At 36.1% G+C, this 121896-nt stretch overlaps 2 protein-coding genes and 1 pseudogene across 2 annotated transcripts; 2 read left to right on the top strand and 1 right to left on the bottom strand.

Annotated features, from left to right (window-relative positions):
- Positions 1-373: 373 nt before the first annotated feature.
- Positions 374-14933, top strand: LOC121726283 (arabinose-proton symporter-like). The gene is made up of 9 exons (XM_042113577.1): positions 374-630; positions 7771-7970; positions 8260-8382; positions 9621-9727; positions 10520-10622; positions 12624-12753; positions 13079-13347; positions 13798-13974; positions 14238-14933. The coding sequence occupies exons 1-9, from the start codon at positions 558-560 to the stop codon at positions 14892-14894; spliced, it is 1839 nt and encodes a 612-aa protein (XP_041969511.1). The 5' UTR covers positions 374-557; the 3' UTR covers positions 14895-14933.
- Positions 14934-17494: 2561 nt separating this feature from the next.
- On the top strand, positions 17495-68078 carry LOC121731599 (probable metabolite transport protein CsbC). Its single transcript, XM_042121107.1, has 14 exons — positions 17495-17785; positions 22892-23091; positions 35629-35751; positions 36078-36184; positions 36686-36788; positions 37089-37218; positions 40556-40839; positions 42338-42514; positions 53151-53503; positions 62047-62246; positions 63882-64010; positions 64341-64469; positions 66360-66520; positions 67919-68078. Exons 1-13 carry the CDS (start codon positions 17665-17667, stop codon positions 66482-66484), a joined length of 2181 nt encoding a protein of 726 aa, XP_041977041.1. The 5' UTR covers positions 17495-17664; the 3' UTR covers positions 66485-66520; positions 67919-68078.
- Positions 68079-70810: 2732 nt separating this feature from the next.
- Positions 70811-78503, bottom strand: LOC121731594 (annotated as a pseudogene).
- Positions 78504-121896: the final 43393 nt, after the last annotated feature.

Raw genomic sequence — 121896 nt, 5'->3', positions numbered from 1 at the left:
TGACGCGATAAAATAAGTATGTCAGCCTCATAGGTAAAATAAACTACCTACGCATATTTGCAATTAATAAAGTAAACTGTTGTTTTGTCGTTTAGGTACCTTTAATTCTGAATATTTTTTCGGAACAATATCCCACCGGAACTCTACATTTTGACGCGATAAAAATAAGTATGTCAGCCTCATAGGTAAAATAGACTAGGCATATTTGCAATAAATAAAGTAAACTGTTGTTTGAGGAAGGAAAAACGTTATCAGTTTTACTTGCGTATGGAAATTAAATAATGTACTCCGTGATCGGAATCACTGTCAGTATGTGACAGACGGTTAAATATTTAGGCGCAGCTGTCCACATGTGATATGCGCACGAGCAGGTAACCGAAGAAGACGCGGATAAGAGCATTTAATATTCGTATATAATGGAAAATATTTTTCGTAACTGAACTGTTTATAAAGAAATTATTTCTAAGCCGTAGTACAATTAAAATAAAGTACATTTTATGTGATCAATGAGTAAAAGTTGTGTAAAGTTGAGAGAAGTTCATAAAAATTAAAAAATAATGACAGTGGTTAATCCCTTTTGCCTGTCGGGTGTGAGGGGGTTCATTCATCAGGTGCTTATTGTTATACTGAGTGAGTTTTTGCTTATAAGTTTTGTCGATTTTATTTTGCTCCATATTTGTTTATCAACACAATAATTCATGTCATAATTCATTATAATATATCAATTCTTATGATTAATTTATTGATTAAGTACTTATATTTGATTTTCAAGTTTTAAATAATATACTTATTTAATTTTATGTGCAGTATGTAATTTACATACTTACTGCAAACCAAATTAAACGATCATCTTGAGTTGGTCGGGCTTTTTTGCTTACTACTTATACCTACTCTTTTGCGTAGTGACAATTCCATAATAACCGTTTTTCATGAAAGGTGCTAATATAACAAGTAAATTACTACCAAGTAATTCGCAATTGAGTGCCAAAACAAATTTACTGTTGATTGTTACTTATATCGTTTATTTCTATTAATATTTTATACTTTATGGTCTGCTCGTACGCAACGTACTTAATCTATACTTTAATAATATTATAATAATAAGAGTATTATAATTGGGAAGAGTTTGTTTGTTTGAACGCGCTAATCTCAGGAACTGCTGGTCCTATTTGAAAAATTTTTTCAGTGTTAGATAGCCCATTTATCGAGGAAGGCATAGGCTTTATTTTATCGCGCTAAGACTAATAGGAGCGAAGAAATAGGGGAAAGTGTGGAAAAATCGGGAGAAATTATTTGAAATGGCTTATTTGAACGCGCTAATCTAAGGAACTACTGGTCCGATTTGAAAAATTATTTCAGTGTTAGATAGCCCATTTGTCGAGGAATGCTCGACAAATGGGCTATCTAACATAACAATATTAACATAACATGAACTTATCGGGAGCAATTCGAAAAATAAGGATCCGTCTGGTCTGGCCATTCTTGCGTCCCCCAGAGTCTACGACCTGTGCCTGGGCATCGGTGGCACCGCCCTATTTACGGCACTGGTTGTCGAAACTTGGACGAAACTTTTATGATTATCGCCTAAACTATTCAATCTATTTTGATGAAATTTGGTATAGCAATACTTTCAGTCTCGGGAAAGGACAAGGGATACTTCATAGATGAAAATAGGATACTTTTTATCCCGGAAAATATACGGTTCCCGCACAATAAACTTTTATGATTCTCGCCTAAACTATTTAATCTATTTTGATGAAATTTGGCATGGAGATAGGAGATACTAATGTGAATCTGGGTCAAGGATTTTTTTTTGTTCCGAAAAAATGTGCGGTTCCCACACAATATACTTTTCTGATTTGCGCGTAAACGACTCAATCAATGTACGGGAACAACTATAAACTAAAGTCCACGCGGACGAAGTCGCGGGCAACAGCTAGTACTTAATATTATTAAGATATAAAATTTCAATTTCTTGCTGGTATAATATATTACTAGCCATTTGACCAAGCTTTGCTCGGTATTCAATAAAACACGAATAAAATGACATTTTCTAAAAATGATTCCTAGCTATACAAGAATTGCTCGTTTAGACGCAGCGCAGACGACAGACTATCCGTGATGCACTCTTTAGTCTGTGGAAATAGCATATGCAGAAACGCACACGTCTGCGCTGAGCATCGTGTCACATGTGCGTTAATGCATATAATTGCATAGGTCTATTTCCACAGACTAAAAAGTGCGTCACGGATAGTCTGTCGTCTGCGCTGCGCCTTAAAGAAAGATAATAATATATTGCATAATAGGCAATATAATATATTAGGCCGGTTAAAAATAAATTATAAAGATGAAACGACACGAGTTTTAGGGGGGATGCCGGATGCATACCTTTTTATTGATGCGCAGGGGAAATCCTTTATGGGTGCCCCGGGTTGGGTCAGTTAAGCTGAAGGCTGAAGCACCCCGGGGGTATGTGGGACTCCCGACGATGGGCTTACCCACTAAAACCACCTGCGGTTTGCCTTCAGCCGTACCTATACGCAGGGATATACTGGATCTGTCTATTCTTAGTCTGTCTAGTCTTATTTATTTGGAGGTTCGCATAGCGACGCCTCCGCACTCCCGTCCTACGCCAGCGGAGCGAAACGGAGGATGGATCATCCTCTCTGTTCCGCTCCGCGGCTTCTTTCTGCGAAAGGACGGTTTCACAGGAAGAGACCGCCGCCTACCAGGCCCCATCGCTCTCGAGCATGCAGCGTACCATGTTCGCGAGCGAGAGGTCTCCACCTAGCACTGCCACGAGATCGTGGCGCTGCGCGGCCCAACGATCGCACACATCAAAGGTACGCTGGGCCATATCCTCCGCAGCGCCACATTCATGGCGGGCTGGCGTTAGCTCTCTCCTGGCAACCCTACACAGGTACTCACCGAAGCACCCGTTCCCGGTGAGCACCTGTGTAAGGCGTTAGGCGGAAGGTGAGGGGTTTCTTCTTGCGACGTATCCACGCTGGACGCAAAGTTCCACCTTCGTAGCAACCACTCTTGCCCCACATTTCGCACCAGCGAGAGCTCCTCCCAATTCGGTGACTCACCGAAAAGTGACCTCCTCTGTGAAACAAAGAGGCGTACCTCGGCGAGCACCATACCGGATGCATACGTACTCAGCCATTCTTAGTGTGTCCGCGGAGCCCTGGGGCTCCGCAAATCCTCTCCGCTCCTCGAACAATACATGTTTCTCTTTAGAAATGTCATCAAACACTGCACTACTGGAGTCACCCTACAAGACAATGCCAGTCAATGTTTCGATGCAAAATCCGTTATGATTACTATCCAATTCTTGCCGCAGTAGCTGAAACAGTTGAAAGTTCAAACTTTTTTTTTATGAAGTCAGGGGGCAAACGAGCAAACGGGTCACTTGATGGAAAGCAACTTCCGTCGCCCATGGACACTCGCAGCATCAGAAGAGCTGCAGGTGCGTTGCCAGCCTTTTAAGAGGGAATAGGGTAATAGGGGAAGGTAGGGAAGGGAATAGGGGAGGGTAGGGAAGGGAATAGGGTAGGGGATTGGGCCTCCGGTAAACTCACTCACTCGGCAAAACACAGCGCAAGCGCTGTTTCACGCCGGTTTTCTATGAGAACGTAGTACGTAGAACGTATTTAGTTTGGGTTCCAAAAATGTTGCTGTTAAAAGGGTTCCGTCGCCAAAAAAATTTGAGAACCGCGGTTTTGGTGTTAAAAACTGACCCTAAGGGTGGATTGCACCAGATGCGTGGTTATAGTTACAGTCAAGGTCTTACAGTCAATAACTTTTATGGTTATAGTTAAGGCTAACTTAACTTTGACCACATAATTTGACAGATATATCTGTTGCTGGTCCGACAAGGCTAATGAACGTAGGCGGAGGCGCTGCTGGTAAAGGACAACTGTCAAAAATTGCGTTTTTTTTATGATGACAGCGAACAGGAACTAATCCTTTTTTCGCCACGTTCATTTAAAGATGATTTAAACTTTTAAAGCCTTGTCGAGCTCTAATGGTTATCGTTAAATATTGCGTCCATTATTGACTTTAACCAAAGATTTCACATTTTGCATTGTAGTTAAAGTTACAGTTATAGTTATAGTAAGTTGGTGTAACCCACCAGTATTTAGTTTAGTATATTTTTAGTTTAGCTCATATAATATGTACATATATATAAACAACCTTCAAACCTTTTGGCGATGACAGCGACGGTGTGAGGGTCAGCCATGGTGTTGTTAGAACTCTGTAAACGTTGCAACATTTCCTCGGACCATAGACTTAATATATACTGTCGTCGGACAAACAATTTGTTTACTCTCAAATAAACCAGGCATAAATAGGCATTGAAACTAAATACTTAAATCTCAAATTTTTTTACTTCAATCCTTGATATCCTATAAGGGTTCAAGCAATGAAAAGTAATGGCAAAAGACGTAGTCTCGAATATTCCGAGACTAATTAATTAGCCAAATCGTCAGCAATTTTTGAGCTTTAGCCAGACTAATAAAATTGAAATAGTTTTTTTTATTTAACATTCAAATTCAAGTAGTACCTACTGTTTTATAAAGTAGTTCAAGGACCGCATGGATAAAAGCCGCGGGCGCAGGTTGGTCTTCATCAATGTTTAACCGAGAACAGAGAATAATAGAGGAGGTCTTAGACCCAATTTCACCAACCTCTGTTTGTTAAATCCTAACAAAGCATTACTTAACGGACCTTGGAAAATTAAACAGACTGTTAAAATACTTATGTCCCACAGTAAAAATTTAACAGCGGATTAGTAAATGCAATGTTAAGTGAACAACGAGAATATTATTGTCTTTGAAAGTTGTTATTTTGACTCATACAACAGCCGGTTAAATATTTAACGGACCTCCATAGCAGGAATTAAATTTAACACCGTGTTAGGTGACATTAGGGCATGGTGGAACGCTCGATAGCTCTAACAGGCCATTAACTGATTTAACAAGCCATTATTTATTTAACATTGCTTGATGAAACTGGGTCTTAAGGTCATTGATTTAGTTTACGAGTAACGACGGGTAACCAAGACGAGAACTGCATTTTCAGTGATTTTACACCAACAACAAATAATTATTTTCTGCTTCGTAGATATTATATTGAATAGATTATCTGAATAATATTTACGCCATTAGTAACCAGAACTAGGTACAAGAACAGTGGAATAACCCAAATTCTAATAACAACTTATAAAAACTTGAACTTATTGTTAGCTTTTGCGGTGTGGACTGCAAGCTCGGCCGCTATACCATAATATTTACTTTTGTACGTGGAAAATCCCGTTGACACTTTTTCGCGTGAAGCAAATAAGTAATAACACAATCTGGCATCACCACTAAAGGAGTGAGCACACTGAGACGGGCCGTGCCGGGGCTCAGCGTGCCCGGGCTCATCGCAAAAATCCGCCTCCATACAATTTATATGGAAGCGGATGTGCGTATCGCACACTGTGTCTGGGCACAGCGGATTTCCGGATATAGGTCAAGTAGCCTATTCGCCGCGTACCTTGCTGAAATTGTATTTAGTATTAATTTTTCGCTGTTATGCATTCGTGTACTAACCCACAAAAAATACGTTAAATGAGTTATGAATGTAGTTATGTTCTTTAGATGATTTAGAACAAGACTGCATTCAAAATTTAACAACAAAAAAAAAATATGGGTTAGGACACTAATGCTTAACAGCGACCAATTTGCCTTATCACAATTAGACAAGCGACAGTCATTACTACCTGAAAAATAAGTGAAAAAGGGTATTCTGCATCTTCTCTCCCTTTTCTCTATAAAATTACATGTAGGCATAACTTTTACTCCGATGTGATAAGTTCTGTTGTTCTCTGTGAAGAGACCAACCCTCATAAATACTCGTTTGACATTCCACCGTCCTCCGATTAGTCACAAATCACAATACACAAACACTAAAATCAAGGTTATATCAATCTACAGAAAATAGCCGTGCAGATTTTCACAAGTACCCACCAAGTAACATTCGATTTCATTGCCATCCATATAACACTAAAATAGTCCTAGTATGTTGCCAAGCTATTATACATAAAACGACTAGATCACGCCCGTAACTCCTTTGCGCCAAAACTCGTTTTTCGCGCGGGAACCGTATATTTTTCCGGGACAAAAAGTATCCTATGTCCTTTCTCGGGACTCAAAGTATCTCCATGCCAAATTTCAGCACAATCGGTTCAGCGGTTTGGGCGTCAAGAGGTAACAGACAGACAGACAGACATACTTTCGCATTTATAATATTAGTATGGAGGTATGGATTAAAGATGGATTATAATTATTTATTATTATTATCAGCCTACAGTGTCCCACTGCTGGGCAAAGGCCTCCCCTCTCTCTTTCCAAAGTTCACGATCCTGTGATGTTGGCCACTCTTTATCAAACGCGCCACCTTTTCTTGGGTCGGCCTCTGTTACGCCGACCAGTCGGTAGCCACTCCGAAACTAGACGCGCCCAACTGTCCGGGTGGATACAGGAGACGTGCCCTGCCCCTCCACTTAAGGCTAGCTGCCTTTCTGCCGGATTATAATTATTATTATAAAAATGAATTGTTTTCCTATATATCGAGCTGTGATTGTTTTCCTATATATCGAGCTGAAAATGTGAAAATTGGTGGATGATACAATTTTTTATTACATTTTTTCGGAATTACTAATATTATAAATTCGAATGTTTGTCTGTCTGTTTGTCACCTCTGCAGTCTGCACGCCCAAACCACTGAAACGATTTTGCTGTTTGGTATGGAGTATTTTGATTCCCGGGAAAGGACATACGATACTTTTTATACCGGAAAAATGCATGGTTCACGCGCTTAAGTGCAATGTGCAGTTTAATATCAATAATTATAAACGCTCTAATAACTAATTTATTAACGTTTTATTCATACATATTTAGAACGTTACTAATTTGTCGATAAATAATATAGTAAATGGTTTTATATGTTCACGGTTAATAATATTACTGCTTGGAAAAACCAGACACAATAGCTTATCTATAATTGTTATCGCGGCCGCATGTGGCCTCTTGGGAGTTAAAGCACTAATACCACTTTTTCCAATAGATGATAAAACCTTTGAATATATTTTAATTGTTTATATAAAACTATGTAATTTTTTATATCTGAAAGCTGTTATCACGATGACGATTCACCATCAAGTATCAAGCTTTGTAGCGTTCTTAAATAAGTGGAACTTTTCATAATAAACATCATTTTCTTCAGTAAACATTCCAACGCTGTCCTTCTGGTTGGCCTTCGGTTGGATGTCCCGTTTTCTGGATTTATATACAGGGTGTAACAAAAATAAGTGATAATACTTTAGGGTGTGTACGTGTTCCTTGTAGAGAGTTCACTGTGAAAGTAGCAGCGCTGAAAGACCAAATTTTTTTTTCACTGTTCTATGGGGAAACTCGTGACGCTCGGGCCCTTGCCCATACAAAAGTGAAAAAAATCGTCTTTCAGCGCTGCTACTTTCACAGTAAACTCTCTACAAGACACTATTATCAATTATTTTTGTTACACACTGTATAGGCAGTATAGGCCATGGCCTATGGGTGGCAGCGTCCTATGGCGTCGGTCAGCGTGCTATGATGGCGGCAAAATTAAAGTGGCCTTTACTCATAAAAAATATAAAACTAAATTGATGTCTAAAGTCTAAACATCAACTGAAAGTACGAAATTTCCACGCCCTTTAAATTTTATGATTTATTTTTCCAGTAAACATCCCAACGTTGTCGTTTGGTCTGGCCTTCGGTTGGGTGTCCTTGGTCAGTGGTGAAAATGGCGAGGGGGAGGGGGAGGCGGTGGTAGCTGGTGTCACCACGTTCACGGCCTGCATGGTGGGAGTACCACTTAGCGCGTGGGCCATCAGCATCGGGAGGAAATTCGGTATCATCGCCACGTCATTCCTGTTTGTGGTGAGTATGCAAACTTGCCACTTGGAAAAATATGGTGAGTAAAGATAATTTCAAAGTTCTTTACTTTGAAATTACCTTTACCGTTCAGAGTGTGTCTACATTCTGTAAGTCAAAGGCTCGTTGTTAACATAATCTTAAACGGGATTATGGAAAGTCATGCCGTTATTGCAAATAGTCAGCCTTATCACCTTCTTACAGCTAACTAAAAACCGTCGAATTCCAAATAACTTGTATGTTGTATAGTATTTATTGCAATTCAGTTTTGTTATTCGATAACCACCAATTTCAGCTATGCTGGTCCCTGAAGCTGGCAAGTGGCAGTATTGGGATGTGGACAGTCGTCTGCGCACGAGTTGTTGCCGGTCTGGGAGGGGCCTCAGCCTGGGCGTTGGCACCATTGTTGGCTCGTGAGGTAACTGTTTGACTATAATAGTTTTTGGTAACAAGATAAATTATAATATTAAGAGCTCACCTGACTCTAAAAATCAAACATCGTCCTTCCCTCTTCACACTCACGCCCGTCTTTCGTATGCCAGGTGAAAAAGGACGGCGCGGAATCATCGCCGAGTTAGTTTTACTTGAATAAAAGACGAACTATAATGATTATGAAAAAAATGTTTTGAGCAAATTTAGGTTTTATCAATACCTTTTCAGATATTAAAAAATATTAAAGAAAAGACAGCAAACTTCGAAGATCCAAGCAAAAATGTGTCTAAAACAAGGTTTTTTGTAAAAAAGAAACTATCGAGCATTTTTTGAGTAATCGTGTTTTCGTCTTGAGCATTTAATCTTTATGAACTGAAGTTACTTGTGTCAAAAAATCAGTTTTCTAGACCATACAGATTTTGAGATCTAGGTTAAAGTATGTAGTCAAGTTAGGGTCATATGGCCTTTCTGTGATGGTAGAAATCAGATAGCAAAGTGCGGTTGCCGGGTAGAGACTAAAGAGTGGCCATTTTACTATAGCTGCTTGGCTACAATCTCACTAAAATATTGGTATCTCGTATCTTCATTACGCACGTGAATCGGGATGTGAAGGTGGAATTTAATTAGTAGAAAATTTACTAATTTCTCCCTAACCAGCTCTACCAGATAACTTTAAGACGATACACCAGGGGCTAGAGAAATGAAAAAGATGTACGTGTAATATCCATAGACTTAATATATTATGGTAATATCTATAGCTGTCTCCCTTACCTCAAGCCTATACCACAGAACGTGATAGAGACAACTGCAGAAAATCAACGATGCGTTGTCCCCTGATTCCTTCTCCAAAACTTAACCGATTTAATTACTTTTTTCATTAATGATTAAAGAAAGGCTTGAGCTGTGTTCCTATGTTTTGTTTTTTTTTGTATAATCTAGTCAAATCTGTTTTCTGGACGTTTGAACACAGCGGAAAATCTGGCCATTTTTTTGGGTTTGTGAACGTTCATATCTTATTTAATAATTAAATTATGAAAAAAAAAGAAAACATAGGGACATTGTATTAGTGGCCGTAGATATTCCGGAAAAAAATTATAACTTTACACTAATATATATTCTGTGACTCCACTAGCATTATCCAGGGAGGAAACATGGGAAAAAAGGGCGGTGTGGACTCCTCATGACTTCATTTTAAATGTTCTTAATTCTTTGTGTCCTCTTCAGATGTGCAGCGACAAATACAGAGGAGCTGCAGTCTCGACTCTGCCCTTGATGCATAACCTGGGGATCCTACTGATGTATATAGCCGCTGACTCTGGTTTGTCACACAGGTTGGTACAATTAAAGTACGGAAAACTTTTGTAACAACACTTATATTCGAAATGCGAAAGTGTGTCTGGCTGTTGCCTCTTCACGCCCAAACCGATGAAATCATTTTGCTGAAATTTGGTATGTAGATACTTTGAGTCCCGGGAAAGGACATAGGATACTTTTTATCCCGGAAAAATTAATAGTTTTCTTGCGACAAACGAATTTTTGTGCAAGGATGTTACGGGCGTCATCTAGTGTTTACCGTAGTTTAGGAATAAGAATGAAATATAGGTGATGAATTTTGACATTTTACTATTTACTTATCAGCTACATTGAGTAGGTAAGTGAAAATAATGGACAGAAATTTCCAAATAAATAGTCGAAGATTAATATCTCAAGCAGGAATCAAAAATCTAAATATGCACGTAAGTTTCTTAGAAGAAAATTATCCTCCAATCTTCTCTAAGTTGAAGAATAATAATTTTATTCTGAGAAACATACATAGTAAATCTAATTGAGTAGAAAAAGTAGATCGACTCAAACTCAACACAATATTATGTAAGTACCTAAATGTAGCCCTGGATATAAGCTATAATATTATATAAAGTATTTACGTTTCCATTACCTTAACAATCACAGTAATATTTAGAAGGATCGCAGAATTTTCCTAAACGACAACATAAGAATAGGATAAAGGCATTTAATAATAATGTTTTTGTTTGCTTTTCCTCCTTGTTCAATAGAATCTTTAGTATAATGCTTCAGAATAATGCTTAGAAGCAAATTATAGAGTAGTTTTAATTTTGTTACAGTACAATATTATGGACGTGTCTTGGAGTGTCTGTGGTCCATTGCTTCGTGTCACTTCTTATGCCTGAGTCTCCAGCCTTCCTCGCCGCAAAGGGCAAAACTGATGTGAGTTTGATCTAAATGTAGTTAACGCCCTCCCCCTACGGAGATGCCGCAATTTACCGTTTTTTAACCACTTCCGAAAAGGAGGAGGTTATATGTTCGTCTGTTTATTTTTTTTTGTATGTTCAACCATAACTTCGCCGTTCGTGGACCGATCTTCATGATTATTTTGTTGTTGTACAGGGTTGAATCCGAGGTTGGTACCATGTTCACAAAAATGGTGATCTGATGATGGGATCTATGAGAAATTGAGGGGACTCCTTGAAATTTGTATGGAAACATATAGTGATTTTTATTTTTTTAAGCATTCGAGGCAAATGCTATCAAAAAAACAAGACTTCGCACCAGGTTATACCCTGGATCCGAAGGTACCGAACAGAACTTTTGAATCCTTATAGATACAGTTTCAGGGATTTCGGCGTTTTTTAAACAACTGAAAGAATAAGCCAACACATCAATTTGATTGATCATCATCATCAAAACGATAATTATAGCATGTTTCATCACATTATAACCCAATTATTGGTACTTTTCGTGATGTTTTGCATCAAATCAGATGTTTTTGATGATTATTTCGCTTCCTGTGAACCTATTTTTAAAATTATTATGTTGTTGTATAGGATATGATCTTAATTTTGTATAACAATTACGAAAGTGATGAGCTGATGATGAGATCTATGAGCGATCGAGGGAAATCCTTGAAATTTATCAAAACACTCAAAGTGGTTAAAATGTTGTTTCTAATAACTTAAACATTTGTTACGAATAAGAGAAATTTCATACGAAGGTGTCTCTTGGTCCAAAGCCACTGAACAGAAGTCCTGAACCCTTAAAGATAAAAGTTTGGAAATTGCAGCAGCGCTTAGATAACTGCAAACATTTACCACAATATCGCTTACAGTATGGGTAATTATTATTGGTTATCTACGAATAAAGCCTTGCCTTGTAGATAACAAAAAAGAGTAAAATTATTATTTTTTAACAAAAAATTGAACCCGACTTCCAAGGTAAAAACAATATTCTTTAAATGACCTAAAAAGTATGAAATAATTTTTATAATTGATTAGTGCCTTTTTTAAAAATTCGACTAAATCTCAATGAATTGGTTCTGGACTCAATATTTATTCTTTCGAAGTCGGTACTGGCTAAGTTCTATGTCAAGTATCTCAGTTCTGGGCTGGTACTGAATTCAAAAGAATAAAAATTGAGTACAGAATTCGTTGAGATTAGGTCAAATTTTGAAAAAGGCACTAATCAATTATAAGAATTATTTCATACTTTTTAGGTCATTTAAAGAATATTGTTTTTACCTTGGAAGTCGGGTTCTATTTTTTTTTAAATAATAGAGCCTTATTAACTCATAATTTGAAAGCTACAAAATTGCAACGCGGCAAATGTAATATGGTCAAGATCGTTTGCTCAGGGGATGGCCTTAAGGATGCTATCACAAAAATTGTTACAAAAATTAGCAGATCAGTACGAATATCGACGTTAAGTACATTAAAATAACATTAAATTATATCAGCGCGCCTTGTACAGTGGCGGTTAGGACGCTCGCCGCGTTCTTGATAGGCCGAAAATGTATGAAGAAATTTGAGAGCGTTTCTTACCGTACATAGTAAAAATTGAAATTTGACTTTTTGCTTCCATTAAATAAACTCACTATTGGAAAATTTTAGAGGAGACTACGCAAGGACATAGGCTATATTTTGTTACGGGAAAATGTACGGTCGTTATATTTACGCCAAGGTATAGTTTCGTATAATTATATTATTATATAATCATAAGCGTTTTATAATTTTTTTAAAGAACTGTTCCACTGCTGGACAAAGAACTCCCCCCCCAAAGTCTTCCAATCCTCTCGCTCCAACGCAGCCGTAGGCCGGCCGGGCTCGTATTTGTCTAGCTCATCGCGCCATCTTTTTCGAGGCTGGCCACGGCAGCGTCGTCCATTATCTGGTACACATTCTGTGGTGATCGTTTTCATACTCTTGATAATTTTAGGAGGCGCAGAAATCGCTAGCGTGGTTGCGCGGTATGTCCCCCGGCGACCCCGCGCTGAGCACCGAACTGGCGACCCTGCCCACGCCGGAGCCCTACGAGAGATCGCCTTTCGGTCTAGCCAAAGCTATGTGTAAGTTTACCCAAAGAACATGGATCATTGGATGATAGTATTCAACAACGGGATTCAAACAAGTGCCTCAATTATAGTAGAAACGAAATAGCAGTAGGTACATAGTACAGTCTTATAATTATTTTTATCGTGATGTAGAAAGAGCTTAAATAGCAATATAACTTCCTTTCATACCAGAGTATGAAAGGAAGTTACCTACGCCGCAGCCGCCGGCGGCCTATTTCCCCTTTGACTTACGAATTTTAACCCCTGAAAGATAACTTAACTACTTACAATTAATTTTACCGCGATCGCGCGATCCTATTAATTTCTTTTTTTCTTGCAGTACGTGATCCTCGTCGTAGAAAAGCGTTTATCATCGGAACCGTTGCTATAGTCGGGCAGGAGATGTGTGGAATACTCGCCATCATGCAGTACGCTGAGCGAGTGTTCATACTGGCAGGGGATGTAAAATCTGAAGCTACAGTTGTACCGGAAGATACGGAGGTCCTAGAGTCTATTACGTCACCATCCCGTCATGCGGTGATTCTAGGCGCTGTTCAGTTTGGCTTCTCAGCGTTTGCTTTGTATTTGGTCGAACGTGTCGGCAGACGGGTAAGTTTTTAATTCGAGCCTGGACCCAAGTTATACTTAGGCGCAGCGCAGACGACAGGCTATTCGTGACGCACTTTTTAGTCAATGGAAATAGAACCTATGCAATTATATGCAGTATCGCGCCGGACTTCTTGCGCGTCGTGTGCGTTACTGCATATTATAATAATTGCATAGGACCTATTTCCACAGACAAAAAAGTGCGTCACGGATAACCTGTCGTCTGCGCTGCGCCTTAAAGTGCGTAAAATAATATGAAACTTTCTGTTTCTTTGCTGTCATTTTAAACCAGTGGATTTGTTGAGACTAACGAAATATCAAGTGCAAAACTTTTATATTCGACGCATGAATCACTTTTCTTGTCAGAAAAGTTTAAAGCAACCCTCGAAAGTCGAGATTTGTCTTATATATCTATAACATCTATTGTTTTATATAAAATATGCTCTTTTTCAGCCATTGTTGGTGACCTGTGCCGCGCTAACAGGAGCTGCATTAGCAGCCAGCGCGGCGTTGGTCAATGCGGGCAGCGCTCGGTTTGCTGCAATAGGACTAGCCGCAGCAGTGGCGGCAGATGCGGCCGGCCTTCAACCAGCGCCTTACTCTTTGTTGGCCGATATGTTTGATTACGAGGTAATTATCAACACAGTTTTGTCAGGCACGCGTTTTAATCACAAATGAATTGCGAACAAAATAAATGTAACGTTGGACTTCCAAAGTTCCAACTGATATGACACGCATTGTGTTGTAATAGCATAGTTATTACTTATTAGATTAAATGCTTTGTTTAATACTTTGTTCCTACGTTGTATTAATTTAACTGAATTTCTTTTGTCTGTTTTTATCAGTTTCTGGGCACGCGTGAATCAAATTCTTTTGTTTTTTTTCATTATCAGTTTCGAAGCTGCGCGCTAATGCTGGCATCGGCTGGTGCGAACGCTGGTAACACGTTGGAGTCAGCGATTTTCCCGGCTGTGGTGTCAGTGGGAGGCCTCACTGCAGCCCTGGGGCTCGGTGCCGCCGTCACACTCGCCTACGCGGTATTTGCAGCATGGACCGTTCCCGAAACCAAAGGTCGAACTCCTGAGGAGATCTACAAAATACTTTGCCCTAACTACGAACCTGATTGTGAAACTGGCGCGGAAGACCAGAGTAAAGTTGATCCATCTAACGATAACGTAGTAATGGACGAAAAATTATCGCTAGATGATAACTGCAAGATTGACCGAACCACTTCTAGAACAAAAAAATTCAATGACAAACGAGAGAAATGTCATCAAAATAAACGAGACCCTTCTTATCGAATTGATAAAATGAGCGACCGAGACGCTGACAGGGAAATTATACACAAGCAAATTATTAGCAACATGCTTAGCGAATCTTATTTAAGTTGCTGTAATATTCACAATAATAGTAAAAATGACACTGAAAAATACTCTAAAGACACTGCAGAAGATACGCGTGAAGAAGAGAAAAAATGCAAAAGCAAAAATAACATTTTTACCATAAAAACGTATTATAAACAAAGAGATTTTGACGATTATTTAGATTGATCATGGTAAAAGATGTAAAAATAAACTATGGTTAAACAGTATTAGCATTTACTGAACAAAAGTACAAAATCATAGATTTGGGGCTATAGACGGCATATTTATATTCAAGACATGGCAAAAAAATATAAAAGGAGTCAAGAAAAAGCCATAACGACTAATTCCAACAAATGCCCATAAAAAACAATGTTAAACAACGAATTCTGATAAGAGAAGATGCATGGAACGGCCCGTCGAGAAGCTTTGTTGATAGTAGAAGAATTAGTGGTAATAATTGTTGTATCCGAGACAAGAGAGAGAGTAGAAGAGGTAGATTTAATGAGTAACAAATGTAACGAGAATTAGCATATATGATAGTCTTAAAGCTTTAATTTATTCTAGGATTTTTAATAATATATTATTATTTTTAAATATAAAAAATCATTATTTATAAAAGATTTTGATTTAAATAATATCTATATATTAATACGAGTACGCAAGCGAAAAACTTTGTAACCCTTTTTACGAAAAATGGGGAAACGTACGTGCATGAAATTTTGCACAGTTATAGTTTATATGGTGAAGGAGTGCATCGAACTAATATTATTTTGAAATTATGCTTTTATCATACATGTTTTTAACAAATAAAACATTACACACACTACAACACATACACATGAGAAATGACAGATTTTTGAGTGACAAGCCTATACATACGAATTATACTCTTTTAATCATAGACTTATATAATATAGCATTATAAGTTTATGCTTTTAATCAGTATATATTATGTCTATGCTTTTAATAGTTGAAATCTGTTGACAACAAGTTGACAAATTGAAAATGGATTATAGTTTTTTTTATTGAATCTAAGATACTATTAGACAATGCTTACACGGCCAGCCTGAGATCAGCTAAGTCCCAGAGACAAGAGTTGAAAAAAAAATGATAAAGTCGATATATTTTTTTACAAAATAGTAGTAGTCCTAATGTCGTTGAAACTAAGGTCGAATTTCGACCATTGGGCGATCTCTAGTTTAGATAAATACACCATTATATTATGATATGATTATTGCGAAATAAGAATTAATTATCCCATATTTTATGATGTGAGATATTAGATAACTGTGTATCACAATAATATAATCCACAGTACACCATCTTTAAGTCACACCGCCCGAGCTAGCAGTAGGCACACATTAGCGTGATTTCAGATAACTTTAACCCATCAAGCCCCATAAGGACACCGGTGACCGCGACAACAACAGAATAACAATAGATTTCCAAGAATCCGCGATCGGCAAAATTATAGTGTCAAGTCCCACGATCGGAAAACTTGTATCCGTGTTCCACGGTTGATTTTAAGGGTTCCGTACCCAAAGGGTAAAAACGGGAACATATTACGGAGACTTCGATATCTGTCCGTCTATCTGTTTCTCTCCAGGCTGTATCATCTCAAGAACCGATATAGCTAGACTTCTGAAATTTTCACAGATTGTGTAATATTGTGTTACATATCTGTTGCCGCTATAACAAAAATACTAAAAACCAAATAAAATTGATATTTAAGGGGGGCTCCCATACAAGAAACGTGTTTTTTTAATGAATAATAAAATTAAAATACAATGATTATTTAAGGGGGGCTCCCATACAAAAAACACTTTTTTTTTCGGCCAATGGAGAATGTTACTTATAGGAATGCCAAATTGCTTGAAATTGCTTTGAAGTGATCCTTAATTATTCAAAAAAATATATAAACAGACGAACATAATATAACCTACTCCTTTATAGAAGTCGGTTAAAAATACAAATGAATAATAGGCCAAGTGCGAGTCGGACTCGCGCACGAAGAGTTCCGTGCCGCTACATAGCAAAAATAGGTCAACAATTGTGATTTTTGTTGGGAGCTCCCCTTATTTTTTATTTTATTTTAAATTATTATTAATTATTAAAGTACACATATAATTAAGGCCCTGGTGAAAATTCCCAGTGCCTACCTGTTGCCGTTTTTGATAAAGAACAAAAAAAGCCAAAAAAACACATTTATTGTATGGGGCCCGCGCGGTGTAATTGTTTTATGACGTTACAACTTGTTTTGCTTATAAATTGGAAACTAATTAACGTATCCAAGTAATTCTTTCAATAGTACCTATTTATTATTTTTGACAGAGAACATGGACTGCTAACAAACAATCAAAATTAGGTAACATTCTTCATTTTTGCTGTATAACGGTACGGAACCCTTCGTGAGCGAGTCCTACTCGTACTGCTCGAGCTCGAGGTTAAGTTTGAAGAGTAAGATAAACAAATATTAGGAATCGTGATAAGTTAATAGTACGTTAATATTACGACTCAATAATAATATTAAATCATAATATTATTATTTAGATGAGCCGTAGGATGTCTCAAAATGAACTTACTTACCTATTTTTTATTATTATATCATTGCTTACCTATATGTTAAATATTATTAGTGATTACAATAAAATGAAACTAAATCTCGGTAACATGAATTCATCGGATATTGACCTGTACATCTACTGAATGATATTTATATTGTGGCATCACGCTATGCTTGAAGTTAAGTCTTGAACTAAGTTATAATATTATGTAGTACGGTTCGAGTTCGCTCGGGCAATATGACGCAGCCACCGGCGCCTGCGCACACCACTTTTTATTGAAGTCTCGTGGCTCATACGTTAAAGTATTATTAAATTTACTTATTTTTCGATTTTTATAAGTTAATTTTAGAGACTATGTGGGTTTGAAAATAGAAGATGAACATTTTATACAAATGTCAAATATTAGTGTAAAAATTGAAAACAAAATTCGGACCGAAAAAATGACTATTCTCCCCGGTGTCAGTTTGTCTGCCTTCAGAGGATTCGTCCATCAAGTGCTTATTGTGATATTGAGTAAGTTTCTGTTTCTAGAATTTTACCTAACACTATAGCCGTCTTTAAAATCGTACACGTTTCCGTTTTATTTTTTAATGTTTTTTTTCATAAAATATTATCTGTCCCTTTTCCCTACTGATATTATTTACTTAAGTATAATAATACATATACAATATACATTAATAAACAAATAAACAGACAAAATTAACATAAGTACCTACATCAAATTTAGGGCTCCGTAGTCAACCAAGTTTTGTTAATTACAGAACCCTCAAACGGAAACCTAACCAGCAGATTTTTTGTATATTGGCATTTGGTAGGTTAATAGTTCCTTTCTAGCTCTGTTAGCTACCGCTTTCGAGATTTTTCGCAAATAAAAATGTTGTTCGTCTTATCAAAATGAAGGTAAGTACTCACAAAAAATTAGCTTGATAGTAATAAAAAAAAAATGTTCTAGGGCTTCCTGACTATACTACATGTAGTCAGGTAACAAAATATATTCCGATTTCTGAGCAATAAAAAACAAGATTTAATTTTTTTTGCCATTCGCTGTTTTCGTGAGATACGAGTAGCATATTCTACGCCTATTAATTTGAGTAGTTTGCAGCTGTAGGTATTAAAAACAACTTATTATTAAGTATATACAGCAAATTAAGTATTTGTTAAATGTCAAACATGTTAACATTTTGAATGTTAACAATAACAAGTTTGCCAGCTAAATAATTTTAGGTAAATACAGCTGAAAATCATTAAATAAATTTAAACGTTATCAAACTGTTGCTTATCTTCTTATTGAATTACCTTAATACTTAGACTTAAATTAAACTTAAAGAATTATCGCCGGCGAAGTCTAGAAATACAAAAGCTTACTAAAAAAAAACTACTTCTATGCCAAATTTGATCAAAATCTATTTTGAAGATTTGCGTGAAGAAGCAAACATGAGTACTCGTTAACAAAAAAAAAAAATCAAAAAATAAATCCAGTTTTATATAATACATTATACAACCAGCTGGATTTAGAAACTGAAACTTACACTACACCTAAATAATATTATATAGGTACTTACTGCAGATTTGGGTATATACTTAGTTTGTTCAGAGTTTTTTTTTTATGTAATGAGTTAATGACTACGATGCATTACGAAACAATTCACAAAACTCTAGATTCAACTTTCATGGTTAGGATTTAGTAACACTCATTGATTTCGAACGCCCCAACGCGTGCTTAGTGCTTACACACCTGCTTCCGTTAAGGGTTAAATCAATAGGTATTTGGATTAAGTAATTTGTTCCGAATTTTTCCGGATTTTTGTTATATTTCGTGCATCAGTCAATTTGAAAAAGGAACGTTGTGTCACTAGAAACGGGTATTAATGAAAGGGTGAAATTGTTAATTAATTATAACAACTAATATCGTGGTTCGGAGCATGTAGCCTATAGCCACAGGAACGCTCATGTCGACGTGATAATATTTACCATAACATTCGCCCAAAGGTTAACAATAAGGAACTATTTGTAAACTCGATTGGACTAGTTCAGATAACATTATCATTAAATTACAATGATGCTAAATTAAATTACTCATGAGTCGCTTAACACAAACGTAATATACCTCAAATATAAGAAGCAGTACACATAAATCCTACAAACTACAATATCTAAGGGACTGTTGGCAAATTTAAAGAGAATAAAATACCCTAAATTATTGTTAGCTAGGTTTTAAATTTACTTTCTCGTCAAAAAATAAATATAATTCGTAGAATTGTTATCAATTGAGTGATAGACTGTTTAAATCCACGACATTTATCTAATTACAAAGGTTAAATATCACAGATTGATAAAATGTGACGATGAGCTTAAAATAGATACAAACGGAGCAAGTTGTACCTACCTATTATGTATAGCAGAGCCTACTCAATAAGGTTTTAGTAATTCAAAGTAGTAGGACTTTAAACATAACACATTTTGAGACAAACCCAACTAACATTAAGGTAGGACAAGAGAACATTTTTCAGTAAGAAACACACTTACATCCTGCATTATGAAGACGTGTGATCTGATAAAAAACTGGCTAACAGGTTTCTAATTTCTGTGCTTCTAATACTATACTCGCTCTCGTTTAATTAGACCTGTAACAAAGATGAGTATTGATGGCTATAATGCTACCAAATTAAATGTCACGTTTCACGATAAATAAATAAAAAAAACAATGGCACATTAACTATTTACGTTTTTTTTACTTTATTTTTTTACATTCAAATCATAATTAATTGAAACGGAACATAGTCTACAATAACAATTGACTTCAGCATAAACAATCCCTCAGTGATGTAAATAACATATTTTATTGGAATGAAGTTTGATCCTTGTGGGACTCCTCAATGATGTCGAAACTGTTTAGTTGACTATTTACTTGTTGCTATTCATACTCGTAAACCAATTAATTTTAAGTGCAGCTGATCATATAATAAGCATGTTATTATGCAAGACAAGTAAATGTTGGAAAATCCATACAGTACAATATTACCTATTGTTGACATTATAGATATAGGTATTAAAAATATTAATATTTATTAATCATTACTTAGATATATTAATAGAATATTGTCAAATTAAAGAAGTTTATAGCATATTGTTTGAACAAAGAAGATATTTACGTAGCTTTTGAAAAGGATACATCTGGTAATTAACATCATAACAAGAATCTTCTTATTATATTATCATAAGATCTTTTCTTTCGTTACATGAGGCACCTATCTACAAAATGGATTTTGATCCAATCAAAAATCCCGCATAAACGACCAGGGAAATTTATGAAAAGGGTCCAATTGAAGCTCGGTACTTCCCCTGGAGGCAAGTGCAGTTGGAAAGTGTCTGACAAATTCATGTGGTAGATAATAAGAATTAACTACATAAGAACTATATCTAATGCCGCATTTTCATTAGTCGTTAACTCGTACGGTGTACAGCATTCAGCAGGGGAGTCCCAGCCGCCGAGATAACAACAGCTAATGGTGTATTTTCATTGGTCGTGGCATGCGTTTCAGAAATCTCCCGCATCCGCATGAACGACCAGGGAAATTGCGCGTGTGCTCACTCCGAGCACACTGAGACGGACCGTGCCGGGGCTCATCGCAAAAATCCGCCTCCATACAATTTGTATGGAAGCGGATTTTTGCGATGAGCCCCGGCACGGCCCGTCACAGTGTGCTCACTCCTTAAGGCCACCAAAGTTCTCTCTGCCGGGTCTACGGTACGGTACTAATAAAGTGTTAGAAAAAGTGAAAGAAAGTAGTAGACCCGTTAAGCAAATTCACCAGGAGACATGTCACGAACTTGTAGAACCTACTTTGTTTGCGATTTTAAGTAAAGTTAATACTTCTTGGTATCGATTTGTAGAGTGATGTTTATTTATAAACATGGAAATACCCGTTAACTGAGCCGCAGAGTTTTTTGCTCCAAGCCGGAGATTTTTAATCGCAAAAAGTGTGTACAATTATACCTACATAGGTACATGAGTTGAATGAAACAATAGTGGCTTGTTAGATTAAAATTTGACGTAGATAATATACTTAATTTATTGGTTTATCTGATGATTTTTAAATTAAAACAAATTATAAGATTGTTACAATGTGTAGTATATAATCAAAGGTTACAATAATACCCGGTACGTTTTTCTTTTTTATTAATATCGATTGTTCCTGCGTCCTTTCGTACAAAATTCTTATTTAATAATAATAATAATAATAATAATAATAATAATCTTTATTTAAAACTTTTAGCATCTGTTTCACATTGTGTTGTTATAATATGACCTAGGAGTACAATACAGTTGTACACGAACTTACGAAGACAATAAATAACAGACTTTACACATTGTATAACTGAGCCTGTCCTGCAGGCGCATTTTCTTATTAGTTTTTTTTTCTATCATGATGAATTTAATTAGACTTAATTAAATTACTTTAAGGAACACCATTATCAGAGCCATTATTGTGGCTGTTCTTAAAATGATAAAAGTTTTTAAAGAATGCCAACATTGGAAACTTTGAAAGCACGCATGTACAGTCGACAGAATATGACAGATGTTATATTCTGTCGACTGTACTTCGCTTCAGTACGTCGCTTAGATCACTGTTTTATGATTGAATCTTGGACTCATAATTTTGATAATTATTTATTATTCACATAGCGGAATTGACGCACTTTTATTAACCGAACTACAAAATTACCACTTAACTATTACAAAACTAGAAAAACTTGATCTCCAAATTCTCGAGTCTCGAGATCATGTAAATTCAATGTTAATTATTGTGATACAGTAGAACTCCAATTATCCGAATTAATGGGGACCGGGGCCCATTCGGATAATCAAATATTCGGATAATCGGATTTAAAAAAAAAATTGCCATTGGAGAGAATAAAAGCTACGTTTTGATATTGCACTATTTTTTTATTGAATTAAATGAAAGAAACATGAAATTTTCACATTAAATAAAATGTACTTATGTAGAAGTTTAGAAATAAAAATCATTGTTTTTTAAACATCTCTGTTAATGTAAGCTGTTTTGCGGTCTTCAACCGAATTCGGGCAGCCAGGTCACGCATTCGCTTGACGGTGAGCAGTTGCAAGTGGTCACACTCGCTGACGCGTGATTCGGATAATCGGCGATCCGGATAGTCGGAGTTCGGATAATTGGAGTTCTACTGTACGTCGGCTTGGTTTGACGTAACGCGACTAAACTATGTAGACGTACCCTATCTGCCGAATCAACTCCTCCTAGCTGATGCCTGATAGTACCTTCATTTGACCGCTCAAATATAGCTATAGTTACTTTTTTAATATTAAATAAGGGGGCAAACGAGCAAACTGGTCACATGATGGAAAGCAGCTTCCGTCGCCCATGGACATTCGCAACATCAGAAGAGCTGCAGGTGCATTGCCAGCCTTTTAAGGGAACAGGGAATTAGGGGAGGAGGAGAGGGTAGGGAAAGGAATAGGATAGGGGATTGAACCTCCGGAAACTCACTCACTTGGCGAAACACAGCGCAAGCGCTATTTCACGCCAGTTTTCTGTGAGCCCGTGGTATTTCTCCATATTGATAGAGATGTATTTCTTTCAGTAAATATCCCAACGCTGTCCTTCGGTCTAGCCTTCGGCTGGGTGTCCCTGGTTAGTGGTGAAGATGGCGAGGGGGAGGGGGAGGCGGTGGTGGTCGCTGTCACCACTTTCACGGGGTGCATGATCGGAGTACCACTCAGCGCGTGGGCAATCAGTATCGGAAGGAAGTTCGCTATTATAGCCACATCGTTCTTATTTGTAGTAAGTATTTACATAACAAAACACGTTTAGATTAATACAATAAGGAAATAAAGTGAAGCACACAAGTTCATTGTACTACAAAAAGTCGTATTATTGGCATTCTTAGCTTATTTTTAAACATAAATCTAAATTGTTACTAGTAGGAAGACTGCCAAGTGCCGACGATGGGGTAGTTTGCCCTAAATATTAGGTAAATTAATTTTTATGTATAACCGTCTAAATCTAAAATAACTTTTGTTCGTGTGAAACCTGGCTTAAACGCGATCTGTGTAGTGCAATGAGTATATCTATAGATGTTACCGTTAGAGTGCATAATACGTTAACGTGCACATTACTAGGTAATCTGCAGATTCCATGATACCAATCGTCAGTGTGAAATTTAAATGAAGAAAGCTTATAATATTTGCACTTTACCTAGGTAGTTAATTTGCATTCTTTTCCTTCGTAAATAGACTAGGAGGAGTCGGCGCATGAGTACCGAAAACTATTCCACCTCAATTTATACGTGGGAGAGCCATGCTTCGGCACGAATGGGCCGGCTCGACCGGATAAATACCACGCTCTCACAGAAAACCGGCGTGAAACAGCGCTTGCGCTGTGTTTCGCCGAGTGAGTGAGTTTACCGGAGGCCCAATCCCCTAACCCCTACCCTATTCCCTTCCCTACCCTCAACTATTCCCTTCCCTTCCCTACCCTCCCCTATTACCCTATTCCCTATTAAAAGGCCGGCAACGCACTTGCAGCTCTTCTGATGCTGCGAGTGTCCATGGGCGACGGAAGTTGCTTTCCATCAGGTGACCCGTTTGCTCGTTTGCTCCCTTATTTCATAAAAAAAATAAAATATGCGATCCTCTTCAAATCCTGATGATATAAATGCATGTTGCCAGGGCGCAACCCGGTGCCATATTGTTTAAACAAACATTGTTTAAACAATTGCGAGGAATTGTTATTTTTCAACCGAACAATTTTTTTTAATATTCTTTATTGAAATACCAATAAAAAAGGTCCTATGACTTTTTACGATAAAGTTAATATTTTTAAAGATATGAATTTTTAAACGTTCCAAAAACCTCTACTTTACTACTACTTTCTTTTTGGATTGGGTACTTTCGACCGATGAAAAATATATTTAAAAAAATAATAATGTCAAAGTAATATATTTTTTTTAAATTCTATATACAATAGTTAATAATATTGTTAATAGAGATTTAAAAAAATTGTTTATATCTTTTTTTTATCTTAGCAAAAGTAGACAAAAAATTGTGTTTTTTGTATGGGAGCCCCCCTTAAACAATTACTTTATTTTAATTTTATTATTAATTATTAAAGTGCAAATATAATTAAGGATTTAGAGAAATTTTCAAGTTCCTCGCTGTTACTATTATTGATTACGAGCAAAAAAGGCCAAAAAAATCACGTTTCTTGTATGGCAGCCCCCCTTAAATATTAACTTTATTTTATTTTTAGTATTTGTTCTTATAGCGGCAACAGACATACATAATCTGTAAAAATGACAGAAGTCTAGCTATAGCGGTTCTTGAGATACAGCCTGGAGACATATAGACAAACAGGCAGACGGACAGACAACTAAGTCTTAATAAACCCTATTATTAAGACTTCTGAAATTTATAACAACAACTAAATTAAGTTGGATAATCTGTGCAATTTTTAAGCAAGATCGACTGTGATTGGTTGATAAAAAAGACGAAGAAGAAGTTTAAAACTCAAAGTTCGATTATCAGTTAGTGAAAATTATTTTGTAGCAACTCTTTCAATAATTGTAAATTAGTGGATTAATTATTGAAAAACAAAAGGTAAGCCATTGTAAAATGTAAATATAACCGTAAATTGATAAATTGAAGCAAAACATAACTATGTCATACCGTGTTCTAATACAAAGTATGTCATAGTGATTATTTGCATATTTGTATAATAATTTAAACTATAATAATATGAAAAAGATAGATTATTATTTCATGGAAAATATTGTAATGTATCAAAATGTATGCAGTTAATTTCGAAAATGTTGAAATGTGTCAATTAATTACTACAATAAATCAATATTTCGAAAATATTGATTTATTGTAGTAATTAATTGCACGGGTCATTAACTATAATAATTTATGTATGGAAATGTAGTAAATGAAAAACTTTTCATTAATTTCAGATTTTTAGGTCCCTGTACTAGTTTGCAACATTTTAGTCTGCAGGCAAAGGTTGTTAAGGAGATATTTTAAGGAGGAGGAGTAGGAAGGTATGGGATTATGAGAGGTGCGGCCACTAAGGGAAAATCCTCTGATCAAGTGAGGTGGTATACAGCTGGCCTGAGCCCACGCGATAGATTTCAGCTGTCGTATGAACAGGGTGTAACAAAACAAAGTAATAATACTTATGTGTGTATGTATAAAGATGCGCGTCCACTGGATCGGAAGTGGAGCGTAAGCAGCGGACGGATTTGTTGCCTAAACCTTGTGGATTAAATCTGTTTTATTGTTTTGTGTTTATTTAGCTATGTACAATAATTTTTATTGAAATAAAACATTTATTTGAGCTCATTTTTTTTTTAATTTTTGGTATGTTTAGAGTGGAAGGTTTTGCACCTAAAATTTTTAACTTTAGTTTCAATTTTTAGTTTAAATGTTAATCTTTTTTCTTCTAACTCCGACCTCTTGTTTCGTAGTATATGACATTCTCTTTGGTTTAAACAATGTTTGTTTAAACTTTAAACAATATGGCACCGGGTTGCGCCCTGGCAACATGCATTTATATCATCAGGAGGGCAATTTGAAGAGGATCGCATAAAAAAATTGAGGTGGAATAGTTTAGAGTGAAAAGTCCTAAAAACTTTGATTTAAGCTTGTCAACCTAAGACTGTTGTTGTTTTGATTGCTTTTTTTTCAATTGATACGATATATTGTTACATTTTATTAGTAGAGTAACATTTTACTTAAAATTTAATAAGTAATTTATTCCTTTGTTTATGTCCAAAAAATATTTCAAATGATTCTCGACTAGGGTTGCTAGGCGTCCGGATAAAGCAGGACACAGTCAGGCTTTTTGATTGCTAGTCCGGTCAAAATTAAGAGGAGTCCGGCTTTTGTAGAGCTTTGAATCGATAATTTTATATGAAAATCTACTATTTTTAGAAGGTTTTACACCTAATAAAATGTAAAATTGTATGTAAAATTGTTTTTAATAAAACAGAAAATTACGAACGTATTCCTACACGAAGGGCCTGTTTCACCACTTTCTGATAAAGTGCCTAATAGGCTATTCACAACTTTTTTGACAGATTCTCCATACTTGATCTGTCAAGTTAATTGGTGGATAGCCTTATCAGGAAGTGGTGAATCAGGCCCTAAGAGTTCAGATTGTAAGTACTCGATAGCAGGACTCTTTTGTACAAATGTCCGGCCAAGCTGGCACCTTTGTCCGGCTTTTTGGCTAAGCGACCTGGCAAATCTATTCTCGACAACTAAAAACATGTTTTATTTAAACAAGAACCTGTTTTATGTAATCTAATGAAAATATAATAACTTTTTACAATTTAACTGACGCACCCAGATAATCTGCGGAATACCTTGTTAGTCTAACTGGTTTACGCACATTAACATGCACACACAGCATGACTGGTGAGACATGTTCAATAATCGAGGACGCGACGTGACCAAATATCTATTATATTAGTTGAAAAATTTTTTTTGAGACGGATTGTTTCAAGGATAACGGTGTTTACACAAACACACTGTATATATATATATATATATATATATATATATATATATATATATATATATATATATATATATATATATATATATATATATATAATTGGAATCTCGGAATCGGCTCCAACGATTTTCATGAAATTTAGTATATAGGGGGTTGCGGGGGCGATAAATCGATCTAGCTAGGAATCATTTTTAGAAAATGTCATTTTATTTGTGTTTTATCGAATACGGAGCAAAGCTCGGTCAAATAGCTAGTAGTTAATTAATTAACCAACGCATTGACACCGCGCGCGGGAAGGTTTGCGCGCGGCGCGGGGCATAGTAATTTACTAAGTGTCCATAATTCACATTTTATTTAAAGGGAAATTTGGTCAAAAATTAAGTACCTACCTAATTTTATGACATGATTATAATGAGAATCGAGTACCGAGTACTCTACTTAAGTATTGAACATGTCTCACCAGTTCATGCTGTATGTTACCGTTAAGAGGGCGACTAACCCAAAAAATCAAACATCGTCCTTCTCTTCACTCTCACGCCCGTCTTTCATATGCCAGGTGAAAAAGGACGACGCGGATTTATCGCCAAACTAGTTTTTTCTCAATAACTCGATATATACAACATTTTAAAAATCCGCTAGGTCGGTTCTCAATGATAGAATTTTATACAATGTGTTATACGGTTCAATAAATGAAAAATTCGTAAAAATTAGATGTATCTTTGTGATTTCTTTCCCATCGAGAAAATTTGAAGATATCGTGTTTTTGCTCATCGAATTCTTGGAAATATATTGTAGTATCTAATTTTAGAAAATGCAACAATGGGGATTGTCCATTTTTTTTAAATTTTGCTCATTACAAAAACATTTCGAGGAATAAGGTCAGTGATCGTTTTTCTGTATATAAACGAAAAAAATACCCATTAGTTACTTATATTTTTGAACAAATACGTTTAACCTTTGTTTGACCTTCAAAGGCGTTAAATTAGCAATAAATTCGACCAACATTACGTTTCGAACTTTTTTTAAGATTCTCGTATCAGCTTTCACATAATGAGAACTTGCATTTGACGAAACAGCCATTATAAATAAGATTGAAAGGAAATTTAAAACATATGCAGAGGTCAATTGGCGGCCGATGATGACGTCAGAGCGAAACTTTAAAAATTTATTGAGAAAAAACTAGCCAATGAATTTCAAAATTATTAAATTTATATTCTTAAAATACCCTATTTTAACGAAAAAAAAAATCAAAAGTACATGTGATTTTTTTTGGACAATGCCCATTCGGGGCTTATTTTTAACTCTAAAAATGAATTATAAAATTGTAAATTTTGGGTTAGCCGCCCCCTTAATGTGCGTAAAACATCTCAGCAGGATATTATATAATATATCTACATATAGATCCTGCTGAGGTAGCAGGCGCGGTCGCAGCCTGAAGTTTTGGAACACAAAAAAACATATCGCTGTAGAAATTTCCTTTTTATTATTTAGCAAGATTTTGAGATTTTTCAATTTGACCTTAGATTGGGGAGGGGGGGGGGGTCATGTCCCCTGTGACCCCCACCTTCGGACCGCGCCTGTGAGGTAGATTGGTGAAACAATCAACAAGTTGTTTATACGGCCAATGTAAGCCAAATCACTCAAGCGATGGTCGTTATGATTGTTGCAATAACACAATTTTTTTTGTTAGACAACGGGGATTGAACCTTTGACCTCTGCGTCAAAATATGGTGGTCTAACCTCTAGACTAGAGGTTAGATCAGCATAATAATATTTTGATTGAGATTATCTACTTAAAGATCGAAACAGCGTATTGATGCGCATAATAATATCATATTATGTTAAAATTTGTTTCTCTGTGCCTCGTTATTTCGATTAATTTAAGTTATTAAAGTACTTACTTGCTAATTGCTTTTATGTAAGTAAACTTTTATTATTATTGATACGATATTATAATATGACCTGCCTGTTATCACTTAGTCCATAGGCTAGCAATTCTAAATAGCCTATGTTGCAATTTTAAATGTATGTAAACCGTATAATTGTTTATTGTTATTCAATACTCTTTTAGAGCGTAAAATTATTTATCCATAAAAATTAAAATGATTTCTATACTTAAGTATTTTTTTCCGTCCGGTGCAAGCGCAGCGAGCAGACGTGTGCATAAAGTGTTTTGCTTTAAAATAAATGGGAATAAAAGTGAAAACTGCAATTTTGAGAACTATATACACGGAACGTAAGGCTTAAAATTGAATGTGTTAACTGCAACTTAACCGGTACGCCAGTTTGTCATTACGCAACACCTAATACAAAGTCTCGTGCACACCTAAAGAAGAAATATATCAAAGCGATAAGAATAATGTGTACTCAACATTCACCTAAGAAAACCCTAACATTTTCAATGATGTCTGAAGGCAGTTCGTCGCAACCAGATCTATCAATTCCTATTGATATAACGTCACAAGATTATAGGGGAAAGAAGCGAAAAACCTGTGAAAGTGATTACACTAGTGAACTAAATAATTTTCGAAAAGAGATCTTAGAAATATTGAAGGAAACAACTAAACACCATAATCAAACTATAAGTACCATAAATGATAATACTTCTTGTATTAAAGAACAACTTCAGGACATAAAAAGCACCACGGAGTATCTGATATCTGAAAATAATTGTCTAAAGTTAGAAATAGAGGAGCTAAAAAATAAATGCAACCTCAACGAGACAAAAATTAAAACCCTGCAAGATACCATCGATAAACAGTCCTCCTCATCAGAAGTGTCTATATTAAATAAAAGTAACTCGTATAATGAAATCATGGCGGAAATCCAGGAGCGTAATGAAAGAAGTAAAAACATAATTATTGTAGGTGTAGCCGAACAAAGCTCTTCCAAGTGGGAAGAAAGACAAGAAGCAGACAAACGTATAATAGACCAAATAATAAATACTGTCTATCCTTCTTGCCCAAGCTACAAAAGATTTATACGCCTTGGAAAATACAACAAGAATAAGTCACGGTCCTTAAAAATATGTTTCTACAATGACGAAATCCCGAAAATAGTCTTACGCAATAAAAATAAGATAAGCATAGATGGAGTGAAGATTTATCCAGACCAAACTATGCAACAACAAAATTATATGAGAAATCTCAAAATTGAATTAGAAAAAAGGAGAGAAAACGGCGAAGACAATTTGATAATAAAATATATTAAAGGGGTTCCTAAAATCATAGAAAAATCAACAATCAAAGAAAAATCAAAAAACTAGAGACCACTAAGATATCGGAAATCGTAAACAAAACTTCACGAACAACATTTAAAATTACGGATAATTATGATGAAGTAACAACTAATACTAATAAAACAATAAATTTTTTGTATGCTAATACTAGAAGTCTGGTAAAAAAAGGTAAACATGATGAACTCAGGTGCATATTAAAGTCTTTGAATAAACTTATACATGTGATTGTTATAACCGAAACCTGGATTAAAAATGAGCAGGAGGCCCAAAGACTCAACCTAGAAAACTACAAACATTACTATAATTATAGGACAACGACTAAGGGGGGAGGAGTATCTATTTATGTACACCAAAATATGAAACATGAACTGTTAGAAGACAAGACTTATGAATCAAATCATTTTCTTTGGATACATCTCGAAAACCTTTCTTTAAATATTGGAGCTATATACAAACAACCTACATCAAATACAAAAAAATTTCTGGCCGAATTTAATGAACAAATATCAAGAAAAAAACGCACTATAATATTTGGAGATTTCAACATGAATTTACTCAGTAAAGAAAAAGATGTCAAGGAATATAAGTACATGCTTAAAGAAAATGGAATACAAATTTTGAATAAAATTGACAAAGATTACTGTACTCGTAAAACGCAGACTACCGCAACTGTAATAGACCACGTTGCTACATCTCTGAAGGATAATTTTTATCACATGACCTTAATAGACACACCTTTCTCGGACCACAGACAGATATATTTCGAAATTAAAAGACCCCTACCTAAATTAAAAAAGAAAATAGCTTATGAAACACTGAACTATGAAAAATTATACAACGCAATAAAGACACAAATGTCTACTAATCAAGACAACTATATTGAATTTGAAAAAGATATAATAAATTCAGTAAAACAGTCAAAGGAATTAAAATATAAATACCAAAACTCGACTAACCAAGACTGGATTAACAAGAATATAATGTGTTCAATAAATGTGAGGAATAATTTATGGAATAAGTGGCAAAAATCACCGGGAAACGAAGACCTGAAACAACTCTTCCTGAACCAGAGACGTAAGGTACACAATTGCATTCAACAGACTAAAAAGCAGTACTACTTTAATTTATTTAATAATTGTTCTAAACAGCCGCTTAAAATGTGGAAACTTATAAATAGTTTATCTGATGGTAAAACAAGGGATCGCTATATTCCACCCAGACTACAGACTGATGCTGGCACTGCCTCAGATACACGCGAAATATGTGAATGTTTTAATTCCTTTTTCTCCACTATAGGATACGAGCTTGCGAAAAAAAATCCAAAAAAATTTCATTCGCAACCTCGTGCCATAACTACGGTTAATTCAACTGAGAGTTTACTGTCAGAATTCCAGGAAACAAATATTGACGAAGTATCCGAAATTACAGACAGCCTAAATGCAAATACGAGTGTAGGTCTGGATGGAATATCAACTAAATCAATTAAATGTGTTAAGGAACTTATACTAGAAAACCTTGTTAAATGTATCAATAAATGTCTTAGAGACGGTATATTTCCGGACTCCTTAAAACTTGCAAAAGTAAGCCCAATCTACAAATCTGGTGCTAAGACAGATCCCGGAAACTATCGACCAATATCGGTATTACCGATTCTATCGAAAGTCTTCGAAAAGATAATACACAAGCGGTTAACAAAATTTTTAGAGTCTAAAAACTACTTTTTTAAGAAACAATATGGGTTCCGACCTAAATCTAATACTTTAACAGCAGCCATTGATCTAGTAACTTCGTTAAAACTAAACATTGATAACAAAAAGATAGCTTTAGGCATATTTGTAGATTTAAAAAAAGCGTTCGATACAGTGAGTCATAGTAAACTTTTATCCAAGTTAAGAAGTGCTGGTATTGATGGTCAGGCTTATAAAGTAATAGAATCTTATCTGTCAAATAGGCAACAAATTACGAAATTGGATAACGCACAAAGTGAACCTAAAACGATAGATTTTGGTGTGCCGCAAGGATCGATACTGGGGCCATTATTATTCCTAATTTATATCAACGATTTGCATAAATTAGGTCTTCAAGGTGATATTACTTTATACGCAGATGACACTAGCCTCTTTTATTTTGGTCACTCGATAATCAATATTATAAAAAAAGCACAAAAAGATCTTAACCTGCTATATGATTGGATGCAAAACAACCTACTTACAATTAATACATCTAAAACAAACTATATTATTTTTTCTGCACTAAATAAAAAAAATCCAAAATATCCCTCACTTACTATCAATAATGACCCTATAAGCGAAGTTAGTAAAGAGAAATATCTTGGTTTAATTCTTGACAATAGATTAAATTGGAAATCTCATTTAGAATACATAAAGAAAAAACTTATACCATTATGTGGCACATTTCGCTACATATCCCATTGTTTCCCTAAATCGGTAAAATACCTAATATATAATTCGATGGTAAAGCCCCACTTAGAATACCTAATAGAAATATGGGGAACTGCATTTAAAACTGATCTCAAAGTGCTTCAAACAATGCAAAATAAGATAATAAAAGCCCTATTTAACTATAATTTTTTAGAAAATACAGAAAAAATCTATGAAGAAACAAAAATTCTTACGGTAAACCAAACTTATAAACTTAATACATGCATCTTGATCAAAAAAATCTTAAATAATGAAATAAATACCCAAATAAAATTTACTACTAAAGGTTGTTTTCAAAAAATCAAAACTAGACAGGCAAATAATATCTCTTTAAAAAATCCTAGGACAAACTATGGAAAGAAATGCATTTTATTTGAAGGAGCGCAAATTTACAATAAACTACCATTAGATATTAAGCAGGCAAAATCTTTAAATACATTTAAAAAGAAATTAAAAGCACATATCATAGAAAATACCACAATTACTTAAGATTAGAAACATAATATTTAATAAGTTTGTATTGTACTGATGTGTCTTGTCTTAGCTATTAAGGTTTAAATCATAACAAGAATGAAATATCGAAATCAGTTCAGCCGTTCTCGAGTTTAGTGCTAAAAATACATTCTGCTATCCATTTTATTTTAATTTTTAAATTACAGATCAAAATTAGCATCAATAACAAATCAAATCAACAATAATATATCTTCTGCATATTATATTAGATATATCTTGACAGTGTGCGCGAGCCTTAGATAACACAGAGCTCGATATTTTTATGTACCCTACACTTTTGAATACAAAAAATTATTACAGTAATTAACAGTTATAAACTTGTATTGAGACAATTTGGACTTTGTTATGTTCTCTGAAGATATCAAAATGTAATTTATAATTATAAGTTTATGAAAATGTGTAACAGAAGTACCAAAATATAAATAGGTAGGTTGTGCAGTGTAGTAAGCCGGCCGGTGTGTGATGTGCCGTGTGTCAAACGAATTTCTTTGACCTATATTGCAGAAAGATGTGTTCAAATTATAATAACTGTAAGTATAAGTATTATTTATGTTATATATAAGCTGTGTCTTGCGCTAGAATAAGTTTGCTTATTATTAGTCAATGTTCTCAAGTACGAGGGCTGCTATTTATGTATCCGGAACTGGCCACTTACAAGAACAATATTTAAAAAGTAATTACAACATTTGAAAATAGAACTCTTTGGTTGAAGAATACATTTTGTTTCATGTGACTGTCAATTATTTTTCCATTGTGGCGTCATTTTGAAAATTGCGTGTCTTCATTTGCCATGGATTTAACGCGTGAACATTTTCGTGCAATGATTTACTACGATTTTCGGCGTGGGCTAAATCAACAACAGTGCTATATTCAACTCACCGCAACTTTTGGAGATGAAGCACCATCAAAAACCACTGTTTATCACTGGTACAGTGAGTTTAATCGTGGGCGGTCTATGCTCACGGATGAAAATAAAGAAGGTCGCCCAAAAACAGCTGTTGTCCCACAAAATATAGATGCTGTGCGGGAACTAATAATGCGTGATCGTCATGTTACATATCGCGAGATAGAGGCGTCCTTAGGCATAAGTATGACGAGCATACATAAGATATTACACGAACATTTGGCTGTAAAAAAAATATGTTCGCGTTGGATTCCGCACAACTTGACAATCGATCAAAAACGGGCTCGTGTCGATTGGTGCAAAAAAATGATAAAAAAATACAACCGTGGTACGTCAAAAGCCGTTTATAATATCTACACAGGTGATGAATCTTGGATCTATGCATATGACCCCGAAACTAAACAACAGTCAACGGTGTGGGTGTTCCAAGATGAGCCGAAACCAACAAAAGTTACTCGTGCAAAAAGTACTTTGAAGCAAATGGTCGCCTGTTTTTTTGGAATTAATAGACATGTGGCTACAGTGCCATTAGAGAATCGTAAAACGGTTAATTCTGAATGGTATACGACCATTTGTTTACCAGAAGTCTTTGAAGAAATAAGAAAGGACAACCGACAACGCAGAATCATATTACATCACGACAATGCTAGCTGTCACACCTCAGCTGAAACAACTCAGTTTTTGGAGGGTCAAAAGATCGAATTGACTGGTCATCCGCCGTACAGCCCTGATTTGGCACCTAACGATTTCTTTTTATTTCCATACGCGAAGAACAAATTACGTGGTCAACGTTTTTCGAGCCGCGAAGAGGCTGTTGATGCGTTCAAAATGCACGTTTTGGAGATACCTCAATCAGAATGGAAAAAGTGCTATGAAAATTGGTTCCAGCGTATGCAAAAGTGTGTCGATCATCGCGGCGAATATTTTGAAAAGCAATAAAACCATATTAAATGATATATGTTTGTTTCTTTTTTTAATTCCGGATACATAAATAGCAGCCCTCGTAAGTGAATTATTGTAATTCTTTTTGAGAAATAAAGTCTTTAACCGTAAGTAAGTATGTAGTAATTATAATATATTTTATGATAGTAAATAATTTCAATTAAGTATGTCATAGCTGTTTGTAAGAATATTTTTTATAGGAATTAAAGCTTCTTCATTAATAATCATCTTATTGTTTCCAGTTTTTTTAATACGTAGTCTAAGTGTCTAAGCACACTAGGTCGAAGTGAAGCGGCGTAGATTCCGTATGGTTACGCAATGTCAAACGCATACAAAATACGGACGGAACGCGACGGAATAGTGTGTGCGGTAATTTAAAATACATGTATTGTAGGCAGCAGGCGTAATCATGCGGAATTTACGCCGCGTAACTTCGGCCTAGTGTGTTTAGACACTTAGTCTTAGTATTATTATTTATTGTTTCTAACGGCGATGCATCTGGAGCTACTTGTCTATATTGTTTTGATTCAAGAACTAGTTAAGTAAAGGATTAAGCCCGGCCGCACATTGTCCGAATTCTGATCAGAAACAGTTGAATTCCACCGGATCGCCACCCCGCACACTATCCGAAATATCCTTCCGGCGAGTTTGAGCTCATTCGGCTCAGTACAAAAAGAGATCAGTGTAAGAGACAGCGCGGACGTTCAACTGTTTCTGATCAGAATTCGGACAATGTGCGGCCGGGCTTAAACATGGTTTTATTTCAGTTATGCTGGTCTCTGAAACTGGCGAGCCCCTTCCTGGGCGTCTGGAGTGTGGTCTGCGCTAGAGTGTTGGCTGGTCTAGGAGGCTCATCAGCTTGGGCTCTTGCACCACTATTGGCCCGTGAGGTATGCTCTTCATAAGGGTAGATATAAGCGGCCTGTTGCTGGAACTTGGCCTGCCTACTGCTTACTTCCGAGCGCTTAGATATTATAATATAATACATATTTATGTTCATAAAGTTATATTTTTATGAGCACGCTCAGAGAGATCAATGCATAGGACCTACGTAATTTGGTTGGGGTATGTCAAGTCAATGTTATTGATTGCGTTTGAGTCAGCATCACCCGACCGAATAACGTAGGTCGTAGAACTATGGATCATTATTTCACGGTTGTACCTATAATAGTTATACTTATTATGGCTTATTCTTGTCATTGCTATTACTTTTTAGATGTGCAGCGATAAGTACCGCGGTGCTGCTGTTACAACTTTATTCTTGATGCACAATGTCGGTATTCTGCTTATGTATCTAGCAGCTGATGCAGCATTGAAGCAGAGGTGAGATTTTGTGCTATAGTCATAATTAAGTAATACAATTCCTAGCAAAATAATAAGACTAGTATTATAAATGGGAAAGTATACCTGCTTGTTACCTTTTCATGCTCAAATCGCTAAACCAACGATTTCAGATATAGGTATTTGGGGTCCCGGGAAAGGACAAAACAAAGTAAAATTAACGGTTTCCGCAAGACAGACATTTTTTTGCGCGAAAGAAGTAGCGGACTGCGTCTTAAACTTTTTTTATTAATAATAATAGTATACTAATTTATTGCATTCCACAAAATAATACAAGAAAACACTAAAATCTGAAAAAGACAACACAATTCTGGCGGCCTTATCGCTAAGTAGCGATATCTTCCAGGCAACCATCTTACGACTAGTACATTGATATTAAGATAACTTAAAAACGAGTGGATGCATAATGAATAAACTTTTAACTATATTTATATTTAAATGCAATTTACTTTTTACTAACGCAATTATTTCTTTTTCTTTCAGCACGATATTGTGGCTATGCCTTGGTGTCTCTGTCATCCACTGTTTCATATCGTTGTTCATGCCAGAATCTCCGTCTTTTCTTGCTGCGCAAGGCAAAAATGGTGTAAGTCATACAATATTCGTGCCTGTCATAATATTTACAATTTTTACATAATATTATTTTTGTGACAACTTTTACAGTGTATTAATCTCATGCTGGGAAAACATGACCATGTACTTTCAGAGAAGTCGATTCCTAGGCAGTTGACGGACCTACGTCATTTGGTTGGTTTATTTCAATTCAATGTGAGCTATGGTCTGTCGGCTGCGTTTCACACGCGACCAAATTACGCTGCGCGCTGGTCAGTCAACTTCTTTTGAATCAATTTCTTCGATGGCACTTGACAGGTTTATAATATTGTAGAAAGCGCGGAAATCGCTAGCGTGGTTGCGCGGCATGTCCCCCGGCGACCCCTCGCTGAGCACCGAACTGGCGACCCTGCCCACACCGGAGCCCTACGAGAGATCGCCCTTCGGACTGGCCAAAGCTATGTGTAAGAGAAAAAAATCCATATTGCAGAAATAATATTATTCGGCATTAGGCCCGCAGTTTAACTTTCTTGTTTTTACTAGACTTATTGGAAAGGCCTAAGAAACAATATAAAGACACGTGGAATGTATTGAAAATTACTATAGTATATTGAATATTTTGTTAATCTTGTATCATAAGAAATGAAAATAGGTAAATCATTTACTATTACTGAGAATTATTCTCTATTTTATCTTAACACTTTAAGTTCATTCATGTTACTACTTTGTTTAGATACATCTTTATACATAACCTGTAATATTATACAAAGGGGTTTGGGTAATATTGGCGTCATTTTTAAATTTCGCGGCCACTCACCATACCAGCATATTATGAAAGAACATATCAAGGGGAGTAAACTTTATTATGGGGGACATACTCGTATAGCTAAACTATATCGGAGCCGAGATATTAGGCATTTTAAGTTCGTATTTTCAACTAAAAGTAAATTCAATCACAACATGAATACTCAGGAAAAAAAAAACGGCATTATTTATGAGCTTAAAGCCTTCCTCGATATATGGGCTATCCAACACAAAAATAATTTTTCAAATCGAACAAGCAGTTACTGAGATTATCACTTTCAAACACACAAACACTTCTGCTTTATAATATTAGTATACAGGTTATAACAAAACTAAGTGATAATACTTTAGGGTGTGTACTGTGTATGAGTCTCGTGTATAGAGTTTAGTGTAAAAGTAGTAGCGCTGAAAGATAATTTTTTTTTTCACTTTTGTATGGGGAAACTCTTAACGCCAGGGCGCTTGCCCATGCAAATCACAAAAAAATGTCTTTCAGCGCTGCTTCTTTCACAGTGAACTCTATACAAGGGACACATAATATATACTCTAACTAAAGTATTGCTACGAACACATAGAGTCAGCAAACCTTATCGAGGGGACACACTATACAGACAACATAAATCCCTTACTCGATACTAGATGACTTTAGGTGCGGAGTGCGCGAGAACATACTCGAACTTTGTAGAAACATTCCACACTTGTTTACTTGTTTACGCGAATTGCGTACATTCGGGAAGGAATGTGCTCGTACAGTCTAGGGCTCGCCTCGACCCATATAAATTGTCACAGGAGGACGGGCCGAAATTCAGTTCGATACGAGCTATCATTAAGGCGACTTCGGAGTGAAAACAAGTGATTAATAGTGAGTGAACCAGTGAACTTACGACTTGGCTACGACCTAGGACAGTAATAGTGCTTAGTGTATTGGACATAGTGAAATAAGTCTTCAAGAGAGTCAGCAGGTCTTTCTATCCAAATCCTTCGAACCCTAGCACGTAATAGTATTATCACTTAGTTTTGTTACAACCTGTAGATATTAGACATATATACAAGTACAATTCATTTCATCATTTATTTTTATTTTTAGTTATTCGTACATTTTAGAATGACTTAACCAACATACAACTACTTATTTTTTTTTCTTTTGCAAAAAATGCAAATCCATCTTTTCTCGAATTTCTTAAAGAGGGCCGTTTTGTTTTTTTTATATTGTTTGTGTAAGTAAATAGTTAATTCTATACATATTATAAAACAAAGTCGCTTTTTTCCCCTCATGTCCCTTTGTTCCCTTTCATCTTTAAAACTACGCAACGGATTTTGATAATTCTTTCAGTGTTAGATAGCCCATTTATCGAGGAAGGCTATAGGTTATATTTTATCACGTTAAGACTAATAGGAGCGAAGAAATAGAGGAAAATGTGGAAAAAACGGGGAAAATTATTTGAAAGGGCTAACTTGAACGCGCTAATCTCAGGAACTACTGGTCCGATTTGAAAAATTCTTTCAGTGTTAGATAGCTTATTTATTGAGGAAGGCTATAGGCTATATTTTATCACGCTAAAACTAATAGGAGAATGTGGAAAAAATGGGGGAAATTATTTGAAAGGGCTTATCTCGCGAACTACTGGAGTCGCTGGTCTGGTGGTACTGGTCGCTAGTATTCTATAAAACATTCCTGCAGCTCCACGTATATGAGCCGGGAAGTTGTTTAAAAGCTAGACTAAAAATTCTGCCGAAAAGTTGGCGTCCGGCGTTTATGACTGAACTATGGCCAAAATTCAAAATAGTGGAAATAATCGACATTATATTATGGGAACAATACCCTAGAGTCATTTTACCTTCAACACATTAATATACAAGAACAATAATTATAATTGCCTAATATTGCATCCGGCCATTTGAAAACCACTGTCTAGTGAAATATAGTCTCAAGTCTGGCTATATTTTAGTCGGACGAGAGTTAAACCCAGTGTGAAAATATTATGTAAGTATGAAAAATTATTCATATACTAGCTGTTGCCCGCGACTTCGTCCGCGTTAGCATAGTAGATCACATCCCTAATGATTATTTATTGTAAAAAAATATTCAATATACAGAATTGACTTTCCTACGATTTTATTATATATAGATGTTCCGCGCGGCTTCGCTTGCGTAATTTAGGAATTTCACGCAACCGTATTTTGCAGCAAAAAATAGCCTATGTCCCTTCGAGTGGTCTATTCTTCATGTTTGCCAAATAACATAAAAATTGCTCCAGTAGTTCATAATATTATAAGCAATTCCATATAATTTCCCCCGCTTTTTCCACATTTTCACCTATTTCTTCGCTCCAATTAGTCTTAGCATGATAAAATATAGCCTATAGCCTACCTCGATCAATGGGATATCTAACACTGTAAGAATTTTTCAAATCAGACCAGTACTTCCTGAGATTAGCGCGTTCAAATATGCCCTTTCAAATAATTTCCCCCCGTTTTTCCACATTTTCCTCTATTTCTTCGCTCCTATTATACTTAACGTGATAAAATATAGCCTATAGCCTTCCTCGATAAATGGGCTATCCAACAGTTAAATAATTTTTCAAATTGGACCAGTAGTTCCTGAGATTAGCGCGTTCAAACAAACAAACAAACTCTTCCCAATTATAATATTAGTATAGATATGACGCGGACGAAGTCGAGGGCAATAGCTAGTGAGAAATATATATCCAACAGATTAATATACCCTTTTTACGCCTGTTTGATAAAGATAGCTCCATAAATTAACGTTAATTACTATTGATTTTGTGAACATAAGGCGCAAAAATAAATATACTAAAATAATCGTAGCTCAGCTCCGATATTACTTAGAACAATTTTTATTACTAATATATGTTTCTCTAATGTAGTGCTACAAAATAGTATTGGTTTAATCCCTGGCCGCTGGAAAAAAAATGACGCCACAGGTCCATACAAAGTTACTCAATGCCCTTTAACGTATAAATAACACCTTTTCAGTAAAGGACAGGAGGCGCCGAAAAGCATTCATAATTGGGACCATAGCAGTGGTCGGTCAAGAGATGTGTGGCATACTCTCCATTATGCAGTACGCTGAGAGAGTGTTCATCCTGGCAGGGGATGTGCCGGTAGAGAAGGTTCCAGAAGCCTTGTCAGATGGAATATCTGTCATCGCACCCTCGGAGTCTCTCGTGTCGCCTTCGCGTCATGCGGTCGTGCTTGGTGTGGTGCAGCTAGTGTTCGCTGCTATCGCACTCTATCTAGTCGAACGGGTTGGAAGGAGGGTAATTTGATTAGTATTATTTAAGTAAATTAAAAACCATGATTGAGCAAATCGAAGATATTAGGGCACGTCTAAAGCAAAACTCATTTTAAAAATTAAAATGCGATATGAATTTGCTATGGGCTTTTAATATTCATAATTCGATAGCAAATAAGAATTCAATAATATTTACTTCTACAAATGTCAAAATATTTATTTAGATTTTAGAGAGTATTTGTTTAGGATGTTTGTTTAACTGGATAGGAGTTCAACAAAATACTTACCAAAGTCTTAATGCTTGTAAGTCGTTTGTAAAATATTATCACATTTTTCTCCTTCGACATAATTAATTGTAAAAGAAAAGACATATGAGGCAAGCATAAAGTTAATAATATACCTACCTAGCGGAATAGAGAAACAAAGGCCTGAGCAAGAGAGATGTCACTATCAGTAACACTGCGTGGAAAAAAAGACGTGTGATACATGACAGCAGCACTCTTTTTTTGACGTCCAGTCGGCAAGTGCCGCAAGTTGACTATTTAGTCTCATAGAAATCATGTTCAATCATGATTGTGTAAGTATATACGTACACATATTTTTACACACAGATGAAACCAATTACGGTTTCGTTTGACAGCTCGAGACTGTTGCTCTATTCCGCTAGGTATATTATAAATGATCAAACGAACTTACCAAGTGAAGTTCGATCATTATTATATGAGTCGCTTCATTCGAAGATATATATCTTAACCAGTAGTACCTTTGTATATCTGCTTGGCATACGCGTTTTTTTTTAAAGATTTATGTAGGTAAGTTGAAAAATTACACGCTCGCCTGATCACACGGCGTTCCAACGTGCCTCATTATGTTTAGAGAGAAGTAATGCAAAAATCTTTCTTTCTTTCTTTGGGTACTGCAGCAAACATAGTTTCGTGCAGACTGGGTATTATATCTTCGAATGAAGCGACTCATATAATAATGATCGAACTTCACTTGGTAAGTTCGTTTGATCATTTATTATATTTCTTCGCTTCATTCTTCGATATATAATTAACCAGTAGATTTTCAGAGTAACGAAAGAAAGATTTTTTTTTTTACGAAAAACAATATTCATTATGAATAGTAATCATTATATTCAAGAAAGAATTCAATAATAATAATAGTCAGTAGAAACGAAACGTAAGAAATCTCTATGGTTTGTGATTCAAATGATAACACACTGGGATCATGGTGATTATACATAATATTATAATATAACTGATTCAGCGAAACTTTGTTCGTCGATAAAATGATGGCTAAGGAAAATATCGAAAATATTGAGGCACGTTGGAACGCCGTGTGATCGGGCGAGCGTGTAATTTTTCAACTTACCTACATAAATCTTAAAAAAAAAACGCGTATGCCAAGCAGATATACAAAGGTACTACTGGTTAATTATATATCGAAGAATGAAGCGAAGAAATATAATTAACTTTATGGAGGCAAGTCAGTATAATAACGGTGGTCTGGTAACTTTTTAGCCCCTGCTCGTCTGGTGTGCAACACTCACGGGTATCGCTTTAGCCGCGAGTGCAGTGTTGGTTTACTTCGGAAGTCCCACGTTCGCTGCGGTGGGACTGGCAGCAGCGGTGGCGGCAGACGCGGCTGGACTCCAACCAGCGCCGTACTCCTTGCTGGCTGACATGTTTGACTATGAGGTAGGATGTAGTCGAAATTATAACACGGGTATGGAACTAATTAAAAAATTGGTTGACTGAGATCAGATACGACAAAAAGTTAATAGTGGTTTTCACACATTTGTCACTAAAAAGTAATTATCTAGTTCTATGTTATAATAATGTCTAGCCTCTATGTTATAATAATGTCTATATCTCTTTTGCTATCGTAAACTTAAACTAATGTCATAAACTGAATACCGGAAATAAAAAACGGTGTAAGTGCCAAAAACAAAATGTGGACGAATTGTTGATCAAAATAGTAGCTCATCTTCGTAATCAATTTTGTTATTTTTTTAAGGGAAATACTTATATTACGATAAAATCTCTTCGTGTAGAAAAAACAAAGTATTTTAAAAGCTTTTATTTAACTTGCTAGTTGCTCTGTATGTATGTAAGTATGTATGTTACGGTGGAATTTTGGAACTCAATTTTAAGGTAGATATATTTAACCGATTAAGCTGAAATTTTACATACGCGTTTAGTTTAGATGACCATGCACGATATGGTATGTGACATTACTCTAAATCCAATATGGCCGACCATCCAAGATGGCGAAATAATTATTTTCTATGCAGTTCTACAATATGGATATTAAATGAAAGGGCATTTTGAGAGTAACTCAAAAACGAATGTAATTTCATTCTACATCCAACATGGCGGCTCATCCAAGATAGGGGAATAGTTATTTCTAATGCACTTCTGCAATATGGGTATCAAATGAAAGGGTTCATTGAAAGTAACTCGATTACGAATGTAACGTCATTCTACATCCAATATGGCTGCTCATCCAAGATACGGGGATAGTTATTTTTAATGCACTTCCGCAATATGGGTATTAAATGAAAGGACTTACTGAGAGTAACTCGGAAACAAATGTAATGGCATTCTATATCCAGTATGGCAGCTTAGCCGAGATAGGGGAATAGTTATTTTAAAGCACTTCTGCAATATGGGTATCAAATAAAAGGGCTCATTGAGAGTAAATTGAAAAATAATATTCAAGTCATGTCATGTCGTGCCTTGTCGTGACGTGACCCGATGTGACGTGATGTGACGTACGTCACGTCACATCACGTCACATCGGGTACGTGTCGTGACCTTACGAGACGTCACGTGACGTGAAGTCACGTGAAATGACGTGACTGCCGGGTTTCATAAAATACTCGGTTGAATCCGGTCCCTTTTCTTAAATGAAATTGAACTTTTTAGTCATGCAGTAATCTAGCCAGAGATAACTAAAAAACAAAAAATAAATTGTAAACAAAAACTTTTGAAAAAAAGCTTTTATTTAAATACTTAGTCTAAAAAGAAGAAAATAAACTCTATAAAAATGTTAACTATTAATTTATAATCCTCAATATTGTTACGGTACATGGTATACGGACACGTAGTGCCATCTAGCGACAAACCAGCAAAACTCACCGAGGGAACACAGGCAACATAAATCCCCTACTCAATACTAGATGGCGTTAGGTGCGCTAGTACATACTCGAATAGACTGTGCTCGAACTTTCTAGAAGTGTCTTGTTTACGTGTTTACCGGTTTATTTTGTTTACGTGTTTACGGGTTTAGTTGTTTATGTTTATTGTGGTACATGCTCGAGCCAATTACGCACGGACCCCTAAAGGAGAATGCTGATGCAGCCACACGTGCCCGGTCAACGCCATCGTCTTCGAGGAAACACATCAGCAGTTTCAGCATAACCGCGTTTTCGTAGTTATTCTTATTACATCAAAAAATTGTCATTCCATTCCGGTCTAGGATCGATCGCGGAACAATTATTGTAAATTAAATATAAGTTAGTTTTAATAAATTTCTTAAATAATTTTTGGTTTTTTTTGGAAGCCCAGGCTGCCGAATTCGTAATTGGCGCAGTCTACGGATACTTTCGGGGCTATCGCGATCGCATTTAAGAAGATTTCCGGGGTCTAGATTCGACACCGCGCGCGGTCGTTCTAGCTCTTGCTGTCCAGCATTCACCGAAGCATCGAACCTCAGGAGTAAGCAGCCGGGGCGCACTCAAACTACAGTGCAGCTTCAGAAAAAGCCAGAGAAGTCGACGAGTATGTGAGTACACTGATCTTTTTCTCATAAGTGTTGCTTTCCACGTCCAAAATTTTCCGTCCCACTAAAAATAGTGATAGGACCGCCTCCTCAAGGCAGGTACGTAGGGATAGCATATTAGATTTAAATCGTAATTTAGGAGAAAGCTCGAATCGCTCTCTACTAGATTATAGTGACGACGATAGTTTAAAATTAGATTTATTTTTTTATTCCGAGAGCTCAAATCGCTTTCAAGAAAATTTTGATCAAGATTTAATATTAATAAATTCAAGTAGTAGTAATTTAGATTTAAATAGTAGCATTTTAGGCTACGGTATTACAATGGATCCGGATACGATTTATAAGGCTCTTCGCCCGGTTCCCGAATTCGACGGGAATCCGAACATACTTACTAGATTCATCAGGATTTGTGATCAGATAGTTATTCAGTGTGTAAAGGATGGTCCAGAATACGAGTTATCTAATTTGTGCGTTATCAACGGTATTTTAAATAAGATTACCGGCCCTGCGGCTCGGACAATTAATTCAAACGGGATACCAGAAAATTGGTTAGGCATAAGAAACACCTTAATTAATAATTTTGCCGACCAGAGGGATGAAACCGCCCTCTATAACGACTTGGCTCTTGCTACACAGGGTAACGAAAGCCCGCAGGAATTTTACGACAGGTGCCAAAACCTTTTCAGTACCATAATGACGTACGTGTCCTTACATGAAACCTTAGCTACCACCGTGGAGGCTAAGCGAACATTATATAGAAAATTAACATTACAAGCGTACGTCCGGGGGTTGAAAGATCCTCTCGGCTCTCGCATAAGATGTATGAGACCCGAGACGATAGAAAAGGCGTTGGAATTTGTCCAGGACGAATTAAATGTAATGTACTTGCAGCAAAGAAATAATCCTCGTCCTTCATCATCATCATTACCACCTTCACAAGCACAGATTAAATTACCTCCAGTTAATATTAATAATGTACCGCGAGCGTTACCAGGACCTAGTTGGCAGAAACCTGCATTCACACCGGCTTTTCAGCATCATCATAATATGCCGCAGCGACATCCGTTCCAACCGAGTAGAACGCAGCAAATGTTTAGAGCTCCCTTACCGAATTATAATCATGGATTTAGAATACCTCATAAAAATAATTTTTCACCTAATAATAACTCTGGGCCTAAACCTATGAGTGGAGTGAGTCATTTTGTCACTAAGCCCATGCCACCTAGAATCCCTGGCCATGATTGGCAAAAATTTGGGAATCCACCACCATCTAACTACTTTAAGAGTAGGGAAATGAATTACAATGAATTTTCTGACTACTACCCTGACTATAATTACTATGACCAACAGGAATATGACTATGACTATAATGACTATAATGACTGTAATGACTATGACGAACAACTTGCACTTGAACAATATAGTTATCAGTATTCTGAAAATTCACCAATATCGTATATAGACCATAACATACCTACAAATTCTAGCCCGACTCAGCACGTAGATAATTCAGCCCAGTCTAGCAAAAAACAGGATTTTCAGAAACACAAGGGTCGTACCGCACCCGAATAGAATTAAATTTACATTCAAAAAAAGAATTGCCGTATATACAGATTCACAATCCTCCTCTTAAATTTCTTATAGATACCGGGGCTAACCAATCATTTATAAGCCCCGAAGCTGTTTATAAATTTTTCCCACATTTGCCAAAAATATTCGATCCTTTTGAAGTTACAAATTCTCGCGTTACCAGCATACACGAACACTCTATTAAAATTCCTTCTTTTCCAGAATTTAATCAGGATAAAAATTTAAAACTTTTTATATATAAATTTCATAATTACTTTGATGGATTAATTGGATTAGATTTATTAGAAAATTGCAAAATTGATTTAAAAGATAATATTTTAATAACGGACAGCGCTAAATTACCACTTTTGAGATATCAATGTAGGAGAGATAATATAAGACAAGAAAATATCCCTGCAAATTCATCAAAACTTGTTAATATCCCAATTGACCACGACGACGGTGAAGTCTATATACCAGAACAATTTTTATGTAATTTTATTATTCACGAATGTATCACGACAGTTACTGACAAAACAGCAATAGTTGAGATAAAAAATTTGACAGACACTGATTCCGTAATTTCGTTTGATTCACCGACGCAAATTGACGTATGTAATATTGAATGTACTGAACCTGTTCAGGACCCGACTCGAGTTAAGAATGTTTTAGACCGACTTAGGACCGACCATTTGAACCCTGAAGAAAAAACTAATTTAGAGACTTTGTGTAAAAATTACGCTGACATATTTGACATAGAAGGAGAACCTTTGACATTTACTAATAAAATTAAACATTCTATAAAGACCCATGACGAAATACCAGTATATACTAAAAGCTATCGCTATCCATTTATACATCGACAAGAAGTTAGGGATCAAATAGCGAAAATGTTAGAACAAGGTATAATACGACCATCCGACTCTGCCTGGAGTTCACCTATTTGGGTAGTTCCAAAAAAGGCCGATGCCTCAGGTAGAAAAAAATGGAGACTAGTAGTTGATTTTAGGAAACTTAACGACAAGACCATCGATGATAAATACCCTATCCCCAACATCACTGACGTTTTGGATAAATTAGGTAGATGCCAATATTTCACCACCTTGGACTTGGCGTCTGGGTTTTATCAAGTTGAAATGAACCCTGACGATATAGCTAAAACAGCATTTAATGTAGAGCATGGACACTATGAGTTCCTGCGTATGCCAATGGGATTAAAAAAATCCCCATCAACTTTTCAACGTGTCATGGATAATATTCTGAGAGGTCTGCAAAACGTAATCTGCCTAGTCTACTTAGATGACATAATAGTGTTTAGTACGTCACTCCAGGAGCACATGGTGAACCTGGAAAAAGTTTTTCGTAGATTACGCGACTCAAATTTTAAAATACAGATGGACAAGTCCGAAATCTTAAAATTAGAAACTGCATACTTAGGTCATATAATTACTAACGAGGGAATAAAACCTAACCCCGATAAAATCAAAGCAATCGAAAATTATCCATTGCCAAAAACGACTAAGGAAATAAAACAATTTTTAGGCCTAATAGGATATTATAGAAAATTTATACCTGACTTTGCACGAGTAACTAAACCCATGACAAAATGCTTAAAAAAGACAAATAAGATAGTTTTAAATTCAGAATATGTTGAATGTTTCGAAAAATGTAAGACCTTATTGACTAATGACCCAATACTACAGTACCCTGACTTTACAAAAGACTTTATACTTACCACTGACGCATCGAACGTTGCTATAGGTGCCGTACTTTCTCAGGGCCCGATCGGAGCCGACAAACCCGTCAGCTTTGCATCTAGAACTTTAAGCACTAGCGAGACAAACTATAGTACCATTGAGAAGGAGCTTTTAGCTATTGTGTGGGCTACAAAGTACTTTAGACCCTATCTATTCGGACGAAAGTTTAAAATAGTTACTGACCATAAGCCCCTTCAATGGATCATGAACATTAAAGAACCCAACTCGAGACTAACTAGATGGCGACTCAAACTCAGCGAATATGACTACACTATAGTATATAAGAAAGGCAAGTGTAACACCAATGCCGACGCCCTATCTAGAGTTCAAATTAATAACGAGGAAATAGAGTCCCTTCTCACAGAATGCGGAATTGACCTTTCTATAAGACCTGAACCCTCTGAAGGTTCAACCACCGTTACAGTACATACATCAGCTGAAAACCCTATACTCGAGATCCTAATTACTGACGAACCACTTAATAAATTTCATAGGCAGGTCTGTCTCACGATAGTAGGTGACATAAAGCGACGACCGACTGTTACTAAGCCATTCGACACACACACACGTACACATATTCAAGTATCCGAGTCAAATTTAGAGCAGGATGTAGTAGACGCTATAAAAGAGTATGTTAACCCCAAGATTAAGACAGCCCTTAAAATTACACCTCCCCTAGGTATGTACTCTATCATACCGATACTACAAAGTAAGTTTAAGTCATCCTCCATGCATCTTGTTTTAGCAAAAACGGAGCTGGAAGACGTAAAAGAGTATTTGCGACAACAGGATATCATAAGACACTATCACGAAGGAAAGACCAATCATAGAGGTATAAATGAGTGCTATTTGGCTTTATCTCGCAAATACTATTGGCCAAAAATGCGCGAAGAAATAACGAAGTATATCAACGAATGTACTATCTGTGGACAATGCAAATATGATAGAAATCCTGTTAAACCCCAGCTCAACATCGTACCACCAGCCACGAAACCATTTGAAATAGTACACTTAGACCTATTCACAGCACAGAATGAAAAATACTTAACGTTTGTTGACTCTTTCTCTAAATACGGACAAGCTTACCATTTACGTGACGGAACGGCAGTCAGTATACTACAGGGACTACTTACATACTGTACACACCATGGACTTCCCTTGACAATTGTGACTGACAATGGGACCGAATTCACCAATCAATTATTTTCCGAATTTGTAAGATTGCATAAAATTATTCACCATAGAACCCTACCCCACTCACCCAATGACAATGGCATCATAGAACGTTTCCACTCCACACTTTTAGAACATCTTCGAATATTAAAATTGAAGCAGAAAGACGAACCGACCGTTAACCAGATGCCCTACGCAATATTAGCATATAATAGTTCTGTTCATAGTTTCACAAAATGTAGACCCCATGACATTATTAGAGGACATTTTGATCCTAGGGATCCACTAGACATCAATCTGACCGAACATCTAATGCAGCAATACGTTTTGACTCATCGAGACCAAATGAAGACAGTTTACGAAATGATTAATGACTTTACTACCCGTGACCGTACTAATTTAACGAATAACAGAAATAAAAATCGTGAACCAGAAATAGAATATGTCCCAGACCAGCAGGTTTTTATCAAAAACCCCATGGCCAACCGACAAAAACTAGCACCCCGATATACACATGACAATGTTTTAGCTGACTTACCCATTCACATTTACACATCTAAGAAAAAAGGACCTGTTGCGAAAGCTCGCCTTAAGCGTGCTCCTAAGACTAAGAATTTGTTACAGGATTCGACTGTTGATGATACTACACCTGACCATGGCAGCAGACATAAGACTTGAACAACTTGACAGCGGACCTGGACTCTTACCATTCAGGCTCGGTAGAGCAAAGTTCATCAGCCATTATCATTCATTCATTCAATATGTAGAACTTACTGAGTTAGAAGAACGTATTGACTCTGTATATAGTCAATTAGATTATTTTAAGACTAAGCTAGATAACATATCCTTACCTATATTTGAAATTCAAATTGATTATTTATATTCTAAATTAACAAAGGTAAATTCGCAATTAAAAACTTTCGAACCTAATAGAATACGTAGAGGAATAATTAATGGTTTAGGATCAATAATAAAAAGTATAACTGGTAATTTGGATCATTCAGATGCCGAAAGGTATAATAACGTAATAGATTTATTAGAGAAAAACGAAAATAACTTAGTTTCAGAATATAATAACCAAATTAGTATCAATAAAGCCTGGATGAATCAGTATGATATGATAATAGATAACCTAGTAGATAATCAGAAGAAAATTAATCAAACTTTAGAGTTGATTTTAGATAAATACAGTTCAGAAGTAAAGTTTGCAAAATTTGCACAGTTGCTAGCAATTATTACTGAGAATACCGACGACATATATTTAGAATTAATTAGATTAGAGAATATTTTAGGTTTTATCCGTGAATCGAGCACTCATCATAGCATGTTAAGTATAGATAATTTAGAAAGTATGATAGGTAGACTTAAGAAAATTTATAGCAATAATGAAATCTTAGAATCTGATTTAAGAGACTATTATGATATTATTAAACCTGGTAGTTATTTTCTGGATAAGCGAATAGTTATAGTTTTTAAATTTCGTGTAGTAGCTCTCAATGACTATGATTTCTTCCGTCTGTCCATTGTCCCGAATAAACTCCAACAAACATTTATCCCTCCACATCCTTACATAGCAACCGATGGGAAATTTTTCATGTACATAGAGGCAGAATGTCCGAAGATAAATGATTACCTTCTCTGTGAAGAAATGGTAAACTATCAACCCCGAGAGAGCCCTGACTGTATACAGAACATCATCATCAATCAGTCTCTGGACAAGTCATGCAGCCCCACGAAAGTCACCTTAACGAGAGAAGCTATGGAGCAGCTTGATGATCAACATTATACCATAATTTTCCCAAGGCCGACTAAGATTCAACTACAATGCGAACGAAAGGAGTACAAAACGATATCCGGCAGCTTCCTGGCTACGATACCCCGCGGATGTTCCCTGCGGACAGATTCGTTCAACATCATTAACAATAACGACGAGATCAAAGGACAACCCCTGAAGATCGCCGAAGTTCGAGACAACCTTGCAGTTGCAGACAAAGATATTCCCCATATGACCCTCAATTCTTTCGACCTGAAGACTCTACATAACCTGGAAGACCAAGTAATTCTACAGAGCCCTGTCCATCTAAATCAAGTATCTTCTTCACTGTACCATACAACGTTGCCCTTATACACGTTAGTACTTGGTATAGTTACAATTTCCCTTATTCTTATCATCCGACGTCGCCACTTGCGTCGACAAAAGGACAGTGGTCTAAACGAGGGTGTCACTCCAACCAGCCAAGCTGATCAACCAGTCTACGCAGTTCCTGTAAAGAATCAAGAATCTCTGCCAGCAACTTTCTCGCTCAAAGTCCTCAAATAGTTGCTGCTCTGGGGGTGGAGGAATTACGCACGGACCCCTAAAGGAGAATGCTGATGAAGCCACACGTGCCCGGTCAACGCCATCGTCTTCGAGGAAACACATCAGCAGTTTCAGCATAACCGCGTTTTCGTAGTTATTCTTATTACATCAAAAAATTGTCATTCCATTCCGGTCTAGGATCGATCGCGGAACAATTATTGTAAATTAAATATAAGTTAGTTTTAATAAATTTCTTAAATAATTTTTGGTTTTTTTTGGAAGCCCAGGCTGCCGAATTCGTAATTAGCCTCCTAGAAAGTTCCGACACGTGTTTACTTGTTTACGTGTATCGGGAACTTTCTGGAATTCGTCTCGCCATATAAAAAGCCGCAGGTAGACGGCGCGGCAGTTCAGTTCGATCTGAGCGATCTTCGAGGCTACAACAAGTGATCAATAGTGAGTGAACCAGTGAAACCTGCGACTTGGCTACGACCTAGGACAGTGATAATGCTTAGTGATTGGACCTAGTGTTTAGTGCAGTGTTAATAAAGTCTTCAAGAGAGTCACCAGGTCTTTCTCTCCAAATCCTTGAACCCTAGCACGTAACAATATATTATACAATTTGCATGATAATAAAAGCTTGTCGCGAGACTTAACAATCTAAATATTCTATTAAAATAAAAATATAATATCAATTTACTCAGTTATATAGTTAAATATAAAAATTTGTACTAGTGTATTTACAAATCGCGCGACAAGCTTTTATTATCATGCAAATTGTATAATATATTATAGGATTATAACTTAATAGTTAAAATTTTTAAGGAGTTTATTTTCTTCTTTTTAGACTAAGTATTTAAATAAAAGCTTTTTTTCAAAAAGTTTTTTGTTTACCATTTATTACTTATCAATTACTACAACAAAATTACAGTTTAATTGACAATACTTATATAGAAAACCCTAAGTCCAATTCTAACTAACTTAAATAAGGCTCTAAGTGCCATTCATGATGTTTTAAATAAAGATCTAAGTTCCAATGTTTGTTTCGGTAAATTGGCACTTTGTACATTTTAAGTTTTAGACACACAAATACTAGTGATGTGATATTATATAAGTAAGTAAATAACTAAAAACAACAAAGGTACCAAATTTTTGAGTCAACATATTGAAATACCAAGTAAAAATAATGAAAGCAATAAAATATTATTATTTTATTATAATAATATTTTATTTAATATATAAAAAATATACTATTTTATTTAAAATAGCTTCATAACGTCTTTTTCTTTCCGAACCGGTAACAACAACAGGTGCTATGTCCACCATTTTCATAACACTGGCGGCATGCTGGCAGGGACTTAAACCCTTTTATATAACAATGTACTATGCGTCCCCCTCCTCCGCCTTTCTTAAAAGATGTAAATACCAACCAAAAAACTAAGCTAGTCACTTAATGCTTATTTTAGGTTATTGGCGATGGCATACATTTCTATTTTCTGCTAAAAATACGTTTCGAAAATTTTGGCACTTACACCCTTTTTATTTCCGGTATTCAACTAATTATTTGATAGAAATTTAACATGCCTTGCTATTTTCACTTTCTCTAATCTTACATGTCTTGATAAATTAGTAAAAGAAAATATTAAGTTCCATTGAAGATTCAATCGAGCTTAATATTTTGCTTTCTTCTTGCATTACGGATTTTTTTTTCTTTTATTAAGTATGTATAAAAAATGTCTATCCCTTTTCCAGTTCCGTGGGTGCGCACTGATGCTGGCGACCGCATTTGCTAGCGCCGGGAATACCTTTGAATCAGCGATCTTCCCCGGCGCTGTTGCAGTCGGGGGTCTTACAGCAGCGCTTGGACTTGGAGCAGCAATGACGCTGGCCTACGCGATATTCGCAGTACTATCAGTTCCCGAAACAAAAGATCTCACACCAGAAGAAATTTACCAAATAATAAGTCCCGCTAAGGACGTTGAAACCCCCCAAAATGCTTGCGATAAGCAAACGAAGTGCGAAGAGCAAATAACTCCAGTGATATGTGTTAAAATAGAACGAAACGAAATGAATAGTGTCATTGATAAAAAGAGTGTTGATGAATGAAGCATCCACTGATAATGATAACAAAACTGACACGTTATCAGTGACAGCCGTTTTATTATAATATCATAATTAAAAATTTAAATAACTTAATTAATTTATAATTACTCATAATTCACAAAATTACCTTGATTAGAAGATTAACACCAATATTTTTAATGATAAATACTCAAATTTTGTTAAAAAAAAATTGTTTTAAGTGATTTTAAGACTGTGTTTGGTGTCTGTGTTGCTTTGATAGAGAGGTGTTTGCTTGTTTATTGTAGTTATAAAGAATATGATAACAGCAAATAATTTAAGCAAATAATAATTTTATAGAAGGCGTATGATTAATATATTTTATATATTATAAAAGAAACAGGGTGCTCGAGATTTCGTAGTAAGAAATCATTTCTAATATAATAATTATTATTATCAAAAATATTTATTTAAATAACAATTGCTAACGGTTTGTTTTATAAATAAACGACTTTCTTTCAATAAATAATAATTAAGGTTAAAGGAATTATTTTACTCTTATAGTTAAGTATTAAGTATTTAAGGTATCATAAATACTAGACTATTAAATAAGATTATGATTCATAATCTTATTTAACAGTATAGTAATCGACAAATTGTGGATGAAAAAGTCGAAAGCAGAAACTTTGACTTAAGAACTTTGCTTAAACTAGTACCTAATAGGAGAAACATACTAAAGGTCCTGACCCCTCTGAGGTGAGCTTGAAGAAAGGAAGGGAAAGGAAGGTCCAATTTTTTGTTTTTCATCTATTCTGTGATAAGTATAGATTAGGATTATCTATCTAATCTATCTATGGACGCTTCACACCACGTCAGTCTGGCCCCGTGCTAAGTACCTAAAGGACTTGAACGGAAATATATTATTTAAGTAATACTTTTATACTATACATATATTTAAGATTTTTATTATATCAAACACATATTTAATACACATCCAGACCCAGCAACATTGAAAACTTTTTGTTCCGTCGGCGGGATTCGAACCCGCGACCCCCGGCTTGAGCTACCAACGCGCTCACCACTGAGCCACAGAGGTCGTCAAATTTATTTAATTATTATTAATTACGTACTTAAGTATTTATTATTAATTTTACTGTATTAGTTACGGATATGTTTTTTTTTCTTATTTGATTGAAATTTTAAGTTTTATAAAACAAAATAAAGATATATTATTGGCATACAAATTTTCTTCAGAAGAGATGGCAATGATTGGAGATACAACAAAATTTCGTACGAAGCACCGTTTTCGAAAAGTAGGTAGTCAAAAAAACAAATAATGGGACCTTCTTTTTCCCCTCTTTCCCTCTGAGGGGTCAGGATTTTTAGTATGTTAACTAGGGAATGCAATCTCGTTCTCGGGAGATCTCGGCCTTTTTTAGCGAGATTGATCTCGGACGAAAAAAAGGCGAGATCTCGCGAGTTTGACGAGATTGAACTTGAGCATAAAAACGTCTTATTCGAAGCGCGGACTGACACGGACGGAGTTCCGATCACGGAGTAAAAACAAAGAGGAGCTGGCCTAAGCAACTGTGCACTGTGATTTTCAACTAGGTCCTGAATTTTGACTCCTCGTTGTTTTGCTAGTTACAAAAGAACTGTTTTATTACTAAAAGATTTGTGTTTGATAGTGTGCGCTTTTATAATACTGGACGTCACGTTATCGTGGACGCCGGCTTCCACGAAAAAACGTTGGGTACATTCAATGTTTTTTTTTTTAAATAAGGGGGCAAACGAGCAAACGGGTCACCTGATGCAAAGCAACTTCCGTCGCCCATGGACACTCGCAGCATCAGAAGAGCTGCAGGTGCGTTGCCGGCCTTTTGAGAGGGAATAGGGTAATAGGGGAGGGTAGGGATGGGAAGGGAAGGGAATAGGGGAGGGCAGGAAAAGGGATAGGGTAGGGGATTGAGCCTCCGGTAAACTCACTCACTCGTCAAAAAGTTATCGTCTACGGAAATTTAAAAACGTCTTCATATATTTCCATACATTGTACTGTTCCATACGGAACGGATTCCGTGTCATGTTATCGTTTTACCGCGGACTTCCACGATATTACCACCACGTCCAAAATTATAAGCAACCGCACATTAGAAGAGAAGACTGGTTGTTTCTTTCATTTGTTATTTGATAGATAGTAGATCTATGTATTTGATAGAAAGTGGAGGTACTTATGTCGAAGCACCGACCACACAACCAGCCAACCAACACACCAAGTAGTTGTGTGGTCATTGTGTCAAAGTTTACTACTTAAAAATTATAGACAGATACGTCAAACAATGTTTGATGCATAAAATTCAATTATTGAAAAAAATCGTGAAAAATATGAATGGTAATATTATGATACTTAAAATACTTATTAACTTTTTCGTAATTTATTCAAATATTGTGATAATTTGCAGAAAAAACCCACCAAACTGCTAATCTCGCGAGATCTCGAAATTGGCGAGATCTCGCGGTATTGTATTCATAAACTCGCGGGATGTCGCTTGAGCCCCAATCTCGCGAGATTTGCATTCCCTAATGTTTACCTCTAAACTAGTCTCAAACAAAGTTCCTAAGCCAAAGTTTCTGCTTTGGAATTTTCCATCCACATACTTTTGAGAATTACTTTACTAGAGTTATTTGAGATATATAATATACTCGTAAGTAGTTTGTGTGACGCAAAATAGTTAAGGCTGTATAAAACACGGCAAATAATAATAATAAAATAAAAATTTATTTTTTCACACAACTTAACATAGTAGGTATTTAACATATTAAATTAGAGTGTGAACTGGAGCCTAAGCTAGGATACCCTGTGTTTCAGGTCTCCAGGTCTCACCCGCGGATATGAGAGGGACTTAACATTAATATTTATCTAATCTTGGTTGTCTAAAGTGTGTGTGTGTGTGTGTGTGTGTGTGTGTGTGTGTGTGTGTGTGTGTGTGTGTGTGTGTGTGTGTGTGTGTGTGTGTGTGTGTGTGTGTGTGTGTGTGTGTGTGTGTGTGTGTGTGTGTGTGTGTGTGTGTGTGTGTGTGTGTGTGTGTGTGTATGTGTGTGTGTATGTGTGTGTATATGTGTGTGTGTGTGTGTGTACTTTACGATACAGTTGATAGAAGTAATTCAGTTTCATTATAATTAAGGTTTAGTAGCCAGTTTTGCACAATTGATTTACATTTATATATTGTTTTATCGTAAATATTTAATCTCTTATTTATTTTATTATACATATGTGGTGCGAGGAAGGGCAGAAGTCGAGTGAAGAAAACAGAGTGATGTTTTACAACAATGCAGACCTTATCTGATCTACGTTTAAGCTGTGTATGAGGGTCAAAAATAAGCTCGGAGTGTTTGTGAAGTATAGCATGGAGAATATACAGACGTCTGACTGATAGCACTTGAGAGTCCTGGTAAAGATTATTAGTAGGGTATCTGAATGGCTTTTTAAACATAACTTTACGAGTAAGTAAGGATCTTTGTGCTCGTTCAGCTTTAATCATTATGGATTTGCATGCGCCTCCCCATGCTGTGATACAGTAACCTAGAATAGATTGTGCTAGAGCGTAATACACAGTTTTTAATAGTTGAGGCTTTAGAATATCACGTAGATTTTTGAATAACCATATTAATTTTCGTATACGTGTTGAAAGTAGGCTTATGTGAGATTTCCAGGACAGGGCATCGTCTAACTGGACTCCCAGATATTTGATATCACCAACTCTATCCAATAAATAAAATAATAAAATATCTTTTTATTCAAAATGGGTATCATGATACACTTTTTGAAAGTCGAACGAAGAAACTACGTTGCCTACCACCGTAGGCAACGTAGTTTCTTCGTTATGTTAGGCAACTGCCTAACAATGTTAGGAAGTTGCAAGGTCTATTGCCTTGCAACTGACCAACACTGGCTCTTTGTTCTGGTCCACAGGTGTGTGCCCTAATGTTGAATGTGGGCTTAGGTTGTGTTTTTTTTGTTTTGGAGAAAGTTAAATATTTGTTTTTTTTAAGTTTATGGTCAATAAATTTTTGTGAAGCCATGAAATATTTTGCCTAAGTCCAGATTCAGCACTTCGTTGTGCTTCTGCCCAAGTCTCTCCCGTAAAAACTAAAGCAGTGTCATCTGCATATGAATAAACTTTACCGCAAAAGGGTTTGTAATTGCAAAGATTATTTAAATACACCAGGAAGAGACTCGGGCCCAAGACACTACCCTGTGGAACTCCATACCTGATAGGTTGGTAAGTACTTAGGTGTTCGTCGATTTTTACTTTAAGTTATCTAATACCTAATTGTAGTTTGGAATTTAGGATAGAGAACATCTGGTGATCAATGTTCAAACCAAATTCTACTTTTACACGGTCAGGGTGATCTGCAATGTTTAGTCGCTATTAAAATTTTAAATAAATAGTTTTACCATAGACAAAGGAAAAAAGTATGTCTGGTCTCTGGTTTTACGTACAGTCTGTCAAAAAAGTCATGAAATTAAAAAGTGGCAACATCGTAGTGTCATCCCTTTTTTCTTAGATTCACTTGACATAATTTAAGAAATATTTTTCATAATTTATGCCAAGTGAAAAGCAAAGTAAAATATAAGTAAGTACGTAAGTAAGTCACTTTTTGACCGACTTCCAAAAAGGAGGTTATAATATGTTCGGCTGTGGATATTTTTTTTATTTTTATTTGTGTATGGGGCAATTCCATATGTGACTGACTCTACATTTGATACGACTTGCGTTTTATTTTGTCATATATTATGGTTACTATCATGTTGTTAGTATCAATGTTAAGATGGCTTTGTAGCAGATAAAACAAGTTAACTTATGTAGAAAAAATGGTATACACTGTTGTTTTCAAATAGCATTTATTTAGTCAATCATAAACGTGACCGACACTACATGCAAAAGGAAGTCGTTTCCGAGAGTGTTTGTAAACACCAATAATCTTCCTCTCTGTGTGCTAAATAACTCTACTTTGTATTTTTATCGAAAGTGCATGAAACAAACTATTATAAAATGATTACCTATAACCTGTAAGTTATTAAAAAACTATTTATTAGCAAAAGAAATTGTGATCGACACTGTAGTGTCGTTTTGGGCTGTAGCCCAAAACGTGACTGACACTAAACTCACTTTGTGTAGGTAAAAGTCGGTAGTTTTGCATTAAACTTTAAAATTTATGTATCTCAGCACGTACAGTACGAACTTTAAAAGTATATAAAAGCTAATCAGTAATTAGTTAATTCATTAAAATGTTTTTTTTGAACTTAAACGTCACAAAAACGAAATCACTAATAATTAATCAAAAAATAACTCAACATGCAATCTTCTCAAAAAATATTACATAATAACCCAAAAGACAGCGATAGGCAGACTTTCGTCATTTTTTTAAGTTAAAAATTTTCCATTATATGAGCCCTATAGAGGTAAGAACGATCAGACACTATGGAGTTTCGGTCGCTATTACTTTAGAAGGTTTCCAGTTCTGCAGGTCTATCTTAAGTTCAATAAAGTTTAAAAATCAATAATTTTATCTTATTTTCTTGCGATATCTGTTATAATCTCATATCCTACTGCCAGATTTTTGTGACAATTGCTTCCCATTTCCAGACATCGCAAAATTTTGGATTTAATTTGACTTTGAGGTGGTTTGGCAGGTTCTTAAAATAATAATTTAGCTTTCTGCTTCTCTCTCAGCTTTCTGTAGCTGTTTTCGCTATCTACTAGCAAAAATAACAAACAAAACGCTACTTTTGGGCATGATCGACTCTATAATGTGACCGACACTACAAAAATATTTTTTAGAGTTTAGGTGTTATAAAAAAAGATGACAAATTTTTAATGCCGGTATCTTTTGAGTAACGCCGTCACGTAGGAAAGTTTCTAATTTTGTTGATGTAAAAGTAATTTTGCTGTAGTTATAGACAAAAGTAATGATTTTTATGTGACCGACACTACAAATCGGCACTGTGATCTTACAAGCCTATTATATCTTTATAAAAATGAATTTTCTCGAATCTCAAAAGCTATATCGGTATTTAGTTGTTTGGACAATCAGTGTGTAACAAAATGTGACAAGAATTTAAAATACATAACGTGAAAACTAAGTCAGAACTTCATCACACAAAACCACACTCAGCCGATCTCACGACATCATCTCATAAATGGCAGCTTTGCTAGAAAAGTAATGCTTAGAAATTGTTGCTTCTATAAAATCTTAATAGTACCATAATGTTGTGACTATTAAGTATTTTTAATACCAAAATCAGGTAAGTATTTATTTTTTTAGTTTATGGTAGACTTTTACATGGAACTGCCCTATGTTTATAATAATAATAATATTAAAATAATCAATACCAATTACCAAAGGCTTTCGACTATGCAACAGAAGCAAAGACCGTTGTTTGTTTTGCGTTGTCAAGGCAACAATGTCTATTGAGCCAAATATTCCACAGTGAGAGCAATATTCGCAGAGCAAATGCCTATAAATTCGAGTTAAACTGAAGTAAACGACTCAAGTGGTGTAATGAAGAGAATTGAAGCCAGCTCCGAGAGCCGCAAACTTATATCAGTAGAGAGCCAGTAACCAGGTAAGTTATCGTTTCCACCCGAACTTTGCAGGCAGTAACTCAAATTTGAACGTGACGCAAATAATTTCAAATTGATGTTCTGTTTTTAAATTTAATTCTTTTCGAAATTAAAAAAGATTAGCGCATTGTTTTTAGAAGATTTTTTCTTACTCAAAGGCCATAGCATAGAAGTCTTTGTTGTACAGTACATTAAACAATGATATTCTACTTATACAGATATGTTACGTCCATACTATTTTCCGGCTTAAATCTCTTCCGAACAATTTTCAAATTCAAAATTGTAAACATTGACAAATTTGACAGACAAGTGAAACAAAAGATACGAAAAACCATTTAAGTACATAAAAGAGACAGTTCTATTTTTAAACGACGAATCGTATCGCTGTCTCTTTCTTCGCCTGAGCTATGACGAAAATGCAATTTTTTCCAGATTGTTCGAAAAAATAATTGAAAATGTAAATAATCGAGGTATTTATTGCAATCAAGACATGTGGTAAGAGATTCCATGTGTTTTGTTTACTTTCGAGTCATAATTGGTACATTTTCGATACACGCACGACGTCATTTTCAATTTATTTAGGTAAGACAAGACGCAGCACGTTCGTGACTGCGCTCGATGCGGGCCGTATTTGAATCTTCACAACGCGCGCGGTAGTAACATATTATCTGCTTTGAGTTTTTCATCAGGCACAATTTAAAGGTACTTATTGCTTAAGAAATAAACGTAATGCATTGTTTCTAAAAAAAGGATTAATTAATTATTATTTTTACACATAAGTACAGGTTTTTTGTTTCTACATGAAGTGCCTCCGTTTGCTTATTAAACATAGAGAACTGAGAAATACGATTTGATGATAGTAGTTTAATCCGGAAATGTAAAACAAGGAAATTGGGTCACGGACAGTTATTTCGTCTATCTCCAGTAAAAGAGTCCTTAATATTTTAAGTAAGTACTCCTTTAATCTTCCGAACTGAATTAATGAATATTAATATTGCGCAGTTGTATAGCGGAATGCCAAATCCTAATGGCTCCTTCTTTATCGGTTTTAACGCTTTTATCAATTTTATTGGGAAATTACAGAATCCAATAAGGATTATACTAATGCTTTATTTAGGCCCATTTAGGTCTAAATCTGATAATGTTCAGCTTAGGCAACCTGTTTAATGAGAAAATGTATCCGTGCGTCTATTTGATGTAGGTACTTAGTTTAAAGTTATTTACGCCTTCGTGGTCTAGTGGTTTAGAGCATGGCTCTTGGTCGTGGGTTCGATTCCCGCGTTGGAAATATGCTGTTTCCAAGTTTGTTTAGGACAATGAAGGCTGATCACCTGATTGACAGACAAGTAATATGATACGTGCGTCAGGCATATAAAAAGTCGGTCCTGCGCCTAATCTGTCGCCACTCGCTAGTCGTGTCGGTTTCCCGTCCCACTGGGTTATGAAAGTAGGTATAGAGAGTGCTATTGCGTACTGCGCACACATTTGGACACTATAAAATTACTCCTGCGTTACAGGCCGTTTCAATTAAACTGGCCACTGGCCACCAACGAAACTGGTGTGGGATTTAGTAAGAATGTCTATAACTTTAAAGCTTAAACCACTAAACCGATTTTGATGAAATGTTGTTATTTTAATACTTTGAGTTACCGGGAAAGGCGGCAGGACACTTTGAAAAATTGATATTAAGGAAACTTTAAAAAAACTAAACGATAAACTGGCGTACTTAAATATTTGCGGGAAACATTCAGTAGTTTTTAATATGAACATTGAACAGCTATGACAATATTCAGATGGGCATTTTCAACAGTATAGGACTATTATAGGTCATAGGCAACCCGCAACATAGGATATAAGTACTGTTACAATCATACAAAATATTAATAATTGAGGTTGGCCTTATTCAGTTAAAGTAAATTTTCTCCCTAATTTTTATACAATATCGGTTTCTACTTTCTAAGCTATACCAGAATGGGTCTGCTCGACAAGCTGTCAGCTTGGGTCGGTGGGGGAGGGGTGCCAGCGACGGTGCTCGTCCTGGGGCTGGACAACAGCGGCAAGACCACGCTTCTGAGAGCCCTGAAGCCGCCCGAGCGAGACCGACCCTCGCCTACCACACCCACAGTACCCACCGTAGCTCAGCAGCAACAGAACTTTACTAGTGAGTATTGCTGCTGAAATACAGTTCTGCTACCTTATCACGTAAAAATAGCGATCAACAATCCACTAGCAATAATCGCGCGAGTGATTGCTGGGTGTCATGAATGTCACAAAAGCTTTGTCCACACTGTGCCTTTTTTGTTCGTCAAGGGCATGCGTTATAGCGCAGTCAACAGCGAACGTGAGGCATGCCCGCGACGCATGCCCTCTGACCGTATCCAAAACTTCAAAAATGACAATATTGGCGTTGCGTTCCTTGACGCATTCGATTATTGAATGCGCCAATATAAAAGTTGATGACGAAAATTGAAGAAGTGCACAGCGTGGACATAGCTAAACAATGGTTTCATGTATAGTGATCGATTGCAATCGTATGGTTTTGCTGATACGCATAGCTGGGCACCGTTAATCAAATAGTTAACTTCGTTAATCGTTAATCCGTTAAAAAAATGTTAGCTTCGTTAAACGTTAAAGTGTTACATTTCGGACAAATTAACGCAAGTTAACGTTAATCGTTAATCCGTTAATATGTAATATGGCATTGTTGTAAGTTATATCATTGAGTTAGTGTACATTACAAAACCTGTTGGTTTAAGGGTTTGGAAATTAAAATGTTAGGGACAAAACAAAATACTTCTATAATTATTGTATTCTATCTAACTAAATTATACTGCACTCTTCTTTATCAACATGCAAATGATTTATAATAACAATAAGCACCGGCGCTGAGTAATGAAATGATAAAACGAAACAAATCTCTTCTCACTCGCACGCTGCTGAAAATGTATCTAGTATTGTTTTTGTTTCACTCGTTGCTGTTGGCTGCACGCCGTGCCGCGGCGCCGCGCTGCCCGCCCGCCCGGTACTTGTCATTTTATACTAACTTACTGAACCTGTTTTCGCGCCGCGCCGCGGTGCCGTGCGGTAAATAGAAGCCATTGGATAAACGATTAACGGACTTCTGCATATTAACGGAAGTTAACGAGTCCGTTAATATTTTTAAAAGTTAACTTAAAAGTTAATCCGTTAATCAAAATGTTAACTTCGTTAATTAACGATTAACGAATTAACGAGTTATTGCCCAGCTATGCTGATACGTAATAGGAAATTGCGATTTTGAAGCAATTATCGCGCCATTTGCTATCGCATTGCTCTAGCAAAATACGTGGTACGGGGGCCGCGCCGGTTTCCCACTTATGTAAAGCTTTTGTAAAAATGATAATCGGACATGATTGATTTCATTCGTATGATTACAATCAGTATGCTTCGTTTTTCTCTTATAGTAAAGTAAAACTTTCACAAAGTTGTGTGTTCAAGTAGTGCATCTGCATACGTGTAACTGAGTATGCGTAAGTATGCGTTGAGGGAAATAAGCTCTTCAAAGCTGGTACTAATGAGTATAATTTTGAAACTTCTTTGAAATTCAAATGCTCTTCGAATCCTTATCTTTTAAAGTTGCATTACTCGATAGGCATTAGGCATTTTATTCTTCACTCACTACGAATAATAAATAGTTTTCATTATTCGTAGTTCACTCACGTTACGTTACGCACTTTACACCAACAGCCGCGTTGCTAATTGGTTGCTAAATGTTCATCCATCAGTTTCATTTATTTGAATCTGGTAAAATTTTCAGGTGGTGGCGTATCGTTCAGTGCATGGGACGTGTCGGGTGCGGCGAGAATGCGAGCGCTATGGGAGCGCCATTACCGCCGCGCTAACGCTGTTATATTCGTCGTCGACTCGGCTGATCATCTCAGGCTAGGTACTACTACCGTTATAGATCCTTGCAGAATTCCCTGGGGTCATTTATATGCCTAACACCAATTGCCGTGTCGAAGTTCAGTTTCATTGAAAGCAGGGGTATACCCACGCAATACGAGTAAGTGGTTTACGTTTAAAAAAAACATAGTGATCACAAGCATCACTGAATTCCGACACTGGTCAAAAATGGAAAGTTTAGCTCCAAGTAGCTGCTGTAGGCATGTTTCAATCCAGTCCACTAAGAGCATCAAACTACGTGCAAAGATGAGAAGTTCCATCTTTATTAAAAGATAGTAGATGTAACTCTAGCTTCACCCGGCACTATTTTCAGTGGTGGCTCGTGAAGAACTGGCGTTGATGTTAGCTCACCCAGACGTCAGCGGAAGAAGATTACCACTGCTAGTGATGGCCAATAAAAGTGACTCGCCACACGCACTCTCAGCACCTCAGGTTGCTGCAGGTTAGTAGAAATCACCTTTATAAGACCAAAAAATCCAAAGGCCAAGGATAGATTACTATTTTTGCTACTATGATTTCGAAGCGGTCTATAGCATCCGAATTTGACGGCGACCATTATAGGCAAACATAGAGTAATAATTATGGTGCCATAAAGTTAATATACCTAGCGGAAGCTAGGTATATTAACTTTAGGGTAGGTGCATATTATATGGAAAGCTTCTTTTTTTTTTTATGAAATAAGGGGGCAAACGAGCAAACGGGTCACCTGATGGAAAGCAACTTCCGTCGCCCATGGACACTCGCAGCATCAGAAGAGCTGCAGGTGCGTTGCCGGCCTTTAAAAGGGAATAGGATAATTGTAGGGGAGAGTAGGGATGGGAAAGGGAAGGAAAAGGGGAGGATAGGGAAGGGAATTGGGCCTCCGGTAAACTCACTCACTCGGCGAAACACAGCGCAAGTGCTGTTTCACGCCGGTTTTCTGTGAGAACGTGGTATTTCTCCGGTCGAGCCGGCCCATTCGTGCCGAAGCATGGCTCTCCCACGTATAAATTGGGATTCTTCTTATCTTGTCTTCTTATCGCTTCTTATATTGTCTTGTATTTTCCTTTATATTTCAGATTAATATGACTGTTCCGGCATTTTATATATTTTTGTGACCATTCATCTAAATCGGTTAAGGAGTTAGAGGGCCAGTTTCACCACTTTCTGATAAAGTTCCGAATAGGCTATTCACAACTCAAAATTTGACATATTCTGCATACTTGATCTGTCAAGTTAATTCCTGGATAGCCTATTCGTCACTTATTAGGATATGGAGAAAGAGGCCCTGTGACAAGATATAACCAACAAAAACAGACTTTTGTCTGTTTACAGACTTTTGCACTTATGATAATAATTATATTAATTATAAATTTTATGTCCGTAGTCCGTTATATCCCTGCATATTCATGAGCGATGGGTCCGGAAATGTCACCATTACTTACTATCATCCGATCTTTGTGTAATATGCCCCCATGTTAATACTTATGATATGCAGGGCGTAACAAAACTAAGTGATAATACTTTAGGGTGTGTATAAGTATCACTGTGAAGGTAGCCGCGCTGAAAGAGCAGATTTTTTTATAACATTTGTATGGACAAATCCATGACGCTGAAGCGGGCTATGGGCAACCACACAAATCACAAAAAAAAAATTGCTCTTTCAGCGCTATAGTTTTGACAGTGAACTTTATATATACACACCCTAAAGTATTATCATTTAGTTTTGTTACACCCTGTAGTTTGATTGCATTGAATACTGAGCAGGCTCTGTAACTAGTAGAATTGATTTTGATGGGCGCAATGAACATCAAATTGTTTGATGCACCAAGTAATAATAATTTGTGTAAATGTTAATTAATTAATAGGTATTCTAGAGCATTATCGTTTGTGCTAAAGGTACCCAATTGTTTGCAAAAAATAATTTCCCAGAAGTAAACAATTGTTTGTCCCTTCCACTTCCCTCCAAATGAAATTTAAACAAAGCTCTAGGTTTTACAGAAGATAAATCTCGTAAAACACGAGATTTATCTTCTGTAAAATCTTAAAGCAATTAGGCGCTTGGATAAAACAAATTTTAGGACGTATAATTAATGTTTAAAATCCTATTATTATAATACTAATTTATAATAATAGGATTTTCCGTTTTCAGCACTTATCTTGGAACAGACCTTGACTGACCTTGTTGTTTTCAGCATTTAGCCGGGAACGTATAGTTTTCAGTACTTAGTTACATAGTTTGAAACATAAAATCCGCGAAAAGACAGGGTAGATCCATTGTTTGTTTTTGTTTTCAGTACTTAGCCTGGAACGTATTAATTTCAGCACTTAGCCTGGAATGTATTGCTTTCAGCACTTAGCCTGGAACGTATCAGCGACAAGCCATGGCACATCTGCGCCTGCAGTGCCTTATCAGGCTCCGGGCTGCCGGAAGGCGTGGCGTGGCTCGCGAGGCAGCTCCGTGAACAACTACGCTGAATGCTGATAAAAGAAAAGACAATAAAAATAACACCAGTAAGTAATCGTCATTACATTAATATTCTACCTTTGAGTTTATTATTCAACCTGAGGTCATTCTTTAACCTAAATACTTTTATGGATAACCATATTATGCTATACTAGCAGCTACGTTATCAGGGGTGGTGGGGATTTTTTGGGCTCCAGGATGTCCTACATTTTATGTAGGAACTGAATAAAATTGGTTTTCGTGGTACAGTAAGTATGCTGCCAATGAGTCAAACAATCACGTTCAGAATTCAGAAGGCCACATAAAAGTGCTACCCTTACTTAAAGTAGCCTTTTGAAAGCGTAAGGGTGGCTTAATTTTATCCACCTACAAAAGGGATGGGGCGGAAGGTACCTTAAAAAGAATTTTACTTGAGCATATTTACTTTAAAACGAAATGAGATTAAAAATATTGAAATATTCTATGGTTTCACTATGCATTACAATCACAGACTTAGATCAAGATAGATACCGCATGTGTAAGTACTTCGCGTGCCATATCGCGTTCCCAAACGACGAGCAATGCTCGTCTTTCGAAAGTCTGTTCTTTAGTCTGCTGTCGGAATCGGACGTGAATCGGAATTTTAAAAATGCTTAAATGCCTAATTGTGTCGTATTGAGCTGTAGAAATTCGAATAGAAACGTTGGCCTAGATAATGGACATGTTTCTTATCATCGGTACAGTAGGTCGCTCGTTTTCATACAAATAGAGGGACATGCGGTATCTATCATGATCTATGTCTGTGATTAGAATATAACATACGTTAAACAACATGTCGCAAAAAAATTATATGAATACTAAACTTAAGTGTAAGAAAGAAATCCAGGCTCTTTCAACTTACGCTAGACAACCAAGTTTTGTTGATCTTTTCGTATATTGGTAGGTTAATAGTTATATAATTTAAAAGTAACATTGTCCTACAAATAGAACAATCCATATTTTAGGACCACCAAGTCAAAGTATGAAATCCTTTCTATCTCTGTTAGCTCTACCACTATCAAGATTTTTCGCAGATAAAAATGTTGTTTGTCTTATCAAAATGAAGCTACTCACAAAAAATTAACTTGATAGTAATAAAAAAAATTGTTTTAGGGCTCCCTGACTATATACCTAGTCTATATCGGAATAAAATTATTTGATATATAGTGAGTATTTTAACTGCAGGAGTTTGTCTATCTGTAGGTTACCTCATCACAATTGAAACCCTGAACGATTTTGATAAAATTTTGTTTTCTTAGAAGCAATTTGATTCTTTATAAAAGACACAGAATTGTTTTTCCAGGAAAAAAGTTCGAAATTGGCGCAAAGAAGTTGCCGAAAACATCTAGTATTGTTATTAAAGTATAGAAATTGGTATACTGTTTAATTAAGGTATACACACAGTAACATTGTGATTTTTGTTACAGTATTGAACGTCCCTAGTGAGAAACCCGCATTTACGCACCAAATACATTGAACATTATGTCAATAAGCGCCTGTAATTAAAATTTTAATCATTTGTTACTATTGCTGTTTCGTGTTTGTTATTATTTGTGTTGTTTTAAACATAATATACATAAATAAATATATCGCATGTTCTCATAAAATATTTTGTTTTATTTAACTTCGATATTTTTAACCCCCGACGCAAAAAGAGGGATGTTATAAGTTTCACGTGTCTGTCTGTCTGTGGCATCATAGCTCCCGAGCGGATGAATCGATTTCAATTTAGTTTTTTTTTATTCAGATAGCTGCGTGCTGGAAATTGGAATACACTTTGTCTTCGAAAAATATGACGATTAACGCCTATCTATCTTATTCCTGAATCCTGTTGTACCTAATCTTTACTATTAGGTAATAATATTATTATTTTATATTTTTGAAATAGCTATGATAATAATGATAACGTCGATTAAAATGATCTGGAATTATAAAGCATTTTATATTATCTGGGTGCACGGGAGTGCCCCCGCCAAGATGAGCCAAGCGAAGCGCGCAAGGGCACTACCTACCTTTTCTCGAAACGTTTCGTCGTATTTTTGCACCCTCGTAACTTTGGTTCGGATAATGCCAGATAGTTGAAATTTTGCAGATATAATGGCATGAGTATAATAATTAAATGCGCAAAGTTTGAATATTGTCACTATTATACTTTAGATTTTATAGGTGTCCAAAACCCACATTTCTGGCACTGACTCACCGATCATCAAAATTGTTAGGGTACTTCCTGAAGTCTGAGAAAGTTGAAATTTGGTATGTAACCTACTATTAGTACAGAAACAACAAAAAAATTATCAAACCCAACCTAACCTATCCCATCCCCTTGATATAGAGGGTGGATGTTAGTATGAGAAATCCCCGTTTCTTAAGCTAGATACAATATAAAAAATAGTATAAAATGTCATTTTTATTTGTCACAAGAATATGACTAGTAAAAAGTTAGCTATGAGAGACCACAGACTCACAGAAAACCGGCGTGAAACAGCGCTTGCGCTGTGTTTCGTCTAGTGAGTGAGTTTAGCGGAGACCCAACAGTGAACCCTACATCTTATTCCCTGTCCCTATGTTTACTTAGAGCGACCGCAGACTTACAATTTCAAGTTGGCCAACTGAATCGCAATTCACAAAGTATACCAATAGCTATAGCGACTTATGAGAGTTAAATAACAACTGGACAGCTAAATAATAATTGGACACCAATCGTATTAAAACCGTGACTCCTTTCCGATTACCTACAATAATTAAAAAGTTATCCAATTAAATTATTGTCATACTACTATATACTACGCAATTTAGTTGTACGCAGTATGATAGTCGGCCAACTTGAAAGCGTATATTTGCGGTGACCCTTAAGGGTAAACTTGAAATAGATTAAAAATAGATTCATTATTAGGAATTTTAGGATGTAGACAATATCGGTTAGGTAGTTAAAACATTACCCCGAAAGTCTAAAGGCTATCTTATATCTTTAAACGAACAATTCTTGTGTACTTACTTACAATATATTATGTATATAAAAGTATATAATAGGGGTTCCGGGGGCGATAAATCGATCTAGCTAGGAATCATTTTTAGAAAATATCATTTTATTCGTGTTTTATCGAACACCGAGCACAGCTCGGTCAAAAAGCTAGTATTATAATCTTATATCTTTAAACGAGCAATTCTTGTATATATATTATAATTGGAATCTCGGAATCGGCTCACGATTTTTATGAGTATATAGGGGGTTTCGGGGGCGATAAATCGATCCAGCTAGGAATCATTTTTATAAAATGTCATTTTATTCGTGTTTTATCGAATACCGAGCAAAGCTCGGTCCAAAAGCTAGTTCTAAATAATTTGATAATTTGTCCAACAAAAAACAGATGTCAGAGATCTGTTTTTTGTTTGACAAATTATCAAAAACTGTTTGAATTACCTGTTAATCTTTTACAAGGATATTATATTATCTAACTAGCCATGTTAATAGCTTTGATAATTTATAGTCGACCATATTACATAAGAATATTATATTGTGATAAATATTCTTCAGATAAGCAAGTAACAAAAAAGACTATTACAATTGTAAAAGTTACGTCTATTCTAATACTTCCATAAAACTGTCCATTTGCAGGTTGTAATTATAATAATAATTGGAAAATATATGCTGTACTAGACGTTCCGCGCGGCTTCGTCTGCATAAATTAGATATTTCACAGACAAATTAGTCCACAAAAATGGCCTATGATCCTTCACGTGGTCTGCTTCTTATCTGTGCCAACTGCCAAATAACATAAAAATTGCACCAGTAGTTCGTGAGATAAGCTCTTTCAAATAATTTCGCCCATTTTTTCACATTTTCCTCTATTTCTTCGCTCCTATTAGTCTTAGCGTGATAAAATAATATAAAATATCGATAAATGCACTATCTAACACTGAAAGAATTTTTCAAATCGGACCAGTAGTTCCTGAGATTAGCGCGTTCAAACAAACAAATTCTTGAGCTTCAAAATATTAACGAGCTTTTGCCCGCGGCTTCGCTCGCGTTAAGAATTATTATTGTACACAAACTTTCATCCCCTATTTTAACCCCTTGTTGTTGGAATTTGTCAAAATCCTTTCTTAGCGGATGCCTTCGTCATAACATCTACCTGCATGCAAAGTTTCAGCTCGATCCGTCCAGTGGTTTGGGCTGTGCGTTGATAGATCACCATGTCAGTCAGTCACCTTTGAGTTTTATATTTATATAGGTAAAGATAACTACAACATTCCCAAAAATAAGACAATGGTAATATTTTATAACATTTATTTTGTAACATAATTTCGACACGAAATATTTATGCGTTGCTTTGGATCCAGGATGTGAAGCGAGAGACGCGGGTGTTGACACCAGGGTAGCGGGCGAGGGCATACTCCCCAGGAGCAGACACCAATGACCGCATTATACAAATATAAAAGCAGTATAGAACCTCAAATCAGTAACGTGCCGAATAGGCTATCCACCACTCGTTTGACAGATTCTCTATACTTTATCTGTCAAGTTAAGTGGTTGATAGCCTATACGGTACTTACCAGGAAGTGGTGAAACATTATATTCATTGTTTTTTCTAAACGAAGAAATTGAACTTACATGAAGCAATGTGCCGCAGTGAGGATTGCTCTGTTATTAATGTCGGTGCCGACACAGGCTTGGTTCCAAGTTATTCTCCACCAGGAGTTTAAAAGAACAGCAGCAAATGAGTACTGCAGCTCTATGGTTCTCTCATCACCTCCCACTATTTTTGGGGCTATGGGTTGAACTGTAAGAAAAGTGAGAACATAAATAATTTAAAAAAAAAGCAAAATATATAAAAACGTTTTATAATAAATTACTAGCGGCCCGGATTAGCACAGGTGGAAAGATATTGATATTATGCTCTTAATTATTTAATATTATAGAACAATCAAACTGAAGTACTAAAATACAGGTGTATACTGTATATGGCGATTGTCCTGTCTAACATTCTGTACTCATCAGAGACGTGGTGCCCCTACCGAAGACACATACGCATGCTAGACAGATTCCATCTGAAATGCTTACGTGACATCATGAATATCAACTGGTCGGATCGTATTCGCAACACTGATGTTCTCCGACGAGCTAATGTCTGTGGCATAGAAGCATACTTGATGAGGCGGCAGTTGCGTTGGTGTGGGCACCTTGTAAGAATGCCGGATAAGAGAAAGGCAAAGCGCATCTTCTTTTCTGAGTCGGAACACGGCAAACTCAAAAGTGGTGGTCAATTTATACGCTACAAGGACGTACAGAAAAGACACATGAAGAGATGCAATATTGATCCCCCTAGCTGGGAATCTCGGGCGGAGAAGCGGCTATAAGAGTGGAGGCAACTTATAAATCACAACACATACTCTTTTGAGGAAGAACGAAGGCGAGAACTAGATCTCAAACGTGACCAGCTAAAAGCAAGACCGCCTGCTAATTATATACGATATAATTATGTAAATGGTGCCCTATCTTGTGAATCCTGCTCTCGCACCTTTACTGCTAAGATTGAGTATATTAGCCATATAAGAGCAAAACATAATGTTATGAACAATTAAACATAAGCAAGTCACTGAAGCCGAAAACGGCTAGGTAGATTATAATCTACCTAGCCGTTTTCGGCTTTCGGTTTTATTTATTTATATAAGAGCTGCAGGTGCGTTGCCGGCCTTTTAAGAGGGAATACGCTCTCTTCTTGAAGGTTTGCAGGTCGTATAGGTCCGGAAATACTGCTGGTGTCAGTTCGTTCCAGAGTTTTACAATGCGCGGCAGAATGTTACGCGAGAAACGCATGGTGGAAGACTGCCACTCATCAAGGTGATGAGAATGGTATATTTTTCGCGTGCGACGATGGCGAAAAGTTGCAGGTGGGATTCCGAACAATTCCTCAGAGCACTCCCCGTGATACAACCGATAGAGGATGTAGAGTGAAGCTACATCTCGGCGTAATTGCAAGGGGCCCAAGCTGTTTGAAACACTATGGCAGTCAACAATTCGAGCGGCCCTTCGTTGGATACGATCCAGAGGGAGCAGTTGGTATTTGGACGCCCCTGCCCAGAGATGAGAACAATATTCCATATGAGGCCGAACCTGCGCATTGTAGAGTTGTAGGCGTTGGTCCGGACTGAAGTACTGTCTCGCTCTGTTCAGAACACCAAGCTTCTTCGAGGCTAACTTGGCCTTACCCTCTAGATGATATCGAAACTGGACTTCGCTTGATATGTTTAACGCCAAGTATTGGGTTATGAGAGTAAAAGGAATAGAGAGTGCTCTTGTGTACTACGCACACACTTGGGCACTATAAACTTACTCCTGCGTAACTGGCCGGTTTCAATGAAGCCGGCCACCGTCACCGCGAAACCGGTGTGAGAGAATTATTATAAGTGGATTACGTTTTTAAAAAAGCAGCAGCGGTCACAAGCGTCACTGAATTCCGACACTGGACAAACATATAAATTTGTCCAGCTAGTAGCTGCTGTAGGCATGTTTCAATCCAGTCCATTAAGAGCTTCCATAAAACTACGTACAAAGATGAGGAGTTCCGTCTTTATTTAAAGAAAGTAGAATAACTCTAGCTTCATTCGTCACTAATTTCAGTGGTGGCTCGTGAAGAACTGGCGTTGATGTTAGCTCACCCAGACGTCAGCGGAAGAAGATTACCACTGCTAGTGATGGCCAATAAAAGTGACTCACCACACGCACTCTCAGCACCTCAGGTTGCTGCAGGTTAGTAAAAATCACCTTTATAAAACCAAAAAATCCAAAGGCCAAGGGTAGATTAAGTAGGTACTATTTTTGCTACTATGATTCCGAAGCTGTCTATAGCATCCGAATTTGACGGCGACTATTATAGGCACACATAGAGTAATTATTTAATTAGGTGCATATTATATGGAAAGCTTCTTATATTTTCTTGTATTTTACTTTATATTTCAGATTAATATGACTTTTCCGGCACTTTATAATATATTTTTGTAACCATTCATCTAAATCGGTTAAGGAGTTAATAGAGGGTCTGTTTCACCACTTTCTGATAAAGTTCCGAATAGGCTATTCAAAACTTAATTTTTGACAGATTCTGCATACTTGATCTGTCAATTTAATTGCTGGATAGCCTATTCGTTACTTATCAGGAAGTGTTGAAGCAGGCCCTTTGAAAAGATAACCAACAAAAAACACACTTTTGTGTGTTTACTGACTTTTTAACTGTTTACTGATAATATACATACATAAATGTTATGTCTGTAGTCAGTTATATCCCTGCATATTCATGAGCGATGGGGCCGGAAAATGTCACCATTACCCGCTGTTGACCGCTCGTCTCAACTTACTATCATCCGATCTTTGTGTAATATGCCCCCATGTCAATACTTATGATATGCAGGGCGTAACAAAACTTAGCGGGCTATGGGCAACCACACAAATCACAAAAAAATTTGCTCTTTCAGCGCTATTATTTTGACAGTGAACTTTTTATAGGGGACCCATACACACCTAAAGTATTAAGTACCTATTACTTAGTTTTGTTACACCTTGTAGTTTGATTGCATTGAATACTGAGCAGGTTCTGTAACTTACTTATTGATTTTGATGGGTGCAATGAACATCAAATTGTTTGATGCACCAAGTAATAATAATTTGTGTAAATGTTAATTAATTAATAGGTATTCTAGAGCGTTATCCTAAGTAGTACATGCACTTTACAAAACAATGTTTGTGCTAAAAGTACCCAATTGTTTGCAAACAAATAATTTCCCAGAAGTAAACAATTGTTTGTCCCTTCCACTTCCCTCCAAATGAAATTTAAACAAACCTCTTGGTTTTACGAGATTTATCTTCTGTAAAATCTTAAAGCAATTAGGCGCTTGGATAAAACAAATTTTAGGACGTTTAAAGTAATAATACTTTACAATAGGATTTTCCGTTTTCAGCACTTATCTTGAAACAGACCTTGATTCACCTTGTTGTTTTCAGCATTTAGCCGGGAACGTATAGTTTTCAGTACTTAGTTACATAGTTAGAAACATAAAATCCGCGAAAAGACAGGGTAGATCCATTGTTTGTTTTTGTTTTCAGTACTTAGCCTGGAATGTATTGCTTTCAGCGCTTAGCCTGGAACGTATAAGCGACAAGCCATGGCACATCTGCGCCTGCAGTGCCTTATCAGGCTTCGGGCTGCCGAAAGGCGTGGCGTGGCTCGCGAGGCAGCTCCGAGAACAACTAGGCTGAATGCTGATAAAAGAAAAGACAATTAAAATAACACCAGTAAGTAATCGTCATACCTTTAAGCACAGAATATATAATAGTAGCTTTAAGTTTATTATTCAACCTAAGGTCATTCTTTAACCTAAATACTTTGATGGATAACCATATTATGCTATACTAGCAGCTACGTTATCAGGGATGGTGGGGATTTTTTTGGGCTCCAGGATGTCCTAAATTTTATCTAAGAACTTAATAAAATTGGTTTTCGTGGTACAGTAAGTATGCTGCTAATGAGTCAAACAATCTCGTTCAGAAGGCGACATAAAAGTAGCCCCTTACTTAACCCTCCGTGCACCACGTGAATAAAAGTTACACCGCGCACCACGTGGGGTTTGTCAAACCCCAAGACTTATCTGGGCAAGAAATGCGTAATTTGTATTTATTTGTTCATTTTATTTCAAATAACTGTTTTTTATATATTCAATTGTAATATAAAACGATACTTACTGAGATAACTCCAATTTTTAATCCTTTACACCCAAAATTTGTAATCTTTTACCAAGTAAAACATATACTCTTTTTTGGTAAGCTCCCACAGTTGAAAAGTTACCTTTTATTTCCCGTACTGCTTTACAATTATAAAACTAACTATATATGGAATACAAATTGAATAATATTAACTTAATATAATCAGTCTACAGGATATTCAGGCAAGTTGAAATTAGTACATTTCTTACAATGAAAGTGGGCACGGTATGTGTAAGCAAATTGGTCTATTATTGTGCTCACAACCGTATTTGAGTTTTCAATTTATGTTCCTGATACAATTGAATACATCTTTATTGGTTTTGATAATTTTGCTGGTGGTCCAGGGGCTGCTTTGCCAAGAAATGTGTGAAACCGCTTTTAAGAACCTCTCAGTATCCATGGTTTTTATCTTTTTGCGATTTTCAAATCTTCTTCTATGAAAGTCATACTTAATTTGTTCATAAACCTGTTCACGAATGCTTATTCAATCGAAATGAATTCAAATATGCGCGAAAAATATTTTTTTTTACATTTCACAATATTCTGTCTATACCACTTTTTAAGGACGTCCTGAACTACGTGGGGTTTGTGGGACCCCAGCATACTTTGTGCACGTTTGTTCGTTGCATCGGTGAAGAAAATCCTAAACACAAATACAAGTCACTGTTAATGAGCCCTTTCATTTGAAACCCATATTGCAGAAGTGCATAAAAAACAACTATACCTCTATCTTGGATGAGCCGCCATATTTAGGTAGGTTACCCTAACGAAACCCCCTACATACTAAATTTCATGAAAATCGTTGGAGCCGATTCCGAGATTCCAATTATATATATATATATATATATATATATATATATATATATATATATATATATATATATATATATATATATATATATATATATATATATATATATAATTATCAAAAGCTGTTTAAATTACCTGTTATTCTTTTACAGCCAGTATAGCTGTCCCGGCAAACGTTTCTTTGCCATACGAGTATAAAGTATTTCGCCCGTATTATTTTGAAGAAGTGAATAAATAAGTATGTCACCATGGCAACGTGATGTACGTTGCCATGGTGACATACTTATTTATCCATCCCGTTGCACAAACAATAGTCGCCGTCAGTCTCGAGTTGTAATAATTTACTATTATTTATTCAACAAATGCACTTGTCAATATAAAAAGTGCCCAATAGCCGATTCTCTGACCCACTGAGTGCATATAAAATTTGTTTAAAATCAGTAAAGCCGTTTCGGAGGAGTACGCGGCCAAACATAGTGACACGAGAATTTTATATATTAAGAGATATATCTAACTTTAACCTTTTTTTACGTCCGTGACTTTAACCATAAGTCAGGTCAGCCATTAAGAAAATTTTTTTTTTTTTTTTTTTTTTTTATTATAAAATTGGGGCCGTCTATAGACTGTTCGTCCATATCCTTTTTTTGTTATTTTATTATTTAGATTTTTCGCACCAAGGATAATTAAAATAATATTATGAATTTTAATTAATTGTGGTCCATCACGCCATGGACACTTTTTTTTTTTTTTTTTTTTTTTTTTTTATATATATATGTGTGTATATGTATATTTAATAGAATAGAGTATAATATGTTATACATATAATAAATAAATATATACATTGCATAATAATAATATTAATGTTTTGAACGGTGAGGTCCCAGTCGGTGTGGCGGCCAGTAGATCCGACATTTTCCGATTTCCTTAGATTTTATGCTGCTCCACCCTTTGCCTTTAGATGTTGTGACATTGGCTTGGTGGAGAGGGGTCACTCAAGCTGGGTGGAGTTTCTAGGTTGCATTAAGAAAATTTAACGAATGTGATACGCAGTTGCATTTCTCATAACAATAAATACATAGAACCAGGAGTTTACAAGCCATTAGAGTTTCCGATATTGCGACAGCAGAGACGTAGTTCGAAAGAATATTTCCATTGTCATTATGTTGACCCAAAAAAGCTGTTCTGACTTGATTCTTATTCTGCGTACCTACTTTATATATTATTTTAAGATTAGAATAATTAGGATATTTTAATTTAAGAATGTACCATTGTTATGGCACATTTTATATACTTAGAGTCAATAAAAGTAGACATATTTTCTTGTTTTCGCAAATAAATCACCGATTTTCCATCCTTATCCTCCATAAATAATGTGATAATAGATATCTCTGTATGTGATAAATATTAAATCTCAATTATTCTACCAAGGGACCGTGAAGGAGGTTCCTTTCGGTGTTTTAGATTTGATGAATTTTTTACCGTCGACATAGAGGGTTGCTTATTTATGAGCCATGTCAATAGCTTTGATTATTTATAGTCGACCATATTACAGAAGAATATTATATTGTGATATAAGACAATGTTATAGTCCGTGCAATCCACGAAGACGCGCCCCACCAATTTTTGGTTGAGCATCTTTCCCTTTGACCGTGACGCTTTCTATTAGTTGGTATATACCAATGAGTTTCTAAAATACTAGAGTAGCAATGTCTTACAAAAGATTCTCATAAATGCGTAACCACTTTTTTGTTCATAAGACAATGTCAAGTCATATATTCGTTATGTCATTATGTATGTGAGATATGCCCGCAGGCATCTTCGAAGTGGCAACGCGTTGCTATCGTAAACTTCCAATCTAGTTACGTTAGTAACATAGAATATCATTGGTATATACTATATTTAATGTAGTGTGCGCGTGCGCTCATAGACCTAATTATAGTGTGTACCGATAACACTCTGACATTGGCGAAAGCTTGCACACATATAGACGATTAGGAGGTATAGTGGGGCGCGTCTTCGTGGATTGCACGGACTATATTTTATAACATTTATTTTTAACATGATTTCGACACATATGCGTTGCTTTGGATCCAGGATGTGAAGCGGGGGACGCGGGCGTTGACATCTTCTCTCTAGGAGCAGCCACCAATGACCACATTATTGTGAAGAAGAGGACCTCCAGAGTAGCCCTGACACTGGTCACGGCCGCCGACGTCGAGCTAGCCGGAGCACAGCATGCTGTCTGTGACAGTGTCTCCTAGTTCAGCGTAACGATTAGCGAACTATGTCCAGATCTGAACGTGACGTAGTCTATCGGTACCGGACCTTTATACTGCATAACAAGCAATTAATGTTAATATTTTCTATGCAGACAACTTGTAACTTAAGGACTATCTTATGTAACATATTGTACTACTGACAATAGTAGGTTCTAAAAGATTCATAGAGGCTCACCCATAAATCCGCCCATCCGAGAGCCACTATTATGTTGTCAAGTACGACGTTATAACCTCCAATAGTACCAACCACAGAAATAAATCAAGATAGAACGGCTCAGCGGATGGAGTACGCGTGTTTCATTAATCTTGCTCTATCGTGCAAGATACATTGAACGTTAATACAGTCAGCGCGCACGTCTTGACTTGATTACAATAATTGCCACCGGAATGGTTGTGCAAAAATGTCTCATTGTGCAGTGTCTAATTGTAAATAATTAAATATAGAAGTATGAAAGTGAATCGGTCAAAAGGAGGTATTTCTTGCCACGGGTAAGTTATTTTTTAACTAAAAGCAAAGCAAAAATTGACACGAGCGATTCGTCGCCGTTCTATCTTGATTTGTTTCTGTGGTACCAACGCTGACTTGGTAGTTGAAAATGAAGGCGGTTGAAACGTGCATAATAGTCTTCGTCGAAGATTTGAAGGACAAAGTTAGGGTGTATGATGATAGTTTCCACGTTGACGTTGTGAATGATGGTCACCGCTGCTTGCGCTCGAGGAGCCAACTCGGATACGCCACGAAACAGGGTTAGGTAAGAACCTATCAACAGCAAATTAATAATTCTAATTAGTAAATAACACAATAAACCAATAAGAAATAACCAATAACCAATAATAACAAGAACCTCAAATCAGGAACAAGAAGATTTAATTATTTTATTTGTTAACGAAGATCTTAAAACTTAAGTTCAAAGATCAAAGAAATAAATAAATTTTGACTGTTAATAGCTAGAATTTACCTATATCTGCTTTACAGCTATGATTAGATATACTGACAGGCCAGTATAATAATATTTAATAACACAAATAATAATATTAGTATTATATTAAATATTACTAGCTTATTGATTTTTATGGTTTTTTTTCTGATATTTCTAATTTTTTAAGCACTTTAGTCTAATATATAAAATTCTAGTGTCACAGTGTTCTCCAAAAGGGCAACCGATTTTAATGAAAGTTTGTATACATACATTCGTTAGGCCTGAGAATAGGTTTTTATCTAATGTTTATAATATTGATACTAGAAATAATTTATATGGCTGACCCGGCAAAACAACATTTGCCGGGTCAGCTAGTTTGATTATTATTAGATCTAATACGGCATGTGGGCGTGTCGTTATTATTATGTATTAAAAAAAATTTTGGCCAACTTTTTTTGGCCATGTAGTTGATGCTTAGTTGCTTACAAACTTTATTATGGCCATCTCTTCTCTCCGTTTTAATGTTATGATCTCTTCACAGAATATTTTTGTATTAGGCAAAACAGGAAAAGAAAAAATAAGAGCGGATTCTTAGCGGTGAGTTCAGAAACTGCGCCCATTTTAAAATTATGAAAAAGAAAATATATTCAGAAAATTGCATAAATAGGCAGTAGCAATACTACGGTATTACAAGACTTTAGACAACGAGGACTAAATTAGCTTACTTAGGGAAATATGAATCTTTATTTTTATTCAAAGTGTCTCCACAGGGTCACCTTACCTTTAAAACCCCAGTACTTTATGTGGAAACTTCTTTGAGGTATACTCTACATCTCCTCTTGGGCCCCATACTATAACTTTTTATTTTTACTAGGTTTTTCCTACCATAAGGGCCTTTACACACGACGTATTTCCACCATTCTCGAATACCACGTTCTCACAAAAAACCGGCATGAAACAGCGCTTGCGCTGTGTTTCGCCGAGTGAGTGAGTTTACCGGAGGCCCAATCCCCTACCCTATTCCCTTCCCTACCCTCCCCTTTTCCTTTCCCTTCCCATCCCTACCCTCCCCTATTACCCTATTCCCTCTTAAAAGGTCGGCAACGCACCTGCAGCTCTTCTGATGCTGCGAGTGTCCATGGGCGACGGAAGTTGCTTTCTATCAGGTGACCCGTTTGCTCGTTTGCCCCCTTATTTCATTAAAAAATTTACGACAGTTAAAAGTACATTGCGAGACATTCTCGAAATCTTGCAATAATATAAGTTTTAGGAGAAAGCGATTAAAAAAATATACTTCAAACATTATGGATTGTCAGCACCATATTTTGGTGTCGAGATGGCGAGACCGGGAGACTATTGAGTTAGTTAGCTGAAGCCTGACGCCTGAAGGGCCACATTAATTTTCAACTCAGCGGCACGAAATATGGCGCGATGTGATACGCTTTGATTTATTCAAACACGTTATTTTTATCTAGCTCGTTCGTTTTAGGCAGCGACCACGTTTTAGGACAGCTTCTTGTTTCGACAGATTCTTGTTATGACAGAAGTATCATGACCAACAAAAGTAAAAACTACGTATAGTACGAGAGCCCTAGAACAATTGTTTTATTTTATGTTGGTTTATTTTAAAAATTAAAACTCAAAGTTTAAACCATAGACATAATATATAGCATTATAGGTTTATGGTTTAAACCATTAAAAAAACAAATTCTAACTAAATAAGAACCCGTCAACAACTGACTGGCGAAAGTCTTAGTCACTTATTTTTTGGGGGGGGGTGGACAGAGTAGTAGTGGGTCCAGACAAATTAGAAGGGTGGACGGTGCGGAAGTGGGGAGGATAATGTGGAAGTGGGGGTTGACATGGTAGAGTAAAACTAGTGGGGGCGGACGGTGTGGAAGTGGGGAGGATGGCGTCAAAGAGGGGGCGGATGATGTGGTTTGGAAGGGGAAGAAGGGGAAGTGGGGAGCATGGTGTGGAACTGTGGGCTGACAGTGTGGAAGTGGGGGCGGACGTGATACAAGAAAACTCGTGAGGTCGGATGGGGAGGAAAAGGTAACCTAGAACTAGGAACCGATAGAGGATGTAGAGTGAAGCCACTTGTGATTTAGTTTATTCTTAAAATATATTATATTTGACATACTTTTTTAGGGTTACCCAAAGGGTAAAAACGGGACACTATTACTGAGACTTCGATGTCTGTCCGTCTGTCTGTCTCCAGGCTCTTACTCAAGAACCGCTATAGCTAGACTTCTGAAATCTTCACAGACTGTGTATATCTGATGCTACTGTAACAACAGATACTAAAAACTAAATAAAATTAAGATTCAAGGGAGGCTCGCATACAAAAAACGTGATTTTTTGCCCTTTTTGGCTCCTAATCTATAATGGCTATATTATGTAGACACATGATTTTTTTACGAAATCCTCAATTATGTGTGTACTTTAATATTTAATCGCTTAATTTAATAAATAATTAAGGGTGGCTCCCATACAAAAAACAATTTTTCCCTACTTTCGCTCTATAACTGTACGGAACCCTTCGTGCGCGAGTCCGACTCGCACTTGTCGAGTATATAGGGGGTTTCGAGGGCGATAAATCGATGTAGCTAGGAACTAGCTTAATTCGTGTTTTATCGAATACCGAGCAAAGCTCGGTTAAATAGCTAGTAATATTATAAGTATGGATTAGTATGGATATATTTTATGGGTATTCATACCTCATCTGTTATCTATACATATATACATATAAATAAAATTGGAGTGTCTGTTTGTAATATTGAAAGAACCGTTTCTTACTACATGCATATGAATCTATATAATATGACACATACACCAAAATAACATTTTTTACAATTTTTGTCTGTATGCCTGACTGTCTGTCTGTTTATTCCGGCTAATCTCTAAAACGGCTGGAGCTATTTTGCCAGGACTTTTTTTGGTAGATAGCTGATGTAGTAAGGTGTAACTTAGCCTACTTTTTAACCGACTTCCAAAAAGGAGGAGGTTATATTTTACTTTTTTCATATTTGTTAGCGGACTATCCATCTTTGCTATTATACTATGTTGACGCGGACGAAGTCGCGGGCAACAGCTAGTTTATAATAAGATAAAATCACTCTTAGAAAAAAATACTGCTCTTATATTTGGACTGATTAAGTAAAAACCATAAAGTTAATATACCTAGCGGAATAGAGAAACAAAGGCCTGGGCAAGAGAGATGTCACAATCAGTAACACTGCGTGGTAAAAAGAGACGTGTGATACATGACAGCAGCACTCTTTTTTGACGTCCAGTCGGCACGTGCCGCACGTTGACAATTTAATCTTATATAATTCATGTTCAATCATGCTTGTGTAAGTGATGAGTTTCACACAGATGAAAACCAATTTCGGTTTCGTTTGACAGCTCGAGATTGTCGCTCTATTCCGCTAGGTATATTAACTTTATGGTAAAACAGAAATAAATACTTGGAGTAGATTAATTAACAATTATGCTTTATAATAATCATGATTTTCAGATTATTAATGTCCGGTTTCTGAGGTTTTTTCAGGAGTTCATCTTTTCACTTGCGTTGTTAATTGGTTAATTTTGACGCTAGCCAATCAAAAGCAATACTTAGTAAAAAGATAAATTCCGATTAAAACATTATTTAAATACGTGTATTGGAATACACATATCATCACGTCTATCATCGTAAATCCACGCACACAATTCAAACAAAATTATTACGTCAAAGCAAAAATATATTTTTGGCAAGTAGCCGGAAGACTGAAAAAATTATTAATGTCAAATAATGATAAAAGAACATATATCTATTTTAAATATCAGGGTTTAGTATTTTTGTAATATTGACATTGAATCTTAAAATATATTTGTAATAAAACTTTTCTTTGTATATCCTGGATGTTGCAAATAATTTTTTATATTCCTAGTCATCTCCTAGTTTACTGTGCTGTCTGTGCATCGCCCAAATTGCGAAACCTATTTTGCTATATAAGGAGATACTTTGAGTACCGGAAAAGGACGTGATAGGATACTTATTATCCCGGAAAAATGTACGGTCCCCACGCGATAAACGAATTTTGGGGCGGGCTTCATCTAGTTAAAAATATAAAAAGACCAAAATGAATTATCATTCTATTCTAACAATTATTATTATGTTCGAGTTATAATCCAGAAAAAAACGTTATGGCGCTTTTCAAGGCGACTTAATTATCAGTCCCCCGCGAAACTTAAGACGCGGGTATTATCTCAGTTATGGGGAAATTCGAGAGCAGATAACGTGGGATTGTATTGATGATAAAGCGGACGTGTTATCAAAGCATGGGGCACGGCAGTCGGGCGCCGGGCTCTTGGGCGGGCGGGCGGACGTCAGGATTGTTGTGCTCACAGGATTGTTACGTCAAATATACGTGAGTTTTTTTTTAATTTATGACAGTACGTTTAAGGCACACACGTTATATAAAATGAAATAAAAAAAGTTAAATTTTGTGAAAACAGTTTGCTTGTCATATTTTCTACTTTTAATTTTTTCTCGTTTGTATTGAGAGCAAAAAAGAATCGTAATATTTAGTTTGTCAATAATATTATTATTACAAAGTGTTTTAATATAACAATCATGTTACCGTTCTGTGTCTTTTACAAAAGAGTTCATGACAATGATCCTTATGTCATTGATATAAAGGTCATCATAAAAGTAATACGTTTTATAATGTCTAGCTCTAACAAAAAGAAAATGTGTTGTATTTTTAAATCGTTGTTGTCATCAAGCTGTTATCGAGTTGGATTTGTGTTGAAATAGGTGTGAATTTATTATTTCAAATTTCAATTTTCATTACATTATTACATTTTTCAAAATAATACTTTCGAATATAGTTATTCGGCTCCATCATAATATTATTGTTATAACAATGCGTGTATCAATGTCTATACGGCTAACGTCATAAGAAACTAATTTTCACAGATTAAGAAAGAAGAAAAATAGTTATGAACGGATTACAATAATTCTGAAAAGATTTTTTATATTTTGTTTGATACACACCACATCAATAATTATTTAGTCTATTTCATGTAAAATTTAGGTAGGTAATAATAATGATAAAATGAAACTAAAGTACAAAGATAAAATAAATTAAGTTGAAATACTTATCTTATTTTATATAAAATTCTCGTGTCACAATGTTAGGCCGCCTACTCCTCCGAAACGGCTTTACTGATTTTAACCAAATTTTATATGCATATTCAGTGGGTCTGAGAATCGGCTACTGGGTACTTATTATATTGATAAGTGCATTTGTTGAATAAATAATAGTAAATTATTACAACTTGAGACTGACGGCGACCATTGCTTGTGCGACGGGATCGCGATGGACGTTGCCATGGTGACGTACTTATTTAGTCACTTCAATAAAATAATACGGGCGAAATACTTTAGGTATAGTACAGCTAGTTATATTATAAAAGTGAATTTTATAATAAAGAAAAAGTCATAATTCTATTGTTTAGGGTACCTGCACATAAAACGCAATAAATAGTTCACTGTTTTACACTTACAATGAAAGCGTTCTCTCAGAATTTAATTAAATTTTACATTTTAAACAATAAAATTGAGCGTCTCCGCTAGACTTGACTACTTAATTAAATAAGAACAATGTGTCCCGACACCTGCAGTGTCCGATACTTTAATTTCATGATGTATATGTCGTAGGATGATTTGATAAATCGGATTATCGCGAAAATTCTAGGGACTTCGCGAAAACACGAATGGTGATTACATTTTTCAACCTTACTGACAAAAGGTCATGTTTTCGCGAAAACGCCAGTCGCCTTAGTAAGATTGCGAAACGAATCGTTAGTTATTGTCGAAAAAAAACACTGATTGGTCGGTTTAAGCGCCCCACAACAACATCTTCTCTAATTGGTTGAAGACTTGACGTTTTAAATGTCAATTCATTGCCACGCGTTGTTTTTTTTGTGGTCGTTTTTGTAAGCGAGCTAGCACTTAGCAGTTTTTGATATTTTTAATGTGTTTAAAATTGCAGTTGGACTTGAAAAATAGTGCGAAAAGTTATCTAAAAGTGTGTCTGTAAATACAAAATGACTGATACAAGACGTGAAATTAGTGATAAAAGTTCAACAGATCCAGAAACTAATTCTGAAGTTATGTTTAAGATAAGAAAAAGGTTTTTTTTCTATGGACGCTTCACACCACGTCAGTCTGGCCCCGTGCTAAGTACCTAAAGGACTTGTGTTACAGGTACCAGACCACGGAAATATATTTAATACTTTTATACTATACATATATGTAAGAATTTTATTATATCATACACATATTTAATATACATCCAGACCCGGGAACATTGAAAACTTTTTGTTCCGTCGGCGGGATTCGAACCCGCGACCCTCGGCTTGAGCTACTAACGCGCTCACCACTGAGCCACAGTGGTCGGCAAGAAAAAGATAGATAGATAGATAGATAGATAAACACTTTATTGCTCACATAGTAAAATGGGTATACAATCAGACTTAAAGTACTTAAAACTAAGACATTAATGTGGGCAAGGGCGGCCTTATCGCTCTAAGCGATCTCTTCCAGGCAACCCTGCAAGACAGGAGAGTTCAAAAATAAATAGCAGGGTAATTATTACAACTCACAAATTGATTGCTTAAAATATGTACTACATTGAGACGATTGTTTAGGCTATACGGATGATACTACGGATAATATAAGAATAAACATAATAAGTTAAACCATACATTATTTTAATCTATTAGAATTACATGAAAATTAATATTAAATATAAGGAATTAAGGTGCATTACTAATATAATATATATTACTTATTATATAAAAAATAATTTAACTATTACTATTTAAAAAAAATTAGCGTATGACTTTGTTCCAAAGATGTCGATGTAGGTTCGATTTAAATATGGCAAGTGATCTCGAGTCACGGATATCACGCGGAAGATCATTCCACAGATGCGTAGCTCTCACAGCAAAGGAGTCTGCAATGTATCCGGACTTAGCAATTGGCACAAGAAGCTTATTATTATACGCTGATCTTAACGCACGGCTTGGATCATTACTACGAAGACAAAAACAGTCCTTAAGGCAAGAGGGGGTACGTGGGTCAAACAGGATATTTTTTTTTTGTTCCCCCTTACATAATAAGGGACAATTATCCGCCTTGGTTTTTCTTTTTTACATTGTTTACATTGTTCATTTTTTATAAGTCTGTACACTTTAATATTCTATCTTCTATGCTTTTACATATTCTATACATTCAAAGTACCTACTGCATTGCGTTACATGATTTTGATATCGATTTACATTTCTAATCTTTTAATTTACATTCCAATCCGTTATTCATTACATTCAATACGTTCTTAATTTTCTACAATTACATACATCACACACTAGTGTCCGATTTGCGCTTATATTAATACTTCTAATTACAATAATAATTATTATACTATATATTTTAGTGGGAGCCAGTTTGATATTTTATTTATGTAGCTACTAGTTGCCAATAGATGTTACAGTGCCTTACTATCGCCGATAAAATATTATATACATTACATGAAATACTTCTATATACATATGAATTCAAAGTTATAAACAATAGATTAACATAATCTATTATTTATCACGATAAGTTATACTAATACTATAGTAACTATAATTGAGGTACATATTAAATACAATAAGTTACATATCCTTTATTAACAATTGGGTGTATTATCTATATCTATACATAAATATCTGCTGGTTACATATGGCGTATTTGCTTTTTTCAGATACATACAATGTTGTTAGCAGCGTTTTTTTTTTTTTTAATATACATATTATTTATAAATAGTTCTATATACTATATATACTACACAAATAACACATTTTTAATATAAATTTTTCATTCGGCTTCTTACTAATTATTGTTATTATAAATGTTCACTATTTATCGCTAACAATCGTGGCATTACATTGGCACTATTTCAGAGCGGCGGTGTTAATTTGTGACGTCAAATGTTTGTTGAGTGCTGTGTAACCACGTGGGTTCCACATACTCCTCGTCTTCAGGTTCATATGCCACCGCCGCTCGCGCTATGGCGTCCCATTTGCGCCGAATTGGACACTCCATGCTAAACGCATTGTGCTCGCCCTCTTTACCTTCTATCTTACAGTTAATACAGCAGGGTTTTACACCTGCCTTTAGCCCCTCACACTCCGACCTGTGGTGTGGTCCGGAACAATGGCCGCACTTCGCCTGGGTCGCGCTTTCGGTGCAGAATCGCCTTCCATGCCCATATCCTAGACAGTGCGAGCACTGTATTAGGGGGGACTGGTCGGCGACTCTCACCCTCTGCATATCTATATATGCGCGCCCTTCCCTGGTGAAGCACTGCCATATATCCGGGGACACCTCAAGTCAAACACAGGAAAAAAACAGGATATTGTATAGGAGCCCAAGGACATGTTCTTCCCTACGGAGCCTGATGGGCAGCCAACCAAGCTGCTGACGGTACTCAGAGACATGGTCAAACTTGCGCAGCCCATACACGAACCTAATGCAGACGTTTTGCAACCTTTCTAGTTTATACCTAAATAGGTATTCCTCATTAAGATCAATAGAACAAACGTCTGCATAGTCTAAAATTGGAAGAAGTAAAGACTGAGCAAGCTCGACCTTAGTCTTAATGGGGAGTAAATTCTTCCACCGGTTAAGTGACCCCACCGCAGTAAAGACTTTACGACTTACCTGAGAAATGTGGTGCGACCACTTAAGGGCCGAGTCGAAATAAACACCCAGGTTCTTAACAACTCAGTAAGGCAGTGTAACATTATCAAAAGATATGGTAGGCAAAGAATTGTAATCAGGCCGGTTAAGTTGTTTCGATCCTCCGATAATTATAATTTGTGACTTGGTGGGATTGACAATTAAGCCATGAGATTGACTCCATCGAAGGATCGTTGCAAGATCCCTATTAATTGCTTCAATGGCAGACTTAAGATCATTGGCGGGAGCGTGGGTGTAAATTTGGAGATCATCCGCATAAAGATGGAAGAAGCAGGATAGGAGTGGAGTGAGGAAATTAATGAAAATGGAAAAAAGGAGAGGAGACAAAATACCACCTTGAGGCACGCCAGCAGAAATACTGCAGAAACCAGACGTCTGATCATTGACCCTTATACATTGGGACCTACCAAAAAGATAGCTGCGGAACCATTCAAGAACAGGATCGGAGAAGTGAAGCGCGCCTAGCATTGCTATCAGTATGTCAAGGTCAACGGTATTGAAAGCATTGCTAAAGTCCAGTAGAGCTAGCACTGTAAGTTGCTGATTTGACATGGCCAGGCGCACATCATCAGAGACCTTAGAGTAGTAACCGTACTGTGGCCGGGTCTAAAACCAGATTGGAGAGGACTGAGCAGACCATTGTTATTAATGAAGGAGCTTAGTTGTTGATACACAAGGCGCTCGGGGACTTTGGATAGGAAAGGAAGGATGGATATGGGCCTGAAGTGAGAAGGAGAAGTAGGTGACTGAATTTTGGGTATAGGGATGACTGCAGCTTTGCGCCAACAGCTTGGAAATGTACTAGGACTAAAAGAGTAATTAAAAATGTGACAGAGGATAGGGAGTGTAAAGGGGAGGGTAAGGATAATCATTTTCCGGCTTATACCATCAACACCCTGAGCGTTAGACTTGATGGCTGCAATCGTTTTCTCAATTTCAGGCACAGACACAGCTTTAAATATGAAAGGAGAAAACGGAGCATCAGGTGTGGTAGATGACAAAAGGGCATTTATGGACTGCTGTTTAATGGAAGATGGGATGGAACAAGTAGTGGCAAAATGATGAATGATGAAGAAAATATATAATGGATTACGGAGGTAAACACTAAACAAACAAATTAAGTTAAATGGATTAAAAATATAGACCCACAAAAAATAAACTTGCAAATTAAGTAGAACAATAGCTGGTACAAGTATATCTACAGTTATGTGGGTTGAACGACACAAAATATGGATGACCTACATATTATGATGTTTGTTCTGCAGTTCCTGAAGCTCAGCCAATGTTTCAACTTTGTGCCTTGAGCCATCTGGACCTTTTATATAAATACCACCGTCTCGAGTCCAGCACGATGAGATGCCGAAAAAGTCTCTGGCTGCCATGAAGATGTTGTGGCGCCGCGCTGTTTAGTAAGGAACTCTGAGAGGGTGACTTTAGTTCCCTTCAGTGCCTTCTTAGCGTTCCATACACGATTTTTTCATTAAATTTCACTATAATAGGCCGTGGTTTAGGGTTACCACTATCATTTTTATGCTTCCCCATACGATGACAAGAACGGATTTTGTTGGGAGTAATGTCAACAAGATTACATTTAGTGGTCAAAGCTTTAACTACAACATTACTGGTTTCCTCATCCTTGACCTCGGGAACACCGTGAATAAGCAGCATTTTTCGACGAGAGCGTGTCTCCATACGGTCGAGTCCTCTGGCCAAAGCATCCACCTCGGCTCGAAGGATATTGAGTGCACCGCAAACAAAGGATTTGAATGCTTGAAACTCAGTGTTCAGTGCGGCAATGGTGTTAGGTGGCTTACGTGAAGTGGCCTGATGTAATTCTGCTTGAAACTCAGCCATCTTTGAGTGAAACATCTTAATCATGTCCTCCATATTCGATTGAACTTGTGTGTAGTCCATTGTGTAAGTAAAAATTCAATACGTATGTTGTTAAAAATGAGAAAAACACTGCAGGCAAGTAGCACTATTTATACATAAACGAGCAACATATAGTTAGTGCAAAAATAAATTCTATTAATATTTTTAAATTAAGTAAAATAGAGAGCTGCTCAAAATTGCTGTTCACTTTACAACTACCCGCCGCCGAAAAAAGGTTAAATAAAAAGTAAAGTTCCTATGAAGAGGCATTGTCATTTCTTACCCTTTATAATTCTATAATGTAATACCTCAAATATGCATAATATAGAAAAAGATAGTTACCAATCAGAATAAGAGTTGGCCAGTAAGCAGAAATCAAGCCAATCAGCGTTAAATAATATGTGCAATGTTACTACATGACAAATTAGCTCTCAAATTATTTTTCTTTTTCACGGTTGTAAAATTGCGGCCGTTTTAGTTTTTTTCGGGCTGTGATACTTATTTGACCAATACTTTGATCATATTTGATAGCTAAACCTGTGGACTAAGGGAACACAGACATTATTTTTATTTATTCATGTATTTAACACTTTTTTGTACACATGAAACAAATAATAATGATCTAGACACGCAGTGGCGTGTCAAGCCAAGTTCAAGTATAACAGAACTGGCGAGCAGCACCGTGTGTAATATAGATAACATAAAAAGACGACACAAAGGAAGGAAGGAATATAGTTGTCGTAATATGTCTGTTTAACATGACAATTGACAAGAAAGACCCTACTAATACATAGCTCCACCTGGTGACAAATGAAACATCGAAAACCCTCATTGGTCCATCAGAGGCCTTATGACGTACTATAATATTTCACTGTCCAAACTGTTTGTTTGAGTGGCCCTTGTTTAAATTCATGTAAACATAATAACAAACTTTGAAAGCCTATCTGTCTTAATAATTTTACTATCTAGTTTTCTCATTTAAGCTGTCCTAACCAAACTCGGAATTAACATTTTTCCTTCCAATGGAAAAAGTACGTAAAAGTCGCGACCCTCTGGAGGGTCTCGGAGAATTTTAACAAAAAACATAATATTATTATGATAAAAAGCAAAAAGTCACAACTCACATCATAAAAAGGTTGAAAAACAATGTTCTAAGCCACTGGACCCCGAAGATGTTAGGCCATCTAGTTTTCTACTTACCAAAATATTATTAATTATAATTAAGAAATGGACCTACCGATTAAAAACTCCTTTAAAAGAGAAAATTTTTATAATTAAGGTCACTATTTATCTCTTAAAATAAATAGGTTTCAGCTTTAAGTTGTTTAAGAACTTGATAATGTCAAGAACTTTCGCGTTAAATTTTCTTTATGTTTATTAAATTGCCAGCGAACTCTTCCATCAAGTCTTGGCCTGAGATAAGTAAGCAATTGTTCAATAAATCGAAAGATCTACTTGAACTTTAAAACAATAATTAAGGCGTAAAGGAGTTTTCAAGGGTCCCGTTTTTACTCTTTGGGTACGGAACCCTAAAAAGTAAAAGAAAAGGTACTACACGAAAACATCTCATAATAATTAAAAAGGTTGACACGACGTGACAAAGATTTCGGCTGGCTTTGTTCATGTTGAGACAGCTTGTCGGAGATAACACTTGTTTTTCTCAGACAGTTTTTTTACAGACATAAACAATTTTCTTAATGGAAAATTTACTTGTGGAGAACATTATCCGTTGACAGTTCACAGTAATTTATCAGACTAGTAGATTTTACGGTCTGGTTCACTACATAGATCTTTGTATTTGTGTATCTTAGAAACGTCGAGCTGTTTCCTCGACTAGCTTCTGAACTCCAATAGAGTGTAACATAAAACTGCGTAAATAAAATATTCAATACCTAATTATTCAAGATCTGTCTTTGTCTGCCATGCGACGTTTCCAATATGTCTGATAGAGACAGTAAACCTTATACAGTGTGGATCAAAACTAAGTGATAACACTAAGGTTGGGTTGCACCAGAGGCGTGGTTAAAATTAAAGTTATGGTTATAGTTAAATATGGCGTCCTTTACCTTTAACTTTAACCGGAGAAATTCACAGATGTCTGTTGCGTTTATTTTTTTTTATTGAAGCTACAGGTAACGGGACTGAGGGTATAAAAAATTGAATTATCCGTAAAAATCAACAGGAAAAATTTAACACTGTAAAACATAGTAAATTTTCAGATATACGTATGAGCGGAGGTTAAATATTGCGTCCTTGGACGCCATATTTAACTTTAACCAAAGATTTGACATTTCGCACTGTAGTTATAGTTAAAGTTACAGTTATAGTTAAAGTTAGTTGGTGCAACCCAACCTTAAGGGTGTGTATGGGCATTGTGCAGGGCCCGATCTAAGGGGGGGAGGGGGAGCAAGCATTTGCCCAGAGTGGTAAAAATGAGGGGCGGCAAAAATGACTTATTCCTCTCTTGCACCATACTCGTATTAGCCACCCACCACCCAAGTTAGAGAATTTTACCTTCCAACCTACTTCAGGTTGGATAGTGGAAATATTTACGTAAGTACTGGATGTCCCGCGCGGCTTCGCCCGCGTAAATTAGGAATTTTACGGAAACCGTACATTTTCCAATAACAAATAGCTCTTATGTCCCTACACCCTTCACTTGGTCTACTCTATATTATCTGTGCCAAATATTGCCATAAAAATTGCTCCAGTGGTTCGTATTTTCTAATATTTCCCCCGTTTTCCCCACATTTTCTTGAGTTTCTTTGGTCGTATTAGTCTTAGCCTATAGTCTTACTCGATATATGAGCTATCTAACACTGAAATAAGTTTTTAAATCGGACCTATAGTTCCTGAGATTAACGCGTTCAAGCAATACTCTTCTACAGAAAAATTTTGAAAATCGGTTAACAAACGGCGAAGTACCTAATCGTTGAACATAAGAAAACGAACATAACACCTCCCCCATTTTGAAAGTCGGTTAAAATTGTAGCCTATGTGTTATTCTGATGTATAAGCTATGTTATTGTAAAGTTTCATTAATATCCGTTAAGTAGTTTTTGCGTGAAAGAGTAACAAACATCCATACATCCATATATCTATATATCTATACATCCAAACAAACTTTCGCCTTTATAATATTAGTAGGATGAAAGGGTAACAAACATCCATACATCCATACATCTATATTCTATACATCCAAACAAACTTTCGCCTTTATAATATTAGTAGGATTTTACTTAAATATTCCACCCTACGAGTATTATGAGGATACACCAAGGGCGAGAGAAATTGAAAATAGGTATTTGAAAATGTATTGCTGTCTCACCAATCTCAAGTCTCCCACCGCAGAGCGCGATAGAGACAACACGACAAAAGTTCTAATAAAAGAACAGAAAATCTTCGATTCGTTGTCCGCTAATTCCTTCTCCAAAACTTAACTGATTTAAGTAAGTAATTTTTTCATTAAGAATTAAAGCAAGGCTTGAGTTGTGTTCCTATGTTTTATTTTTTTTGTATACTTTAGCCAGTTTTGTTTCCTGGGTGTTTGAACACAGAGGAAAATCTGGCCATTTTTTGGGTTTTTGGACGTTCTTATCTTTAAAAAAAAATTACGAAAAAAAAGAAAACATAGGGACATGCTAATAGTCGCCATAGATATTCAGGAAAAAAATCATAACTCTACTGGCATTATCCAGGTGGGAAACAGGGGACAACGTTTGTATGGAAAAAAGGCGGTGTGGACTCCTCTTATCTCCCAACAAAACTAGCCCATGGCGTATGGGCTATACGTATACTATACGTATATCAATAGCGTAGCGGTAGAGTTGCGGTAAGTTCAATCGTACCCGCGACTCTGCCTTGTTGAGTGGAACACCATGGGGTTTTAATGGGGAGTCCCACATACTCCGGCCGATGTCCCCAATCCGCCGGGGATTCGTAATGCATTTCTCCATGTAAAGAAAAAGTGTGGCACTCGGGACTGCCACGGTAAAGCTATTGTATAGCATTTTTATTAACTTATGCAATAATAACTCGCATACGTCTAGTCGCACGCACACAAATACCGCGCTGAAGTCGGGCAACGCCGCACCGCAGGGGTGTGTGAGGTTTTTTTCGTTACGGTATTTCTTGATTCGGTCGCCGCGTTCAAAGCCCGCGATAAAAGCTATGCAAAAGATTAAAAAAAGGTTAATCTGCCTTAAATCGTAATCCAAAAGGGTATTCTTAACTATTATATTACATTGAAAAGTAACAACAATGTTTAATTAAGACTAAGTAAATCAGTTCCTGTTTATCGTTGACGATTACTATCACCTCTTGATTGCTGTCATGATGAATGATTTTCGTTGTTAGTCGCAAACTACATAAATCACTGATTGCATCCAACTGCCGTCTGCTACACGACGTTCATATTGCTAAACAATGGCTGGGACTAATTACACCATTAGAATAGACTATCTATATCTATATAATATATAAAACTCAAAGATGACTGACTGATTGACATAGTGATCTATCAACGCACAGCCCAAACCACTGGACAGATAGGGCTGAAATTTGGCATGCAGGTAGATGTTATAACGTAGGCATCCGCTAAGAAAGGATTTTGATAAATTCCAACCCCAAGAGGCTCGAATAGGGGATGAAAGTTTGTATATAATAATACTTCTTAACGCGAGCGAAGCCGCGGGCGAAAGCTCGTATATTATAAAACTCAAAGGTGACTGACTGACATGGTGATCTATCAACGCACAGCCCAAACCACTGGACCGATCGGGCTGAAATTTGGCATGCAGGTAGATATTATGACGTAGGCATCCGCTAAGAAAGAATTTTGATCAAGTCAAACATTGCTTTAGAATAGTTAACGTACGTGTATTACGTACGTTAACTATTCTAAAGCAGTGTTTCTCAACCCGTGGGTCGCGATACACGCGGGGGTTTGCGGAATATATACCAGTGGAAGGTCGCATCATAAAAATGTTGAGAAACACTGCTTTACAGTATAAAAATAATCAAAATAACGAAGCTCAGATACAGACAATAAATTTATAGTCAAAGTCAAACATTTTTATTCAGAATAGGTTTTTTTCAGTTTCCGAACGTAGATGCTACTGGGGCCTACCACCGGTTCGGGAACTAGCCCGGCGAGAAGAACCGGCGTAGGAAACTCGCACGGGGCCATCTTTTACCAAAAAGATGGAAAATTAAGTATAATAATATTTCATGCCTTTTTATTTTCTTTTAAATATCAACTGAAAGAAACTGATGTTAAAGTAATAATTCTTCTTAAATTTCTAAGATGTCAATTATTGCTTCAACCAAAGTAAACCTAATAAATAGTTATTTGTTAATCTCAATTTAATTAATTATACAGTAAGCACTAGGCAGAAGGGATGGAAGCATCTAGAACAATGAATTGACACTACCTTTAGCAAGATGAGTCGCGTATTTACACTGAGCCTGAGTTATGGGCGGGCTTATCTAGGGATTCTATTAGATCGTTTGGGACGATTGTGAATTCTAAAACATGACTAGTAATCTTGTGCGTCGACGGAGAATAAGGGTGGAATATCTGATAGTAAACTATTTAGTACTAGCCGGTGCCCGCGACTTCGTCCGCGTGGACTTTAGTTTATAGCTGTTGTTCCCGTACGTCAATTAAGAGCCCATATGACCCTAACTTGACTACATACATTAACCTAGATCTCAAAATCTGTAAGGTCTAGAAAACTGATTTTTTGACACAAGTAACTCCAGTTCATAAAGATTAAATGCTCAAGACGAAAACACGATTACTCAAAAAATGCTCGATAGTTTCTTTTTTACAAAAAACCTTGTTTTAGACACATTTTTGCTTAGATCTTCGAAGTTTGCTGTCTTTTCTATAATATTTTTTAAATATCTAAAAAGGTATTGATAAAACCTAAATTTGCTCAAAACACTTTTTTCATAATCATTATAGTTCGTCTTTTATTCAAGTAAAACTAACTCGGCGATGATTTCGCGCCGTCCTTTTTCACCTGGCATATGAAAGACGGGCGTGAGTGTGAAGAGAGAAGGACGATGTTTGATTTTTAGAGTCAGGTGAGCTCTTAAGTCGTTTACGCGCAAATCAGAATAGTATATTGAGTACCACACATTTTTCCGGGACAAAAAATATTCCTTGTCCCAGATTCAAATTAGTATCTCCAATCTCCATGCCAAATTTCATCAAAATAGATTAAATAGCTTAGGCGAGAATCATAAAAGATTATTGTGCAGGAACCGTATATTTTCCGGTATAAAAAGTATCCCTTGTCCTTTCCCGAGACTGAAAGTATTGCCATATTGCCATACCAAATTTCATCAAAATAGATTAAATAGTTTAGGCGATAGTCATAAAAGTTTATTGTGCGGGAACCGTACATTTTCCGGGACAAAATTAGTATTCCTTGTCCTTTCCCGAGACTTAAAGTATCCCCATACCAAATTCCATCAAAATAGATTGAATAGTTTACGCGCAAATCATAAAAGTATATTGTGCTGTAACCGTACATTTTTCCGGGACAAAATGTATCCTATGTTCTTTTTTGGGCCTCAAAGTATCTTTATACTAAATTTCAGCAAAATGGGTCCAGCCGTTTACGCGTGATGTCGTGACCACGCGAAATATAACGTTTCGCGCAGTTTCACCCGCGTAAATTAGATATTTCACAGACAAATTTGTCTAACAAAAAATAGCCTATAATCCTTCACGTGGTCTACTTTTCTGTGCCAAGTAACAGAAAAATTGCTCCAGTAGTTCGTGAGATTCGCTTTCAAATAATTTCCACCGTTTTTTCCACATTTTTTTCTATTTTCTCAATATAGCCTATATATTCTCGAAAAGTGGGCTACCTAAAACTGAAAGAATTTATCAAATCGAACCAGTAGTTCCTGAGATTAGCGCGTTCAATAAGCCCTTTCAAATAATTTCCCCCATTTTTTCCACATTTTCCACTATTTCTTCGCTCTCATTAGTCTTAGCGTGATAAAATATAGCCTATAGCCTTTCTAGATAAATGGTCTATCTAACACTGAAAGAGTTTTTCAAATCGGACCAGTAGTTCCTGAGATAAGCGCGTTCAAATAAGCCATTTCAAAAAAATTCTCCCATTTTTTCCACACTTTCCACTATTTCTTCGCTCTCATTAGTCTTAGCGTGATAAAATATAGCCTATAGCCTTTCCAGATAAACGGTCTATCTAACACTGAAAGACTTTTTCAAATCGGACCAGTGGTTCCTGAGATTAGCGCGTTCAAACAAACAAACTAACAAACTCTTCCGCTTTATAATATTAAGTATAGAAGTATAGATAGTATAGATTTGGTATGATGATCAAACGAGGTAGCATGTAGTTACTATCAGAGAACTTTATTCATAGGCAGATGGCGGACCTACGCTATTCGGTCGGGTTATCTGATATGTCAAAACTCAAACCTAGCCATTAGATCACGACTAAACGAAGGATTGATTCAGACCGCAACGCGACGCGTAGATGCATTTCTTGACAGATTCGCAAAATGTCTCACGCAGTAATTAAAATCTGTCAAATCCATATGAATTTAGAAATGCATCTAGGCATCGCGTTGCGGTCTGAATCAACCCTTAAGGTACAATTTTAGTTCGTCGTAGGCCGCGTACGATCGCGATGCACGAAATTGTACGTTAAGGGCCAATTTAGACAGCAACGCGACATGTAGATGCATTTTCAAGATTGTATGACGTCATACAAATCTGTCAATTCAGTACAAATTGGCAACGCATCTACGCGTCGCGTTGCGCTTTGAATTGACCCCAATATCAACTGCCTATGAATCAGTTTCTTCGATGGTACATTTCAGCTACAAGCATAATCCATAATATATAGTAATAATAATATTATTAAAGACGCGAAAGTATCTTTTTTATTCGAATGTGAAAGTATCTGGGGACACGGTAGAGTCCCCGCCGAGGTGAGCCAAGCGAAGCGCATGGGCACTACCTACATTTTCTCAGTGTTTCACCGTTTTTTTGAACCTTCATAGAATTGGTTTTCGTTGTAGTAGATAGTTTATATTTTCAGGATATTATGTCATTAATAGACTTGTTACAATACACTTGACGGGTTATACATACAAAGTCTCAATGGAATAGCTCTAATACTTTAGATTTTATTGATATCCAAAATACGCCGATTTCGTCACTGACTCACTGACACACTGCACTGATGATCATCGGAATCTTTGGCTACTTCCTGAAGTGCTAGAATGCTGAAATTTAGTATGTACTTAATCTAAGTTTAGTACACAACCAACAAAAAAATCATAAACTTGTAATTTTCACCCCCCATCCCCTAAAATGGGGGAAGTTGACCCTCATAGAATTGGTTTCCGAATTTCGATGTACTTAGCAGATAGTTCATATTCTCAGGATATGATGTCAATAATACACTTATTAAACATAGTTACAAAGTCACGATTGAATATATTTATTAAGTACTTTAGATTTTATTGATATCTAAATTATGCCGATGCTTATACGATGTAAAATAAGCTTAGCAGGGGTAATGGAAGTTTAAATATGAGACTTTCACCAATTTTATGAATTAGGACATGAAAGTTTATACGGGATGGATATCTATATATTAATACGTGAGAGAAAAACTTTGTAACCCTTTTTACGAAAAATGGGGAAACATAGGTGCATGAAATTTCGCACAGTTATAGTTTATATGGTGAAGGAGTGCATCGAGCTAATACTATTTTAAAATTATGCTTATATCATATATATTTTTAACAAATAAAACGTTACACACACTACGACACTACTACTAGGAAAAATGACAGATTTTTGAGTGACAAGCCTATACATACGAATTATACTCTTTTATTTATGGTTGAAGTCAACAGTGTTGACAACAAGTTGACAAATTGAAAATGGATTATAGTTTTTTTATTGAATCTAAGATACTATTAGACAATGCTTACACGGCCAGTCTGAGATCAGCTAAGTCCCAGAGACAAGAGTTGAAAAAAAAATGATAAAGTCATATTTTTTACAAAATATAGGTAGTAGTCCTAATGTCGTTGAAACTAAGGTCAAATTTCGACCATTGGGCGATCTCTAGTTAACTAAAAACCTCTTAATAAAAAATTAAAAACATTGAAAAGACTGCCTAGCTAGTAGCAACTTACAAAAAGGACTGGAATCCCACCAAAAACATTTCATGTAAAATATTATCTCGACGACCACAAAAGGTTTCCCTGTGAAAAAGACATCAGATCTAATGTAGAGCCAAGCTTCTGAATCTACGCGGCCTGACTCTATCGACCCTAACTCTAACAAATCTTACATATCAGTTAGTATATATGGCTTGGCTGTTTTGTTACTTACTTCAGACCCTTAATATTCGCCTCACCTCCACGACGGTAGCGAAACAGCGAAGCCATACATACTTTTTGATATGTAGAATTGTTATGTATGTGTTGTAGTGTGTCATGTGTGTAATGTTTTATTTGAAAAAAAAATGTATGATAATAGCATAATTTCAAAATAATATTAGCTCGATGCACTCCTTCACCATATAAACTATAACTGTACATACGTTTCCGCTATAAAGTTAATATACCTAGCGGAAGAGAGCAACAATCTCGAGCTGTCAAACGAAACCAAAATTGGTTTTCATCTGTGTGAAAAATATGTGTACGTATACACTTACACAAGTGGGATAGTGCGTGGTGGCCACAAAGGAAGATCTTCCGACCGAGCGAGGTGGGAGCCCACGTGATATATTTCAGCTGTCGTATATAATATGTATACCGACGCGCTCAGAAAACTTCGATAGCGCGATGCAGGAATGTAAGGCGAAATGTGGGTACCGCCACACAAACATGATTGAACATGAATTCTATGAGATTAAATTTTCAACGTGCGGCACGTGCCGACTGTACGTCAAAAAAAGAGTGCTGTCATGTATCACACGCCTCTTTTTACCACGCAGTGTTAGTTGTTACTAATAGTGACATCTCACTTGCTCAGGCTTTTGTTTCTCTATTCCGCTAGGTATATTACCTTTATGGTTTCCGCATTTTTCGTCAAAAGGGATCCAAAGTTTTTCGCACGTGTATTTATAATATTTTATCTGAAGACTTTTGAAAAAGGCATATTATTATTATATTTGAAAGTATCAAAACATGAATTAAGCCGGCTTATTTGAAATATATATCGATTTAATAGCCCTAGAGAGTTTACGGCACCACACCTTAATTTGCTACTTTACATTATCGTGTGTTGAAACAATTACTATGAAAATAATTTTGCAGACACGCATACTAAATTATTACCTGTTTAATAAAGCTACAATTAGTCTTTTCTGAAGCAGGCTCTGGTCCACAATAAATATTTTAAAATAATGTAGATGATTTAAGGTTTTTTACATTACTTTAAAGGGTATTACTTTAAAGGTACAGACGACTGCAACCTTATAATTACTTCCACAAAAATAAATAATTAATAAGTGCCAATAAAGCTTTATTCCAATGCCAAAAAAGCATGGCTCTCCCACGTATAATATATATACACGTGGGAGAGCCATGCTTCGGCACGAATGGGCTGGCTTGACCGGAAAAATACCACGTTCTCACAGAAAACCGGCGTGAAACAGCGCTAGCGCTGTGTTTCGCCGAGTGAGTGAGTTTACCGGAGGCCCAATTCCCTTCCCTATCCTCTCCTATTCCCTTCCCTTCTCATCCCTACTCTCCCCTATATTACCCTATTCCCTCTTAAAAGGCCAGCAACGCACCTGCAGCTCTTCTGATGCTGCGAGTGTCCATGGGCGACGGAAGTTGCTTTCCATCAGGTGACCCGTTTGCTCGTTTGCCCCCTTATTTCATAAAAAAACCCTCACCGCACGGTTTTGACGATAGCGATTTTATGAGAAATATATTTCCTAGAGATACAAAACCATATTTATAGGCATTATCTGAGTAGAAGGTCACTGTAATACTAACTGTTTTCTAGTACATACTAGAAGTACAGAAATTATTTCTAATAGAAATATAAACGGTAGTGTAACTCGTGGAAAAGGATAAAACATTGAACTACTGCAAAACTGTCAAACTGTGTCAATAGAAGTGTCAAGTGGCTATTTTGGACATGCTCTCTAATGGTATCTGAACTCATGTTCATGTGTGTGTGTTCGATTCAGTAGGCCTACTACGAAATTGTTTTGAGAATGCCGCGTCCTGCTCTAACAACGTCATTTCACGTTTGTTGGAGTAGGACGCAGCATTTTTGTCCGATTATTTGAGTCTCAAAACAGTTTCATGGTACAAGGCCAGGCCTAGCGTGAAAATCCTACCGTATAATATTATTATTTACGAGATGACGCCAACATATTTATCGCGCGGGAAACGTACATTTTTCGGGGATATTTTCCCGGATTCCCTTTCCCGGGAATCAAAGTATGTATCTTTATACCTTTCAGCAAAATCAGTTCAGGGGTTTGGGCGTAAAGACCCAAAGACGTAGCAGACAAACACACTTTCGCATTTATAATATTGATAATGGATGTATACAGTGGTATGTTTATACTCAAACAGCTCTTTTATAAGTATGGTAAAGACTAGCTTTTGCTGGCATTGCGTGCTTGCTTGAGAGGGTTCAGCCGTTTACGTCGTAGTTAAACGATAAACACTACAGTTATTTTAAACGAGTTACTAGTTTAAATATGCTTACGTAATACGCTGAATTTTGCTGGAGTATTTTTAATGTACCGTAGCGCAGTATTTTTCAAACTTTATGAAAAAATATTTCGAGACCTAAACGAGACCTAAGATACTTTGCTTTTAAATTTTTATGAAGTACTTTTGTTCAAACTCTACTTCACGTATCAATCTTTTTGACCGACTTATAATAGCTACCTTGATTTAGTTACTGTTTAAACACAAATAATAATAACTCTAAAATAATAACTTTATCATTTAATTTTATTTCTCAATAAATGTTCGTACATTGAATATTTTAAAGAGTCCCGGATGCGCCGAATACTTTTTACGAGCGTCCCAATGTTCATTTAATACCAACCGGGCCCTTTTTTATAACTCAGAAATGCAAATTCATGGCAATAATTTATGTTTTGCTTGCGTAAAAAAATAAATTTATTTACTATACTCCACTCGGGCTAACTTGTCGCTAGCGGTCATGACAAGTTATGACAGGGAGTCAATGACCGCTAGCGACAATTTGGCCCGAGTGGAGTATAGGCACAATAGACATAACTACCAGTAGTTCGACTGCAAAGAAACGGACAGGTTTCAATATCTGTCAAATTCGTCGGGTTTCACTAGGATTATGAACGGATTGTGCCTCGCGCTGGCTGATATAATTTATTTTTAAATATTTAAAATAAAGATTTCAAAATTGGATTCTGACAATTTTAATCGCATGTGCCAAAACACAAACAACAATACGACCAAAGAGGAACACGTCCAGCGAATATGTCATAGTTTTAAATTCGTAGGTAACAAGTTAACAACCCTAGCGACGATTTTCGTCATAATACGTCAAATTTAAAAATTTCAACATCAGTTCTAAGTCGGCATACTCTATCATTCTGTCTACTCTGGTATAGGTGTAAGATGACGCACGCGACAACATTGCGCCAAAATTCGTTTATTGTGCTGGAACCGTACATTTTGCTGGGATAAAAAGTATTCTAAGTATGTCCTTTCCCTGGACTAAAGTATCCAAGCGGTTTTGGTGTGTAGAGTTTTTACGTGGGAGAACCATGCTTCGGCACGAATGGACCGACTCTACTACTTTCTTTTACGAGTCTAAAAGAGCCGAAACATTCGTAAAGAATTAAATAAGAAATGAGAAATCATATTTTGCAATGTTGAAAACTTTTTGAGAAATGTTTTGGCCATTTCATTCCCCAACTACTATAAAATATGGAGATAATATGAAAATCGGCCAAGTGCGGGTCAGACTCGCGCACGAAGGGTTCCGTACCGATATAGAGCAAAAAATGGACGAAAAATGGTGTTTTTTGTATGGGAGTCCCCCTTAATTTTTTATTTTATTTTAATATTATTATTAATTATTGAAGTAGACTAAGGCCTTTGGTAGGTAGGTAGGTAGGTAAGGTAGGTATAACTAAGGCCTTTGTGAAAATATCAAGCTTCCACCTGTTGCTGTTATTGATATCGAGCAAAAAAGGCAAAAATAAGTTAAATAACAGGCACGTTCGTTGCTTGCCTAGCCGCGTAATTCACTCAGCATCCATTTATTTAAAGGGAAATTTGGTAAAAAATTATGTACCTCATTTTATTACATAATTATAATGAGAATCGAGTACCGAGTACCTACAAGTTCCTTAAGTATTGCAAATGTCTCATCAGTCATCCAGTAGATACACTTTGTATTGATGATACATCTACAAGCAAATTATGACAGATAAATAATGGCTCTTTATTGCGTAACGATTAAACATCAATCTCTGCTCAAAGTGCCTATTAAAAGTTGTTCGATACGGTCGTAAATACGTTTTAAATAGGCTGCCGGGGATATTGGACTATTCCTCTAATTTACACTACTACGTTTATATCCATCTTCATTCCATACTAATATTATAAATACGAATGTGTGTCTGTCTGTCTGACTAATCTGCCTGTCAGTTACCTCTTTACGCCCAAACCACTTAACCGATTTGGCTAGGTATACATAATATACTTTGAGTTCCGGGGACATAGGCTACTTTATATCTCGTACGGTCCCCGTGCCATCTGTGATATAGCTCATATGAGTTTAGGTCTTGTCTATGCGCTAAGTCCTAACAATAGCTTTACGTGTCAAAGGAATATGAAGTTTACTTATTGTTACATAATATTTTCATGTGTATTCTCGCCCTTAAGGCGTCTTGGCTGTCTTTGACTTGAGAAAGTCACTGAAAGAATTTTCCCCGGAAAACTTTCACTGCGGAGAGTTTTCGAGAAAGATCCTTTTGATCGCGTAAATAACACTATTGGGAGTAGTCAAATATTTTGCGTAACGATAAACTTTCCTAAAAAGGTAATATAGTTAGCTTACTAAAGGTAACAAACTGATTTAGGATTAGTTGCATTGCTAATCGACCCATGTAAAAGTGAAAAATCAGATTTTTCATAAGCTAGGTGTTTATAAAGAATAAAAAACTAATAATTTTTAGTTGTAAAAATATTGTATTGCAAACAAATGGCAAAAATTCGTTCTTAATTTTTAATTTTTATAGATAAAAGTACTAGATAATATACTTAGTAGGAACGTCAACATGATCCAGGGGGGGGCAGCTGCCCCCCCCCCCCTTTGCCCCCCCCCCTCGGTACGCCCATGCCTATGTATTATAGCTATATAGTATATACATAATGCCTGCTTTACACGTCGACTGGAAATTGCCGGCATAATTGAATAAGTTGAAGCAAATAAGCCTAGAAGAGATTAGGAAAGTTTGTGTGGTTGTTTCTGCATTACAAGCCAGTCGCGCTAATAGAGCCTTTGTAATTAAGGAAGCGGTTTTAGAATATTCCGTGAGCTCTAAGGGCCTGCTTAATTTTTATGTATGCTTGCATATTTTTTTCATAGAAATATTAGTTTTGCCGGAAATCGAGATAAACCGTTTTTCTCCCTTAAAACCTCCCCCCCACACCCTTCCCGAACTCAGATCGCCCGTAAATTATTTTTCCCTTAATTTTTATAATATTCTCCTCCTTTTCTGATGGGTTCCATCTTACTATTATTTTCTTTCACTTTTTATTATTTTTAAGGTATCGGCACTGGTCTGTAAGCATACTTTAGCATACATAGCTTCCTACATCATAGTGAGACTGCTAATACTCAGCAAATATGCAATGTGAAAAAAGTGATTTTTTAATATCAAAAATTTGACCGATATACTTAAGAGCTCACCTGACTCTAAAAATCAAACATCGTCCTTCTCTCTTCACACTCACGCCCGTCTTTCATATGCCAGGTGAAAAAGGACGGCGCGGAATCATCGCCGAGTTAGTTTTACTTAAATAAAAGACGAACTATAATGATTATGAAAAAAATCTTTTGAGCAAATTTAGGTTTTATCAATACCTTTTTAGATATTAAAAAATATTAAAGAAAAGACAGCAAACTTCGAAGATCCAAGCAAAAATGTGTCTAAAACAAGGTTTTTTATAAAAAAGAAACTATCGAGCATTTTTTGAGTAATCGTGTTTTCGTCTTGAGCATTTAATCTTTATGAACTGAAGTTACTTGTGTCAAAGAATCAGTTTTCTAGACCTTACAGATTTTGAGATCTAGGTTAAAGTATGTAGTCAAGTTAGGGTCATATGGGCTCTTAATATAAAATAATAGACAATTATTATTGTTATAAGACCAGGTACTTATACGTTTCGTTATGTGGATCACAATATAAACATATACCTATTTCTCATTTTATCGGTGCGATATCTGATATCGTACCGCGTAATTTAAAAGCCCTGTATGCGATAAATGCAGAACAAAGGTTGACCAAAGGTCAATCTATCAACGGTAGGGAGTAGGGAGGAACATAGCGAAATAGTTTAACCCACATAAAATGTTTCAATCTATTTTATAGTTTTTGTCATCTATTTTCTTTAGTATACAACCGAAAGTACTGGCTTCCGACATAAAATGACAAAAGAAATAAACTTGTTCTGACTGCTCAGATCATAGACTTAAAGAAGGGACTGAGCAATACCTGCGGGGTGATATGTATTTTACGACAGCTATGCAATAGGCGTTTTACAGCAGATATTGCGGTATGCAGCAGCATATTTTGAATGCCAAAATTTTGAATACCAAACTTTTGACAGATATCTCATATCAGATATTGCGCAATATATTATCAGAGTAGACAGAATGATAGAGTATGTCGACTTAGAAGTTAGAACTGATGTTGAAATTTTTAATTTTGACGTATTATGACGAAAATCGTCGCTAGGGTTGTTAAATTGTTACCTACGAATTTAAAACTATGACATATTCGCTGAACGTGTTCCTCTTTGGTCGTATTGTTATTTGTGTTTTGGCAGATGCGATTAAAATTGTCAGAATCCAATTTTGAAATCTTTATTTTAAATATTTAAAAATAAATTATATCAGCCAGCGCGAGGCACATTCCGCTTATAATCCTAGTGAAACCCGACGAATTTGACAGATATTGAAACCTGTCCGTCTCTTTGCAGTCGAACTGCTGGTCCTTATGTCTATTGTGATATTATGCTGTTAAACGCCTATTGCCTATCTGTCGCAACTCGCAAGATAAGTATGCCGTATGAAATTCACTTGCTAAAAAGAGAGAAAGCGATATTAATATCTGAATTAGGTACAGGTTTAGTTATTACTAAACCTGTACCTAATTCAGATATTAATATTAGTTATTACTAATGACTAACGACTAATGAAGGACGAAAACTACTGGCAAGACGCCAGTAGTTTTCGTCGCTCGTTTCATAATATCTCTCTTACACTTTCTGCCCGTAACTTTACAGTTATAAGAAACGCTCTATCCATTCTCTAGATCTATGATTCAGAGTTGTATTATCTAAAAGAGCCTTATACCAAAGGCATAAAGGTATTAAACGTGGGAACTGGAGGTAAAATAACATTGAATGGATCGACCGGACGTCGTCGCGTCCCTTTGTTACTGTAGTTTTCTTCGAGATATCAGAATATGGAGATTGGGAAAGTTGTCCGTGTATTGTATTATAAACTTTTACGTTTGAATAATAATATTATGATGTAAATCAATGCAAATATTATATGATTGGTCGGTCAACAAGTAGGACATTATTATTTCAAATTTAGTCAGAAATAAAACATTATTTTTGCATGCTTGGCAATGAGCTAGTTTAAATGTTTGTAAAAATATACTTTTACCCTTGGGAAAGGAAATAAGTGGCAAAATGTACGCCTACCTATATATTATTATCATTGTAGTTTTATTACGTAATTACTCGCTGCTAAATAATTTCATCACAATCATTAATCATTATATTATGCAGAAAAGGGATAACTTCAGAAAAGAGACGACATTCTCAGCCTCTACTATATGAATAGGAGAATAGTTCCCCGGAGGAAATAAACCGTAAATGATAATAAACTAACTAATAGTCATCACAGTTGTTGAAATTCAAATTGGTGTTTGGATGGATGGCTCCTAAGGTGACCATCATAATATTATATTCGGTGGCAATACAACTTATTATACGGGGTGTAAGTTGTAACAAAACAAAGTTATTTAATACTCTAGACTTTAGAGTGTCTTGTATAGAGCTCTATACACAATGAAAGGGACTCATAATTATACACTCTAGACCAGAGGTTCCCAAACTTATTTTGCCTACTGGCCACTTTAAGAAAAAGAAATGTTTTAGCGCCCCCCAGGCCCCATCGTTTCAATTTAAAATGCATCCAGATGAAATTAAATGATTAATCACACCCCAAGCATTTACACACCCCATTTTTTTCTAGTTCCCACACCGCCCTTTAGATTTTCAGCACCCATAATCGCGTTATCGCCCACTTTAGGAAAGGCTGCTTTAGTTTTTTTTTAATGAAATAAGGGGGCAAACGAGCAAACGGGTCACCTGATGGAAAGCAACTTCCGTCGCCCATGGACACTCGCAGCATCAGAAGAGCTGCAGATGCGTTGCCGGCCTTTTAAGAGGGAATAAAATAGGGGAGGGTAGGGATGGGAAGGGAAGCGTATAGGGGAGGGTAGGGAAGGGAATAGGGTAGGGGATTGGGCCTCCGGTAAACTCACTCACTCGGCGTGAAACAGCGCAAGCGCTGTTTCTGTGAGAACGTGGTATTTCTCCGGTCGAGCCAGCCCATTCGTGCCGAAGCATGGCTCTCCCACGTATAAATTCTAAACTATAGAGTATTAAGTTTACTTTGAAAGAAGCAGCGCAACAAGAGTAACTTACATAGTATAACTCCACTACTTGTGTATAACTCCCTATATTATGTGTAGAGTTTACTGTAAAAGAAGCAGGGCAGGAAGACTTTTTAAATTTTGAATGGACTAACGCATGACGCTGTGACGCTTGCGCATACGAATCCCACAAAAAAAAAACTCTTTTAGCACTGCTGCTTTCACAGCGCACTCTATACAAGGGACACATAACACACACTCTAAGTTATAAACACTTTGTTTTGTTACATCCTGTATATTAAAATAAAAATATTTACATGGAGAATAACTATACAGGGTGTAAGAAAACTAAGTGATAATACTTTAGGGTGTGTATGGGTTCCCTATATAGTATATATATTTTTATTTGTACGGGCAAGCGCCCGAGCGTCGTGAGTTATCACTTATTAATATCAGTAGGTAAATAATAATCGGCCAAGTGCGAGTTGGGCTCGCGCACGAAGGGTTCCGTACCGTCATAGAGCAAAAATAGGCCAAAAATTGTGTTTTTTGTATAGGACACAAAATTAATTTAGTAATAATTTTTATTTTATTTTATTATTATTATTAATTATTAAAGTAGACATATATTTAAGATATTTGTGAAAATATCGTGCCTACCTGCTGCCATTATTGATTACGAGCAAAAAAGGCCAAAAGAATAACGTTTCTCGTATAGGAAACGTTTCCCTCAAATATTGGATTTATTTTATTTTTAGTATTTGTTGTTATAGCGGCAACAGAAATACGTAATCTGTGAAAATTTCAGAAGTTTAGCTATAGCGGTTCTTGAGTTACAGCCTGGAGACAGACGGATAGACGGACATACATCGAAGTCTCAGTAATAGGGCCCTGTTTTTACCCTTTAGGTATGGAACCCTAAAAATTGCTCTCTGTTTTCTCTCAGATATTCCTAATCTATGCTATCCTAGAAGTTTTCATATAAAATGTGCTTGGTGTAATGATTTTCTGTCGACCTTCATTTGTTTACAGCGAAAGGTTATTCTATTTTTCTCCCAAGAGAAAGGAATATTAGGTATTATAGGAGACGACATTACAATAAAATACAAATAACCAACGTCTTTATTGCTATTAGAGATCTCATGGGATCTGCAAGTGTAGTCCATTTAATCTTTAGTTTTAACTTTATTACTAACATCTATACTAATATTATAATAAAGTGTGTATGTCTACTGTCACCTCTTCAAGCTTAAACCACTGAATCGATTTTGGTGAATTTTGCTAAAGAGATTACCGGGAAAGGACATAGAATACTTTTTATCCCGGAAAATGTACGGTTCCCGCGCGATAAACTAATTTCTCCTCATTTATATTAATAGTAAAAGTATGGATTATGCCAGAATAGAATAGAATAATATTTATTGCATGAAATGTGGTGCATTTAATGTGATGCATTCCTCAACAAAGAATTTTTAAATGGTCTGCTGTGATCTGTCTTCTAATATTATCATAATATTATAATGGGGTAGATAATAATGGAACATATTATTATGTACTTTTATACTATACATATGTTTAAGGTTTTTATTATGTTTATTATGTTGTTGGCCCTTGCAGAATACCAGTGCGCAGCTAGCTTGCTGGCTGCTGCGTATTGCTGAGCTTGAGCCAATTTTGACATCACACATATTGTGTAATGTCAAAATTGGCCAAAAAAGTATGTACCTATTGTGTTTTACATGTGTTGTGTGGTGACAAAATAAAAATGTTTTTATTCTTATTCTTATTATGTGATACACACACCTATTTAATACACATCCATGTCCCAGGATCGAAATCTTTTTGTTGCTTCGTCGGGATTCGAACCCGCGACCCGGCTTGAGCTACCAATAGCCCTGAGAGCATAGTAGTAGACTAATTAAAATGAAACGTGTTTCTTGTTTAAAACCAGTATAGTTTAAATAAACCATACTATAGTATAATACTATATATATAGTATAATACTATACTATACAAGCGTAATTTACTTTTATAATTTTCTGTACAACGTGGTCCATAACGATTTGATTTACCATAATGGCTTAGTTGTTTAAAAGTTTCTTGGGAAAGACCGGAAGAAATAAAATCTGGAAATAATAGTAAGTGCTATAAAATAATTTTTAGCAAACTGTTTCTCAGTTTTCCGGTGTAGGTACTTTAAAAATGGGCCATTGAAATATCTATAAGTACTAATATTATAAATGTGAAAGTGTGTCTGTCTGCATGTCTGTCTGTTTTGCTGAAATTTGGTATGAAGATATTTGAGTCCCGGGAAAGGACATAGGATACTTTTTATCCCGGAAAAATGTACGGTTCCCGCGCGATAAACGAATTTTGGCGCAACGGAGTTGCGGGCGTCATCTAGTTATTAGATAATATATTTAGTAAAGCTTTCTTATAGGCAGGTATTACACGCATCAATATTATCATGATTCTAGTATCTGGCGATTCACAAGTGTACTGTGATACTGCGATTCGGCCTGTTACACCATCAATATTATCACAGAATCGTGATAATATTGATGCGTCTATAGCTTGACCGTTGTAAAGTCGACCCTCGTAGCATACTCGTAGCATACTAAATGTATGCTACGAGTATGCTACGAGGGTCGACTTTACAGCGGTCAAGCTTTAATATGCCCCATTAAGGTGACGCCGCGTTAAAGTAATAAACCGTATTGGATATTAATGTTTTAGATTGCTTTTTTTCTATGAGAGGCCAGGCCGGCCTCTCATACAAATCAGATTTTTCATAAGCTAGGTGTTTATAAAGAATAAAAAATTTATAATTTTTAGTTGTAAAAATATTGTATTGCAAACAAATGGCAAAAATTCGTTCTTAATTTTTAATTTTTATAGATAAAAGTACTAGATAATATACGTCTTAGTAGGAACGTCAACATGATTCTGTGTTATAAAAGTTGACCAATCGTTGTCGTGGTATGGGATTACTCATAGCATAACACGATTGGTCAACTTTTCATCATGTCATGTCTTTGTCTTTGAATTATCAAAGACAAAGACATGATGAATATTGACAATGAACTTTAATTTCTTAGTTTTAGTAATTGCTGAGAAAATTCGATATTGCTACAGCCAAATTATCAAGGCGTCGCGCGTCGCCTTAATCACGAAATACACACACTGGCAAAATTAGCGGAACATAGGTAAAAAGGGCCAAAACTTGAACTCAAGTGGGTCGGGCTGTCTGAAAGCCTTTTTTATAGCTTCTAAGCTCATTCAAGAAATAAAATATTGAACAAAACTGGCAAGTTGACAGGTTTTTATAGCAATTATGCCCTAATAATTATTTTTCGATTATTGACGTTGTAAGTGTTCCTGATAAGAATGGCGTTTTAGCGGGGTGCAAGGTATGCTCAGCTCATTTGATTGTTTGGTTTTTGGAAGACCACATTGCTTAGATACAAAATTAGTGATTTCCCAGCATCTGCGACAGCTAGAGCTGTAACCACGATAGAGAAAGGTCACACCTACCGTCCGGTCAGTCAGGCCTTAGGTGTGTCGGCTTCCGTGGTTCATCGTAACTTTCAACGCTTCAGAGAGATTGGATCTTACGTTCGGAGACGAGAACAAGGCAGATATCGGGTGACAATGGATCAGGATGACCATTTTGTAAGGAATCAAAACTTAAGAAATCGACCTCAAACTGTTATGTAGACACGAAACCTGTCGGAACAGATCCAAGATGAACGTGTAAGTGATTGTACAGTAAGAAGAAGACTCAAAGAAGTTAAATTAAACTCAAAAGTGCCAGCAAGGGCACCAAAACTTGAGACAGGACACCGAAGAGCCAGGCTAAGATTTGCGCGTGAACATCAAAATTAGACAAGTGAGTGAAATCTTGTGCTGTACAGTGATGGGAGCAAATTCTATATAAATTGTATTGACAGGCGATAAAGAATGTGGATAAATCATAAGGAAAGCTACAGGCCATCAAACTTACCGGAAACAGTGGCCTATGATGCAGGCTTCGTAATGGTTTGGAGTTGCATATGATTTGGAGCCCGCATGGAGCTGATGATTATAGATGATGGTACTTTGACAGTACATGGCTATAGCACCGAAATCCTGGAACTGCATGGTGTTCTTTTTACACAGTTTTAGGTAGTAATTTCAATTTTATGTGCGTCCATAGAGTAAGAAAATCGGGCATTATTACCTAAACGATGCTGGCGTAGCCCAGGTGGAGAGGCCAGCGTGGTCTACGGATGTGGGTCCGATTGAAGACGTGTGGCACATCAATGAGTGAACGGTACGAGTTAAAACTCCAGCTCCAAAATGTGTCCAGGAACTCGAGTTGGCGCTACTGGAGGAGTAGGAGAATATCCCACAGGAAATGATTGACAATTAAAATGCAAGCATGGAATGGCGTATCCAGGCCCTCTTGAGATCCATAGAAGGCATTACACGCTTTTATCATGGCATTTCTTTAATAAAAATGGAGAATTTATCTTAAAAACTCACTACTGAAATTTCAAAGATTTTCTTAATTTTTTGATTTTTGCTGATTGTTTTTCTATTTTTCACGTTTTTATGCCCTAAATTTATATAAACTTCATTTATTAATAATCAATTAGTAAATAAATAAATAAATATATAAAAATCAGTGAACAATTTAAAAAAAAAATGAAAATTTTGTTATGTTCCTCTAATTTTGCCGGTGTGTTTAGTTACTCAGAATACGCTGTTTTGTCGACATTATCCATCAAGAGGCTCTTCTAACATCATATTATAAACAAGGACAAAACCTTGTTTAAATATCTTAATTAGTAAAGGGGAAGAAATAATAAAAATGTTTTGCCGTCAAATTCAATTTCACTTTGTTAAAAAATTCTCTTTTAAATAACATATTTCACTCAAAAAATTCTTAAAAGCTAACTGAATCTAGCAAGTATTTTCCTCAACATTTCTGGTATTTTATTACGCGGCTATGTGGCAAGATCAATAAATTTTTTTTCAGATTTTTCCATAATACAACATTAATTTTTACTTCCCATAATTAAAAAAAACCCTTATTACTCGAGAACTGTATTGTGTTTGCAAACTATTTTATGTCTAAAAACCTCTGCACAGAACAAGACCAAGTTGGGAATAATAATAATGACGACCTCTGTGGCTCAGTGGTGAGCGCGTTGGTAACTCAAGCCGGGGGTCGCGGGTTCGAATCCCGCCGACGGAACAAAAAAAGTTTTTCAAAAGTTCCTGGGTCATGGATGTGTATTAAATATGTGTATCATATAATAAAAATCTTAAATATATGTATAGTATAAAAAGTATTAAATATATATCCGTTGTCTGGTACCTGTAACACAAGTCCTTCGGGTACTTACCACGGGGCCAGACCGACGTGGTGTAAAGCGTCCATAAATATTATTATAAAAAAAAAATGTTTATCATAAACATTATTTTCTTTAATTTTATGTCAAGGTCATTCCAATTTATAGCCAATTATAACATTGAATTTATTTTGGGGTTGTACACCTGCTGTTATAAAAATTTGATCGTTTTGAGATATACTTGTTAGGAATGGCGGTGAAACATGCTATATTTCTTTATAACACTCAGCACCCCATATTACAAGGTAGACATTTCTAGCAGGTAACGTAAGTTGTAAAATGTACGTTTAAAGTTTACTACTTACAGAAATTGCGCGACGCTCCGCCCAGGCTTAAACTGTACATATCCCGTGGAATAATTTAATACATTTTTAATTTTTTATAAAATCTTGAGGGTGGGTATGCATGGCCCCCTATATAGTGTTTGCTGTGAAAGTAGCAGCGCTGAAAGAGTCACTTTTTTCACCATTTTATGGAAAATTTTATGACGCTTGCCAATATAAATAATTTATGTTTTTTGCTTTTTGTTAAACCTTGTAGGATCCAAGTAATAGCTCCTCCCGTAGTATACCAATACTAATATTATAATTGGGAAGAGTTTGTTTGTTTGAATGCGCTAATCTCAAGAACTATTGGTTTGATTTGAAAAATTATTTCAGTATTAGATAGCCCATTTATCGAGGAAGGCTATATAGGCTATATTTTATCACGCTAATACTAATAGGAGCGAAGAAATAGAGGAAAGAGTGGAAAAAACGGGGCAAATTATTTGAAAGGGCTTATTTGAACGCGCTAATCTCAGGAACTACTGGTCCAATTTCAAAAATTCTTTCAGTGTTAGATAGCCTATTTATCTAGAAAGGCAATAGGCTATATTTTATCACGCTAAAACTAATGAGAGCGAAGAAATAGAGGAAAAAGTGGAAAAAAATGGGGGAAATTTTTTAAAGGGCTTATTTGATAATACGTGGTAATACGTGGGAGAGCCATGCTTCGGCACGAATGGGCCGGCTTAACTGGAGAAATACCGCGTTCTCACAGAAAACCGGCGTGAAACAGCGCTTGCGCTGTGTTTCGCCGAGTGAGTGAGTTTACCGGAGGCCCAATTCCCTACCCTATTCCCTTCCCTATCCTCCCCTATTTCCTTCCCTTCCCATTCCTATATTTATCGAGAAAGGCTAGGCTATAATTTATCACGCTAAGACTAATAGGAGCAAAGAAATAGAGAAAATGTGGAAAAAAACGAGGGAAATTATTTGAAAGGGCATATCTCACGAACTACTGGAGCAATTTTTCTGTTACTTATTTGGCACAGATAAGAACTAGATCACGTGAAGGATCAAAGGCTATTTTTTGTGGACTAATTTGTACAACTATAAACTAAAGTCCACGCGGACGTAGTCGCGGGCAACAGCTAGTTTCATATATTTTTTTAATTTCATCAAAATTGGATCAGTAGTTTCATTCACACCTGGTATTTTTTTTAAACAGGGTAAACTTTAACTTGGATTAGCGGCAAAAGTGGCCTTAAAATACTTAGTTTAGACATAGTAGTTTAATTAACTACATACAAGTGTGATGTCGATAAACCACCAGAAGGCAGTAGTCCTCAGGGGGTCAAACTAGTAACTGACTACAATATCTCTACAGCAGTAGTTCGCAAAGTGGTCTTAGTAGAACCCCAGGGGTCTACGGAAGACTCGACGGGGGTCTAAGTTGGGTGTGTCAAAATACGGGGGTCCCGAAACGTGGAGCAGGGATGAATATTAATTTGGTTGGTTGTTAAATGTTCTATTGACTTATCTTATAAATAAATTATGCTGATATTTAGTATGTCCTATATATTATATCCTGTGTAGGATGGTAATTGGCTTTTGTAGTAAAGTATAAATAAATACATAGTATTCTGTAATAAAGCTAGCTGTGAGCCAACCAAATATGATAAATTGAAATAAACTTAGCGAATGATACTTCTAGAAATTGCCGCAAGTTTTCAAAGATATATTTTTTTAATTTTTTAAAAATTTTGATCCACTAGGGATCCAGCAAATATAAGAGTGGGAACCACTGCTCTACAGTTTGAGTAAGTATGGGCTATGTTTTAGATAACATCAGCTAACTTAGAGTAAGTTGAAAGGTCGGAAAGAGAATTCCTAAAGTAACGGGTGCTTACACACGGCGCCGCAGCGGCAGCGGCACCGCCGCGGTGACGGCACAATAGACATAACTACCAGTAGTTCGACTGCAAAGAAACGGACAGGTTTCAATGTCTGTCAAATTCGTCAGGTTTCACTAGGATTATGAACGGATTGTTCCTCGCGCTGGCTGATGTATATATTTTATTTTTAAATATTTAAAATAAAGATTTCAAAATTGGATTCTGACAATTTTAATCGCATGTGCCAAAACACAAACAACAATACGACCAAAAAGGAACACGTCCATCGAATATGTCATAGTTTTAAATTCGTAGGTAACAGATTAACAACCCTAGCGACGATTTTCGTCATAATACGTCAAATTTAAAAATTTCAACATCAGTTCTAAGACGAGACTGGTGACGGTGACGTGATTGTCTTGTCTATTTCTAATTGTGACAAGTGACAACCCTAAAAAAAGCCTTTCAAGGAAGCGCTCATTTATTGTGTGAGTTTTTTTTGAAGATTTGTGAGTGATATTTTTACCTTTCTCTTTTCGTCGTCTGAAGTTCAAGTCACGAGCCCTGAAGCGGTTTTTTACCAATTTAAAAATATTTATAATTATAAATTGCCGCTTTCACATCAAAAAATTCTACAGGAAGTGACAAAAAGCTTTGTTTTAACGGTTCGGTATTTAATTTTGTCGATGAGAAATAAATGATCTCGCGTACCCGAGTACTTTATTGGATGAAATAAAATATAAACAAACGGACAGACTACAGTCTACGGGGAAGCAATATATTTTGTTCGTTTATTTTCCTACATTATAATGTGCTCTGTGCCTGAGTAGAGTTTGGTACTACTAATAAATTATAATATTCTGTGGTAGAGTGTTGATTGCGTTCGAAACAAGTTCTTTTTATAAAGGGGGCAAACGAGCAAACGGGTCACCTGATGGAAATTCCCATCGCCCATAGACACTCGCAATATCAGAAGAGTTTCATGTTCGTTGCCGGCCTTAAGAGTACTAATATTACATGATAATAATGTTAACCTGCAAAAAGATGATGTCACATTAATATACAATATTATAAACGAAAAAGTAGATACAATCAGATAATTTTGCCGTGCTGTAGAAAGACAAGATTTCGTCTTTTTCTTCTCCTACTCTGTGTCAAGTGTCTATTCTCCGTTCTTCTTAACAATTTTTTAAACAGCCGGCAGCCATGTCATGGACACTTTTTTGCCGATTTACATCTTACCTACCAGAAAGTTGTTTTTGTTTGTCTGTGTTTGAACGATAGAGAAGACAGTGTCTACGTTTGTACCATCGATGAAATTGATTTATAAGCAGACTATTGACTAGCCTACGTTTTTTGGTCGAGTTATGTCAATTCAATGTTAGAGCCTTAGACATGATGTGTTGGACATAAAGCAACCAAGTTACATAGGTCTGCCATCTGCCTATGAATCAACTTCTCTGATAGTAAAAAATGGTTCTGCGGTTTAGGCGTAAGTGGTGTCAACATACACACTTGCGAAAAAAATTGTTGTTAAACCAAAAGACAAAAACCTTCGCTTTTCCTGGAAACTTTGTTCTGACTTCTGAGTATGACTAATAATAAACATAAGATCGTTTAGTAGTATGTAGTTTCTAGTAGACACAAATATTAATATAATTAATAAAAAGTAACAAAATTAATTGTTAATTGTGCTAAATATTTTCGACTAATTAAGTTTTGGTTTCTATCGCAATTAGCCGGTTAGATTAGTTTCAGACTTTTATCTCTTAATTAAGATTCTTCATGAAGAAGAGCTAATACTTGTATCGTGGTAATTCGCTTTCACGGTAAATCGACTCTTATTCCTATAGTTATACTCGCAAGAATCGCTTAAAAGGGATATTTTGAGCTATACCTTATTGTAGTTTGTGACGTATTCGAATAAGCATAAGGTTGGAAATTGTCTAATGTGTTGGCGCACGCGAGAGAATGTCCACCTGTTGAACCCGGGCGTGGAACAATCCCGGGACTTTTCCAGGCCCTGAGATCTCTTTATTAATTTCATCACCTTTGTCTTAAAATGCCATCGGAATTAGACGAATGGAAATAAATGCATAATAATAGCAGAACTGTAAAATATAATATCTTAACTCGTGTATTATTTTTTTGAAGAATGAAATTATAATATTATATTAAATTATATTATGCAGTGCAAACTCTATGTAACGTCGCTCGATTTAACGGTAAACTCTCTAAAGCGTCGAAATCAATTGACTTTGTTAGCTCTTTAGCACTTTGTTTAGCTGGTCTACCATGCAATGATACACAAAATTAGTAAAAAATGCCAGCTGTGTACGTTTTTTTGTCTGAGCTTTCTAAAAAATTTGTTCTTATATTTACAAATTGGGATTGCTGGCATGTGTAAGCTATTTTTAACCATATTCGTCAACATATTCTCAGTTGATCATAAAAGGTTTATGATCAACTATTTAGGTTAGTAAAAGAAAATCACTGCTATATTGACAAAAAAGTTTTGATTTTTCTTCTCTCCATTTCCTTCCGGCAACTCTCTATAGATAGCGCCATAAAATGCACTGTCAATTCAGTGTCGTTATATTATGGAGTTTACACTGTACTCGTATTAGCTTTGTCCACACTGTGCCTTTTTCAGTTCGTCAAGGGCATGCGTTATAGCTCAGTCAACAGCGAACGTGAGGCGTGCCCTCTTACCGCATCCAAAAAAACAAAAATGACAATGTTGGCGTTGCGTTCCTTGACGCATTCAATTATTGAATGCGTCAAAACGACAGTTGAATGAAAGAAGATGACGAAAATTGAGAAGCGCATAGTGTGGACATAGCTATTATATTCCGTCGGACACTGTTTTGCCTTAAAGGGTGTAACAAAATGCTTGATCCCATGACTGTTGTTAATTTTAGACGTTAAATTGGAGACACTAGAATGGCGCGATTCTGGACTGTGTGCTATTAAGTTTGCTACAACTATTTACGAGGATGGAAAATAGAACATTTATTTTCCATCCTCGTAAATAGTTTCTTCAGATTCACAAAATCAACACAATTTGACAACCTCTGTGGCTCAGTGGTGAGCGCGTTGGTAGCTCAAGCCGGGGGTCGCGGGTTCGAATCCCGCCGACGGAACAAAAAGTTTTCAATGTTCCCGGGTCTGGATGTGTATTAAATATGTGTATGAAATAATAAAAATCCTAAATATATGTACCTATAGTATAAAAGTATTAAATATATTTCCGTTGTCTGGTACCTGTAACACAAGTTCTTTAGGTACTTAGCACGGGGCCAGACTGACGTGGTGTGAAGCGTCCATAGATATTATTATTATATTATTATTATTATTCACAAAATATAGGCGCACAAAATTTTAACACAATCTGTCCAGCCGTTTCGAAGGAGTTGGGCAACTTATGGGTATAGGTTACCTTCTAATCGACCCTCAAAATAGGTATTTACAAGCCACCACCATTTAAACCTTATTGCTGGGTGTATAAAGTTCACCGAACATTGTAAATGCCCTATGAATCAATTTCCTGCGTGCTTAAGTATCAATCTTTGAATCAGTGAGTCAGCACTCGCAAGGAGCCTGAATTTTGTCCAAAAATGTGTGAATTAGAGGACAATGGAAAAATTTAAACTAGATATTGTCTGCTGCTTTTATAAATCGCGGTGACTATCAATTATGTTAGTGCAGAAAAATCTGTAGGAAATTATTATTAATCACACTAAAGGTTTTTTTTCGGTAGAATTTTTTATCAAAATTGGTTTTGTGGTTTAGGCGTAAAAAGGTGTCAACATACATACTTGCGAAATAAATTGTTGTTAAACCAAAAGACGAAAATCTTCGCTTTTCCTTGAAACTTTGTTCCGACTTCTGAGTATGACTAATAATAAACATAAGATCGTTTAAGTTTGTGAGATGTAATCGATCGTTTATACTGTAGACGGAAAGTTGGAGGTCGGATTTCAATAGGGGCTTTGTTCAGTGTATATCGACTATTCAGTATACACTATACATGGTGTAACAAAACTAAGTGTTTCTGTAGAGTCCACTAAAAAGTAGGACCGCTGAAAGAGCTAATTTTTTTTGTGATTTATATGGGCAAACTCATGACGCTCCGGCATTGCCCATACAAATCACAAGAAAAAAAATTGCTCTTTTAGCGCTGCACCTTTTGCAGTGAGTCAGTGATCTCTATACAAAGGACATACACTCCTTAAAGTATTATCACTTAGTTTTGTTACAGCCTGTATAGAGGCATTCTAGTATATTCCATATAGCCATTTCACCCATATGTTGGACTTTAGGACGTAATGAATGTGTTGATGTCTCTTTTAAACCAACTTCTAAAAAGAAGGAGGCTCAATTCGACCGTATATAATATATGTAACTGGGGCACCGCCGCGGTAAAGCATGGCATTTTTTATCAACTAATGCAATTATAATTCCCATACATCTAGTAGCACGTATACAAACACCGTGCCGAAATCTGGCACCGACCAGCACAGCGGTGCGACAACGCAACACCGCTGTGCCGTTTGGATGTTAGGTTTTTGCGTTACGGAATTTCTTGATTCGGTCGCCGCGCATAAAGCCCGCGATAAACGCTTAGCAATAATAGCTTAAAAATTGTTAAATTACTAACGTACGCGAAAAATGTACAATACTTAAGTAAATTTTCTCTAAACTACTTTAATCAAAGTAGGAAAGAACAGACAAACTACAAACTTCTAGACCTAAGCGAGTTTCGCGTTTTCAAGAAGATCACAGCGCATACATAAATTTCACTTGAATTATTCATGAGTTGGGAAACTTTCTTCATATATCTTGGAAAAAATTAATGCTACGTTCCTAAAGTTTTTTTGAATGAACTTAACTTTTATTCAAAAGAAAATCATCGAATTAAAAAGTTAAAGAAATTAATGAACCTATTATGAGAGTCTAATTGAAGGTCTGTTTTCGCCTTAAGTCGTAACAGGCTATCACTATAACCTTCGTCCGAAGCCAAAGGACAAGGTTTTAAAACTCTACAAAATTTTATTACATATAAATGTCCCGGTAAATTTCGTATCACTTCGAAAAATAAAATTGTCATTTTTCCGTACCCAAAGGGTAAAAACGGGATCCTATTACTAAGACTTCGATGTTCGTCTGTCCGTCCGTCTGTCTGTCGCCAGGCTGCAACTCAAAAACCGTTATAGCTGGACATCTGAAATTTTTAAAGATATATTTAAGGGGGGCTCCCAAGCAAGTAATATAATATGTGTACTTTAATAAATAATAAAAATATTTAAAAAAAAAATTTTTTTTAAATACATCTAAATCCCATACAAAAAACACAATTTTTGGCCAATTTTTCTTCTATAACGGTACGGAACCCTTCGTGCGCGAGTCCGACTTGCATTTGGCCGATTATTATATTATTTTCTGACCTTTCCTGTACGAATACGAACGTCGTGTACGACGAATATTTCAAGACTATAACTAGCCAAATCGGTTTAGCCGTTCTAGAGTTTTAGCGAGACTAACTTTAATATTATTTTTTAATTGTAAAAATAATGTTGCTTTTAACATAATTTGTTTTAACATAAGGTAGAAATATTAACAGTAGGTATAATATGTAACAACGGTAATTTATTAAAATTTAAAAATCAGACTGCATTTTTAATATACCCAGTGTCATTCTCTCAAGCCATCCATCAAGCAATTCAGACTACGGAGTTTGCTAAACAATTATAAGAATAAACTCTCGAAAACACAACCATCCTTATGGTACAGTCGAGTAATTAGTACATACAGCAATGCTCTCCTTGATTATATTACTACACAAATATTATTACGTTTGTACTAATGTTATTAATATAATAATACAGACAAAAGGTAAGTTAATAATATTTTGGGTGGAGTTGTACCCGAAGTAAGATAGGACTGGCTCTTTAATATAATTACTATTATTGTAGCCCGGTCTACGTCATGTCTAAGTAAACAGCTACGGTGCTACGTTAAATGCTACGGCGTAGACATACGTAGACTTTAATCTTGATCCGAGTTGACAATATGATTTTATTTCTGCGATTCTTTTACATTGCTTGTCCGACAAAAACCGATGATCAAGATAATTAAGGTGACGCTGCGTTAAAGTAAAAACCTGTTGGATATGTTTTAGATTGCTTGTTTTTTATGAGAGGCCAGCCCGGCCTTTCATAGAAAACAAGCAATGGAACAGCAACAAATGGAAAGGGTGTAGCGACGAAATGGTTTTTGTTGCGTAATTTAAAAACCATAAATACATTTCATATAAGCTATGGGCAAATTAAAGTGTATGCTTGAACCAATTTATGTACAAATTTTGGAAGCTTAAATCACTCTCCTCTGTTGGCAAAATAGGAATCCCCTTTTTACAGAGGTCTTTTTGATTGATTATTCTGTGTTATAAAAGTTGACCAATCGTGTTATGCTATGGG

This window comes from Aricia agestis, chromosome 1 (genome assembly GCF_905147365.1).
Source record: "Aricia agestis chromosome 1, ilAriAges1.1, whole genome shotgun sequence".
In the NCBI taxonomy this organism is placed as follows: Eukaryota; Metazoa; Arthropoda; class Insecta; order Lepidoptera; family Lycaenidae; genus Aricia; species Aricia agestis.
The sequence above is the reverse complement of the archived record's forward strand: the minus strand, read 5'-3'. Positions and strand labels throughout refer to the sequence as shown.

Excerpts from the sequence above, each read along its gene's own strand:
- LOC121731599 (XM_042121107.1), top strand. The coding sequence starts at position 17,665 with ATGTCAAATATTAGTGTAAAAATTGAAAACAAAATTCGGACCGAAAAA. Across the intron at positions 23,092-35,628 it reads CCACATCGTTCTTATTTGTA|TTATGCTGGTCTCTGAAACT; the intron begins GTAAGTATTTAC and ends GTTTTATTTCAG. Across the intron at positions 35,752-36,077 it reads CACCACTATTGGCCCGTGAG|ATGTGCAGCGATAAGTACCG; the intron begins GTATGCTCTTCA and ends ATTACTTTTTAG.
- LOC121726283 (XM_042113577.1), top strand. The coding sequence starts at position 558 with ATGACAGTGGTTAATCCCTTTTGCCTGTCGGGTGTGAGGGGGTTCATT. Across the intron at positions 631-7,770 it reads GGTGCTTATTGTTATACTGA|TAAACATCCCAACGTTGTCG; the intron begins GTGAGTTTTTGC and ends TTATTTTTCCAG. Across the intron at positions 13,975-14,237 it reads CCGATATGTTTGATTACGAG|TTTCGAAGCTGCGCGCTAAT; the intron begins GTAATTATCAAC and ends TTTCATTATCAG.